The sequence below is a fragment of the Myodes glareolus genome, chromosome 10, assembly GCF_982192425.1.
Source record: "Myodes glareolus chromosome 10, mMyoGla1.1, whole genome shotgun sequence".
In the NCBI taxonomy this organism is placed as follows: domain Eukaryota; kingdom Metazoa; phylum Chordata; class Mammalia; order Rodentia; family Cricetidae; genus Myodes; species Myodes glareolus.
This window is the reverse complement of record NC_142035.1, coordinates 24,469,910-24,591,805: the sequence shown is the minus strand read 5'-3', so window position 1 is coordinate 24,591,805 and position 121,896 is coordinate 24,469,910. Positions and strand designations below refer to the sequence as shown.

At 47.6% G+C, this 121,896-nt stretch overlaps 2 protein-coding genes and 2 pseudogenes across 5 annotated transcripts; 2 read left to right on the top strand and 2 right to left on the bottom strand.

Moving 5' to 3' along the window:
• Positions 1-3,698: 3,698 nt before the first annotated feature.
• Znf341 (zinc finger protein 341) lies at positions 3,699-39,901 on the top strand. 3 transcript variants are annotated; one of them, XM_085697183.2, is made up of 15 exons: positions 3,699-3,809; positions 13,314-13,424; positions 17,506-17,702; positions 19,659-19,808; positions 20,552-20,794; positions 21,480-21,654; positions 22,989-23,079; positions 25,364-25,554; positions 28,440-28,630; positions 30,336-30,544; positions 33,633-33,729; positions 34,302-34,434; positions 36,506-36,617; positions 36,833-36,903; positions 38,572-39,901. In XM_085697183.2, exons 1-15 carry the CDS (start codon positions 3,779-3,781, stop codon positions 39,084-39,086), a joined length of 2,517 nt encoding a protein of 838 aa, XP_085553309.2. In that variant the 5' UTR covers positions 3,699-3,778; the 3' UTR covers positions 39,087-39,901. The 3 variants fall into 3 exon arrangements, with proteins under 3 accessions (XP_085553309.2, XP_085553308.2, XP_085553310.2); XM_085697182.2 differs by having other exon boundaries at positions 21,480-21,675; XM_085697184.2 differs by lacking the exon at positions 17,506-17,702 and having other exon boundaries at positions 21,480-21,675.
• LOC125398660 (SNARE-associated protein Snapin pseudogene) lies at positions 10,313-10,802 on the bottom strand (annotated as a pseudogene).
• Positions 39,902-42,298: 2,397 nt separating the features above from the next.
• Positions 42,299-59,371, bottom strand: LOC125398661 (uncharacterized; annotated as a pseudogene). Its single transcript, XR_015739039.1, has 2 exons — positions 58,856-59,371; positions 42,299-54,963 (listed from the first exon to the last, which is right to left on the bottom strand). The product of XR_015739039.1 is annotated as an uncharacterized LOC125398661 (transcript).
• A 71-nt stretch (positions 59,372-59,442) lies between these two features.
• Chmp4b (charged multivesicular body protein 4B) lies at positions 59,443-97,962 on the top strand. The gene is made up of 5 exons (XM_087911087.1): positions 59,443-59,727; positions 92,978-93,155; positions 94,699-94,813; positions 96,051-96,177; positions 97,099-97,962. Exons 1-5 carry the CDS (start codon positions 59,538-59,540, stop codon positions 97,161-97,163), a joined length of 675 nt encoding a protein of 224 aa, XP_087767213.1. The 5' UTR covers positions 59,443-59,537; the 3' UTR covers positions 97,164-97,962.
• Positions 97,963-121,896: the final 23,934 nt, after the last annotated feature.

The window sequence follows — 121,896 nt, the reverse complement described above, 5'->3', positions numbered from 1 at the left end:
TGGTAAATGATTAGATAGAAAAGGTGGGGGGAGTTTATGTGAAGAAGCCGGGCAATGGTGGCGCACTCCTTTAATCCCAGCACTGGGGAGGCAGAGGCAGGCAGATCTCTGTGAGTTCAAGGCCTGCCTGGTCTACAAGAACTAGTTCCAGGACAGCTAGGACTGTTGCACAGAGAAACCCAGCCTCAAAAACAAAACCGAAGAATGGATAAGGAAAATGTGGTACATTTACACAATGGAGTACTACACAGCAGAAAAAAATAATGACAGCTTGAATTTTGCAGGAAAATGGATTGAGGTAGAGAACATTATTTTGAGTGAGGTAACCTAGACACAGAAAGACAATTATCACATGTACTCACTCATAGATGGTTTTTTAACATAAAGCAAAGTAAACCAGCTTACAAACCACAAGCCCAGACAACTTAGACAACAATGTGGACACTAAGAGAGACTTACATAGATCTAATCTACATGGGAAGTAGAAAGTAGAAAAAGACAAGATCTCCTGAGTAAATTGGGAGAATGGGGACCTTGGGGAGGATTGAAGTAGGGAGGGGAGAGGCAGGGAGGGGAGCAGAAAAAAATGTAGAGCTCAATAAATATCAATAAAAATGTGTAAAAAAAACCACAAAAAGAAACAAACAAAAAACCCAAACAAAAAAAACCAAAAATACATTGTTCTCATTGTTAATAATTGGCTGACTGCCTGATAGCTAGGCTGGATTTTCAGGGTGGAGAGAATGCTGGGGAAGAAGAGGGCTGGAGTCTTGGAGGAAGAGGGGCGGAGTCTTGGGAGTTGCAAGTGAGAGGCAGATGAAGCAGGAGATAAACATGCTGTGCTGAAAGAAGGTGCCACCATGTGGCAGAAGGTAGATAAGCAATATGGACTAATTTAAGTTGTAAATAACAGGTTTTCTGTACCCCAATAACAGGTTTTCCTGCTGATGCAATAAGCCAGATCAAGCGGAAAAGAAAAAGCAAAAGAACAGGTTTATTTTCCTAAAGCAACTCCCAGGTGTGTTCTCCAGTCCCAGAGATGGAGGCCGGAGAAGTCACATGGTGTAACTAAAGCAGGGAGATTATAGAGGTTGTAGATGAGTGGTGATGACGTGTTTGTGCCCAAGTGTGGTCAAAAGCTGAATGCTTTAGGCAGGATCTTGGGCAACTGGCAACTTCAGGGGAAGAGCTGCCGTTGCTGCCAAGAATTCGAAATTGGATTTTTTTTGGTGCCTTCCCTTTGCTGGAGATTCTCAGAGAGGGTAGGGTTTGGAGAGAGAGAGAGAAAGAGAGAGAGAGAGAGAGAGAGAGAGAGAGAGAGAGAGAGAGAGGACAGGAACAGGGCTTTATGGACCAAGCAGGAGTGAGCTAGAGGTTCTAACCAAATAGTAAGACCTAGTTAGTAATAAGCATAAGCTATTGGCTGAGGTTTTATAATTAATAATAAGACTCTGAATGGTTATTTGGGAGCAGTTGCTAAGACACAGAAACTCCACCTACAGATATCTACCAGCCTCTGCCTCCTGAGAGGTGAAGTTAAAGGTTGCCAACATAGCCAGCAAATGAGTGGGTTTTGTAGGGAGATTTTCTCAGAGCTCAGGTGTTTGCACAGATGGGAGGCAAAGAGTAGCAAGGGAAATGTTTCATGTTCAGGGCAGGCTGAGGAATCCACAGTGGGGACATGCAGATGGCTTCGGAAGCAAATTAGTAGAATGTGGTAGCAGTGTTCCAAAAGAGAGGAGCTTTGAGAGCATTTATTTCTTAATTTTTGGAGTTTAGTGGAGAAAGTGAAAACTGTGGTTTGTATTGATTATTTCTTTGGCTGAGGCTTAAATAGATATTTTTGGATAAACAAGGAGGATATTTGGAGTCAAATACATGGTAGTTAGTCTCAGAACAATATGGCTATGATTATGGAAGCCATCTATTGCTGATGGCCTCTCTCTGGTTCCCGTTTCCCTGTGCGGGTTTCCTCCAGCTCTTCTGTGTTGCTCAAGGGCAACAGATTGGCATCCCTTTTGCACATTGCAGGTAAATATTTTTAATTTTTAATGATTTACTTTTATTTTATATACATTGGTATTTTGTCTGCATGTGTGTCTGTGTGAGTGTGTTGGAGCTACAAACAATTGTGAGCTGCCATGTGAGTGCTGGGAATCAAACCTAGGTCCTCTGAAAGAGCAGTACACTTAACCACTAAGCAATCTCTCCAGCCCCACAATTATTTTTAAAGATTGGATGTTCTTTCAACCTCTTCAGGTGCAAAAAAAAAAAATTGGATGTTCATTAATATCAAACTGCCCTCTACATTTCTTTCTCTCTGCCCATACACTAGGACAGCTCTCAGCCATCATCAGTAACTTTTTTTGCGCATGGATGACAGCTAACAGAAACTCACAGCTGGTCACAGTGTCAGTGGCGTGCTCAACCACAAGCGAAAGGGGCCTGTATCATATATCTCTTTCCCCTACCAAGACTCCTGGATGAGGGGGTGGAAAGATAAGAGCCAGAGGCTGGGAAGGACTGGGGTGAAATAGTGTCTCGGAAATGAAGGACTATAATAACACTTATAAACTCAGACCAGCTGCTGCTCTCTTTGCTTGCACAGGATCAAGTCAATCAACATTCCAGAATGTGCCGGGGAGCTCACACTCCCCATCAAGGGCTGCCTTAGGAGGGAGGGAAAGCCAGTTTCCTTTAAGGCCGTAGTCCCTGACAGACCATGCTCCAGTGGATGACCCCATACCAATCAATATACTGGCAGGAAATTAGACTTGGTAGATTATAAGCAAAACAAGAGAGGTCGTAGAAATGGTTCCATTGGTAAAAGTACTTGCTATAGAGCCTGAGTTCAGTTCCAGGGTTTCATATGGTGGAGGAAGAGACTCGATTTCTGGACGTAGTCTTCTGATCTTCACACACGGGCTGTGGGGTGTGTGTGTGTGTGTGTGTGTGTGTGTGTGTATAGACACTTGCTATGTGTGTGCACACACAAAAAACAAATCAAATAAATAATAAACGTAAAAAAGAGAACACGAGGAACTGGAGAGATGTATCAGTGGTTAAGAGCATGGCTGCTCTTCAGAGGACTTGGATTCAATTCCCAGCACCACTCACAGCCATCTATAACTCCAATTCCAGGGGATCCAACACAGGCATACATGCAGGCAAAACACCAACGTACATAAATAAATAAAAGAAAAGAAGAGGACATGAAATTAGGGTGTAGGGTGGATCCCTATGAACTTGGGATAGGGATGGCTGAGATGGGTATAGGATCTGTGATAGAAATGGGGTCTCAGAGATCAGGGTCGAGAGACGTAAATAGGAATGGAGATCCCCTCAAAGCTGGAGATCAGGGTTAAGAAGAGTCTTAAGAGCAGGCAGAGATGAGAGTCATTAGACAAGACTGCTTTCCAACACGCGTGGTACATTTGTAGGGTGTGAAGTGGTCATTATGACAGCTGACTAATCCCGGTGAGACTTTGGTGTTGCAAAGTTGAACACTGCGTGCAGCGATCATGGGATGCGTATTGCAGAACTGGGTTCGGAGGTGGCGTGCGAGGGTCGGACTTATGTCCGTGCAAAATTGGAACCACTAGGGCACTGGGTCTCCGGCGGACAGCAGGGAAAGCTGCGTTTCCGGGGCAGGGGGCTCAGCGCCGGCTCCTGGGCGCCCCCTGGCGGCCCCGATTCCGCCACCACCGCCGCCGCCGCCGCGGTTCCCACAATGCTTGCGTAGCCCGGCTCCGACTCCCCCGGCGGCGGCGGCTCCAAGATGGCGCAGGCGATCTTCGAGGCCCTGGAGGGTGAGCGCGCGGGGCCGGGGCAGCGGCTGTTCCGCGTGGCGCCCCCTCCCGCCGCGCCCTCGCAGCAGCGGGCCCTGGGCGCGCGGAGGCCGCGGGGCGGAGGGCGGAGGGCGTCCGGGCCGGAACAGCCGCGGGGCGGGAGGGGGCGGGAACAGCGGGGAGCGCCGGCCCTGCGGGGAGGGGGCCTCAGGACCGGAACAGCGCGGCTGCCCAGGCGGCTGGCGCGGGAGGGTGCACGCGGAGGAAACAGCGGGGGGTCGGGCGCCCTGACCACGGAGAACTCGAGCTGAGATGGAGTCCTACTAAATCCCGAGCAGGGAAGGAGGCGCCGCCTGTGTGCACAGCCGAGCCTGGGGAAGATCGCAGGCCCAAACCAGTAAACACAGGGCACCCGCAGGGTGCTCCTGAGTCAGAACCACCACCGCCCTGTGTCTGCTTGGGCCACGCTGGTCCCCGATCCTACTGGATCCGATCCTGTGATCTTGGGCAAGATCACCGAGGTGCCTGGGCCTCAGGCTCTGGAGAAAGCGAGCGCCACCGTGTGCACCTGCTGGAGTTTAGCGAGAAAGGATAACTCTAGAGACAGGAGTGGAGTTGGGCACAGTAGTCGCCGCCAGGGTGGAGGGTGGAGTGAATAGCTAGAGTGGACTCTTGTGGGCAGGATGGGCAGAAGGAAGCCAAGGCTTGCAGTTCTGTAAACGGCGGCCACCTAGGTTCTTGGAGGATCAGTTCTCATCATGGGATGATGGATGGAGTGCCTTTGGCTATCTACGAGTTATCTACGGGTCCAGTTTCAGTGATTCCCACTGAACCGGATTCAGTTGACCTTATCCTTCCTCATTTCTACCCCACACCACGCCCACCGCCAAATTGTGGGAAAGAACAGTAAACGAAGGTAACTTCAGCCAGGTGTGGTGGGCCATGCCTGCAATCTCAGTGGTTGGAGGGTGGAGATAGGCAAGAAAATAGGGGATTTGTTAGCCTTGGTTACATATCGGGTTTGAGACCAACTTGTGACCGTGAGACTAAGAAAACGGACAATTGGGAATATATATGTACATACTTTGCATACAAATATGCACGCAATAACATTTTTTAAAGGCCTGCATAAATTTGAAGGAGAGTGGAGAGGTTATATGGGAGGGCTTGGAAGGTGGAAAGCGAAGGGACTGTTGTAATCAAATTATAATCTCAAAAATAATAATATTAAAAATAAATATCTTCCAGAAAACAAACAAACAAAACCACAAAACAACAAAAAAGAAGACTGCAAAGACAACCCCAGTTTGTGTGTTCTGTGCAGAAAATAGCAGGGATGGTGTGAATCTGGGCAGTCAGGGTCATGGGTGTTTCCTCTTGGAGCACGGTGGGTTAGTGCATTGTTTTAAATATTTATTACAAGCATGCATTTGTATATTGGATGATGAAAAAATTAAAAGAGTAATCGGGACGTGTGGCTTCACTGGCCTTGGGAGGTCCCCAGCACGAAAATAAATAAAAATTCTGAGTGAGGAAGCATCGCAGGTGTGTGTGGATCCGGGAGGGCATCTGAAGGACCAGGTGGCGGAAGCAGGTTTGCAAAACCCTGGGGAGAGCAAGATTTCCCATAATTCAGTTCAGCATGGGCGAGCAGCTAGAGAAAAGACCTCCGCTGGTTTGACTAAGCTTCTGAACTTTATCTTGGAATCAGTGTGGCGCTAAGAAAAGGTTTTCATCAAGGCAGCCGCATCATCTGATGTATGTTTTATAAAGTTCAGCCTGTCTTCTGGGGATTGGCCTGGAGGGGGCTGGCTGGCAGCAGGGAGGTGAGCTAGGAGCTCGGCTAGACAACTGAGCGGGTGGAAAGAGTGGATCTTAGATATATGTGGGAGACAGAATAGGTGAGATTTGCCAAAAGTCTAGAAATGGCAGGAAGGAAAGAGTGGGGTGAGAGAAGACTCAGGGTGCCCAGGGGCCTTGCTTGGAAGGACAGTGCCCTGCTGCCGTGCTTGTCATAATGGGTGCTAACCGGAAGAGACAGGAGTGGAGGGTAACCTACTTAATTTGGGGCTGTATTTTTTATTCTTTTTAGTTTATTACGTCACAGCATGCATACGGAGGTGAGAAGACAACTTGCAGTAGTCGGTTCTCTCCTTCTACTGTCTGGGTCTCTGAAATCACACTCGACTTGCCAGATGCCTTTACCCACTGACCCATCTCATAGGCCCAAGTATTTTATCTTAAAAAAAAAAAATTTTTTTTTTCTTCCTGAAGTTCTAAGACACAATACAGAGGGAGTGGTTCCAAGAACCGATTTCCCCCAGCTCGTGTTGATGTTATCTTTAAACTAGTGACTCTAGCCATCAATGTGGAAGAATTCCATTGCTACCAGCTGATGGGTTCCAGGGATCCAAGATCCTAGATGGTTTGTTCCAAGTCACACTCTGCATCTCTCTCTCCCACCATTCCTGACTTCTGGCAAGCACTTACCTGTTCCTCACCAATAAAATGTCATTGCAAGACTATTATGTAAGTGAACCTTGCGGTTGAGACTTTTATATTTTGTATTTTGCCTACAAGTTTCTTCAAAGTGCATCTAGCTTGTGTGTTTGTTGGTGTTTGCTTTTTTCTTTTTTTTAAGATTTATTTTATTATTATGTATACAGTGTTCTGCCTGCATGTATGCCTGCAGGCCAGAAGAAGGAACCAGATCTCATTACAGATGGTTGTGAGCCACCATGTGGTTGCTGGGAATTGAACTCAGGACCTCTGGAAGAACAGCCAGTGCTCTTAACCTCTGAACTATCTCTCCAGTCCTCTTTTTCTTTTTTCTTGAGACAGGGTTTCTCTGTGTAACAGCCCTAGCTGTCCTAGAACTCTCTTTGTAGACCAGGGTGGCCTCAGACTCACAGAGATCTGCCTGACTCTGCCTCCTGAGTGCTGGGATCAAAGGTGTGCACTACCACCATCTGACTTAATTTGGGTTTCTGTCTGTCAGGAAAGCCACTACTTCCTTTTCCAGCCGCTGATGGTCAACTGATGGGGGCGAAGTGCTTCTAATTTCCATGTAACCTGAACAACCTGCATCAGCTCAAAGACCCCCACCCTGCTGACCATCATATAAAGTTCACTCTCCTTCCCACCATGTTGTAATGAGAGCTGCTTGTTTGTCCCTGGCAGCTCAGCCCCAAAAATCATCACACAAAAACTATATTATTTAAAACACTGCTTGGCCCATTAGCTCTAGCTTCCTGTTGACTAACTCTTACATATTAATTTGACCCATCTCCATTAATCTGTGTATTGCCACATGGCTGTGGCTTACCCGGTAAAGTTCCAGCATCTGTGTCCAGCATAGCTATATGGCTTCTCTCTGACTCTGCCTTCTTCCTCCCAGCATTCAGTTTAGTTTTCCCCACCTAGCTCTGTTCTACCCTATCAGGCCAAGTGTATTTTTATTAAACAATGGTATTCACAATATACAGAGGGGAATCCCACATCATCTCCCCTTTTCTGTTTAAATAAAAAAAAGGAGGGTTTTAACTTTAACATAGTAAAATTGCATATAACAAAACAGTTGTCAAGCAAGAATTACAGTTACAATAATTGTATCTTTTTTGCCTTTTAACATAACTAAGGAAAACTATAACTATAAATTCTTCAACTCCATCAAAGACTCCAGAAGAATATAATATTACCTAAGTAAACAGGAAGTACATTGTAAGCAACTTCCAAAACTCTAGAAATGACAAAGACATCTTGCTACCTAGACAATCACCCAAAGTTCTTCTGTACTGTTGGGGCATCCATCTTCAGCCTACAGGCCCATAGTATCCAGCAGACTTTTCTATAAAGCAAGAAATTTCAAAGATAGTTCCACCTATATTGGCAGTCTGTCAGTCACTTTCTTCTGTGTCCTGAATGTGTCTGGCAGACTCTTTCAGGAAGCAGGAACCCTGAAGGATCGTCTCACCTTCCTTAGGCAACTTCAGTAGTTATCTATCTGTAGGTCCTGCATGTCCAGTTTATACAGTATACCATAAAGCAGTCCAGGCAAGAGCACTTTCTTGTCCAAATGACTAGCAAACTCCATAAGGAGTCTCTTCGATGTTCATCTTCCTCTTGAAGTAATTGGTGCTGCCAGGAGCAGATGTGTCTCGTTGTCATGAAAAGTCCCAAGTTCTTAAAACATTTTAAATGCCATATTCTGAAGGTCTCTGAAAGATTTGAAGAATACGTATCTGAAATATATAATACCTAACTGAAATATATCTCTATAAATCTAGAAGACCTAACTAACATGACTACAAGCTTGACTATTATGGCTATCTATTAACCTATATTTCTTAATTATACATTACATTTTTAAATGAGCTGCACAAACACAATACCTTAATCAAAATCATAACTGCATATAGACAGTATAATAAAATTGACCCTAAATTTGTATCAATAAACCAAGATCCATACCAATGCAAATCTCTATAGCATATACCCCTTTAAATGTAAACAAGCATTTATAAACAATATTTGGGAATATGGGCATAGTTCATTCCAAACTGTTTCCTGCTTTTTGTTGGGTGAAGTATTTTTTGTGGGTGTTCACAGCAACCTTTTAGGGGGTCTTGGTCCCCCAGACGTTAGTCTGGAATGAATCCACAGGTTCTTATCTTCTGTGGAAACAAATGCAGAATCTCTTTTCTAAAGCAACATATCCTTAGACCCAAATTTTGAAGACAAGATACCTTTAAAGTATATATGTTGGTTACTTAGCTCCTTTACAGTCAAAAAATTAAAAGAAAACACAATAATATACACAATCCAGATGCTGTGTATAGTCCATCTTAACATGACTTATTTATTTTTATTCTATTACTTTTTAACATTTATTATCTTTACTCCTTTAATCTATGACTATACTCTGTCTCTTTAAATACTTTATTTTTTATTTAAACGATTTACTTCTTTTCCAACTCTCTATAATCTTTTTGTTCTGTCTTCCAAGCCTCCGTACATTTATCCAGCACTGTGACCCATTTAGAGGTCTTTTCCCACTGAATTTGTCTTTATTGCATATCCGTAATTATTTTTTGACCAGAAGCACTTCTTAAAATTCTAAGCCCTTCTTATGAACATAAGTGGCACCATTGCTAGGGGAAATACGGCAGTGCCTGCTTGCCTCCCCCAGTCCGGCATGGTGGAAGTCTGTTTACTGCCTCTGCATGCCATGCACATTGCCCCAGTTCCAGGTGTACAGCGGGTCTATGGCGCACCATCAAGCAGGTTATAGCACTCTGCTCACAAAAGCCCATTTAAATGCTCCATAGCCAGACCTCCAGAAAGAGTCAGAGTTCACGCTGGCAGCACAGCCCAGAAAGCCAGCATTTCAAAATGGCGCAGCTTTTTTTTTCTGCTACTGCTGAGTCAGGAAAACCTCTCTTAAAGGAGCTGCAGCACACTGCCAGCAAGCAAAGCTCATTCGGGGAAATAAATGAGGCTAAACTTTTTTTAGTGTCTAGAATTCCTTTGCAATCCCTCTCAGGTTTTAAGTGGATTTTAGTTGACCACGTGGGCACCAGTTTGTTGTAATGAGAGTGACTTGTTTGTCCCTGGCTGCTCAGCCCCAAAATAACCGCACAGAAACTGTATTATTTAAAGCACTTCTTGGCCCATTAGCTCTAGCTTCTTATTGGCTAACTTTTTTTTTCAAGCTTTAAGTTTTTATTTTATGTGAATGGATGTTTTCCCTGTATCTATATCTGCATCTTGTATGTGTGCTGTGCCCGAAAAGGCCAGAAGAGGGCATTGGATCCCCTGGAACTGGAACTCTAGATGACTATGAGCCACCTCGTGGGTGCTGGGAACTGAACTCCATCATCTGGAAGAACAGTCAATGCTTTTGGATCACTGAGCCATCCTTCCAGCCCTTAAAATACATAGAAAAAAAAAAAAACACAAAAGCTGAGCTGTCAAGGCTCTCTGCCCTTGACCTTGGCTCTTCATGTCATTTGTTGTGCTTTCCCGGGGCAGCACTGATGAATGCAATAGTGTGACCTTGCTAAGAAACAAACATTAAAATATATAGGATATATCTGTAAAGATGAATCTGGAAGAATCATGACCATGAGAGGAACTGTGGTAAAGCGCAGAGGGGGAGGAGTGGAAATATACCTGCACTAAATCTCTGCTGTGTTTTGAACTTCCTACCACATGATGCCTAACCTTAACATTCTCTGTGGGAAAATGTGTAGACGTGAGCCAAGCACCCTTCTGGTACATGCCTGTAATCTCAGTATTCAGCCAGCCTGGGCTACACAGTAAGACCTTGTCTCAAAATCCAAAGGCAGAAGCTTATTCTTGGAGCACAAGCTGTAACGGAAGCTCTTTAGGAAACAGTCTGCAGTATGCAGTTCTGTACATACGAACCGTGTACGAACGAGTACACAGTTCAAACAAACCTAAGGTTGACAAAACTTTCCTGGGATCTTCTCATGGTTACCAAAAAAAAAAAAAAAAAAGCAGCTGGAGAACAGTACTTGTACACTCAGGTCACAGGCCCAACTTATTTGCTTGGAGAAACAGGAGGGTAAAGTCCTGAATCCAGCGTTGCTCTCCTTCAAGCTGTTTCCTTGGCAACACTGTGGTTTAGCCACCTTAGCCATTCCTGAGCATTCTGTAAAATATTGTTCACCAAGACGACTCGTCGTCTGGCATTAAGCAGTTTCTTAACATAGGGGTCCAGATCCACCTTCTGATCCTCATTGATCCAGCAAAGTTCTGTAGCCAGGTTGTCAATTTGTTCCCGGAGATCTACCTGGCTTTCTCTGACTGCATGCGCATGAGAGTCGAGCTGCTGCACAGCGGGTAGCAGAACTCCAGGAACCCCTCGGCAAAGAGGTCGCGGCCAATGGGCCCCGCAACTGGGGTCCCTGCCCCTGACACAGCAGCGGAACCTGCCAACTGCCTTGATGGCCGCTGGAAACGGCAGCGTGCCTTATTGGCTAACTCTAACATATTAATTTGACCCATCTCCATTAATCTGTGTATTGCCACATGGCTGTGGCTTACCGGGTAAAGTTCCAGGGTCTGTGTCCGGTGGGGCTACATGGCTTCTCTCTAACTCCACTTCTTCTCCCAGCATTCAGTTTAGTCTCCCCCCCCCCCCCCCCCGCCCCCAGCTCTGTATTACCCTATCAGGCCAAGCCAGTATTTTTATTAACCAATGGTATTCACAGCATACAGAGGGGAATCCCACATGACTGCCAGGCCACTGTTCTGTACTCTGAGGCAACCCAGCACTTTGTCCCCCAGTAAACTGTCTTTCTACCTATGGAGTGGTCTAATTTGGTGTTTTGCTGCATCTGGTTTGGTGGTTTTACTTATACCTGTTAAGTTCAGCTTCCAAGAGCTGACAGCCCTCTAGCACACACATGCGCGCACACACACACACACACACAATGAAAGTTAAAAAAAAAATTAGCCAATACCTTGCAGCAGCTCCCTCCTCCCAGATACTGACCTGTACTGCTCTGGGACATCGCAGACACAATTTCTCAATGGGACATGAGGTAATGTCAACAGGTGTTGATGCTAAGGTTTTGGCACTAGGCACATCCTATTCCCCACCCTCTTCCCTGACTCCTGCCTGGGATCGGAGAGCCTGGCCCAGGCTCTCGCTGTAAATTTCCTCCCCTGACTTACAAAGGGCGTGAGAACAGACCTCACTTCTGCGCCCTGGGTTCTGATTCTCTCCCGACCGGACACTGTGCTTCTGCCTCAGGTTCTGGTGCCTGAAGTCTCCTCGGAGCCCCCGTCATCCAGCTGTCCCTCTGTCTGTCCATGGCAGTAATAATTCTTCTAATAAACTACTTAGCTTTTATTTTGGTGTCCTCTTGAACCATCTGACTCTGTTCGAAACCTAACAATGGGAAAGGGTTTACAGAAGCTATGTCGGAGAACATGGACCCCAGGCCTGTAGCCCTAAGATGCGGAATGAGATGAGCAGGAATGAGACCACGGGGACAGTGTAGGAGGTGGAATACAGACTGAAGGAACTCCTCTGGGGGTGGGCAGAAGGAGGCGGTAAAGGACACCCACCTAAGTAGAAGAGATCCAGGAAGGGTAGCACCTGGGGCCATGGAGGGGGTCTTGGTGTGCCAGACTGCTGGATGGCCATCGGTGGAAGGCGAGAACTTGAACATCACTAGAGGGAATGGAGAAGGTTGGCAGGAGGATGTGGGCACATGCAGGTGTTTGGAAGATTCCACGTCTGATATTTGATGTTGAGGGACAGAGATGAGAGCAAAGAATGCAAGGAGACTTGTGGGGTGCACGTGAGGAGGACCAGAAAATGAGGTTTTCAAAGGGTTCTGTGACTTAGGGTCTGGCAATGGCTTTGAGACACTAGAAGATTGTTTGTTTATAGAAAGTTCAAAAGAAAGTAGACTAGGGGTGAAGGATGACCCAGAATTCTCATTTTTTTCTTCTTTCCTTTTTTTTTTTTTTTTTTTTTTTGGCCGGGTGGAGGTAGGTATTGAACCTTTGAACGTGCTAAAAATCTTGTACATGCTAGGCGTGTGCTCTGCCAGTGAGACATGCTCTCAGCTTATTTTTCCAACTTTTTTTTTTCAAGACAGGGTTTCTCTGTGTAACAGCCCAGCCCTGGCTATCTTGGAACTTGCATTGTAGACCAGGCTGGCCTTGAAGGGGCAGAAATACACCTGCTCTGCCTTCCGAAGCAGGAGGGTCACCATGAACTCAAGACCAACTTAACCCTTCATAATGAGTTCAGGGCCAGCCTGGGCTATTAGAGTGACACCCTATTTTTTTTTTTAAAGTAGTACATGTTCTTTTGAGAAGCTCTCTTTTTTTGGTTTTGTTTGTTTGTTTGTTTTCTGAGACAATGTTTCTCTGTGTAGCATTGGCTGTCCTGGAACTCACTCTGTAGAGCAGATAGGCCTCGAACTAACAGAGATCGCCTGTAGGTCGTGACCTCTTTGGTGGTTAAATGACCCTTTCACATGGGGTCCTGAGACCATTAGAAAACAGAATATTTACATTACGATTCATAATAGTAGCAAAATTGTAGTTATGAAGTAGCAACGAAAATAATTTTATGGTTGGGTTCACCACAACATGAGGAACTGTACCAAAGGGTTGCAGCATTGGGAAAGTTGAGAACTACTGTTTAGCCCTAGGTGTTCTGGTACTATATAGGCCATACTGGCCTTAAACTCACAGAGATCCACCTGCCTCTACCCCCTGAGTACTGGGATTAAAAGCATTTTCACACCCGGTTTTGAGAAATTTTCATCTAATGCCTTCTCTCCTCTTGACAGCATGTAGCTCATGAGGTTTAGGGATGCAGTCTTTACTCTGAGATCATGTCTCCCGCCTCACATTCTGGAATCAGTTGCAGTGAAGTGGAGAGAACATATCTGGGTTTTTGTGGAAGATGTGGCCGTGAGGGTGAAGTGAGAGTGGAAGCTGGGCCCCCTTCCTCACAAGCTGCATTTCCTGTTTCAGGAATGGACAACCAGACTGTGTTGGCTGTCCAGTCACTGTTGGATGGCCAAGGAGCCGTCCCTGATCCCACCGGACAAAGTGTCAGCGCACCGCCCGCCATTCAGCCTCTGGGTGAGTACTGAGAGCAAGTGGCTCCCACGCAGAGCATGTGAGGTTCATGGGGCATGGGGGGAACCGCCTTTGTGACCCCAGACTCAGACTGTCCTCAGGTGTCCTCCTACTGAACCTGACCATGCTTCTCTCTGCCCACCGCCTAGAGAATGCGGGTGGTGGGCATCATCATTGGGAATGCCCAGGAGCCTTGAGGCTTCACAACCTTTGTCCTGAAAGTCACATCTTGGCTTCCCTGTAGAAAGAGAACACACAGATTTCTCCAGTTTATGGGTCAAGCTTGTGACTCCTAGAGATGGGAAAGGGCTTCTCTGGAAGTCCTGTGGGGCTTTATTAATTTATTTGTAATGTTTTTAAAGACCAAGCTCATAAAGCCCCACTGGCCTCAAACTTGCTATTTAAACTCCTGATCCTCATACTTCTGCCTCCCGGGTGCCAGGATTGCAGGTGCGCTTCCACCATGCAGCCCACAGATATCTGAGTATTTGAGAACCACTCTAGGCACACAGGAATAAACACCAATAATAAGAACAGTAAATATATATATATATTGAGACAGGGTCTCTCTAGGTAGCTCTGTCTGGCCTGGAACTTGGTATATAGGAACTTGAATGTGTAGGTTCTTATTCCCATAGTTCTTAACTTGACCTAGATAGGCAGGTTAGCTTCAGTTTCAACAGTTATAGAATGAGAATAATTGTCCGACCACATAAGAATCTGCTAAGAGTGCTGAGGACTTGGTTTCAGCTGCTGTATGTAAGAGGTCAGCAAGATGACTCCGTGCATAAATGTGCTCACCACCAAGTCCAGTGACCTGAGTTTGATCCCCGGAACTCATATGTTAGAGAGAGAAAACCAGCTCCTGTGCATTGTCCTCTAACCTCCGTGTGCAAACTGTGGCTCAATTACACACCCACCCACTGGGGTAAACGTTGAAGAAGTGCAAGAAAAGAAGCAGCAGCCACCTTCAGTCCCAGAAGCAGAGGTCAGCCAGGGCTGCACGCTAAGACCTTGTTTTAGGGATATTTCTTAAGATGAGCCTTTCCGCGGACACAAATAATTCCAATCAGACCAAATTAGACAGAATAAAAGATGCCTGTGTTTAATGCAGCGCTCCCTGGTGGTCGGGAAAGCATGGCGAGAAAGAGACAGCAGGGGAGACCACGTGTTTCTTTTTTGGGTGGCAGCCTAAATCGCCTGTGGGAGTGGTCCTGACCCTCCCTGGGGAGGGGTCAATGCTTGGTGGGCTTTTCCAGAGGTGGAGTCTGGACCAAGCAGGGACTTGAAATGGAGCTTCCTGCTCCATTCCTGCTCCATTGGCTCTTCAAGGATGGGTGCCAATGGCTGGGGTGACGCTTCCAACCCAAACATCCCAGAGTTCTTGGATAAGAGTCTGACCACTTCCTGTGAGCATGGGGTGACGTGGGGGGGGGTGACGGGGGGGGGGGTGACGTGGGGGAGGGGAGAGCTGGGAGTTGGGCTCACGCTCGGCCAGAGGTATGGCTGAAGTGGCATCTGGCATCCGGTTTACTGTCATCCTGGAGTCCTCGGGCAGCTGCTTTTTGAGGGCGAAAAGGCAGGTGGCTAGGAGGAAATAAATATTGTTATTATTGGCCCTATAAAATGGGGCTAGCCATGGAAGTCATTAACTGCCAGAAAGAATGGGCCAGAGAAGTGCCCTGGTTGTACAGGCGAGGCTCGGGTGTATAACTGGGACACAATAGCAGATAGAACCAGATTTTAGTTGGTAGGTGTCGTTGAGCCAGGAGAGTTGGTACCAATGGTGAAGTCCCAGGAGCTAGTGCAGGTGTTGGCGCTGTCTGGAGAGCGCTTTGTAAGTTGGTCTTGGCCCAGACAGCCAGAGTAACCTGTTAAATATGCTTGAAACTGGGTGGGGTTAAAATAGGCTTTGGAGACTCTTAGTTTTTTACCAGACCTGATTTTTGATACAGCAGCAGAACTTTTTCCAGGAACCTGTAGGTATCTGTAAAACAACTGGTACAAATTTACAGCTTGGTGTCATAGAAAAAGGCTTGCTTTAGGATAAAAGGTATGAACATTTTTAAAAGACAATTAAAGGGAATTGGGAACTCTGGATTTTTAAGGTACACCTGGACCGTGATGCCTGTGAAAGAGGCGCATATTCTAGCGTGATGCCTGTGAAAGAGGCGCATATTCTAGCGGTATTCTAGCGGGAAAGTTAACGCTTGTCTCAAACAACAATAGCTACAACAACAAAGCCTAATCTAAGCCAAGAAAGGAGTGGAAGCTTCTACTGGTTTCCTCACAAATGAAGCTGATGTTTCTCTCCCTGAAGCCCTGACTGACCATCTGTAGAGCTTTGCAGACTCTGCCTTCACCCCGTAGTCCAGATGGACTTCCCCTGTTCCCAGTTGTTTTCCATCTTCTGGACAACAGGGAGGAGAAGAGAAAGGGAAGAGGAAGTCAGAACCATTTCTTTTTTGTTCGTTGTTATTGTGATTAGGACTTCATATGCAGCCCAGGCTGGTCTAGAACTCTAGATCCTCCTGCCTTAACTTCCTGGGTGCTGAGATTATGTGTGCATACCATCATGACTAGCTGTACCTTTTCCTTCAAATGGAAGCTTGCATAGCTATTACACTTCTGCCCTTACCCCATTGGTCAGAGTACAGTTAGGTGGTATACCTAGTTGCAAAGCAATTTGGGGAAAATAGACTTTAAGTAGGAAGTCATGCCACTCAGTAGCAACACTCATTTTTAGTCCCAGTACTCAGGAGGCAGAGACTGGCTGGCAGAACTCTGAATTCAAGGAAAGCCTGGTCTACAGAGTGAGTTCCAAGATAACCAGGGCTACACAGAAAAATCCTGTCTCGAAAAACAAGGCAAAAAAAAAAAAATAGGAAGTCGTGTTCCCCACTAAAATCTGTACTAGTCTATAAGAAGAACGCAATGAACATTGATGCCAGATTTGGGATATATCAATGGCTTTGGTAACCAATATCATACACATACAAGTTGAGTAATTGGGCATTTGAGCTATGGTGTGCTTTAAGACACCATATGCGGCTGTTGTTAGCTCTCTTTAGCCTTTAAGTGGCTTTTCATTTATTCAGCACATACCCTTTGAGGACCTTCCAGAGCCCAGGGTATATCACAGCCGCACTGATAAATAAAACACATTTCTTTCCCTTAGAGAACATACAGTCTGGTGGTAGTGAGAAAATTGTATTTGTGGGACCGGCCCAGAATAAGGAACTGTGGCCCTGGCTGTAAGAAGACGGCATGGGGGTGGAGGTGGGGAGATGACTCAGCTAAGAGTTTTTACAGAGGACCTGAGTTCTACCAGTCCCAGCACACATATAAGATGACTCACAACTGCCTGTAATTCCAGTTCTTATGTTGCCCTCTTCTGGACTCTGCAGGCATTGCACGTATGTGCTTGCATAGACATACACACAAATACACAGACACACACACACACACACACACACACAGACACACACACACACACACACACGATTAAAAATACAAACCTAGGCTGGGCAGTGGTGGCACACACCTATAATCCCAGCACTCAGGAGGCAGAGGCAGGTGGATCTCTATGAGTTCGAGGCCAGCCTGGCCTCGCTACAGAGCGAGTTCCGGGACAGACTCCAAAGCTACACAGAGAAACTCTATCTCGAAACTCCCCCACTCCCCCAAAAAAGACTTCCTAGAGCAGATGAGCCTTGCAATGTGATTTGATCTGAGATGAACTGGGACGAGAGGAATGGTGGATGCAGAGGTGTGAGGGTGTAGCTGCATAGCCCACTGAAGGCTCACGAGTAAATTCAGCCAAAATAGAGTCTGTATTTCTCAACTTTGGAATGAGGTCACTGTACTGTTTCCATATTTCAAATTATTTGATACCCGACCACACATGGCTAGCTCTTCCTAAAGGTGCCTGTTGGGCTGTGAACATTCCTAGAAAGCCCGTGGTTGATGGTTGACACCTGCCTGGCAAGCCATGCTGTGTTTTCAGCTGTGGTACCCCGTTCTCCACTGCGATCCCCCTGACTCGCTCTTGCTTTTTTCATCGCTCCATGTGTGGCCTCTTCAGATGACGAGGACGTCTTCCTCTGCGGGAAGTGTAAGAAGCAGTTCAACTCACTGCCAGCCTTTATGACCCACAAGCGTGAACAGTGCCAGGGGAATGCCCCTGCCCTGGCCACAGTCTCACTGGCCACCAACAGCATCTACACACCTTCAGCCGCACCTGCCGGCGTCCAGCAGGCCCCTCCTCCTGCCAATCGCCAGGTAGTTCTTCCTTCCTTCGTTTGTTGATTTCTTTGGAAGGTCTCCTTCTGCACACGCTGTCCTGAGTCTGGGCAGAACAGTGTTGGGCAGGACTGACAAAGTCTCTATGTTGTAGAGCTGGATGAGGTGGATAGGACAGAAAGACACAAACATGGACGTGTTTTGCTGGTCATAGTGGTATATACCTGTCATTCTCACATTCAGGAGTCTGGGGCAGGAGGATCAAGAGTTTGAGGCCCCCCTGGGCTGCAGCTTGCCGGGTGGCAGCAACCATTTTCTTGAGTCTGCCCACTTTTCTAAGTCATTTAGAAAAGCGTAACTTCTTTCTTCACTAATTGATTAGTCTGCTTTCCCTAACACTTGGGAATTCCTTATTCTTGCTCTGAAGCTTGCCTTCTACTGTGTGACGGCTTGTCCGCCGTGTGTCTGGTCTCTGTGCTGACTTTATTGTCCACCGTGTGTCTGGTCTCTGTGCTGACTTTATTGTCCGCCGTGTGTCTGGTCTCTGTGCTGACTTTATTGTCCGCCGTGTGTCTGGTCTCTGTGCTGACTTTATTGTCCACCGTGTGTCTGGTCTCTGTGCTGACTTTATTGTCTGCCGTGTGTCTGGTCTCTGTGCTGACTTTATTGTCCACCGTGTGTCTGGTCTCTGTGCTGACTTTAGTGTCCGCGTGTTTTTTGCCTGTCTTTCCTTCATTGTCATCTTCTAGTTAGCAACTGAAATTTGCAGTGTGCCTGCCCTGAGATTTTTCTTCTTCTCCTCTTCCTTTTTCTCCTTTTTGGTTTCCTGAGACAGGATTCCTCTGTGTAACAGCTCTGGCTGCCCCGGAACTCACTTTGAACTCACAGAGATCTGCCTGCCTCTGCCTTCCAAGAGCTGGGATAAAAGGTGTGAGTCACCAATGCCCAGCAAATTGTTAAATAAATAAATAAATTATACTTTTTTCAGTCTACTAAGTACTAAGATGAGGTGGGAGATTTTACCATACTATATCTTGAATGATACTTGGAGCAGAACTTTGAAGAAGTGACGTTTGAGCGGAGGCTCAGGAGGTGAGGTAATAAGGTTGTGTATATAAAATGTGTTCCTACACTAGTGTGTGCAAGGCCTCTGAGGTTGAAGTGTACCGGGTGTCCCAGGAGCTACAAGGATGGCAGAGTGGCTGGGCGGGAGTGAGTGAGGGAAGGGTCAGATCATGTGGGCCTTGTGGGCTTTTACTTAGATGCAGAAGCCACTGGAGAATCTTGAGAAGAGGGACCTAGACCGACTGACACTTTACCCGTGTGGACTGCTCTGTGGACATTGTGAGCGCTTGCTTCCCTGGAACAGAAGGCAGGAATATTATTGCTGGACCGAAATGATGTGCCTTTCAGAGAGATGTGACTCCTCCTCATTGGCAGATGACGAACGCGAGGCTCGGAGTTGTAGAAGGCTTGCTGAGAGTCAAGTTAGCAGGGGCAGCTAGGAGCAAAGGCTCCAGACATGGGGCTTTCGCTTAGTTCTTTGTGTTCTTCTTTTTTCTCTGTTTGTTGTTAAGGTTTATTCATGTTGTTTTGTGTGAGAGTGTTTTGCCTGCACGTGTGTGTGTGTACTTGATGCCTTGGAGATCAGAAGCGGGCATCAGGTCCCTGGAGTTGGAGTTACAGATGATTGTAAACCACCGTGTGGGTGCCGAGAATCAAACTTGCGCCCTCTGCAAGAGCAGGCAATTCCCTTAACCACTGCAGCATTCCTCCAGCCCCTTGTTTTTGTTTTTAAACAGAGTTCCCCTGTGTAGCCCAGGCTGGTCTAAAACTTACTGTGTAGTATGTTAACCTCAAACTTCCAGAAGTCCTCTGGCTTCCCAGGTGCTACTTCAGATGTTAACCACTAGGTGTGACTTGGAGTTAGGTCTCTCACATCGCCCTCCAGCTTCCTTATAGAGTCTCACACATGCCCCCTCCTCTCTTGCTCAGATCTCCACATACATCACAGTGCCCCCATCTCCACTGATCCAGACCCTGGTGCAGGGGAACATCCTGGTGAGCGATGACGTGCTCATGTCTGCCATGTCGGCCTTTACATCCCTGGACCAGCCTATGCCTCAGGGGCCCCCACCTGTGCAGGTAAGGAGGTAGGGGCTTCTCATGGGGTCTTTTTTTCCCTTGCAATACTGGACACTGGCCTCAGGGCCTTATACATCTCTCAAGAGTTTCATTCCAGGCCTGCAAACTAACTCTTGCAAAATCAGAATATTGTAAAAGAAAATGGCTTTAGCTCCAGCTCCCCAACATGGAAGAAACTAGCAGCAGTCTCTGGCGAGCCCTGCTGAGCAGTGGAGCCATGACAACCACTGTCCAGCTATTTTGAGTCCTGTTTTTATTCTTGGTTCAACAGAAAATATAGTGGCTCCCTGAGATTTTCCAGTACACATAGGTGACCAGTCACCAAGACCAGATTTCAGTTTCCCAGAAGGGAAGGACCTGGTCCCCTGAACCCCACTGTTGGTACATGCTGGTAAGCAGCTGCTGTGTGGTCACTGTCCTGGGAAACATCCTGAGTCACCAATCAAAAGCCAGTCCTGCTTTATAGACTTTTGTTTCTTTCTGGCAGTGGCCTTCTTAGGCCCTCTCTGGTTGACACATGCATGCCTGAGGCAGGCTAGCTTAGTCAACCATCATAGAGAAGAGGGATCGCAGCCCCGAGATGACGTCCCTTGACGTTCCAGGTCTTTGTTTCTTTCCCTGTCTCAGTACTGTCCTCTGAGCTGCCCAGTGAGTTGCTATCCTTTCCTTGTGCTGGGTAAAGCCTTTCACGCTGATGAATGACCCAGACACTTTAACACTGCCATTTTCTCTTCTGATTGCAGAGCAGCTTGAACATGCATCCAGTGCCCAACTACCTCCCTCAGCCTCCGCCGCCTCCTCCGCCCCCTCCACCCTTGCCTCCACCTCCCCAACCCCCACCCCCTCCTCCCCAGACCCTGGGCCCTTCTGGGCGTTCCAACCCTGTTGGGAATGGTGTGGTGGAGGTGTACAGCGCTGCCCCTATGGCAGGGAACGGAACAGTGGAGATCCAGGCGCTGGGGATGCAGCCCTACCCACCCCTGGAGGTGAGCGGATGCAGCGGTGTGGTGGAGTGGTCAGGGGAACTAGGCACAGTCATGCCAGGCACTGTGCTAAGGTCACCATGGAGAACCAAAGCAGACCCAACCTTCTCATGAGTGCCTGTGTCGGGGAGAGGAGGGCTTTAATTAACGTGTGCAGTCTGTAGTTGGGACATGCAGACTATTGTGAGGGCCGCTTAGGGACCGTGTAGCAGATTCTGGGTTTAAACCCAGATAACTGAATTCCAAAGTTACTCCGTGAAGTTTGTGCTCTCTCTTTCTGTGTGTGAGTTCGTGTGTGTGTGTGTGTGTGTGTGTGTGTGTGTGTGTGCGTGCACATGCGCACATGTGCATCTCTGTGTGTCTCTCTTTTCTTTCATTTATTTAGTGGGTGGGCACATGTGTAGAAATCAGAGGACAACTTGTAAGAGTTCACTCTCCTGTCCTGTGGGCTCTGGGGATCGAACTCAGGCCATGAGTCTTGACAGCAAAGGCCTTGACCCACTGAGCCATCTTCCTGTCCCACTTTATGAAGTTCGAAGGGGTCTTGGGAGTAACTGGCGTGAGTGGGCCAGGTGCACACTTCTGTGATGATAAAGCTGCAGTAACTGAAAGCAACTAGGGCCACAGTGAGGGTCCCCCTTATCGCTCCCCTCTAAGGCTCTCCCCCCTCACAGTGCTGTCCTTTTAGGTGCCAAACCAGTGTGTGGAGACTCCAGTGTACCCCACCCCCCCAGTGTACAGCCCTGGCAAGCAGGAATTCAAAGCAAAAGGACCCAGCTCCACTGCCCCTATGACCAGTGCAAGTGGAAACACAGTGGCCACCTTTGACTCCCCACCAACGCTGAAGACCAGACGTGCTAAAGGTGCCAGTGGACTCCCAGAAGGTTGGCCACCCATCCTCCCTGGGCATCCTTCCTTGGCATTGGCCTCCCCACAGTCTGCTTTGGTCTGGTCTTTGTTGTTAAGACCATTGGGATTGAGTTTGGTGGCATGTACTGGAAAGCTTGAACTAGCAGACCAGGAGCAGAAAATCTGGGAATTCTGTGGCGTGGTCGCCAAGCAGCCATATTTCTTTTGTTGTTCTGTGTCTCTGTCCCAAGAGCAGGGCTGCATTTTTCAGGATGCCTTGTCACCTGAGGTGGCTGCTGAAATGTCAGCAATCATCAACCTCGTATTCCAGACAGTGAGCTGGAGGAGGCGGAGAAGGGTAAAGGGGACTCTCCCAGCTCCAGAACCCTATGTGAGACTTTCTTCCTGTGTAGTCATGTGGCCATGCATAGCTGCAGAGGGAGTTGGGAATGCTTGTCTTGGCCAGGAGCAGGAAGGAGGCAAAGGTGGCTCCCAGTTACACCAGTTGTGATCTTTCCCCTTTTCAAGATGCGAAATATGGAGTCAAAACCCAGGAGTAGATGTGGGAAAGGAACTGGGAATTTTTTGCTGTTTGCTTTTTCAAGGCACATCTCTCTCTGCAGCCTTGCCTGTCCTGGAACTTGCTAGCCTTAAGCTCACAGAGATCCTCCTGCCTCTGCCTCCCAAAGTGCTGGAATTAAAGGCGTGCACCACTTCCTCCCGACTCAACTAGGAATGTTTTAAGGGCTTGCTTCCCTTTTAACCTCTCCTCTTTTCCCTTCTTCCCAAAAATACACATTAACATCAGTGCACACCCGCTGGGGATTTAGGTCTTGGTCCAGGATCTCCTCTGTCAGTCACTGATGGTTTAATGGGAGAGATAGGCGGGAAATAAATCAATATTTATGAGTTTCTCTAGGAAGGAGGTTACAGGGTAGAAAAGGACACAACCTACCTATCTGTGTGGAAGGAAGTAGTCATGTAGGTATTGAGGGATAAGCTTTCCAAGGGAAGCAGCGGGTACAGAATCCTGAGGGGAGACCATGCTTGGGAGCATCAGGATTAAAAGGAGTTCATTGCCGGGTGGAGAGAGTTCTGCAGTTGGCAGGTACAGAGGACACGGAGCTCTGAAAGTCATGGCAGAGGTGGTGGATTTCATTATGAGCAGAGAAAGCCTCTGAGGGGGCTTTGTCTGGCTTCCCCTCTTACACTGTCTGCAGGTAGATGGAGATGTCCCAGGGCACATGCTGTCTGACCCCAGGTACAGGGGAGAAGTGGCTGGAGGTTTCTCCTGTCCCCTCCACTGGGCCCCCCGGCCTGACCATGCCTCTCCTTCCTTGTCTCGCAGCTGCAGGGAAGCCGAAGGCCCAGAAACTCAAATGCTCCTACTGTGACAAGTCATTCACCAAAAACTTCGATCTTCAGCAGCACATCCGCAGGTAGCTGGCAGGTAGCCCTGGGGGCAGGGGGCTCCCTTCGCAGGCCCTGTGCCCATCTGCAGGCCTGCAGTGCAGAGAAGGAGGGTTCCCCACATTTTTCTCAAATCCACGGACCAAGCTTGCCCACCAAAGCCGGAAGATTGGCGTGTCTGTGTGGGCAGGTACCCTTGAACTGAGGGAGGCTGCACACACACGAGGCTGCCTGTCTTCCAGCTGCGGAAGGGTTAGCTGGCAAGCTGCCAGCTATGCCAGCATAGCTCACTAAAGAGGATCCTTCTTGCTCCAAGAGTCAGTTTGTAAAATGGTAGGGTGGGCAGGCTCGGCAACTCCTCACAATGTGGGTGGACTTAGGGTCTGCCATGGCTCTGGTGTTAGGAAATCAGATACAGTGTAGTGTGGTGACTTCGGTTTTAATCCCTAAAGAGTCAGTGGAGGAAGTTCCAGCTTTGGGCTAATCTGTCTTTGACACCTGCCATGAATTTGTTCATTTCTGAGAGAGAGGGAACCAAGGGCCAGTCCTAGACTACAGCCGCATGGAGCCCGACATCGGTCCAGATCAGGGTCTCCCAGCCCTGGCATTATTGGGACTGGGACTTGGGGTCGAGTCGTGTTGACTGTGCTTTGTGGAAGATTCACAATTCTCCTTAACTTCTGACAGTAGATGCCACCACCACCTCTCCCCACAGCGGTGACAGCCAGAAGTGTTTTAATTACCAAATGTCGCTGGAAGCAAACTGGACCTCGTCGGGAACATTTGGCAATACTGGAAATGTCCAAATTGCCTCTGCTAACCTCGTGTGGCTGTTAGAACTTGGCTAGTGCGGCTGAGAAACAGACTTTTCAATTTCCCTGTAGCGAAGCCAAGTGTGACTGGTCCCACACAGCTGGTGACTTTCTTACTGGGTGATGCCACTTTTGATCTTCAGTGACATTTTTCCATTACTGCATTTTCAATAATACATAGCTATTCATAAAAAATGACTTTCCATATTCAGTGACAACTAATAGGGAGCTTCTCAAAATTATTTTAAAAGCTGGAGGCAGAGACAGGTGGATCTCTGAGTTTAAAGCCAGCCTGATCTACCTAGTGAGCTTCTGGCCTGCCAAAATTGTAAAGTAAGACCCTGTCTCAAAAAAAAAAAAAATTAGGCGGGATGGTGGTGGCGCACACCTTTAATTCCAGCACTCGGGAGGCAGAGGCAGGCGGATCTTTCTGAGTTCGAGGCCAGCCTGGTCTACAAGAGCTAGTTCCAGGACAGTCTCCAAAGCTTCAGAGAAACCCTGTCTCTAAAAAAGTAATAAAAAAAAATTATTACAAGTTTTGAAAAATTGTGTTGAGAGGATTTAGCACAGTGGCACAGCACTTGCCTAGTGTGTATAAGACCCTGGATCCAATCCCAGCACACAAAACAACAGGGAGTTAATTTTGCTGGACATGGTGATGCACTCCTGCAATCCTGGCACTTAAGATATAGAAGAAGATCAGGAGGGGCTGGAGAGATGGCTCAGCGGTTGAGAGCACTGACTGCTCTTCCAGAGGAGCCAGAGGCTCAACCATCTGTGACTCAGATCCAGAGGCTCCACCACCCTCTTCTGACCTCTGTAGGCACCAGGCACATATGTGGTACACAGGCATATACACAGTCAAAACAACCATACATATAAAATAAAAACAAATCTTCAAGAAAAAAGTTTTCTCCCAAAGCTGGCTATGTCTTAGTGTAGAGCACTAACATGTGGAGCTCTATGGCTGCCATCAATGAGGGCAAAACAAACGAACAGACTGCCCCAAAGAACAAATGCCTTAATTTATAACTGGAAAAAAAAAATCCAGCAGCTGCCAAGAACCAAGTTGAGGCAGTATTGGGGCCAGGGAGATGGCTCAGTAGGTAAAGGATTTGCTGTCAAGCCCAATAACCTGATTAAATTTGGGGAGCCATGTGGTGGAAGAGAACCAACTCCCATAAGATGTTCTTTGACCTCCACACATATGCTGTGGCAGTGTGGCACATTCATGACTACACACACACGCGCGCGCGCGCGCTTCCTACCTGATGCTTCAGCAGTCAGGAAATCTGTCATCTCAGATGTGCGGTCGCCATGGAGATCTGCCAGAGCTGGGTCTTTCTACCTCTGATTCTCTGCCACATTGGGAGAGCAGGTCCTCGTGGTGTCAGGACAATGGCCAGCAGCATCTCTAGGCCTTCCTGGTAGACGTGGGCTCCTGGGTGGAGGCTGTGTCCCTGTTTCTACGTGAGAATGCTGACTAACCTTGTTCCCCTAGCCACACGGGGGAGAAGCCCTTCCAGTGCATTGCATGTGGTCGCGCCTTTGCCCAGAAGTCTAACGTCAAGAAGCACATGCAGACTCACAAGGTGTGGCCTCCGGGGCGCAGTGGTGGCACCATTTCTCGAAACTCCGTCACAGTGCAGGTCATGGCTTTGAACCCCAGCAGGCAAGAGGAGGAAGACACAGGTGAGTGGTGCGGGAGGAGCCGCCCTCCCCATTCATCCCTTCGGAAGCTGCAGAGGCAATTTCCGATTGTCTGTGGTCCTGGGGACCAAACCCAGGTCTCTGCGACATCCCCAACCCAGCCTCATAGGTTTTGATGCTAGTTGGGTGGCTTCCATGACTTCTCTGGGCTTCAGCCCAATTTGTCTGTGAAATGGGAGCTGGAGAGCTGAGTGTGGTGCACATGTATCCCTCCAGCCTGGTGAGCCTAAGATGGGAGGATCAGGAGTTTGAAGTCAGTCTCTGCCACATAGTGAGTCTGAGTTTGGTCTGTGCTGTATAGCAGCCTCTCTAAAGAAGGGGCATAGGGCAAACAGAAGGATGCCAAGTATGTAAGACATGTGACATTACTCTAACACTGTGCCCTGGCAGACGTAGGTATCACTCACTAATTACTGTCTCTTTCTGGCTGAGCCTGGATCCTGTATTAGAATCCATTACCTCCCTGTCTCCTTTCCTCTTTCCCTTCCTTCCTTCTTTCCTTCCTTCTTTTCTTCCTCTCTTTGTACCCTCCCCTTTCCCCTGGGTCTTACGCACTTGGCCTGAAACTTGCTCTGTAGCTGAGAATGACCTTGAATGCCTGACTCTCCTGCCTCAGCCTCCTGTGTGCTATGATTACAGACCTCAGACCTAAGCTACTTTACCCATTTTTTTTGTTTGTTTGTTTGTTTTTGTTTTGTTTTGTTTTGTTTTTCAAGACAAATTTTCACTGAGTAGTCCTGGCTATTCTGGAACTCACTCTGTAGGCCAGGCTGGCCTCGAACTCACAGGGATCCATCCACCTGCTTCTACCTCCCAAGTGCTGTGATTAAAGGCATGCGTCACCACTGCCTGGCTACTTTACCCAGTTCAGTGTGGTGCCAGAGGTTGAATCCAGGGCATTGCTTATTCTAGGCCACAGGCAAACACTTGACCGCTGACCTCCTTTACTGGTCCTCAGAATCCATATCCTGTGCTCTGCACGGTGTCTGTAGCTGATCAGCAATGGAAATCTTGGGTCTCGGTGGTCATCTGCTCTCCAGGTGTTCTACGGGGACTTACTAGACTGATAAACAGAACTGTCAGTGGAGAGTCAACGTGAGAGTACCATGATGTAATTTGAAGTCTTTTAGTAGCCCAGCATGGTAGCACGTGCATTATAATAGTGCTTGGGAGGCCGAGGCAGGAGGATTGTGAACTTGAGACCAGCCTGAACTACAGAAGTGGATTACAAACATCTGTAACACTCCAAGGAATCTGATACCCCCTCCTGTCCTCATCAACACCTGCTCACACAGACACATAGACACACATAAGGGAAATAGAAACAAAATTTGAGATAAAGTTAATATATTTTACTGAACCTGATACACTGTTTCACAGGTAACATCAAGGAATCATTGAGGTTCCTTTTCTTTTGTAGAGCTGGGTATGGAACCTGGGCCCTTCTGCTCTTCCTCAGAGCCACACCCTGTAAATGGATTTTTCTTTGGGTTGCAGCTCACTAAAAATGACACAAAGCCTGGCCTTAGCTTAGGCTTGTTCCTAACTAGTTCTTTTTTTGTTTTTGTTTTTTAAGACAGGGTTACTCTCTAGCTTTGGAGCCTGTCCTGGAACTCGCTTTGTAGACTATGCTGGCCTCGAACTCACAAAGATCCGCCTGCCTCTGCCTCCCTAGTGCTGGGGTTAAAGGTGTGCACCACCTCCACCCAGCTTAATCTACATTTTTTTTCCGTGACTCAGTTACCTTTACTCTGTACTGCCCATCCTGTTTCCCCTGCGCCTGGCTGATGATTTTGCCTTTCTTCCCCCCAGAGCTCTCTGTCCAGAAGTCCCACCTATATCTCCTGCCTAGCTGTTGGCCATTTAGCTTTTTATTAAACCAATCACAGTGACAGATCTTCACAGGAAAGGAATATTCTTCAATACACAACACCCCAAACCCTTATGGAAATATTGTATACATCTGTTTACTAAATTTTGGAAGTCAGTGTGTATTTACATTTACAGCATATCTGCACTGGGACCGACTGTCTTCCAGCTCTTCCATGTTACCTGTGACCGGTGGCCACTGAATAGGACAGTTGTAGAGCCAGAGCCACAGTTCTTCCTACCCAAGCACCAGGGTGAGCAGCCCCAGCCACATGCTGGTGGCTGAAGAGCCTTTGGCTGGGCAAGTGCCAGCGGACCTCATTTATCTGACCCACTGGTGCTCTTTTGGCGTCAGCCCTCTTTTGTGCCTGGGTTTTGCTTTCTGAACTCCTGCAGGCCCAGCACCAGAGGCCACCCATTCAGCATACATGTGGAGCCTACCGTGTGCCGGGCCATGGGCTGCAGAGGTGAAGGAGCAGGCCCCTGATGGCAGGGAGAGTGGGGGATGGTCTAGTGAGCAAAGAATGACAGCCTGAATATTTCGGTTTAGGAGTGTTCCGTTTCTAACACCCGTGGAGAGATCACAGTCTGAGGGAAGACAGGGAGTGGAGCAGAGGTCACCAGCTGTCTCTTAGTCAGAATGTGTTTCAAGGGCTGTGGATGTGGCCCAGGGTGGCCTGGGTTCAGTCCTCAGCACTGTATAAACTGAGTTGGTGACTCAGGCTCACAATCCCAGCACTGGGAGGTAGTGGAGGAGGATCAGAAGTTCAAGGTTATCCTCAGCTACAAGTGTGTTTGAGGCCACTACATAAGACCCAGTCTGAAAAAATAAAACAAAGAATATATGTTAATATTTTAGCATCATGTCTGACTATACTGGAATGCATGCGCCTAGTACAGTCCTGAATACAGCATTTGAGAGCAAGTCTGTGGTCGCTGTCCCAGGATGTCCTGCCTCACTCAAAACCCTTGTCTGTGACTTTTTTCTCTCGGCATAGGGTTGGGCCAGACCCTGCCCAGCACCACACAGCCCCAGCCCTTGCCCGCGGCAGGCGAGGATGAAGGGGGCAAGCCGGAGGCCAAGCAGGTGGTCCTCATCGACAGCTCCTACCTGTGCCAGTTCTGCCCCAGCAAGTTCAGCACCTACTTCCAGCTCAAGTCCCACATGATCCAGCACAAGAAGGAGCAGGTGGGTGGCCATGAAAGCAGAGGGCACAGCTGCCCATTGGTGAGCCTGATGACAGGAGGGTCCCCAGTGCTGCCTGGAAAGGGACGGGAATTAGGCCAGCCTTCTCCATGGACTTTGTCCTGAAGATAGACTTCTGGAGGAATGATAGATAGTTAAGTTAAACGGTTAGGAAGTTTGTTATCTGACCTGGCACGAGGCTGAGCCAGGGCAAGCACTCAGCTCAGATTCAAGTGCTTTGTGTCTTATCTTGCCAGCTCTGGTGGCTGTTTCCATAAGGTATGGCCTTGTCTTCCATCGTGGCTTACCTCCTGCTTGCTGCCTCCCCCCCATTTTTTTTTAGAAACAGACAGGTTCTCACTGTGTAGCCCAGGCTGACTGGAACTGTCCATGTAGACCAGGTCAGCCTCAGATTTGCAGAGATCTGCCTGCTTCTACCTCCTGACTGCTGGGATTAAAGGTGCATACCACCATGCCCCATGCTCTATTTCTAACTGTTTGTGTGTGTGTGTATGTGTGTGTACGCACACGCGTGCATGTGCACACAAGTGTCGTGGAACATGTGAAGGTCAGAGGACAACTTATGGGAGTTGGTTCTCTCATCTTATCTTGGAGGTCCCAGAAATTGAAGTCAGGTTGTCAGTAGCAAGTACCTTTATTGGCTGAACCATCTCGCTATCCCGTCAGGGTTACCCATTGTAGAAAATCCAGTCATAGTATTTCTCATGAACAATGGAAACCTTTCCTAGGAGAATTCTCTACAGCTCTTATGGATCACAGACAGTTTTTGTTTTTGTTTTTGTTTTAAGTCAGGGGCTCATGAGACTGGAGCTGTGGCTCAGTGGTTAGGAGCACTGAGTTCATTTCCCAGCACCCACATCAGGTGCTCACAGCTGCCTATAAGTCCAGCTCCAGGGGATGACACCCTTTTCTGGCCTCTGAGAAGAAGGCATTAGATTTCCTGATGTTGGAATTATGGTCATGTGCTATCATGTGGGTGCCGGGAATTGAACCTGGGTCCTTGCAAGAGCAACAAGTGCTCCTAACCCTCCTAATGGCTGAGGTATTGCTCCAGCCCCTCTGATTGTGATCTAACATGCCTTTCTTTTCCTGCCTTTTCTTCCCAAGTGCTGGGATTGCAGGTGTGCACCACTGCCCTCGGCTAATGGTATCCACTCATTTGAGAGCCACGACTTTAAAGAGTATAGTGTTACCACTTTACCGTATTTCTAGGTCTTGGGTGATTTTTATGAATCCTTCAGGCTTCACAAAGCCATAAGGAAGGGTAACTGGCCAAGGGAAGAGAACCCTGCAATCATAGTGAAGCCAGGAGCTGAACCTGGTGCCACAGCCTGTGATCCTCAGGAAGCTCATGCAGGAGATTCTCAGTTCAAGTCCTGACTGAGCAACAGAGGGAGTTCAAAGCCAGCCTGGGTGAAGTTAGTGAGTACCTATATCACAATAAGAAGTAAAAAGAGAATAAAAAAAATGAATAAAAGAAAAAAAGAAGTAAAAAGAGAGCTGGAGATAAAACTCAATGGTAGGCTGCTTGCCTAGCATTTGGGAGGCCCTGGTTTCATCCATAGGGACCAGGGGAACTGCTGTCAGGTTGTTCACAGCAGTGTTTATAGCCCCATGCCAGGGTCACAGGGTAGGGGTAACAAGAAGCGACCCCCACCTCTCTCACTGCCCAGTGTCTCCTCCCAAGGTGTACAAGTGTGTGGTCAAAAGCTGTGCCCAGATGTTCCCCAAGCTGGACACCTTCCTGGAGCACATCAGAAGCCACCAGGAGGAGCTGAGCTACCGCTGCCATCTCTGCAGCAAGGACTTCCCCTCACTGTATGACCTGGGCGTGCACCAGTACTCCCACAGCCTCCTGCCGCAGCACAGCCCCAAGAAGGACAGCACTGTCTACAAGTATGTGTGCATGCCACCAGCCACGCTGGACTGGGGACAGGGAGCCTGGTTCAGGCTGCTCAGAATCTGTGAAATACTGCAAAGGGAAACTGAGGCTAAGAGCTGGGGTCCAGCCTGGAGGGTTTGGGCATGAGTGGGAAAAAATGATACAGACTCTTCTCAGGCCATTCTTCACTTGTCAGGCATTTATCATAGAAACCTTACCTTGAAAAGGGGAACTAGAGGCCAGGAAGATGGCTCAGTGAATATAGGTGCTTGCTACCAAGTCTCATGGCCTGGGTTTGATTCCTAAGACCCAACTGATGGAGAGAAAGAACTCATTTCCATGTATTGTTCTCTCACCTCCACTGGCATACACACATGTAAAATAAACAAATGCAAAAGAAAAGAAAAAGAAAAAACATTAGTTGGGCATGGTGGTACATGCCTTTAATCCTAGCACTACGGAGACAAAAGCAGGGGGATCTTTGTGAGTTTGAGGCCAACCTGGTCTACAAAGCGAGTTTCAGGACAGCTGGGACTGTTACACAGAGAAACCCTGTCTCGAAAATCAAAAAAAGAGAGAAAAAGTATTGAGGGCTAGAGAGATGGTTCAATGGTTAAGAGTATTTGCTGAGGACCTGGGTTCAGTTCCTAGCCCCCACATGGTGATTCATAACTGCCTGTAGCAGAAGAGGGATCTGGTGCCCTCTTCTGGCCTCTGTGGGTTCCTGCGGGCACAAGATGCACATAAACTCATATAGGCTCACACACATAAACAGAAAACAGTCTTGAAAAACTGGTGTTCTAGGGCTGGAGAGATGGCTCAGCCATTAAAGGCTAGGCTGCTGACTGAGAGCAGGTGTTCTACAAATAGTCCTGAGCCGATGAGGACAGGTGGTGACAGGTATCTATCTGGGACACCTTCCACTAAATATTTTTATGTTGGGATGGCTTTTGTGTTTCATGCAATCTTATACCTGTAGGGATTTGTCTGGTGACCTCTGTTACCTCAGAAACTTCTGGGTGAGGCGCCTGGGATTAAGATAAGCAAATGCAGATCTTTGAGCTAGAATCGTTGTTGCTCAGGGAGACAGGTGTGTGAAGAAATGCTTCTTGTAACTGTAATGAAATGCTGCCAACCTGCCCTCAAATAGCTCAGGAGGCAGCTGCTTCACGGTTGCTGGAGGGTAATAATAAGTACGATGGAGCCATCTGCCAGTGCCCAGATCCCAAGCTGACGAGAGCCAATGCATGACTTTGGAGAAAGTGTTGAACTGCCATCAGCCTCAGTTTCCTTACCTGTGATAAGGAGTTCTGGCCATGCTTAGCCTGTTAGAACAGGACTGTCCCCATGTCACTGCCCCCCCAATCATCATCTCATGTAGTCCTGGATGATTTTACTGCACAGCCAAGGATGACCCCTGACTACTTTATCTCCACTTCTCTCAAGTACTCCTCTGTAGCTCAGGCTGGCCTTGAACTCTCTATGTGGGGGAGGATGATCTTGAACTTCTGATCTTTCTGTATTACCTCCTGAGTGCTGGAATAACATCTCTTCCACTGCATCTCACTTATGCAGTGTTGGGGACCAAACCAAGAAACTTATGGATGTTCGGCAAGCATTCCATCAGTTCAGTTGTCTCCCCAGACTGTAACTGGAGGTCTGTCTCCCAACCGCCAGGTCCTGAATAGCCTCTCTAAGGCTTAATATTAATTATAAACTGTTTGGCTGATGGCTCGGGCTTCTTACTGGCTAGCTGTAAATATAAATTAACCCATTTCTGTTATTCTATATTTTACCATGAGGCTTTTGGCTTGTTACCTCACATCTTGCTTCTCTGGCAGCTAATGGTGTCTCCCCGACTCCGGCTTCTTTTTTCCTGTATCTTTGTTTAGATTTTTCATCTGGCTCTATTCTGCCTGGCTATTGGCCAAATCAGAATCTTTATTAACCAATGGTAATAAAACATATCCATGGCATACAGAAGGACATCCCACATCACTAGACTCCCTCCCTCCCTTCTTTGCTGCCAGTTAGTGTCTCCTAGGTAACCCTGACTGATCCTAAATTCACTATGTAGCTGAAGTTGGCATTGACTTTGAAGGGACCTTCCTGCTTCAGCTCCCTGAGTGCTGGGATTATGGGCCAATACCACTGTGCCTAGCTTTCTCCTGAATTCTTTGTAAGGGTCAAAAAAGAGAATTTATTTAAGCACGTATACATAGTCCTTGGAACACAGGAGGTGCTCAATATGAAATTTCCACAGTCCTTTTTGCTTTATTATTCAGCTGTGTGCAGAAACCCAAAATGACAATGGCACAGAGGAAGATCTGTCTCTCCCAACAGGTGGTCTGAGCTTGTGTGGTGGTTACATCATGTTTTAGGGGTCCAGGCTTTGGCAATTGGTTGCTGTGTGTCCTTAGAGTTGAGTAGACGTGGCCTGCCTGTGGAATGTCCCCAGATTCTCACTTCTGCTACTCACTGTATTTTTTGTTTGTTTGTTTTGTGTTTTTTGTTTTGTTTTGTTTTGTTTTTCGAGACAGAGTTTCTTTGTAGCTTTGGAGTCTGTCCTGGAACTAGCTCTTGTAGACCAGGCTGGCCTCAAACTCACAGAGATCCGCCTGTCTCTGCCTCCGAGTGCTGGGATTAGAGGCATGTGCCATCACTACCCAGCTTCAGGCTTATTATTAACTGGCTCTTACAACTTAACTCATTACTATTAGTCTATATTTTACCACAAGGCTCATGGCTTATTAGCTCACATCTTGCTTCTCTGGTGGCTGCTGATGTCTCCCTGACTCTACCTCCTTTTTTCCTTTGCCTTTGCTTGGATTTTCCACCTGGCTCTATTCTGCCTAGCTATTGGCCAAATCAGTATCTTTATTAACCAATGGTAATAAACATTTTCACAGCACACCGAGGGGCATCCCACATCACTCCTACACCTGTCTCAGCAGCTCAGTTGAGGGTGGGGAATGTCAGAGAAGAGTGGACGCATTTCAGAATGAATTTCATATAGGATTTTGCCTCCTGAAGTTGGTTTTGGAGAATCAGGGGAAGCCTCCATACTTGCTAGAGCCCATGTCTCTCTTCCTTCCCACTTAGGTGTGTCAAGTGTGTCAATAAATACTCCACTCCTGAGGCCTTGGAGCACCATGTACAGACGGCCACTCACAGCTTCCCCTGTCCACACTGCCAGAAGGTAGGCATCGCAGAATCTTCTTCACAGGAGGCGCTGAGAGGGACAGAGCCCTACCTGAAGGCTTCAGATAGCCGGGTGCGCTGGTGCAGGCCTCTAATCCCAGCACTCAGGAGGCAGAGACAGGCAGATCTCTGTGAGTTGGAGGCCAGCCTGTCTACAGAGTGAGTTCCAGGACAGCCAGGGCTGCACAGAGAAACCCCGTCTCACAACAACGAAGACGTGGATGATCATTCAGTGACAGAATTCAGGTTGTCTAGCATGGCATCTGCAAAGAAGACTTTGCCAAGAGTGCTGACACCTGATGTGGGTCTTGAGGGTTGAATAGGAGTTTATGAGACTAAGAAAGAATGGCCTTTGTGTAGGAAGAACAGCAGCAGCCTGCATGGCAGCTCAGAGGGACTGTGCTCTAGCTGGGCTCAGGAGTGCTTAGAGAGCCAAGCGGTCTGCAGGACTGGGTCTGACCCTCTGGCCTTCAGCCCTGTGGGCAGGTAGGATGATATTTCCAGGGAGCTCAGATTCTCTGAGCTCAGAAGGTGGAAGGTGGTGAGGGAAGGGGACCTATCTTTCTTCAGGTCTTCCCCTGCGAGCGCTACCTGCGGCGTCACTTACCCACCCATGGCAGTGGTGGCCGGTTCCGGTGCCAGATCTGTAAGAAGTTCTTCCGGAAGGAGCACTACCTCAAGCTGCATGCCCACATCCACTCAGGTGGGTGCCCTATGAACCCCTCTCCCCGTCTCTGGCCTGCCCCTCTGTCCCTTTTCCTTCTGTACTGGCTCCTTTCCCCTGAATCCCTCTTTGTGTCCTCAATACTGAACCTCATTCGCCTGTCCTCACCTGTGAACACGGGGCTCCCACCCCCTCACCTGTGAACATGGGGCTCCTAATACCTCACCTGTGAACATGGCTCCTACCCCCTCACCTGTGAACATGGGGCTCCCATCATCTCACCTGTGAACACGGGGCTCCCACCCCCTCACCTGTGAACATGGGGCTCCTAATACCTCACCTGTGAACACGGGGCTCCCACCCCCTCACCTGTGAACATGGGGCTCCCACCCCCTCACCTGTGAACATGGGGCTCCCACCCCCTCACCTGTGAACATGGGGCTCCCATCATCTCACCTGTGAACATGGGACTCCCATCACCTTGAAAACAGAGGTGAAGCAAGAAGTGGTGGTGAATGCCTTTAATCCCAGCACTTGGGAGTCAGAGGCAGGTGAATCTCTGAGTTCGAGGCCAGGCTGGTTTACAGAGTGAGTTCCAGGACAGCCAGGGCTACACAGATGTGTGTTCTTCTCCCAGTTTTATGTAAATTTAGAGATTTGGACTCACGTCCTCACACTTGTGCAGCAAGCATTTTAACCACCGAGTCATCTCCTCAGGCCCAGGATTCAATTTTATCTTGAAAATAAGTACCGGCTGGGTGTGGCATACACCTGGAATCCTGGCTACTCAGGAGGCAGAGATGGGAGGGCCAAGTGAGTTTCTCTTTCAACACAATACCAGACCAAAAACAAATCCCATGCTAGAACCTGCAGGTCACAGCTTATATGGTGCTCCCAGCTCCCTCCCTAGTAACTGTGGTTACTGCCTAGTTTGGGTGACAGAATTGTTGTGTGAGCTGATGTCATATGCATGTACCCTCAGAGACCTTAAGAGAATGGTGCCGACAGTTGTGCCCTGCCCATCATGGGTGCTGCGGGGACCTGAACTTAGGTCCTCTGGAAGAACTGCTGCAAGCTCTCTTAACTGCCGAGTCATGTCCTCCAGGCCCTCTGGTCTTATTTTTTATCTATTCAAAACACTTTCTTTTATGTAAGTGAGCACATGGCATAACTCTGTTATCTGCTTGCTTCCTTAACAGTATGTCACAAAGACATTCCTCGCCACTACTTTCCTTCTCCATAGCTGCTTAGTCCAATCTGTTCCCTGTGAGTGAACTTTGCTATGTTATTACTATATTATTATTACTATTGCGCTGGGGATTGAACCTCGGGCCTCATATAGGCCAGATAAGCCCTACAAATGAGCCCCACTCTAACTCTAGATTCTTCAATAAGTTTTTCAGCCATTATTATTATTATTATTATTATTTTAAGTTAGATAACATTACAGAGTATAGTGGTGCATGCCTTTAATCCCAGCACTCAGGAAGCAGAGGCAGGCAGGTCTCTGAGTTTGAGGACAGCCTGGTCTACAGAGTTCCAGTACAGCCAGGGCTACTCAGAGAAACCCTGTCTCAAGAGGGGAAAAAGGTAAACTGTGGTAGGGGTTGGGTGGAGAGATGGCTCAACGGTTAAGAACACCTGCTGTCCTTCCAGAGGACCCAGGTTCAATTCCCAGTACCCAAAGGTCAGCCCACGACTGTCTGCAACTGCAGTTCCAGGGCATCTGAACTTACATCAGGCCTCCTCACATCAGGCATGCACAGGCGCGTGGCTTACAGACTTAAATGCAAGCAAATAACGACATACACATAAAAATAAATAATTATATATATTTAATTAAGAATATATTTAAAGCTGGGGTTATGGTGTGGCGGTGTCATGCTTTCCTAGTGAGCATCGAGCCTTGATTGAATTCCAGGGTGACACATTCCTGTAATCTTAGCACTTGAGAAGGCTGAGGCAGGGGGATTGGGCACTCCAATCCAGCTTGGGCTACACAGTGAAAACCTACTCAAAAACTGAACAAAACCCATCCAAACTCTGTGCCAATCAGAAGAGAAGCTCCTCTTCCTGGGGGGGATTCAGACGTGTTCCCGCGTCCCCACAGGCGAGAAGCCCTACAAATGTTCAGTGTGCGAGGCTGCGTTCAACCGCAAAGACAAGCTAAAGAGACATATGCTGATCCACGAACCCTTCAAGAAGTACAAATGTCCCTTCTCGTAAGTAGGGCTGCCTTATTTATGGGGTTGGGCTGCATTACCTCAGAGGGGCTAATGTGGAAGGCTGGACTGAGGGCCTCTCCATGTGTCCATTGGGCCCTGCCTGCCTCACTCCCCACTGGCCCCTCACCTAGCCCTTTGATCAACAAAGGCGAGCGCAGGCACCAGCGAGAGGATTTCGCCTGCATTCCGTAACTGGTGACTTTGGGTTCCAGGATGCACACAGGCTGCAGTAAGGAGTTCAACCGGCAGGACAAGCTGAAAGCCCACATTCTCTCCCACGCCGGTAAGAGTTTAGGTGGGGGGACTGGCTGAGATAAGATCCTGAGATACAGCTACCCGAAGAAAGAGCAGGCATCTGTATGACGCATATTGTCCGGCCTGGGGTTTCTGCTCATGTGTTCATGGAAGCTAGAAGCCAGGTCTGCGCTGGGGGCCTTGACATGGCAGAGGTGAATTAGATTCAATTCCAGTGCTTGGGGAAGTAGATGTAAGCAGCTGAGCTGGACTATGTCAGTGCCATCCAAGATGTGGCTAAGGACTTGCCTGGGAAGGCAGGACAAAGGTCTCCGAGCCACCTTCCCGGGCTAACAAGAATGCTTATCAGCGTCCCATTCACTGTTCATGCCCACCCCTCCATTGCCCATGCCCACCCCTCCACTGTCCATGCCCACCCCTCCACTGCCCATGCCCACTCCTCCACTGTCCATGCCCACCCCTCCACTGTCCATGCCCACCCCACATCCACTGTCCATGCCCACCCCTCCACTGTCCATGCCCACCCCTCCACTGTCCATGCCCACCCCTCCACTGCCCATGCCCACCCCCTCCACTGCCCATGCCCAGCCCCATCAACTGTCCATGCCCAGCCCCCTATCCACTGCCCATGCTGCCCCCATCCACTGTTCATGCCCACCCCACATCCATGGTATGTCAGTGTGACATCTTCTCCTTATTGTAACAACCAAAACTGTCTCCAAAAATTCCTGTGGAGATAAAGTGGCTTCTGTTAAAAGCTTGAAAATGGCAGTGTAGACTTGGAGGATGTCTCAGCTGGTAGAGCACTTGTCTGGCATGTATAAAGCCCTGGCTTTGATTCCCAACTACACATAAACTATGCATGGTGACAAAAACTAGGGGACTAGAAGCAAGAGTTCAAGGTCATCTTTGGCTTCATAGCAAGTTCAAAGCCAGCCTGGGCTACGTGAGACTCCCCTCCTTTTTTAATCGGAAATGGGGGAGAGTTGATGAAGGACTTTGACTTTGAACAAGGCTTGAGCCTTGGTGCTGCCAGCTTCTTGTTGGGTGGTCTCAGGCAAGCAGCTGCTCCTTTGGGGCCCCCAACCCCAGGAGGCTGAAGGGCGAAGGCATTTACAGAAGGAGCCTAGCCCAGCAGGGTTGGTGTAGAATTAGGGAGGTCCTCCACAGAGTCTAGGCTTGAGGAGGGAGAGGAGCTAGGAAGGGAGAACAGGTGCAGGCCCCTGGATAAGGAAAGCCCAGAGTGGGGTGGGGTGGGAGAGGTGGGGGTGTGGAGGAGGGGCTGGGCAGACCACACCCTGGTTTGTAGGAAAGGGCCTCAGAGCAGGGTTTAGGCACCAAGCCGTTTACTGTTTTGTGCTTTACAAAACATCTCTCTCTCCCATTGGCAGTGGCTTAAGGGCCACAGGTGAGGCCAGCAGCCCAGAGGAGGTGGCTGCCTCTGGCCATCCAGGGAGAAGTGGTGTGACCTACAGAGTCCACCAAGGCTTAAGAATTAAGCAGATTATTTCAGACACGGGGGAAGCAGGTGCAAAGGCCCAGGGGCAAGAGGATGCACAGTGTGGGGGAAGTCACAGGGGACAGTGGAGCCAGGTGAGGCCTGGCCACACAGACACTTGTCGGCTTCAGTTATTCCTGGGTGGGACGTGTGTGGGGTGAGGGGCTTTGCCTCTCCCTGACAGCCCCCCCTCCCCAGGCCTGAAGCTCCACAAGTGTGCGCTGTGCAGCAAGTCCTTCAGCCGCCGAGCCCACCTGGCCGAACACCAGCGCTCACACACAGGCAACTACAAGTTCCGCTGCGCCGGCTGTGCCAAGGGCTTCTCGCGACACAAATACCTCAAGGATCACCGCTGCCGCCTGGGCCCCACGAAGGACAAGGACTTGCAAGCCCGGAGGCCTCCCCGGAGGAGAGCAGCCCCACGTGGTGGCGGCAGCATCGTGGGTGCGCACAAGGAGGAAAGCCCTGTGCCCGACCCACTGGGGCTGGAGGAGCTGAAGGCTGCAGGGCCCGCACCCGAGGCTGCTCCAGGCAAGCCACCCTTCGAGCAGGACGCCGTGTTGTCCATCGTGGTGGGCGGAGACCCAGAGCTGGTGGTGCCCGGGCACACCGAGGGTCTGGGGTCCAACCTGGCACTGGCCGAGCTGCAGGCTGGGGCTGAGGGTGCATGTGCCATGCTTGCTGTTCCGGTCTACATCCAGGCCTCAGAGTGACCAGGCTGGACTTCCCGGGGTGGGGGGCCATTGGCACAAGCCCTTTTGGAAGTTATGTATCAACCCTATGCCACCGCTGTCCTCCAATGCCCTGCGGATCGGCTGAGCCCCGTAGCACTCACAGGGCCTGAGGCAAGCACCATAGCTCTAGGGCATAGCAGTGGTAAGAGAGATGGCCTGGGCTGAAGAGATGGCTCAGTGGTTAAGAGCACTGGCTGCTCTTCCAGAGGATCCAGTTTCAATTCCCAGCACCCACATGACACCTCACAACCGTAGCTGCAATTCCAAGATCTGACACCTTAACACAAACATACATGTAGGCAAAACACCAATGCAAATAAAATAAAAATAAATAATTTAAAAATAAATAGATAAAAATTAAACAAAAAGAGAGATAGTCAGAACATGAGATGCCCAGGGGCTGAGTGATGGAGGCTGGTACTTGGGTCTTAGCCAAGAGAAGGCGGGGTGGTTCTACCCACCTATCCAGGCTACCTGGGGTGGCCTCAGATCGGGCTGCTCTTTCTGCTGGCTGAACACTTCCTCATGGCATCCTCAGAGGACTGTGTTAGGTGAGTATGTAAGTGGCACTCAACCTGGGCTTAGAGTGTAGCTAGCCGCCAGACCTGGCTTCAGATGTCCGTCCCAGTGTGGCCTCGAGCAAGACGCTTCACCTTTCTGCTCCACGTTCCTCACCTGTACAACAGGACTTGATATAGTGCTACCTCTTAGAGCGTCCTGAGGACAAAGGGCTGCACCAGTACCCACGGCTTGGAAACTGCTCAATAAATCTCAATAAATGTTTTTATCAATGACGTGTCCAAAAGGCTCAAGCCTGAGCCTTAGTGTTTCCTTTCTTAGCCCCGAAGGGGCAGTACTCCCCTCTAAAGCACAGGCTGATATGCCCTATAGCTCCCATGCCATAGCCAGCCAGGGAGAATCACATAGCAGCAGGCTTGCCCAGACGGGTGGTAACTCTAACAGTCGGCAGCACTCAAGAAGCTGAGGCGGGCTGGAGAGATGGCTCAGGGGTTAAGAGCATTGCTTTTCCAAAGGTTCTGAGTTCAATTCCCAGCAACCACATGGTGGCTCACAACCATCTGTAATGAGGTCTGGTGCCCTCTTCTGGCCTGCAGGCATACGCACAGATAGAATATTGTATACATAATAAATAATAGATAAATAAATAAGCTGAGGCAAGAGGATTTTGAGCTTCAGGTCAGCCTAGGTTACAGGCTCTTGCTTTCCCGAGTTTAGAGTTGAGGAAGCAGAGGCACAGAGAGGCAGAGCTCCTTGCCCAAGCTCACACAGCCTGCAAGTGGCAGAGCTGGGAGTCAAGCCAGCGTGACCTGCTTCCTCAGGCTCCTAGCCACTCTGCTCTGCTGACAGGTGAGCTATGAGTTGGTGATGAATGAGAGAGAACCTTAGGTAGAGGAAATTTGGCTTTTATTCTCTATATATCAGAGGTGTCCTGGGAGGTAGAAAGCCTGTTTTTAGACTGGAGCGGGACCACTCAGGGAAATGTTGACACGTCTGCGTTCACGCTCAGCTAGAGCTCTGTTCCCAGCAGCACTCGCGCACTCACGTGTTTTCCATAACTCATGAAAACTCACTTGCCATGGCCTTGCCATTGTTTTAAGCACTCAAGTTAGGCACTGAATCCAGTTTGTCAGCTGAGATAAGGCAATGGGGACTTCAGGGGTTATCAGGCCAAAGCCACGGAGCAGGTAAGTGGCAGAGACAGATCACAGAATAAGGCAGATTTGGTCTGGGAAATGGTGAGGGAAGCTGGGCACCACTGGAGTCTGGATGACACATGTACCCCTAGGTTAGCAGGTGGAGACTGAGCCGCAGAGGAAAGAAAGCCCTTCATCAGGGGTCACAGAGAAATGGTGGCAGAGGATCCAAAGCACCTTGAAGAGCCCCCAGGTTGCTGGACAACCAGTGTAAAGAGGCTGAGCATCCGGGTCCCGTCCTAATGCAGAAAGAACACAGACTGGAGTCAGGTAGGGTATGTTTGAATCCCGGCACTGTGCTTTCTAGACCGTGGCGTGAATGCTTCTGAATCTCAACCTCCTCAGCCAATGGAAAGAACAGGATCTGTCTTAGGGCTTCTATAACTGTGAAGAGGCACTATGGCCACAGCAACTCTAATAAGGAGAGACATTTCATTGGGGTGGTTTATGGTTTTAGAGGTTTAGTTCATTATCCCCTTGGTAGGAGACGGCAGTGTGCAGACAGACATGGTGCTGGAGAAGGAGCTGGAGAGTTCTGTCTTCATCTGCAGGCAGCAGAAGCAACTGTGACACTGGGTGTAGCTCGAGCATAGGTGACCTCAAAACCCGCCCCATAGTGACACACTTCCTCCAAGGCCACACCTCCTAATAGAACCACCCTCTCTGGCCCGAGCATCCAATCACGAGTCTATGTGGGGTATTCCCATCCAAACCACCACAGTATGCTACCTGATGAGGTGTTGTGCCCAGATTACGACCCCAGAGCAACCATCAGAAACCGGAGAAGTCCAGATTGCAATAAACAAGGTTTATTGTTAGCATAATACAGGCAAGCTCAGAACTCATCTCCACACTCGAAACAGTGAGGCAGGGAGGAGTTCGAATCCCTCTGTGGGGTTAGCTTTTTAAAGGCAAAAACTACAAGCCCTTCAGGACCATCAGGGGGATTTGCACGAGTGCAAGCAAGGTCTTTGTTCTTTCCCATCCTGCTACGTCAGCTTGTTCTTTGTTTTCAGAGCAAGGTCACCATGTCCCTGAGTCAGGACGTCTTTATCAGTTATCAGTATCCACCAGGTGGCCAGGCATCCTTGTGCTTTGGAATTTCCCAAGTGTGTGTGGGGGGGGGGGGGCGGGGGCATGCTATCTTTTCTGGGAACATGAAGCTAGTCTGGAGTTTTTGATTTTAAAACACCCTGCTAGGAAATTCCTTCTCGTTCCTTTGAGAATAAGGAATGAGGGTCTCACAGAGTTTGATGCTGTAATTCAGGGGGGTAAAATAGGTAAACTGAAGAACACAGATTGGCAACTGCTGGGTTGAATCCAGTTAACAGACAGGCATTCACCATGTTAGAAAAAAAGAAAAAAGCTGACATTCTCAAATAGTGGTACTGAGGCTGGAGGTATACTCTGTAGTAGAGCACTTGTCTCACACACGTGGAGTCCTGGGTTCAATCCTCACCACTGCCAAAGAAGATAAATCAAGGTAAATACATGAATAAATACCAGACAGGTGTAGGATTACAAATTCAAGGTCAAACTTGGCTACCGAGTAAGTTCAAATTCTGCCTGAGCTGCCATGGCAAGACCACACGTTTCAAACAGACTTGATGTGAATGCTTTGTGTGCATGTGTGTGTGTGTGTGTTGAAAGAGCACCCTGAGGGTGTCTTACACGCATGGAGACCCTTGTCCAAGAACCAGGTCCGAGCCACTGGATGCAAGAACAAGAGGCAATTTTTATTGTTCACACAGGCCTGTGGGTGCTGCAGTCACATGGAAAACTGAGCACCCCGGGCTGCGTTTTGGGGTAGCTTATATAGGGCTTGGGGTAGGCAGAAGCAAGGTACAGAAGCAGAAGCGGGGTTACAGGGATCTCATTGGCCAGTTTGAATGAGGCGAGGGGTGAATTTGAGGGCAGGTCCCATGGTCCTTGGCCTGCATCAAAGAAACCAGATAACTGACCTGACCCTATCTTAAAGTACATATGGTTGTCTTTGAAGTTTTTGTTCCCATCCCAGGCCAGATGTCTGATCATAAATCTCCTGTCCTGCAGCCCAATAAGGCTGCCCTCGTTCTGACCTCAGGTATCCTGCTTTGCTCAGCATTCCGGTGATTTTTTTAAACTGAGCTTGTTTGTCTTGAACCTTTGCAAAACGACGGAACTTGCAGCTAAAGCTGAGTTGTGGTCTTTCAGTGTGTGTCCCTGAGACTGGGTTTCTCTGTGTACCCTGACTGTCCCAGAACTTTCTATGTAGACCAGGCTGACCTTAGACTCAGATCTGCCTGCTTCTGCCTCCCAAGTGCCGGGACTAAAGACGTGGGCCACCACTGATGTTTTAGTCCCAGCACTTGGTAGGCAGATCTCAGAGTTCAGGGTCAGTCAGGTCTACATATCAAGGCCCTGTTTCAAAAAATATTGCTAATAGCCTGGTTTGGTGACTTATGTTTTTAATTTTAGCACTTGGGAGGCAGAAGCAGGTAAATCTTAGTGAGCTCGAGACCAGCCTGCTCTACATAGTGAGTTCTAGTCCAGGCAGAGTTATATTGTCAGAGGAAAAAGGAAAAAGAAAGACGAAGAAAGAAAGAAAAGGCTGAGTGTTTTCATAGCATGTGTGAAGCTTGGGGTTCAATCCCCAATATCCCATAAAACCAAGTGGTGGCACACATGTAACCTCAACATATGGGAAGTGAAGGCAGGAGAATCAGAAGTTCAGGGTCATCATTGGGTATATAGCAATTTGGAGACCAGCCTGGGATACATAAAACCTCATCTCAAAATAATAAAGTAATAAATAAGCCAAAATAGTGAAATTAAAAGGAACTAAAAATAAAACAAAAAAAAATTATGGCAAAAATGTACTACAAGGGGAAACCTATGATAGATTCCTTTATGCTGGGATTCATTTTAAGCATGACTCCAGCATGGCAGTGGAGGTCTGGCCAGAGAAATAAAACAAGAAAAAGAAATGCCATAAGGAGCTCTGCGATGACTCAGAGGGTAAAGGCACTTGTTGCGTGGTAAAAGGGACCAGCTCTGGACTTCCACACATGCACAGTGGCACACGCACACTCATGCACATACACTCAGTTAAAAAAAAAAAGGAGAGAGGAAGAACCACTACGAGGCTTAAGGATGATAACAGAGCAGTGCTGAAATAATAAGATGGGTACATACAAAAAAAAATGCAATTTTTGCCGGGTGGTGGTGGTGGCGCACGCCTTTAATCCCAGCACTCAGGAGGCAGAGTCAGGAGGATCTCTGTGAGTTCCAGGCCAGCCTGGTCTACAAGTGCTAGTTCCAGGACAGCTAGGACTGCTACACAGAGAAACCCTGTCTCAAAAAAAAAACGCAATTTTCTTTCTTTCTTAGATTTATTTATTATGTATACAGTATTCTGCGTGCATGCATGTCTGCAGGCCAGTTGAGGGCACCAGATCTCATTGCAGATGGTTGTGAGCCACCATGTGGTTGCTGAGAATTGAACTCAAAATCTTTGGGATAGCAGCCAGTGCTCTTAACCTCTGAGCCATCTCTCCAGCCCTAAAAATGCAACTTTCAGTTTGGTCATTTCACTTAAAAACCTGGGTTTCTAACATACTGAAAATTGGGTTATCTGACACAGAGGCAGCCGCAGGTGGAGCTGAGCAAGCCAGTCTCTTGAATCGAGATATACATGACCCTTGACCCCAGTTTTCCATGCTTTGTCCCTGGCATTCCAACTGAACGTTAGCTGTTGTTTCCTATAGAGAAGTATTTCTAAGTTTCCATGTCTCAAATGTGACAGAACAAAACTCAAAACAAGGTAGCCAGAAAGAGCCACGGAATTTTTTTTTTCCTCTTGAGACAGGGTCTCTAGTAGCCTTGACTGGCATCAAGTTCGTCAGATAGCCAAAGATGACCCTGACCTTTCCCCTCTCCTGCCTCCACCTTTGATTACTAGGGTTACAGTAGAGGCCACCACACCCAACTCCACGTGACTTCTAACGTTCTGTGCTCAGTTAATTACTTACTTTACTGTGTGGATTTACAGGCTTGAAGGATCCCACAGGCTCGCCACCATGTCTCCCTTTCTTTCCTAGCTGTCCACCAGCCTCAACCCCTAAACTGGCCTCAGTTACTCACTGTTATTCTTTTATAAAGATAGAGTGGTGGGGGCCTGGTGCCATGAGGGGCAGTGGTACTACGAGAGGCTGTAGTGAGCCACCTGGGACCTTGGTGGGTTCCCAAGGCCTCGGCGAGTCCCATGAGGCCTTGGTGGGTCACCTTGGTGGGTGAAGACAGCGGTGGGTGAGAGAAAGACAGGTACGCCATGCAGAGAGAGAGTTTGGGTATAGAGTTTATTTAGTGGGTTATGGAGGGGAAAGGAAAGAGGGAAGGGAGGAGAGAGAGGTAGGGGACAGAGAGAGATGGGGGGAGAGAGAGAAGTTACGTCTTCAGGAGAGAGAAGGCTGGAGGAGGCAGGATATCTGCTTCCCTCAGTGGAAGGGGAGGGGTTGAGAGAGGGTGGGGTCTGTCTCTCTCTCTTTTTAAAGATTTATTTATTTATTTATTTATTTATTTATTTATTATGCATACAGCATTCTACTTGCATGTATGCCTGCACACCAGAAGAGGGTACCAGATTTCATCATAGATGGCTGTGAGTCACCTTGTGGTTGCTGAGAATTGAACTCAGAACCTCTTAACCTCTGAGCCATCTCTCCAGCCCTCAAGGGGTCTGTCTCTTAAAGGGACAGGGTACCCAGGTGACAGACTAGGCCAGCAGATCATAACATTCCCATCTCTTTCTTTTAATAAAAAGGTGGGAAGTTAGGCACAACAGGTTAAAGGAACTGGGATGGCATATTCTCAAGACTGCTTTCTGCTTATTTGGGGGTGTTGTCTTGTGGGGGGAACCTGAGAAAGCTGGGTGCTGGTCACATCCTGGGGTACCTGGTTGCTTTACTCCTGCCCAGGATTTGTGGTGTGGAACTGTCCGGTGTTTCTTTGGGACCCAAATGCTATGGTAAAAATAAAATGGTGCCATTCCCTGAGTGGCTGTAGTGGGACCACGAGACCACAGTGGGTGGGGAGCCATGAAGGCAGCCAGTCCCAGGCAGGGAGCCACACAGCAGGTGAGAGACAGAGACCTACTAGGCATGCCATGCAAAGAAAGTGGGGTATTTATTTAGTGGGTTATAGAGGGGAAAGGAAAAGGGGGGAAGGGGAGAAGGGAGAAGAGCAGAGAGAGAGGCAAAGGGAGAAACAGAGAGAGAGAGAGAGAGAAAGAGAGAAACAGAGAGAGAGGAGGAGGAGGAGGGAAGGGGAGAAGTGGGGAGAAGGGAGAGAGGTAGAAACTTCCTCTTCTGGAGAGAGACAGAAAGGAAGGGACTCAGGCTGGAAGCTGAAGGAAGGTCTGTTGCCTCAGCACGCCAGTAGGGAGTGGGTGGGGCTTGTCTCTTAAAGGGATAGGATAGAATATTACACTTTCTTTTTCTTTCTTTCTTTTTTCCTTTTCTTTCTTTCTTTCTTTTTTTTTTTTTTTCGAGACAGGTTTCTCTGTGGCTTTAGAGCCTGTCCTGGAACTAGCTCTTGTAGACCAGGCTGGCCTCGAACTCACAGAGATCCGCCTGCCTCCACCTCCCAAGTGCTGGGATTAAAGGCGTGTGCCACCACTGCCTGACATGCTTTCTTAAAACATTTTTTAAAAAAGCTGGGGTAGAGGAGGCAGAGGCAGGCGGATCTCTGTGAGTATGAGGCCAGCCTGGTCTACAGAGTGAGTTCCAGGACAGCCAGAGCTACACAGAGAAACCCTATCTTGAAAAACAAAAACAAGCTGGACAGTGGGTGGCACACACAATCCCAGCACTCAGGAGGCAGAGGCAGGTGAATGAGTTCATGGCCAGCCTGGTCTACAAGAGCTAGTTCCAGGACAGGCTCCAAAGCTATAGAGAAACCCTGTCTCGAAAAACAAAACAAAAACCAAAAAAACCCAAACAAACAAACAAAAAACAAAAAAAAGAAAGAAAGAAAAGAAAAAAGAAAAAAAACAAACAAAATATATAATATAAATCTCAGCATTTGAGAGGCAGTATATGTACTCATCTCTGTGACTTTGAGGCCAGTCTCATCTATAAAGCAAGTTTCCAGGACTGTTAACACAGAGAAACCCTGTCTCAAAAAACAAAACAAAATAAGAACAACAAAAACATAAATATATATTAATCTCAGCATTTGAGAGGCAGTGCATTTATTCATCTCTGAGAGTTTGAAGCCACCTGAGTCTACATAATGAGTTCTAAGTCAGCCAGGGCCACACAGTAGTAACAGTAGGATTTATTTTTATTGTTAATGTGCCCATGTATGAGTGTACACGTGGGTGTGTGCATGCCCAGGTGTGTGGAGAGGTCAGAGGACAGCTTTGGGGAGTCAGTCACTTCCACTGCCTGGGACTCAGGGATGGATTTAGGATGGCAAGAGTATCAGCCAGCACATTTCCTACTGAGCAATCTTGATAGCCCCAAGTGTCTTTATGTTTCAATTCATTTCTTTTTCTCTTTTTCTGCCTCTCCTTTTCTCCTGCCCTCCCCTCTTCCTGCCTGGAACATCTGGAACTCAGAGTCATTCAGGTCCACTTGAGCTGCCAGCAATGTGGCTGACTTGGCTTCCCTGAGGGAAGACTGTAGATATGAGCCACCACACCCTGGTAGCCTCAGTTTCAGTTTCTTTTCTTCTTTTCTGTGTAGCAGTTCTGGCTCTCACTTGCTTTGTAGACTCACCGAGACCCGCCTGCCCCGTCTCCTGCCACCACGCCCAGCTAGCCTCAGCTTCTTTAGCAGCAAATTTAGAGGATGGACTTGAGCATCTACTTAGTGCCGATCTCTGTGCTTTGTACCTTATTTACGTGGCATTGAGTTTAGTTCCGCCAAGATTTTTATTTTGGAGCTGGAGAGACAGCTCAGTGGTTAAGAGCACTTGCTCTTGTCGAGAACTTCAGCCTGGTTCTCAGCACCCACATCCATCACAACTATTTCTGACTTTAGTTCTAGAGGATCCACATGGTGCGCATGCACACATAGGCAAACACTTATGCACATAACATCCTTTTAAATATAAGACTTTTGTTGCTGTTGTTTTGAGACAGAGGCTCTCTATATAGCCCTGGCTATCCTGGAATTTCCTATGGAGACCGGCCTGGCCTCAAATTCACAGAGATTTGCCTGCCTCTGCCTCCCAAGTGGTGGGATTAAAGGCATAGTGCCACCATGCCCAGCTAAAATTATTCACACACACACACACACACACACACACACACACGATTCAGTTTTATTTATGTGTCTGTGTGTGTGTGCCATGCATGTGTTGGTGCTCTTGGAGGCCAGATCCCCTGGAACTGAAATTTCTGGTGATCGTGAGCCACCTGCCATGGGTGCTGGGGTCCGAACTCAGGTCCTTGTGCTTGTGTAGCAAGCATTAAATCAGCAGAATCATCTCTTGCCCCTTTTGTTTATTTGAGAAAGGGTTTCCTAGATGTCCAAGATGTGGCATAAGCTAGCCTTGACCTTGCTATGTGGCTTCAGGTAACCTTGACCTCGTCTTACTGCCTCTACTCTCCACGTGCTGTGCCACTACACCAGATATTTCTTTGTGGTTTGTTGTCCTCATTAGAAACAAAAGCTCTATGAAGATTAGTGGGTTGGTCTAAAAGCCTCAGTTGGGCTGTGAAACTCGGGACAGGAAAGTTGACTTGCCTGTGGGGTGTCACTAGGCACCCCTTCTCCCCACCCAAAAACCGCACACTTCTGAACAACATACCCACCTCCGTTATTATTTACCACTCCAAGTGTGCAGAAAAATTCACGTTAATTCACCGATCAGGAATAAGATTACTACTATAGTTTAAAGCCACATTTGAAGCAAACTTTAATTAAATATTGGCAGGTGGATGGGCTCTGGCCAAGTCCACACTTATTAGATTCCTGAGAAATGGCCCCAAGTCACAGTTTGCAGCAGTTTAAGAAGGAAAACCCATAACTCATTTCATTTCCCATCAGGTCCAATCAGGGGCAAGCATACTTCCTGACATATTTTCTGCCTGTGAACCTCATGCAATCAAACATTTCTGGTGCAGATGGGGCAAACATGATGTGGGATTTCCCTCTGTATGCTATGTATACCATTGGTGAATAAAGAAACTGCCTTAGCCTGTTGATAGGGCAGAATTTAGGTAGGTAGGGAAAACTAAATGGAATGCTGGGAGAAAGGATGCAGAGTCAAAGAGAAGCCATGGAGCCACCAGAGATAGACGCTGGGAACTTTACCTGGTAAGCCACAGCCACATCACAATATACAAATTAATAGAAATGGGTTAAATTAATATAAGAGTTAGTCAATAAGAAGCTAGAGCTAATGGGCGAAGCAGTGATTTAATTAATACAGTTTCTGTGTAATTATTTCGGGTCTAAGCTAGCCGGGCGGTCAGGAACCAAACAAGTGGCCCCCTCCTTCTAACACAAACAAATCTGTATAGGGAAGTGAAAATATGTGACTTGTTATTGCCCATAAACAACAGCCTCCAGCATTTCAGGAACTATCTGTCCTTGGGCAAGGGTCTTGCAGATCAGAGACATTTTTGTTTCATGGATCTCTTAGGCATAGTAATGAAAACTTAAAATGTAACTTTGGCTCTCAAACTGACCTGCAGATGGAATCTTCCATTCCCAAAGCCCCCTTTTCCACCTAATAAAACCCCTACGCCTCCACCACTGCAGAGACTACTAGCAGTTTACTATCAGCTGTTTCAACTAAACAACAATTCTGTGTAGAGGTTTGTACTGAGTCTTTCTCTGTCTCACCATCCAGCCCCCAAATAATGACATGGAGACTTTACTAAGTATGAAAGCTTGGCCTTCACTTACGTTTGTCCCACTAGCTCTTATAACCTAAATTAACCCATTTATATTAATCTACATTTTGCCTCGTGGCTTTTTACCTTTCTTTCATTTGGTATGCCTGACTCATTCCATGTCTCATTGGCATCTGACACTCGCCTAGATTCATCTCCTACTTCCTTTCCACTGCCCAGAAGTACAGCCTATACCTCCTGCCTAACTATTGGCTGTTCAGCTCTTTATTACACCAACCACAGCAATACACCTTCACATGGTGTACAAATACCCCACACCAGAGGTTAGTCTCTGATTCCACACCGCCTCCATCAATCCCATTCTAACAAAGGCAAAGACTTTTGGATTTTTGCTCAGGAATTCAGCCTAAAACTGCTCAGGAATTCTTCAGTCAACATATGTGGAATGAACAACACATTTTAAAAGAACATGACGCAGGTCTGAAGAGATGACTCAGAGGTTAAGAGCACTGGCTCTTCTTCCAGAGGTCCTGAGTTCAATTCCCAGCACCCACATGGTGACTCACAAGCATCTATAATGAGATCTGGCGCTGTCTTCTGGCATGCAGGTGTACATAGAGGCAGAACACTGTATACATAATAAATAAATAAATCAATCTAAAAAAAAAAAGAAGAACATGATGTAAGTTGAGTCCTCTCCTCTCACCACAGGCAGTTAAGAGTAACTTTCCCCGGCTAGATTCTGCTTTGTGGGCTCAGCTGCAGTCTGAGAGAGGACATTTCAATGATCTGAAGGTTGAGCAGAGACAATCTGGGAAAATGACTGAAGCAACAGCTTGCAAGTCTCAGTTGACCGAGCAGGTCCCTAGGAAAACAGGTTGGACCAGTTTTGCTCCCACGCCCCCATGCCCCGCCCTGCAGGGAAGAAGGGAGGCCTCCAGCGCAGGTACTCCCAACCCCCACAACTTCAGGTCTGTCCTCCATGTTCTCAGCGTCCTGGACAGCTGGGAATCACAGAAGCTGACAGGGTCTGCACGTGGGGTTAAGGGTCTGACATTTTCTCGGGATATCTGGGGCACATTTAAGAGCCCTCGTCCTGAGACAGGTGACCATAGTCACAGCACATACACTGTGCTCGGGAGAAAAGGACCCCTTGCAAGGTCTCCCTGGGCAAGGCTCCCCATCATCCCTACCTCTGTCCTTTCATTAACTCACTTAGCAAATACTGTTAGGTTTTTTTTTTTCAGTCTAAGAAGCCACTCTGCTAATGCAATAATCCAAATCAGACCAAATCAAACCAAATTAGAAGCCCAGGTTTAATGGATGCCAGTGCTCCTGGGTGGCCCTCTAGGAAAACACGGGGAGGGGGAAAGGAGAACTGGGGAGACCACGTGTTTGTTCTCTTGGGGGCAGTTTAATAGCCTGTGGGAGTGGTCTTGACCCTCCCTGGGGAGGGGTCACTATTTGGCAGGCTTTCCCAGAGGTGGAGTCTGGACTGTGGTATCTCTCAGGGGAGGGGGCTTGAAATGGAACTTTCTACCCAGGATTCCAAAATGGATTCCAGGAGCTGGGGTGAAGCCCCCACCCAAACATTCCAGATGTTTTTGGATAAGGATGTTAGGGGCTGAGGTGATGCTTCCAGCCAAACAAATACTTTCCTAGCTTTGAAGATAGCATCACAAACACCATGATTTGTATGATCCTTTGTGGAGATAAAAGATGAACACAGTAAATACAACAATTATGTGGTTTGTTGTAAAGCAGAAAAGAATAAAAAGGGAGTGAGGTGCCTGCAGGAAGAGGGCAGAGCAGGGAGGATTGATTGCCCAGCATTATCAGGGATGCTTGAAAAGACTTTGGTGCTCTCTCTTTCTCTATGAGAGAGAGTTTGAGTCTCTAGTGCAGCCCGGCCTACATAGATAAAGCCATACATATAAATGACTTTTTATTATGCATCTCTATGTGCCTGTGGAGGACAGAAGAGGGCCTCACATCACTGGGAATCATAGGTGGTTGTGAACTTCTGGTCATGGGTTGCGGGAACCAAACTCTTGTCCTTCACACGAACAGCAAGTGTTCTAAACACTGGACCACCTCTCCAGCCCTTTTTTAGAATTTTTTTTGTTCTATTGGGGATTCATCTAGGACCTTGTACATGTGAGGCATTCAATGAGCTACATCCCAACCTAAAAAGCTGTCTGGTGTTTTGAGATGCAGTCACATGTAATCCAGGCTGACCTCGAACTCAATGATGTAGACAAGACTCAAGACTGGGTTTGAACACTGGATCCTCCTGCCTCTTCCTCCAGAGTGCTAGGATTAGAGATATATATCACCTTGCTTAGTTTTTGTTTTGTTTATCTTTTTAGGCTTCCTTTGGTTACCACCTAAAGAACGAAAGGGGTAAGGATGAAGAGGGAACAGCCCATGGGGAGGGGTACTAGCTTCCTGTTGCTGCTAAAACAAATGACTATAAACACAGTGGCTCACAGCAATATAACTTTTTTGTATAGTTTAGGAGGTCAGAAGTCTGATACATTTCTTGCTAAGGTCAAAGCTATGTTTATACTAAGGGTTTTAGGGGAGAGCAAATCTATCAATTGACTTTTCTGTTAGGAAAAAAACTACACTTGTGTGTGTGTGTGTGAGAGAGAGAGAGAGAGAGAGCTCTCAGGTCTTGGCAGAAAGTCCCTTTTCCTACTGAGCCATCCCACCAGCGCTTTTCTGGGATTCTAAAGTCTGCATTTCTTGGCTTGGCCTTTCTTTACTTTCAAAGCCAGAAGGAGCATCTGTATTCCAGTCCTTCTTCATGTAATTACACCATATCCAATTGGATAACCCAGAATATTCTCTTCCTCTCAAAGAACCTTTTTTTTTTTTTTCTGAGAGTATGTATACATTTATTGAACTTGAGAATGACAGCATAGAATACATCCACAGGACAGGAGTGGACTCAAGCAGCCTGCTTAAGAACTCTGTTTGAATCCATAGGTCTTCATTAAAAAGGGAGAATTTATTAAAAGGGCAGACCTCTCTTCTAGTAATTATAGGGAATGATTTCCTCTGTTTGCTGGAAGAGTTCCTATAAACTCAAGATGGTCCCCAAGTCCAAGTGCTGCCTTTCTTGGTTGTCGGGCTCTGGAGCTGAGTCACTGCGCTTCACAGTCATTCCTTTGTGGACTTCTTCCTGCCCTACTCCTCCCTGAGACACATCATCTGGAGAGTATCAAACTGTTATGGGAGGCTGAAGGGCAGGAGCTGTCATCTTTGATAACTGATTCTAGGTGGTGGGGCCTATAGTCCTTGTGACCCCATAGGGTACACTATGGTGAACTCTCTAGTCCCTGTGACCCCGTAGGGTACACTATGGTGAGCTCTCTAGTCCCTGTGACCCCGTAGGGTACACTATGGTGAATTCTCTAGTCCCTGTGACCCTGTAGGGTACACTATGGTGAATTCTCTAGTCCCTGTGACCCTGTAGGGTACACTATGGTGAGTTCTCTAGTCCCTGTGACCCCAAAGGCTACACTACATCTTTAAGGACTCATCACTATTTGAGTTCTTACATGTCTTTCATGTGAATTAGGATAAGCATTTTATCCCATTGTTCACATGCAGAAGGCTTAGTGCTGGTTTAAGTTCTTTCATGCATTTGAAGGAAACAGGGATAAAGGAATTAGGTATTGTTGACATTTATAGGGGCTTTCCACAGCATGAACGGACTGACTCTCTTAAAGGAACTCTGCCGGCTGAAGGATCTGCCACACTGCACACACTCGTATGGCTTCTCTCCAGTATGTCTTCTTTCATGTAATCGAAGGTAAGAGTGACGCCTAAAAGCTTTACCACATTCTTTACATTCATAGGGTTTCTCTCCAGTGTGGCTTCTTTCATGAAATTGAAGGTAACTCTGAAGTGTAAATGCTTTACCACAATGTTTACATTCGTAAGGTTTTCTCCCGTGAGTTCTGTCATGTAATTGTATGGAAGAATGATATCTAAACGCTTTCCCACACAGCTTACACTCAAAGGGCTTTTCACCTGTGTGCATTCTTTCATGCAATTTGCCACACTCTTTACAATTATAAAATGTTTCTCCGTGCATTATTTTATGTCTATGATAGGAACTCTGAGACTTGAAAACTGTATCACACTATTTACATTCATAGTGTTTTTCTCCAGTGTGAACTTTTTCATGTAATTGCAGGCGAGACATGTAATCAAGTCTGCTAAAGGCTGTACCACAGTCTTTACATTCATAAGGGTTTCCTCCATTGTGAGTTCTTTCATGTGACTGAAGGGCATGGAGACATATAAAGGCCTTACTACACTGTTGACACTTATACGGTCTTTCTTCAATATGAATTTTCTGATGTCTTTGAAGAGAATTGGAAGAACTCAAGGTCTTACCACACTGGTTACATTCGTAACGTTTCCGTACAGTCTGACTTCCTTCATACCCCTTGTAGTCATAGTTGTGATGTCCAGTATAAGTTAGGTGATATGGTTCACAGGATTTTAAACACACCTCACACTCAGAAGGCCCACTCGAAGTCTGAGTTTCCGTGTATCCTTCAATACTTGTAAGAAAATTGGAGTCCTGTGGCTTCAGTTCATAGTCTGCATGTTCATACTGTGTATACTCAGAGTGAGATATGAGGGCCGATGGCAGTGAAGTTTCTGCAGGTCTCCAGCATCACATCTCCATAGAGACAATTCTGGAAGGATCCAGCAAATCCCACTCTTCCTGGTGAAGTTCACAGCCAGATCCTCAAAGCTCACCAGATCCTGATCCGGCCTACAGAGTCCAATAATGGCAGTCTCCGTGACAGAGAGGCTCGATCCACACAGACAAGAAGCCTCAAGAGCTTCAGTCTGGTACCTAAGGCCCGGAGCACACCTGGAGAGCTTCTGGTCTTCAGTCCACACCGGAAAGTCCAAAAAGCTGGGCTCCAATGTCAGTGAAGGATGGTGTTGTAAATCAGCACTAAAGTGACCTTGGCGGGTTAGAGCCAACGGGCCCCATGCAAGGTGAGAGACAGATGTGCCTTGCAGACAGCCCTGACCTGGAGGGTGAGAGACAGACATGGCAGCCTTGCAGACAGCCCTGACCTGGAGGGTGAGAGACAGACATGGCAGCCTTGCAGACAGCCCTGACCTGGAGGGTGAGAGACAGACATGGCAGCCTTACCGACAGTCCTGACCTGGAGGGTGAGAGACAGACATGGCAGCCTTGCAGACAGCCCTGACCTGGAGGGTGAGAGACAGACATGGCAGCCTTGCAGACAGCCCTGACCTGGAGGGTGAGAGACAGACATGGCAGCCTTACCGACAGCCCTGACCTGGAGGGTTTCTTTATTGGGTGGGGAAGGGACAGAGAGGAGAGAGAAAAGGAGCTCAGATAGAGATACAGAGATGCAGAAGACAGAGTCAGAGAGATAGACACAGAGAGACAGAGACAGACACAGAGAGAGGGACAGAAAGGGGGGAAGGAAGGGAGGGAGGGAGACAGGTAGGGGCTGGCAAGAGGGGAGAAGAGAGAAGAAAAGGAAGAAGAGAGAAAGAAGGCAGGGTTCCACCTTTCAAAGGGAGAGGCACCATGCATGCACACAGAGACCACACTGCAAGCCAGGGTACTGCCTGCATACTAGGCATGCGTGCAGGGGGAAGCACTCGGTCAGGTCTCCAAGGGGTGGGAATGCTAACAGATAGGGCATAGGTATCTTTGGAAAGCCATTGTGTGGGGGCTCCAGGGGCGCTGCCATAGTCCAAGCAAGAGATGACGGTGACCTGAACTGGAGTGACAGCAGTGAAGAGAGTGACAAGCGCTGGGGTCCAGGCTAAACTCTGAGGGTGGAGCCAGCAGGCTGGTCGAAGGCGATGGACATGTGTTAATTCCACAGATCAAGAAGAAGAGCCCTCTCTACCACAGTTTAAAGCCAGATTTGAAGCCAGCTTTAGTTAAATGCTGGCCAGATGGTTGGACTCTGGCCAGTTCTACACCTAGGTTCCTAGGAAATGGTCCCGTGTCACAGTTTGCAGCCAATAAGGTCCAATCAGGAGCAAGTATACATCCTGATGTATTTCCTGCCTGTGAACCTCCCGCCCACGTGTGATTAAGCACATCTGGTGCAGATGGGTGCAAACATGTGGCTTGCTATGTCCCATAAACAATATTTCAGGAACTATCTGTCCTTGAGCAACAGGCTTGCAGATCAGAGACATTTTGTTTCACGGATCTCATAGGCACAGTAATTTAAACATAAAATGTAACTTTGGCTCTCACACATGGGCCTTCCTTCCGTCTACCTTGGACTTGGAAGCAGTCCCTCTCCTCAGTGTCCTCAGTGAGAGAGAGAGTGGGTGTCTCTTGGTAAAGGTCCAGGGATTGATCACAAGTCATCACTGGGGCCTGTATGCTCCCTCCAATGTGCTGTCACTTGGTTTACACAGACTTGCTGAACCCACCACTGCCTTAAGAAGCGGGCCCCTCTAGCTCACATCTCCTCACAACCCTCAGCCTGGGTCTGTCTTATCCCCATTGCTGAATTTGCACAGATTTCACAATGTAGCCCCGTGTGACCTAGAACTGGGTATGTAGACCAGGCTGGCCTCAAATTCACAGAGACCCACCCGTCTCTGCCTCCCGAGTGCTGGGATTAAAGATTTTAACCACATTATTTTAGGTGTAAAAGAAAAAGATTTGTAGGGACTGAGGATTTAGCTCAGTGGGAGAGTTCTTTCTCAGCTCAGGAAAGGCCCTGGATTCAATCCCTAGCACTGAAAAAAGGGGAAAAAGATATTCAGCATGGCATGGTGGTTCGTGTCTCTAATTCCAGCACTTGAGAGACGAAGGCAGAATCTTGCTGTGAGTTTTATTCCTAGCTTCTTTCATTCAAGGTAACACATGTTGTGCTTGTTGCTTTCACGCAGCTTTAACATTCTTTTGCTTTTCTTTTGTTTTGAAGACAGGGACTTTTCTGTGTAGCCCTGGCTTTCCTGGAACTCATAGAGATCTGTTTGCCTCTGCTTCCCAAGTGCTAGCATTAAGGATGTGCGCCACCACTGCCTGGCTGGGTTTTAACATTTGTTTGTTTGTTTGTTTTATTTTGCTATAGTTTTCTGAGTCAGAGTTTCTATCGCAGCCTTGGGACCAGCCGCTAGGCAGCTCAGGGTTCAGAGGGAAGCCATGGCACTGGCAAAGCTAAGACCTTGCTATCTGAGACAGGTAACAAAAAGACGCTCCCATATTCTCTGAGGTTTCTTTCTTTATTCATCAGCCTCTTCTGATGGACTCTGGGCTGGATCTGGCTGCCCCTCACAACTGTACCAAAGTGTATTTATCAACTGTTACACAAAGTATTTCCTCTTCCAATGCCCCCCAATCTTAATCTACATACCTCACTGAAGGGATGCATCACGTGCCTCCATGTGATGTACTACACGTGTGTCTGGTGTCTGTGGAGGTCAGAAGAGGGCACCGGATCTCTTGGAACTAGATATAGTTGTAAGCCATCACATGGATGTTGGGAACTGAGTCCGGGAAGCAGCCAGTGCTCCAGCCCTGTTTCTCACATAGCTTTTTAATGAGGTACTAATAGTTGGTCAATGTTTTAAAAAGTCCCAGGCTTTCCAGTATTCAATCAATGTACACTGAGTCCTGCCATGGCAGTTAAATCCTGAGGCAAGATGGCGGCTACCCTTGTGTCACCATGATGTATTCCACATCCTCAGTGACATGACTTGATCTCAGCTTTCTTCTCCTTCTTCTTGAGATTGAGACAGAATTATGCTATAAATTCTAAGCTGGCCTGGTACTTGTTGTCTCCTGTGTTAGTCTTTCAGAGGCTACACTGCACCTGGCTTTCAGTACCTTTTTAAAAACAGAGTCCCAGGGTAGGTTCAAAATTCTTGCAAATTTTCTATTAGAGAACAGATACAAATGTGACTTATGTTTCATAATTCACGGTCCCATAGAACATAGCCCCTCCAGACAAAGTCAAGGTTCTTCCGTGTAGTTCAGCTTAGCTTTGAAGTTGTTATATAGTTGAGAATGACCTTGGACTCTGGATCTCAAAGTGGTGAGAATACAGGCCTGTGTGCCCCCACACCTGGCCCTTATGCTAACTTTGAAAGTGCTAGGGGTCTCCTTCTGGTTCAATAATAACTGATGACCAGAGTCCCTAGAATATCTGCTCAGAAGGATCTAGGCAGAGGCAGGAGGATCTCATGTTTGAAGTCAGCTTGGGCTACATAAGGAGACCTGTCTCATAAGAAAACATAAATTGTCACAAGTCCTCTTGAAAGTGCTAGTAAAGTTCTCTTAGAAGTAGTGCCTAGAGTCTAGCCCCGGCTAACCTGGAACTCACTCTGCAACCCAGGCTGGACTTGAAGGCCTAAAGTGGTCCTTTATCTCAGTCTCCCAAGAGCTGGGATTAAAATGTGCTTTTTCCTGAGTGCCTATAGCCTGCTTGCTGTGTACCAGCCCTCTGTGTTTCCTAGCTCACTTTTAAGAGGACCTGTTGTAATGGTCTGTCAAGCCCTCCTTGTCTGAGACAAGCCACTCCCCACTCCCCCCATCTACCACAGAGGCAGGTGGATCTTTCTTCTGCCAGTCTGTGTCCCTTCCTTTCCATCTCTCCCAAAGACGTAGCTGCTGTCGTGGCTTCTCTCCTCTCCCCACTCCACTTCCTCTCTCTCTCTCTCTCTCTCTCTCTCTCTCTCTCTCTCTCTCTCTCTCTCTCTGTTTCTTTCCTCTTCCCTCTTCTCCCTCCTTTTCCCCTTCCCTTCCATAACCCACTAAATAAATATCCAACCTAACTCTGCATGATTATCCATCTCAGTCTCTTGCCTGGGACTTGCTATCCCTTGTGGCCCGTGGGCCACTGGTGGCTCCCTGCTGCCCGCTGCAACCACTGGGGGAGGGACAGGGCCATTTTACTATTACCATAACACCTGTGACAATTTCAAATTTACAGTTGTGGAAAGGAAGAAGTACCTGCTCAAGTGAGTATTCAAGGCTGACTTGAAGTTCTGAAGTTGAATCCACTGCCAAGGTGGCTAGGGTCTTAGGTTTTAGAAAGCCTGTAAGGTAAATAAAGGGTAGAAAGATCGCCCACCCAAGTAGAGAACTAACTGGGCTGGTAAATTAAGTAAGTTGGTCAGTTTCCAGATCTTGATTCACTTACCTATAAAATAGGAGTAGCAGGCAGGACGGGCTGGCACAGACCTTTAATCCTAGTACTCCAAAAGCAGAGACAAGATCAAGATTCAAGGCTAGCTTCTGCTACAAAAGGAGTTCAAGGCCAGCTTAGGCTACATATGAAAACCTGTCTCCAAAACAGGACCAGCATTATCTGCCATAAATTGCTTATGAGAATCAAATGTGATCATGCGCTTTGGCGGCTGGGAATGAAGCTCAGGCCTCTACCACGGAGCAACACTACGAAACTCTCCCTTTGTAATAGCTGTTTCTCTCCCTGTTCTTCCGCCTCTACGGAACACATTCCAAGGAGACTACGTTTTCCAGCATGCCACCTCGCCCTTTGACCTCGTCGAGACTAAAAAGGTACGCCGTCGTACGCCACGAGCCGGAAGACTCGGATTCCCGGCATGCAGCGCACGGTGCTCCCTTAGACTCGAGGGGCTGCGGGCGCGTGATGTTCTGGGAGCTGTAGTCAGCGGCGCGTTGCCCTGACGCCGGCCCGGCCCGGGCGTGGGGGCCTGTGGGAGGTTGCGCGGCCGGGCCCAGCTGCGGGGCGGAGGTGGAGGCGAGGCCTGCGGCTGCGGGGAGCGGCGGGGCCGGGAGCGGGCGCCGGAGCTGAGCCGAGCCGGAGCAGGCGCCGGAGGCCGGCGCGGCGAGCAGCAACCATGTCGGTCTTGGGGAAGCTGTTCGGGGCTGGAGGGGGTAAGGGGAGCAAGGGCGGCCCGACCCCCCAGGAGGCCATCCAGCGGCTTCGGGACACGGAGGAGATGCTAAGCAAGAAGCAGGAGTTCCTGGAGAAGAAGATCGAACAGGAACTGACGGCTGCCAAGAAGCACGGCACCAAAAACAAGCGCGGTGAGGCGGCCCCGACCCCATCAGACTCTCCACCGTCTCTCTTGAGGCTCCCCAGGCCCGGACTCCACTTTGTCTGACTCGTTTCTGGGGCGGGGGTGGTCTCCTTCAACCCTGGAACTCTTCGGCTAGACTGCTTTCGGTGCCTCTCCCGGCCAGTAACCTCTTTCCACCAGACTCCTGTGTCTCCTTGAGCCAGCTCTCTTTCCCTATCAGGCTCCCTTCAAACTCTTCCCTACCGTATCAGGCCTCTCCTGACCCAGATCTCACAGCACATTAACTCCGTGCTCAGTCTGTTTCACTGTCTTACTGTGTTCTTCTCTCTCCGGCCTCACCCACCTTACCAGCCTCTACTTCCACCTTGGCTCATTTCGTTTCCACACCCTATTATACATAAGTGTCTCGGTCCACCTCTGCCCTCCTCCGAGCCATGGAGTCTGGTCTGGAGTCTGAGCTGCCTTTGGCCTCTGACTCAGGAGCCTTCCTGAAAAACCTCCTTTATGGAGAGAAAAGAGGATTGGGGAGTGAGGAGACCCTCTGGTACCCACTCTGTTCACTTGTTGAGTGAAACTGGACAAGTTTGAGACCTCAGTTTCCGCACCCACTAGGTAGGATCTGGCCTCTGTGAGGCCCAAGATATCGCTAGCCCTGTGGTTCTCTTTTGCTTTCCTCATACCCAGGCCATTTCAGAGCTTCCGTATCGTAAGCCTGACCCATGTGACTCACCACTACTTTTCTGCCCCTCCTGAACCAGAAAGAAGGCGGACTCTGCCTCAATTGGCCTAGTTCAGCCCTGTTGTGATTGATACTTACTTCCTGTTGTGAGCCTGTCTAGGAAAGTGCCTTGTGGTTCTCTCACGGAAATGAATGTGAGAACGCTTTAGTGACTGTAAAGAATGTCAAAACGCTCTGCTTTTTTCTTTGGGGGAGGGTGTTTCAAGATAGGGTTTCTCTGCCTAACAGTCCTGGCCGTTCTGACACTCACTTTGTGGATCAGGCTAGTCTCAAGTCTCAAACTCACCTAGGTCCACCTGCCAGAGCGCTGGTTAAAAAGAGGCATGCGCCACCACTGCCAGGCAGATGCTCTGTTTTTGTTTTTGTTTTTGTTTTTTTTTTGTCACAGCAGTATGAGCATGAATCATAGCGTGGTGGTTCTTCCTTTGAAGGTGGGCCAAAGATGAGAAGGGTTTAGGAGTAGTATAAACAAGTATTTAACCCAAAAAGTTCCCAGGGAAGTTTGTTCTGGGATTGGGAACTAGTGGGTTTGCCCTTCTGGGAGGATTTCTAATACCTAGCACACAGTAGGGGCTTAACTAACATTGTGAACATCTGCTTGATATTTTCTCATGATATGATGGTCTGTCCTGAGGATGCTCCTCACTGATAGCAACCATTCTGGAACTTCTGAGCACCCAGGGCATCCAGTCAAATTCATAGAGGGAAACAAAAGAGCCCCCACTTCAAAGAGAGAGACTGGTGGTGCACGTCCCTGTAGGTCTGGAACCCAGCATCTGGGAGGCAGAGGCAGGAGGGTCAAGGTTGTCCTTGTTTACGGAGAAGTTTGATGACCAACCTGGCCACCCAGAGAGACCCTATCTCTAAAAGAGATAGCTAGGTTAGGCAAGACGCTAAGGGAGGAAAGTAACCTTTTTGGAGATGTCAGTGGTGAGCGTTCAACAAGAAAAAGTTGGTTCACGGTGAGTGGGAAGGGTGCTGTTTGGGTAGGATGGTCTTTGGAAAGTTATAGTTGGAACTGAGTCTTTTTGAAGGAACCACCTTTGGGGGACTTTTTTTCTGACTGGGAGGACAGCAGAGGGATGGCTGGAAAGTTGGCAAGATTTAAGAAATTAAAAGATCTCCTTCTCTGGAATGTAGTGATTGAGGGGAGACTGGAGTAAATAAAAGGAGGGGGATGGGCCTTGAATGGCTGGCATAGTTTAGATTCTAAGTGGATGGAAAACTTTTGAAGGGTGTTATTCTGAAGCAAGTCCTAATCATTGGTAAGAGTGTTAAGCATCTGGCTGCTCTCTAGAATGTGGCAGGGTGCAGTCCATCTGTGGACTGGACACCAGTCGTAGCTGTGGAGATGGAGAGCAGGGCTGTGTTCCGTAATCAGCTCTTTTCTCTGACAACTCTCCCTTAATCAGGGTCCTCTTTCCCCGGCGGTAATTAGTTCTGGTTTTTGCCAGTCTGCACGTTTGAAAGCTGGCCTCTGTACAGTGGAGTGGAGGAGGGTGTCCCTGTACATCCTCCCCATCCCACAGGACGCAGAGCACAGCGGCTGCCATATGGTAAGAGATGAATAGCTCAGAGCTCCTGGTCGAGGGCTAGCTTAGGTTCTGCAGTTGTAGAGGTGACTGAATTGGCTCTCAAGATGCTTGTAGAGAGAAAGCAGACAAGTGGAAAAGCGATCCCAGCCGTAATAACTTTGTTCAAAGTGGTGTCTGTCTCTTTGAGTTTGTCTGTGAGGGTACAGGCTTCTCTTCTTTTTATTGTTCTAGGGTCTCATAGTTGTGTGTTCTTGTCCTAGGACCTAACCCACTTCCTCAGATGCTGCTGTGGTTTTACCACCACCACATATGTGCCATTTATTTACTGACCGAGGACTGTGTTTGGACTCTGTGAGAAAACACTTCCTGTCTTCCTGAGAGAATTCAGGATTGGAAATGTGGGGCTGGGCAGGGCCAGGAGTAATTCTAGAAGTCAGTGGTGAAGTGTGTTTAAATGATTGAGGTTATGGGAGGTAGGGGGAGGTTCTTGTCTGGAGGGAGGGAAGGGAGGAGGCTTGTGGAGGAAGGAGAATGAGGTGGGTCATCAAGGGTTTAGTGTGTTTAGGAGCAGCAAGAATGCCTCCCAGCAGGAGTCTGAGACAGGACACTATAGCATAAATTCAAATTGTTCTTAATAATAAAAATCCAGAGTCAGATATAGGGGTTGATGCTGAAAGATCAGAGAAGCGGAGTGGCCAGCCACTAGTTCTTACCTCTACCAGTGCTCAGACTAAAGGGGCGATCCTGTCTTTATGACTCCTCAGACTGCATGCTTAGATTGAGTGCCTCAGACTGCATTGAACTCCTGTCTCCTCCTGCTTTATATTCTTCTCTCTGCCCAGCCATATCTCTTTCTGTCTCCACCTCCCTAGTGCTGGGATTAAAGGTGTGTGACTCCCAAGTGCTGGGATTAAAGGTGTGAGCCACCACCACCTGGCTCTGTTTCTCTTTTAGACTGGATTGATCGTCTTCTTCTGTCTCTTGAGTGCTGGAATTAAAGGTGTGTGCCACCACTTCCTGGCCTCTATGGCTAACTAGTGGCTCGCCTCTGCACTCTGATCTCCAGGCAAGCTTTATTTGTTAGAGTAGAAACAAAATGTCACTACAGGATATGCTGTATGTAACCTTGGAGAGTGGTTTCCAGCCTTTGGACCTTGCCCTGGATATGCAGAGGAGCCATTGGTGCTTCTTTATAGTAGAAGATCTTATCCATTTGGGTTTTGAAAGAACATTTTGAGCAGCAGCATAAACAGAGTTATGTAAACTGACCAGGGAGGAACTGAGGCAGGACAAGGTATAAGATTAGGAGGCAGAGGCAGGGTGGTCTCTGTAAGTTCGAAGCCAGTCTGGTGTACATATCTAGTTCCAGGATAACTAGGGCTACACAGAGAAACCCTGTCTCGAAAAAAACAAAACAAAAACAACAAAAAAAGGGGGTGTTGGTAAAAGAAGGGAAGAACAGGAAGGAACAAGAGGAGAGACTGAGACATACGATCATCTTTCTTGGAGAACTAACAGAGTGCTACCTACGCAGGTGCCCAGGAAGTTTGGGAGGTTCTTGTTGGTAGGCCTCGACTTGAGGCTGGTTTCTGTTATAAACCATATAAATCTGATCAGTGGTAACTATCAGATAAGTGCCTTTTATCCTGTTCTTTCACACATCTTAGGTGATCCTCACCTCAGCAAGGTAGGAATATTTCACAAGTGAAGATAAACTTAGGTCTCCTGGATGGCAGGGTCTGTGTCCTGGTCAGGTCTGTATTCTTAGCACTGAACAGGGGGACTAGGACCAGAGAACATGAGAATGAATATATGACCAAAGGAAGGGAAAAGGAATTGGAAAGAACATGTGACCCAAATTTTGTTCTTATCTGTGGAGCCACTGCCTGGGATGCAGTGCAAATAATGTAGCCCAGGCTACACTTGAACCTTTGATTCTTTGCCTCAGCCTCCTGAGTGCAGGGATTCCGAGTTACAGGTGCGTATCATCACATCTTTATTTTTTTAGTGTCTCTTTGTGTAGAACAGTTTGATGGAGTTGGTTCTCTCCTTCCACCATGTGAGTAGGGGTTGGGGTAAACTCAGGTAGTCATGTTTCTAGGCCAGTGCCCTTTTACCTGCTGAGCCGACTTACTGCCCCACTTTCCTTTCTTTTTCCGGCATGGCAGCTAATTAAGGACATATCTACTTTAGGTAGTTCAGACTTCTCTTTTCTTATTTTAATCAAGAGGAAAGGAGCTTGTCAGAAGGACCCATTTTAGTTACACACAGTTGTGTAAGATTATGCAGTGGAGACTGGTGGTCACATCCTGTGTTGGTACATTTGTATAGATACATGGGAGCAAGTCAATCCATAGACTGTTAGGTTCCGCTGAGAATGTTGGACCAATGTAGAGGCCAGGATCTTATGGGAAGCACATCTTCATTAAGTTCTGCTCATTGCTGACATCAGGGTAGCATCCTCATGTTTAATAAAGTCACTAATTCATTAGCATATGGAAAGGTGTCTTACTAAATTACATGGAGAGTGAATATTGGTTCTTGATATCATCTGAAAACCATAGTATCTTAATAGTGTGTGTGCCAGCTGGTCTGTCCCAGAGACCCTTGGATGGAAAACTTGAAACTCACCCAGGAACTAAGCAATGGGAATGTCTCTTGGTGACATTTTGGCTACTTGTTTGAGGACATAGTTTTATTTATTTTTTAAGACAGATGGAGTATTAGAGAGACCCTATGTGTTTGACTGTTCAAACATACTGCTGTCTTTGATTCAAATGAAAATATCTTTTTTTGTAAGAAGATTACATGCACATGTGTGCATGTTTGTGTGTGAACATTTGTATATGTGGAGGCCAGAGGTCAACCTTGAGTGTCATTCCTCAGGAGTTATCTGTCTTGTTTTATGAGATAGGGTCTTCTGCTTGGACCTGGCCTCTTTCCACCTCTGCAGTGATGGAGTTACAGATATACTTCACCCTTTCCAGCTTTGCATGTGGGTGCTGACTCCACCTTAGGGCCTCCTGCCTGCATAGTAAGCTCTCCCCTGGCTGTGGGATTTCTCCAGCCTCTGTGTGTGTGTGTGGGGGGGCATCCTTGCCTATCTCTGCCTCCTGAGTGCTGGTACTAAAAGTGTGTGCCACCATGGATTGTTTTACAAGAGAAAGAGAACTGAATATAATGGTCTCCACCTGTGATCCCAGCACTTGGGCGGAGTGAGGCTTTTATTTGTTTGTTTCTTTTTCTTTTTCTTTCTTTCTTTTTTTTTTTTTTTTTTTTTGTTCTTAGAGACAGGGTTTCTCTGTAGCTCTGGGTCCTGACCTGGAACTCACTCTGTAGACCAGGCTGGCCTCGAACTCACAGATATCCACCTTCCTGGCATGAGCCACCATCACCTGGCAAGACTCTGCTTTAAAAAAAAAAAAAAAAGTAGAACAGAGACAGAATGTTTGAAAACAACTTTAGTGTCATGTGTGTGCGTGCAGGTCTTTGATCCCCGCATTCAGACTGAAACAGAATTTCCATGAGTTTGAATCCAGCCTGGACTAAACCAACAGGTGCTTTAGGTTAGTCATTAAGGATGGATGATTATATTTGGAAGGAAAATCTGAGCACAGCAGGAAGCAGTCTTAACCGGATATGGCGCTGGCCAGCATCTAAGGCAGTGGGCTTAAGTCAGCAGACATTTATTGTGCTCCTTCGAGGAGGAGGTCTACGCAGTGATGCAGGTGGACAGTTCCGTTTCCATGCAGCTTTCCCTCCTATCATCAGTGCCTTGAAGCTTACTCACCCTGAATCCCATCTCCCTTTGTAACAGGAGTGCTGTGACTTCCTTCACAGGGTCTGCAGTAGACACAAATCAGCATGTGTGCAGTACTGAGCAGGGCTAGCACATGGAGGGATATGTTTCCTTCCTTGGTTTTCTACTCACAGTCATGAGCCCTTCAGTCTTCAGTAAGGACTCTGCCTTCTCCCTCCTTCGGGTGGGTATTCCTAACTCGGCAAGGACAGCACACACAAGTGACAGTGGTGAAGTGTCAGAGTGATGACTCTTCCCTGGACGTGACTGCTTCGTTTCATCCGGGGCCCAGGTTCCCTTTGCGAGAGTGATTAACCCCCATTGACCTGCCCCAGCCCCCTGCTGACAGGATTTTCATTAGGAGCTCTGGCCTGTGTTACAGCTTAGTCTGTCCTGAACAGCTCTGCCTGTGAGATTACTTTCCTACCTAGGATGAGAGCTGTCTTCCTGAAGGCTTAAGTTGGATCAGTTAGGTCCCCTGTGGGAAGCAGTGGACTGAAGTGAGAGCTTGGGGTCTGATACCAGACAACTGGACTGGAAAACAGACAGGTTTGGCATCTCCCGGCTGCAGAGGACAGATCTGAATTCAAGTCTGCACTTCTCTAAGACAGACAGATGTTTCTGTTTCTTCTGTTACCCTTGTGGATGTTCACCCATTCAATGGTGGGTGCTGTTGAATACTCAGAACATTCCAGCATGGGTCTGAACAGCATAGCTCAGAACATTCAGGGTCATGCCATTTGCTTAGGGATTTAGTACAAGCTCTTGAGCCAGGTAATTCCTCTATCACCAAGCCAGATCTTCTCCTCAAAAAACAGTTGTATTTGTGTATGTGTGCCCGCCCATGCGTGTGTGTGCCAACTCACACGCTGAGCATATGTTGTATCATTGAACTAAATCCCTAACTCCCTTTCAGCCCTTTAAGGAGTCTTAGCTGAGGGTTAAAATGATTGAAATTAACATGAGTACCTGACTGGCTTGATTCTCCCATAGCTGGTATTTCTAGATTTACCTCCTCCCTCTTGCTTATAGGGCAAAGGAAAGCTGTACATCTGGTTGGTTGTGATGTTTAGATCAAGATTAGTGATATGGGTTAGTGGAAAAGGTGCTAGGTTTGCGGTCAAAAGACCTAAGTTCACAGTCTGTCTCTGCCTCTTGGTACTCTGGAATCTTTATTTATTTATTTATTTAATTTATTTTTGGTTTTTCGAGACAGGGTTTCTCTGTTGCTTTGGAGCCTGTCCTGGAACTAGTTTTTATAGATCAGGCTGGTCTTGAACTCAACAGAGATCCGCCTGCCTATGCCACCCGAGTGCTGAGATTAAAGGCGTGCACCACCACCAACCAGTTGGGCAACTCTGAAATCTTGCCCAAGTTTCCTTATTTTTATGAGTGTTGGCTTTTTCAATTGCAAAATTCAGAATACAGTATTTGCTATACGTTCTTGGTGTTTGATGTGACATGTGACAACATCTGGGGGGATTGTTAGAAATGAATACACAACAGGGTGGTGGACGTGCATGCTTTTAATCCCAGCATTTAGGAGACAGAGGCAGGCGGATCACTGTGAGTTGAGGCAAGCCTGGTCTACACAGTGAGTTCCAGGACAGTTAGGACTGTTATACAAAGAAACCGTGTCTTGAAAAAAAAATTGCAGACATATAGGCCACATCTTGACTACCTAAAGCAGAACTGTTATGGAATTCCTATGTAGTTTGTATGTTCCTTAAAGTTTGAGGCGTGTGCGTGTGTACACACACATGTACATCTATCATGATGCTTGTGTAGAGGTCAGAGGACAACTTTTGGGAGTCATTTTTCCCTCTGCATTGAGGCTCTATCTCCCTTGTTCTGTGCTTCCCTGTGTGCTTGCATACTGCAGGCTGGCAGGCTTGTGAGCTTCTGGTTACTGTGTTGTCTCCGGGTGCTCCGGGATTACAGATGCTTGTTACCACATCTGGCATTTTTTTGTGAGTCCTAGGGATTAGAACTGAAGTGGCTGTTCTTGCATGGCAAACATCTTTACCCATGAACTATCTAGCTGGCCTTGTGGAGCTTTTTGTTGTTGTTTTGAGGGTCACACTTTGTAGCTTAGACTGACCTTAAATTGGTGATTCTTCTGTTTTAGCCTTCTAAGTGCTGGGATTTCTGATTTGTGCCACCATGTCTGGAAAGTTTGAGGGATTTTAAAACCAATTTGGATAGTATACACCCTGGGGGAGATTCTGATGTTTCCACTTCCATTTGTGACTGCACTCTTGTAACTCAGCTGGCCTTGAACTTTGCCTCCATCTCCCAAATATTGGGGTGACAGGCGTGTACCACCATGACCCAGTAACACTCCAAGTCTTTTTGGTCTAATTACTTCATAGATAGACACGTGTTTAATTTCAAGGACTGTCTATTTTTAAGTACTGAAGGACCAAACCTCATAACCTATGCTAGCCAAGGACCCCACCACTGAGCCACACTCTCAGCCTTGGGCTGCCAACCAGCTCCCAAATAAAGATACAGAGACTTATTATTAATTGTGAATGCTTGACTTTAGCTTAGGCTTGTCCCAGTAGCTCTTCTAACTTAATTTAACCTATTTTTACTCATCTACGATTTGCCTCAGGGCTTTTACTCTTCTTTTATTCTATATGTCCTAGTTCCTTGCTTTCTCCACTTCTAGGTGGCTGGCCCACTAAGCATCTCCCTGGCATCTTTTTTTTCTTTCTCCTCAAGCCTAAATGCCTCTTCCTACTTGCTCTCCCTGCCCAGAATTCCTGCCTATACCTCCTCCCTTGTAGAAGTTAGCTTGATTTGGGAAATAACCAGGCTAGCTGAAAGATAAACAATTATATTTTTATTTATTATAAGGGGAAAACTCACAAAACAGGAATGAGAAGTCCAAGCTCAGCTGTGCTGTGAGGGAATCGCACAGAGAGAGGGCACCAGGGCCGTGAGCTGTTTTTTCTCTGGGTCCCAGAAAGCCACACTCTAACTTGGTCCCACCTCTTAAAAATAATTGATTGGCAAAGATTCCCCATCACCTCCCCCTTTTGTCTAAACAAGAGCAATCTAAAACCAATCCAAAACTATATACAATAGGAACAGACATCATGTATATAATTACAACCAACATAAACAATATTAATCAAGGAACACATGATAAATACTTTAATAGACATTCTATTCCAAAGAGTCTAAGTCCTGCATTGGAAATAGGCTTGACTAAACCATAAGAGGAAGAAACTATGACTATCTAGTCTTCAACCCCATCGAGGGCCTGAGAAGGGAAATAATATTACTTTAGTAGGCAGGGAGTGCAGTCAAGCAGCTTCCAAAGTGAGCAGTATGTGACGGAGACAGTTGGCTACCTGAGGAGTCACCCATAGTCTCATTTGCAATGTTGAAGCAACCAGCTTTTGCTAAGGTCTAGCATAACTGACAGACCATTTTCAGAGGCAGGAAATTTTTCAGAACCATCTTACCCTGTTTTGGCAAGGTTTGGCAGTCCTTTTCCTTGTGTCCTGCTTATCCAGTCCAGATACCATGTACTTTGTCAGTGATTGAGGCATGGGCAGTTCCTTGCCCAAAGGCCAATTGTGCCAAGAAGAAAACAAACTCCAAGTAGAGTGTCTTCAGTGCTCAGCATTCTCTCAGGAATAGATTGGTGCTGTCAGGAGCAATCATGTCTCATGTCAGCAGAACCCTATGTTATTTAAATGCCATGTTCTACACATCCTTAAGGTGGTTGAAGATTACCTACCTAGGCAGAATACAATCTCTGTGTATCTGAAGGACCTAATTAATCAGACTGTATGTATAACAAACATGAACAACTATTGACCTATAATATTTAATACCTGTATAACTTAAAGACAAGACTTCATGTCAGAATATTAAATAATCTGTAAACAAATGTGCAGCAAATGAGGACAATGACCTCAAAATATAAACAATGTATGAGTATCTTGATCAGAGGTAAGAATAATATATAATGCAATATGAAAATATATCCTAAAAGTTGCATCAGTATGCAAAATGTTCTACACAGAGGTAGAAACATGCATGTATACAGTCTGACAGAATAACTTTGCATAGGTGTACAAATATTGTAAACAAAAATAACAAATATAATTTGAACTTGTATCAGTATACAAAAAATAATGTAAATTATTCATAAATAATAGCTCACAAGTATTTACTCTATTACCCACTATTATTATTGGTGTGAATAAAGATAATTGGTTGGCAAAGATTCTCAATCACTCTCTCATTATTGGCCAAATGCAATACATCTTTACATAGTTAAATATTCCCCTACATGAACAAATACAACACATCTTTACATAGTTAAAAAATATTTCACAACACAAACAAATACAACACATCTTTACAGAGTTAAACAAATGCAATGCACCTTTGCACAGTTAAACAAATATTCCATAACACCTGTTTGTTTGTTTGTTTGTTTGTTTTTGGACTCCTGGCTTCTGCCTCTGCTTCTGGGATGCTGGGATGATATCCACCTGATTTATGGGTGATGTGGAGTAAACCTGGGGCTTGTGCACTGTGAAAACACTTCACCAACTGAGTACATCCTTAGCCCAAAAGGTAGTTTTTTCTTTCTTTCTCCCCCTCTTCAGTGCTAGGTATTAAACTCAGGGTCTCACATGCTAGGAGAGTCCTCTAAGCTGCAACCCCAGCCTTACCAGTTCTTCCAGAGAAAGTTTCACTACTTCCATCTAGATTGACCTTGAGTTGTGGCCCCAAGCTCCAGAAGACCTGGGATTACAGATCTGCACCACTAGGTTCTGCTCAAGTGATGATCTTAAAGAGAAGGCGCTGGGATCTGGCTGCGCTCCTCTGGTGATGAGGAAGCATGTTTTAGTGGGAGAGGTGTGTTGATACTGTCCTAGTTGCTAGGCAAATTGCAGGCAGCAGTCAGGCCATTGCTCCTGAGGAGTTTGCGATAGTCAGGGTATAGGATGATCTATCTGTTCTAGAAACATCTTCAGAAACACTTGGCACTGAGCATGGTGGCACATGCCTTTAGTCCAGCACTTGGGAGGCAGGGGCAGGCGGTTGTGAGTTCGAGGACAGCCAGAGCAGAGCTGTTACACATTGAAACCCTGTCTCAAAAAAACAAAATAACCCCCCCCCAAAAAAAGCAGAAATACTTGGTAATTCACTGGCAGGAGCTAGAATAGAGGTGAGGGGAGAATCCTTGACATTTATGTTTTATTGGATAGTTATTATGGAGACTGATAGAATTTTAGGCAGAAAGGAACATTGAAGTGTTTGAATTTACTTGGAATTAATAGATTTTTAATATATATAATAAAAATATAAAACTAAAGGCTTATTTTTATATGTATGGGTGTTTTGCCTGCATGTATATCTGTGCATGTGTGCAGTGCTCATGGAAACTCTAAGAGGGAATTAGATCTCTAAAACTGGAGTTGCAGATGATTGTGAGCCATTATGTGAGTACTGAGAGCTGAACCCGGGTCCTTTGCAACAAGTGCACTCAATTACTGTGTCACCTCTCCAGCCCCAGTTAAAAAAATGTTTTTAGAAAGAAAAACATGGAAGTGTATGTTGTGCTTTGGGGGGGGGGGGGGTGTGTGCGCGGGCGTGCGCGCATGCGCGCGCACGCCCGCGCAGCTCTGGCTGTCATGGGTTAAAGGTGTGTGCCACCACTGCTCAGTTTATGTGCTGTGCTTTTTAAAAGCTGTCTGAATCAGGAGCACCAGTGTTGGAGGGGATGTAAGAATGGATTGATGTTTATCTCTGTTTAGTAATAAAATAATTAACACTGAGATCTGTTTTAAGGCATTGTTTGTTCTGATGTTTAATTTGTTTCATTGATTTAATTAGATCAATTAATAAGTTGTTTTGCTTCCTGTAAAAGGAAGTAGGAACAAAGAACCCTAGGAATGGATTCTTTATTATCTTCATAAGCAAGAAATGTGAATTCTTTGTAATCCTAATGAGATCCAGTAGTTACAAACACGAAAATAGGATCTGTTTCTCTGTGGCCCTGCTGCTCTTCCTGATCAGCCCATAGAGGAAGTCTCTTTAGACAGGCTGCCTGACCATAGGACTTAGAGATGAAGACTGGAAAGGCTGACATTAAAAAAGTTTTCTCTGTGTGTGTCTGGCTGCCTGCCACAGGTGCTGGTGCCTCTGGAGCTAGGAGAGGGAGGAGTCAGATGTCCTGGAGCAGGAGTTACAGGCGGCACCTGTGATCTGAAATGGGCGCTGGGAACTAAACTGGGGTCCTCTGGTAGGGTAGAAAGTGCTCTTAGCCACGGAGCTCTCCAGACCCAGGGCTAACTTTTAAAATCAAAATGATTGCTAATCACACACACTCTCTCTTCCTTCTTTCTTTCCTTTTCTGTTTGTTTGCTTTTTGAGACAAGGTTTCTTTTTGTAGCCCTGGCTGACTTGGAACTTTGTTCTGTAGAGCAGGCTTGCCTTGAACTCACAGAGATCCACCTGTTGTTGCCTCTGAGTGAGAAATTGCGAATTTCTTCATTTTTTTTCTCAGGTGGACTCATTGCTTTAGCCTCTCTGGATCATTTTCCCCATTAGAATTTACAAATAGGTAGCACATTGTCACTATTGCTTGACAGTTCTGGAGTTGGATGGTCTGGACATTCATGTCTTAGGAGTCAATGGGTATCAGTCTGCCTGCTGTTCAGCTTGTTGCCATATACTTTACAGATTTGGTCACTTTTTTGGCCTTTTCAGTAACCCCATTTTAGAGATGAGAAGCTGAGGCTTGGGTTACATGAACTATTGGGGCCACACAAATCACCCCAGAGCTAGGAGTTGGGGCTCCTGGGTGCCATCCCAGGGTGGGCTGTTTATTTCTGTTAGATGATGAAAAAAGGCTGATAGTTTGACGTTCCACCCAATTCTGCAAACATTTTGAGCACACTGTGAAACTGTCTGCAAGGGCCATCTGGGACACAGTTGTTAGTCTATAGAGGCATCCAGCTAGCTCTCAAATAAGTGTACTGCCGTTGGTATTCAGTCACAGTGTGGCAAGAGAGTCAGACAGTGCCAGGGAGTGCACATTTGTGGGGGTGTTTCTGAGCTGGGTCTTGGTAGATGAATGGGGTGCGGAAGAAACTAAAGAGTAGGACCATTCCAGGTAGAGATTGTGGAAGGCCGGGTGCAGAGATTAGCATGTGTCGTGTGCTTTGTGGAAGATGGGAGGGTGAGGAGAGTTAGGCAGGCTGCAGGCTGCCTCAGAAAGCCCTAGGAGCTAAGTCAAAGAGCTAGAGTTGTGTTGAGGTACAGATGGAGGACTTTCTACCTGAGGCCCAGCAGTTCTCTCTGCAGCACTCCAAAGGGCTCCAGGACAGGGTGGGTAGAGGAGCTGCTTGCTTTCTTTAAGGGAAGTCCTAGCCGCCACCACTCTTGCTCTTGTTACTTTGCCCTGGTTTTCCTTGTGCCTAGCACATCCTGGGCACTGAACAGAGGAAGAATAGCACTCCCCACCCCAGCCCCTTCCACACACACTGACCACGCCGAAGGTAAGCAGGCCAGTCCTCGCTGCATAAACCGCCTTGACCCACCCTCGTTTAACTGGCAGGCTCACTCTCAGTTGCCTGGCTGATTTACCGAATTAGCTTTGATCTTTAGAATTATTTAATTAATCTAGGGCTAGAGAGAGCACTTAGTGTTCAAGAGCACTTGCTGTTCAACATAATCCAAGACCAGTTCCCAGCACCCACTTTGGAAGTTCACAACCTCCTGTAACTCCACCTACAGGGGAATCTAAAACCTCTGGCGCCTGCACCAATGTTCATGTACACACACAATTAAATTAAAAACAGTAAAAATAAGCCAGGTGTGCTAGTGCGCGCCTTTAATTCCAGCACTTGGAAAAGAGAGGCAGGCAGATCTCTGTGAATTCAAGGCCAGTCTGGTCTACATAGCAAGTTCCAGGGCAGTCAGGGTACATAGAGAGACCCTGTGTCAAAGTGTGTGTGTGGGGGGCAGCTGTGTGTGGTGGCGCATGTCTTTAATCCCAGCCCTTGGAAGGCAGAGGCAGGTGGATTTCTTAGTTCAAGGTTAGTCTTGCCTCCAGAGTGAATTCCAGGACAGCTAGGGCTACACAGAGAAACCCTGTCTCAAAAACAAACAAACAAACAAACAAAAAAGCAAAGTGGGGGGCATTTACTGGAGAGATGGCTCAACAGTTAAGAGCACTGGCTGCTCTTCAGAGGACTTGGTTTCAATTCCCAGTGCCCATATGGCAGCTCACAACCATCTGTAATTCCAGTTCCAGGGAATATGACAAATAGACATAAAATAAAAATAAATAAATCATTAAAAATGCTTTTAAAATTATACATTTTATTTTGCATATGTGTTTTTGCCCTTCTGTATATATGTAACTATGTGCACTGTGTGTATACCTGGTGCTCATAGAGGCCAGAAGAGAGTGTTGGATCCCTTGGAATTGGTGTTACAGGTGGTTTTGAGTTGCTTTGTGAGTACTTGGAGTTGAATCTGAGTCCTCTGCAGGAACAGCAGGTGCTGTTAACCATTAAGTCCATCTTTCTAGCCCTTTAAAAATTATTTAATCTTCCTTGTATGTTTATTTTTGATCCAAGGTAGAGGCAGTTAGTTCTCTTGGATGACAATGACCTGTTTCTAAAACCATACATTTCCAGTTAAGCCAGACTTTTATCTCACTCACAGAATATCTGGGTGCCCAGCCGCCAGCTTTCCTCCCGAGTACTCCCCATGTCGCCCACAAAGGTCAGAGCCTTGGGGCCTCAAGACACTGCACTCAGGTTCTGGTTGTAATACTGTGTATTTTAGGGCAAGTGCCTTCTTACCTTTAGGTCTTTGCTTTCTCAGCAGTAAAAGGAAGATAGACTACGTGAGTACCAAGACTTGTTCATGCGCTGCCGTTCTCAGAGTCAACAAGTGCCACATTACTGTGACCTCCAGAGAGCCACGTGTTGCTCCAAGCAGTTTGGCTGCGTAAAAAGATGAAGTATGTCAGCCTTCATTTTGTTGGTTGACATCTTGGTCAGTATAACCTGCTCATTATAAAGTCTAGGGCAGCCACAGGCTGTTTTGTAGAAGGTACTGAGGTTTTTCCATTTTGATTCCCTAGTTCAGAGGCTGGAGTTAGTTAATGGCTTTCAGCTGCTCCCCTGAGCCTGATCCAGGCAACAGCACAGATTCAGGAGGGCATTTCTCCTGGCTCCCAAACTTTCTTGGGATCCATAACAGGCTAGCTATTTGGTGAATCAAACACAGATTTCTTTTTGTTCTGAGCAGCTTTAGGTTTTATTGAACAAAAATCTTAACAGTGACCAGTTAGACCCTAGGGATACATCCCTCAGCAGGATTTTGCTTCCTGGTGACCCACCTGTGAAGTCATCGGGTGTAGAGGACTTGTCTCCTGTGTAAGGATAATGGAGAAAGGGACCAGTTGTTAAGAGTTGCCCTACCTTGAGTGTTTTTAATTAAATATACTCTACTGTCGGGTGGGTGATTGAGACCCCCATCGCTTCTGGGATGCTGGGGGTGTCAGGAAAAGTAACAGACTTCTCTAAAGGCCTCAAGTGTTCAGTGTAAGCCTCTTAATATGGAAAACATTTACCCTCTGCTTCTAAATTAGGACCTTTAAAACCTCAAGTCCCAGTGGTGCCCATCCTAGTGACTCGCTCCTTTTTATTGACTTCACAGTACAAGTTGTTGTTGTCTCCTAAGAAACTTTGGAAAACCAGAGAACTTGGGCTCATTTTTGTCACATAGGAGGGTGTCCCAGGCCCAAAGAGGCTAGGTGACTTGTTAACAGTGACACAGCTCACAAAACAGAAATGGAGCCCGTGGTGCCTGTCTCCTTGTTCCAATGAGTTCTCCTGTCATGATGCTTCCTAACAGACAGACTAACACTGTGGCTCAGTGTTGCCAATCCTGCCAGGATGGTTTCAAAAATACCGTTGCCATGCAGAAAGCCAGCATGGAAGAGATGGAATGAACAGTTGCTATTCTGGGTTTGTTTTCTTTGGAGTTCTAAGTGGCTGTAGGTGGTTTGGCCGGCCGGCACAGCCTGGGTGGAGATCACAAACCCCAGGGCTGCTGCTGCTGCATTTCTGCTGGTGACAAGACTAAGAAGACATTGACTTCACTCTAAGCAGTTCCTCCTGTAAGGATCAGACCAGTTCTCCCTTTCAACCCATGTAGGATTTGGGAGGATTTAGAGACCCCAGGAAAAGTTGGTATAGCAGTGTATAGGGGTTCCTTCTTTAATTTTTTAAAACGATTTCCTTATTTTTATTTCATGTACATTGGTATTTTGCCTGCATGGATGTCTGTATGAGGGTCCCAGATCCCCTTCCCCTGGAACTGGAGTTACAGACAGTTGTGAGCTGCCATGTCGGTACTGGGAATTGAACCCAGGTCCTCTGGAAGATCAACCAGTGCTCTTAACAGCTGAGCCATCTCTCCAGCTCTGACTCTGTGTGTGTGTATGCGCGCGCGCTACTTGAAATGTATGTAAAGCAGATGAGTCTGAAGAGTATAACTTAATTAGTCTTTACCAATATATAACTGTGTAAACTCCCTTCTCTCTTTAAACTGTCTAAAGTGTGTGACACACACACTTGCACACACACACTGTGTGCCAAGTGCATGTAGTGCCTGTGGAGGCCAAAAGAGGGCTTTGGATTCACAGGAGTCAGTGCTCATAATGGCTGAGCCATTTCTTCATCTTCCCGGCTGGTTCTTTTACTCTCATGCTCTATGGAGAGGTGCAGGCTCTGCCTCAGAGCTGTGCCTTCCTCCCTGGAGGTGGACAGTCACAGAAACAAGCAGTCCCTCTTCCTCTTTGGCCCCAGACTCCCAGAAGCTGACTTCTCTGAGTCTGCAGGGTCTACGACTACACATCTGAGATGGTTTTGGCTTGAATACCTCTGCTTTCTTCCGTTGGATAGTTTAAAACATGAGACTTTCTTTTTCTTGAGTGAAAACAGACCCAAGAGCAAGTTTTCCGATCCATCTTCTTGAAGTACAGTGGAAGTTTTAACTGCTGGCAGGTGTGTGGAAGGGCATGTCCAAATTAGGTTCTTAGTGACCCACTTATGAAGGCTCCTAAGGTGGAGTCAGTGTGGAGAGGCAGCACCCTGGGGTGTCCCAGCACGCTGGGATGTCTGAATGCTCCAGCCTTATCATGCACATGTGCAGACGGTAGATAGGGAAGAAGGCAGGCCATGACTCAGTCTGGCTGAATGTTGCTCAGATAGATTCTAATGAGTCCCTGCCTCTTAGAAATAAAAATGACCAGAGGTTATCTGAGTTTATCCTCATTTTACAGATAAGAGAATGAAGACTTGTGGCCAGAGCCGGATGTTGAGTCATGGATGGAAGAGGGTGGTAGCGAGAAGGGGGGTGGATGATATGGCAGGAGTACCCCTCTACTCCCAGAGTTTGGAGCCAGGAATAGCCAAGGGCTTAGGAGGTAGGACAGGCAAGGAAGGTACTGTCAGTTATCTGAGGGGCAGGCCCAGGGAGCCATGGATATACCATGCCAGATTAAAGATTGTGAATGGCTGGAGGATTTTCATGGCTCAACTTCTAGTATTAGTTGGCTCTGACTGCCTTAGCAGAATACTGTATACCAGGTAGTTTAGCAGAAAAATGGTTTTCCCACAGTTCTGAGATTGGAAGTCCAAGATGAGGGTGCTGAGCAATGGTCTTCTTGGCTTGTTAATGGCCTCTCTGTCCTCACATTGCCTTTTCTTCGTCATTGCCCATACCTTGTGTGTGTGTGTGTGTGTGTGTGTGGTGGTGGGCGGGGCGGGGGAGAGCTGGAGTGGCATGGGGAGAGGAAGTCTTGACAGCCAGTCAATTCTCCAGCCTCCCTGATTACCTCTTAAAGGCTCCATCTCCAAATACTGGCACATCAGAGGTTAGGGCTTCCACCTGTGGGTGGGGAGACACATCAGCCCATAACACTATTGTTTTACTTCTGATCGACTACTTTGATCTTGGGAGGTGGGGCGTTTTCCTCTTGCAGGCAGCCTGCTTTCTTTTTTTCTTTTTTGGTGTGCATGTGTGCGTGTGTGTGGAGTTCATGTTTTCATCTGTGGCCATGTGGAGGTCTGTGGTTGACACTGACCCTCTTCCTGGATCACTTCCCAGCTTATATTTTGAGGCAGCGGGTCTTCGCTGAAGCTGGAAATCACCATTTGGCTAATCCTGGCTAGTCACCTCGCTCTGGGAGCTCCTTTTCCACTTCCCCGGGACCACGAGTGTGTTGGCATCCTCACCTGCCTTTTTACCTTGGTTCTGCGGCTCTAACTCCTGTCTTCATGCTGTGTCAAGTGCTTTACCCACTGCAATCACCCCAATACCTCGCTCTCCTTTTAAATATCTCTAGTCTGTCCTTTAAACCTTTTGTTTTTGTTTTGTTCTTTGTTTGTTTGTTTGTTTGAGGCAGGGTTTCTCTGTAACAGTCCTGGCTGTTCTGGAGCTCACAGAGATCCGCCTGCCTTTGCCTCCCGAGTGCTGGAATTAAAGGCATGTGCCACCACTGCCTGGCCTTTAATCTTTTAGCAATTATATTTATTTTATGTATGTATGTATGTACATACGTACATAGGCACATGCCACACTAGTACAATGTAAAGGTCAGAGGACAGCTTAGGAGTCAGTTCTGTCTTCTTTTTTGTAGGTTCTGTAGATGGAACTCAGGTCATTAGTCTTTATTTACTGAGCTATCTCATCTCTTACCTCTTGCTTTTGAGACAATGTTTAACAGCTCAGGCTGACTTGAACTCACTATATAACTGGGGATGTCCTTGAGCTTGTGATTGTCCCATCTCTGTACCTTCTGAGATTATACCCATATTGCTGGGATTACAGATGTGCGTTACAACACTCAATGTATGGGATTCAGAAGCTGGAACCCAGTACTCCATGTGTGTTAAACAAGCATTCTGTCATCTAAACTATATCCTCACACTCTTTTCTTATCTTACCTAGCTCAGGCTGACCTAGAACCCATGGTGACCTGCTCATCTTTGCCGCCTCCTGCTGCTAAGATTGTAGGGTAACACACTGTCCTCAGTCAGGAACCCTTCCTGACCGTTTTCTACTCGGCATTCTTTTTATGCTTCTAGTCTGTGACCAAGCACTGCTGTGTCTTGCTGAAGGGAGCAGAGATTATTTTCACCCAGTATTTCCATTTCTCATAACTCTGTGCAGTTTGGAGTTTGTCCTCCAGTTGGTTACTCTCGTGTATGTGGCATGTCTTGTCTGCTGTGCAGGGAAGACGGGTGATAGGCTCATGACCAGCCTGTTGATGGGTTCAGTGCTGGAGAGTGACCTCAGGGCTTTGCAGATGTTGGCCAGGTGTTTTCCAGCCTCAACCTTGGAATGTAGCTAACAATGAACATGAACTTCTCATCCTCTTGCCTCTAGACTAGGATTATAAGCGTGTGCCACCATGACTGAGTTTTGCAGTGCTGGGAATGGAACCCAGAGCTTTGCAAATGCTGGGCAAATACTCTGTCACCTGAGCTGCATCACCAGCATCCTGTTCTGTGTTTTAATTGTGGTAAAATGTATATAACTCAAAAATTACTGTTTTAATGATTAGTAAATGTACAGCCTTGTGATATTAAGTACACTTACTTACACTATTAAACTGCTCTGTGTTTACTCCTTTTAATTTTTTTTTATGTGCACTGGCATTTTGCCTACATGTTTATTTGTATGAGGATGTCAGATCCTCTAGAACTGAAGTTACAGACAGCTGTAAGCTGTCTTGTGGGTGCTGGGGATTGACCCTGGATCCTCTGGAAGAGCAGTCAGTGCTATTATCTCTCTAGCCCTTGTGTTTACTCATAGTAAACCTGTTCTTATATTTGGTTTCTTCCTGCCATTAAGATGAGCTGTTTCTCAAAACGGACCGGATAGTGGAGGGCTCTGGAGTCAGAGGAACTGAGCTGGAATTAGGCTTCATCACTTGCTGCATGCAATTGTTTTGATTTTCTTTTGAGATGGGGGCTGAGTACCTCAGGCAGACTTGGAACTCCCTGCGGATGTCCTTGATCAGGAGAGTCTCTTGCTTCATCTCCTGAGAGCTGGGATTGCCAGCAGAGCAGCAGCCCAGGCCTGCTGTGCTTTAGTTAGAGGTGCTGGCGTTAGTTATGCTGCAGCAAAGGGCTTTATTGGCTCACAGGCCTGTGGGAAAGGGCAGGGTGGGTCTGGACTCCGTTCTGCCAGTCACCTCCATTCTCTTGGCTCCCTCCTTCAAGCGTAGTCATGGCAGCTGGCCAATATGGCTTATAGTTTTCTTCCTGGAAGAAAAATTCCTCCTACCTCCTTTTCTCTCCCATCGGAGTTAGAAAACTCACTCAAGAGGATTTCGATTGGCTCCTGAGGTCATGTGTTCACGAGAAGCCAATCACTACAAACCAGAGCATGTCAAGTCTGTGGATAACAAGCCTACCTCACCCTGTGATGGGGAAGCAGTCTGTTTGCCAAGGCTTGGGCATAAAGGGATCGTCCTTAGGAAACAGTTGTCCACCTCTTCTCTTCTGTTTCCTGATCTGGCCGACAGCCCTGTTCAGGTGTTCTTTCCCAGCCCAACAGGGCTTGCAGGGGAGGCAGCAGACCTGGCTTCTGCTCCTAGGCCCACTCATTCGTCTGCTACCTATCAGGATCTGCTGAGCACCCTGCCCAGGGCTTGAACTTCCTGTGCAAGATTGTTTGGCTCTGATCTCTTCCTGTGTCCCAGGGATCCTGAGAAATTGGGATGCATTCTAGTTGAGCTGCATACAGAGCAAAGGGTGACATGTACCAAGGTGCCAGGACTCTGAGGCTCTCTGCCCTGTCTTTGTATGGGCCAAGCAAAGGCTGCCTTTTTCCAGACGAGAGCCTTTTTGCCCTGTTTCCCTGCTCCCGTTTGGACAGGGCAATGATACAGCTCTGCAGCCCTCTCCCTGTGGCCGACTGACTCGGGAAGGCCGATCTGCTTTGGTCTCTTGCCCCACTTCTGACAGTTGCACACACTGGGAGCGTTTTCTGCTGACATTCCTCTTTCCTCACTTCCACATAAATGTCCCCAGCCCCCAGCTCTCTGTTGCCATCTCAGTTGCCAGGGCACTCTTGCTTGCTCAGGCAGAAGGGGGCTTTTGTTGGCATGGATTCCGTTGGAAGCAGAAGAAAAGCCAGTTGGAAAAGAAACTGCATCCCTGCCTGGGAACGGAAACCAAGCGCAGGCAGTTTCTTTCTGTCTCAGCCTAGGCTGTCACCCAGGCTAAGGGCGTCTAGCCCAGGGCCTGACTGGTAGGGGAAGAGAGCATGGTGTTTCTTCTCTGGGCAGGACCGGTCACACAGCCCAGCACAGAGCAGAGGTTGCAGCCTTCAGCACACTGCCATTCTCTCTGGAAGACATTGGCTGTCACTTTTTGGCTTGTATTTTTTTTTTCTGTTTAGAAAGTTGTATAAATGGTAACAACGTGGAAAGTACCTTGCGTGGCTACCCACTCTTTGTTTCCCCTGAGATTCTCAGGTGTAAGACCTAGAAGTGGGCTCTGAGATACTGACAAGTCTGTGCATTGTGTATACATACCCAGAAATGGTAACTGTTAGGAATGGTTACCTTTGGATCCTGTGTTCTTAGCTTTGCTTGTGTTGTAGTCCTAGTAGTCAGGGTAGGATGATCACAAACCCCAGCCCAGCCTGGCCTTCATAGTAAGGCTATGTTCAAACAGAACTAAACTAAACAAAAAATTACCACAACTCCCTGGGTTACATCTTCATTAAATGGATTTAGAAAATATGAATTTAAATGTCAGGTGTTGTTTTGAATTTAGAAGCCCACAGTCCTACAGAGAGACGTGAGGATGCTTTTCCCCTCAAGAGTCATCTGTCTTCTCGAGTCACTGGTCTGAGAAATGTTAGTCATCTACTCGCCCAGCTCCCCATCTAGCCCCCGGGTGCCTCCCCTTTCCTCCCTGCTGTGTGTTCAGACAGGTGGGGCCATACAGGCCATGGAGTCATCCTCAGTGTGTCTCAGGTTCAAGCAATGCGTTCTCTCTAACCCCTCCCCATTGAGTCCCCGCTCCCCGCTCCCCACAGCAGTGGTCCCTCTGCACTGTAATCTGTTTCTGTCGCTGTCCTGTTTTGAATCTTTCAGTAGCTTCCCATTAACCCTGGATAAAGTCCCCCAGCAGCTCCTTAACACACTCGCTCTATAGACCAGGCTGGCCTCAGACTCACAGAGATCTGTCTGCCTCTGCCTCCTGAGTGCTGGGCTTACGTGCTCCCTTTGTATGCTTTAAACTCTGTTATCTTGTTGTTGTTCATCAAGATTTAAATAACTAAAGGCCATACATGATTACCTATGCATTTGTTCTTTGTGATGCTTTCCATTGTATACCTTTCTGTTTTCATGTGCTGACTCTGAGGGTATGTGTAACAAGGAATTTTTTTTTTTTTTTAAGTTTTTCTGTATCGGATGAACTCTTTATTTTACTCTTGTTTTTGAGAAATTTTGCTGTGGGACTTTTTCCTTTTTGTTTTGTTTTAAGAGTTTGGCTATGTAGGCAGACTGGCCTGAGATAGAAACCCCCCTACCTTAGCTTCCTAAGGCCTGGGTTACAACCATGCCCCACAATGCACAGCTGGTTCTGGTACTTCAGTTTTTTTAATTAAAATTATGAGTGTGTGTGTGTCTGTGTGTGTGTGAATGTACACGTGTGTACTGTATGTTTGTGAGTACTGGTGCCCACGTGGTACAGTGCACATGTGGAGATGAGAGGACGTTTTCCAGGAGTTGTTCTTTTCTCTCTATTGTAGGTTCTGGTTACTTTAAAGACACTGCCCCAGTGAACTGTGGGTAGCCCAGTGGTGGAGCTCCAGCACTACAAAAACTGAAATCGCTGTTCCACTGGCATCTTTTTGTTCTTCCTAAGACCGGGTGTCTTGTAGCCCAGGCTGGTCTTGAACTCCTATACATAGTTGAGGATGATCTTGAATTTCTTTCTTTAAAAAAAAAAAATTTAGGGCTGGAGAGATGGCTCAGTGGTTAAGAGCACTGGCTGCTCTTCCAGAGGTCCTGAGTTCCATTCTCAGCAACCACATGGTGGCTCACAACCATCTGTAATGAGATCTGGTGCCCTTCTCTGGCATGCGGTCATACATGGAGGCAGAATGTTGTATACATAGTAAATAAATAAATCTTAAAAAAAATTATTACAAGCAAAGCGGTGGTGGCACATGCCTTTAATCCCAACACTCAGGAGGCAGAGACAGGTGGATCTCTGTGAGTCTGAGGTCAGCCTGGTCTATAGAGTGAGTTCCAGAACAGGCTCCAAAGCTACAGAGAAACTTTGTCTCAAAAAAACCAAAACAAACAAACAAAACAAAAAACAAAAAAAATGCATTTTTTTATGTGCAAATATTCCATGGGAATCAGAGAACAACTTGTAGAAGAAGACTCTCTGTGTACCCCATCAAACTCAGGTTATCAGGCTTGGTGGCAAGTTCCCATATCCCGCTGAGCCATCTCTCCAGCCCTGACCTTGAACGTCTGGTCCTTTTGCCTCTACACCCTGAATGCTGGGATCACAGGCGTGTGCCACTGTACATAGTTTATGTCTGATGGTTGGACCCAGGCATTGGCAAAGGTTTCTGCCCTGTCCTGTCCCGCTGCTGTTCAGTCCCAAAGAAACACACAGAGGTCTACATTAGTTATAAACTGGTTGTCCTATTAGCTCAGGCTTCTTACTGACTTCTATAACTTATATTAGCCCATAATTCTTGTCTGTGTTAGCCATATGGCTTGGTACCTTTTATCAGTGAAGCGTTCTCATCTTGCTTTCTCTGTGTCTTGATGATGACTGCAGACTCAGCCTTTCCTCTTCCCAGAATTCTCCTGTTCTAGTCGTCCTGCTTATACTTCCTGCCTGACTACTGGCCATTCAGTGTTTTATTAAAATACAAGTGACAGATCTTTACAAAGTACAAGACCATTGTCCCACAGCACCCAGGGTTTCGTGAATACTGGACAAGCACATTTACCAGCTTAGCAGCCCCTGTGTGGTTACTGAGGCTGGCCTCAGCATCCAGTGCTGAGGTTATAGAGTGAACAGCTATGCCTGGCCCATTGTCTTCTCGTTAGTATTGTTCTCTGTGAGGAATCTATGGTTAAGTTTTCCTTCTAGCTGCTTTGAGAATTTTCTTTTTATCTCTCTTCTGAGCACTTTCGTTGTCTTCCCGAGATAGAGGTGTGTGTCTGTGTATCTGTGTTTGTCTGTCTTAGGATTTCATTGTACTTAGATAACTATTTTTTGAAGTTTTTTCACCTAATACCAGGTTTGTTTCTTTTGGTTAATTTGTGCTGTTGTGTATTCATATTTGCCAGTCTCTCCCTTGCAGTATGAGTCCTCAGTTAGTCCTCTCTGATTTAAATCTCTAATAGCTCAGTTTGGTTTAAAAAATATCTCCCGTCACCGTAATATTTTGAATATAGAGCATAGTTAAACCTGTTTTTTGTCGTTGTTGTTTGGTTGGTTGTTGAGACAGGGTCTTGTTGTGTAGCCATGGTTGCAGGCCTGGTTCTTGTGGTATACCCCATCTGCTTAAACTTGAAACAATTCTCATGTCTCAGCCTTCCAAGTGCTAGGATCCTATCAGATAAATGGTAGGGAGATCTGTCGAAGGGATGCTGTCTGCTACTTAGCTCCAGCAGATTGGTGCCAGGCTGCAGAGTGGGATCTGTGTTGTCAGATAGTCAGCATTTGTGGAGGGAGCCCCAAGTGTGGATTTGGGGGTAAAGTATATAAATAAAATGTAAGTTTACCTATCAAGATCTTTTGTCTGTTTTTAAATTTAATTTTATTTTTTGAGAAAGGGTCTTATATTACCCAGGCTGGTGTTAAGCTTACAGTGTAGTTGAGGGTGACCTTGAACTTCTGGTCCTCCTGCCTCTACCTCTCAAGTGTTGGGATTGCAAGTGTGTTGCTATACACTAAGCATTTGTTTTTATGAATCTGTTTTCCTTCCTTGAGACTGGATCTCACTTTTGAAGTCCACACAGGTAACCAGACCTGGCTTTTTGCCGGGATCAGAAAATGCTTGTTTTTCCCAAGCTGTTTTGTTTTTGTTTTGTTTTGTTTTTTGCTAGACAGGGATTCTCTATGTATTCCTGACTGTCCTGGAACTCATTCTATAGACCAGGCTGGCCCAAACTCAGAGATCACCTGCTTCTGCTTCCCAAGTGCTGGGATCAAAGGCATGTGCCATCACTGCCTGGCCCCACACTGTTTTGCAGATGTTGACATGTATATATCTGTGTGTATACATGCACACTATTTTGTTTTGTGTTTTAATCTTGGCACTGATAATTGTATTTTCCTATGAAAATAGACTGTTGGGAGGTTTTGCAGTGCCACATTCCAATGACATTTTCTGAACATTTATTGTGTATCAGACTCTACTTGGCCTGTCACATGCATGCCTCATTCTGACCAGCACAAGAACCTCTTGAGATTGCTGTTGTCACAGTGAGGATTAGTGAGATTAGGAAATTGGCTCAGGGCAATAATGGTAGACCTCGACTTGGTGGCTAGCCCGTAGACTTCCTAAACTGCTGTTAATAACATGTAGCCCAGCATATCTAAGTTTGCTGGACCATGCAGGTGTCTCTCCCAGTTGTGCCTAGAACACGCTATGTGCTTTCTCTGTGCCTCTGGGTGGCTCAGCATTCTGTGAGGTTGTTATTGTGGGCATATTTCTTTCATCTTTGTGTTACACAGATAAGAAGCTTCTTTTTCTCTAGAATCTTCCTCTTCAGAGAGTACTGTACAGCCTGTGTACTCCCTGTGTGTCTGCTGATGAAGTCAGCAGGGTTTCGGACTCCCATTTCCTGGACATACACAAGTACTTATTTTACCATTGCTAAATGGAGTGCATTGGCTCCAGGCCACAGAGAGCAAATTAGGGAGCAGGGAGATACATCACGAGAATGAGGCTGCTTGGAAAAATGTGTCTGTGCTACTGGCCTGAATTCCCCAGCTGTGTGGGGATAAATACAGTGATGTTGGGATATCATTCCAAGGCTGTTGCAGAATGAGGCTGGCTGGTCTACAGGTGATCCTAAAACAAAGCAACCTGTCTGGACTTTAAAGGTGTGTTTTTGCTTCTGAGAACTTAAAAAAAAAAGTTATCACATTTATTTTAGAGAGGGTGTTTTTGTGTATGTTTGTGTGTGTCTGTGTGTGTAGGAAATGATATCTCTCCTTTCACCGTGGGGATCCTGGAGATCTAACTTAGAAGAACATCTTGCTTGCTAGCAAGTACCTTTGTCTGCTGATCCATCTCACTGGTCCTGGTTTCTGAGGAATTTTGTGTTTACTCTAAAGCCCAAGCTGGTCCTACTGTCTTCAGACAGGGGAGGAAAATGAAAACTTCACCCTGACCCAGCCTTCTGGTTCTGTAGGCAGGATCACAGCACCTACTCAGAGAAAATCCCCTTGACGTGGGTCATATCTCTCTTTCTCTCTCCCACACCCCCTTTTTTCCCTTCTGTTTTGTTTTCTTAGGACAGGGCCTCATTCTGTTGCCCTGGAATTACAAATGTGAGCCACCATGCCTGGCCTCTTTTTCTTCTGAGGACTTAGGAGAGCAAATTGTGTCATTTTTCAGTTCTTTCATGGATCAGCACAAATCTTAAACAAGATTTGCAAAGGGCAGAGTTTAGGAAAGAAATGGCAAGGGCTGAAGAGATGGTTCCACAGCTGAGAATGTTGCTCTTGCAGAGGACCTGGAGCTCAGTTCCCAGAACTTACATTGGGTGGCTCAGACCACCTTCACCCTAGCTCCAAGGGATCCAACACCCTCTTCTGGCCGTTAGCTGCTCCTGCAGAAGGATCTGTTTCTTTAACTTTGGTTAACTGTGACTTTGACTCTGTGTCTTGTCTTGCTCTCATATCGGATGGATGACAGATGAGCCCCTGTCTTGTTTTCAGCAAATGGTCAGTGACTTGATGCCTTGTTGTGGTCTCCTAGCTCATGGTTCTCCAGAAATCTTCATTCACAGCAGAATGAGACAAGACCCCTTGAAAGATGGCTAGAGGCAGGTGAATCAAGCCCCTCAGCGGCCTTTGGCTCACTGCCTACTGCGCTCCCGTCATGCCTGCCCAAGCCGCTGAGGGTTCTTCATAATCTCATGAATGCTGGAGGCACATGCTGTCTTTTGAGGGGGGATACCCTCTGGAGTGTGCTGGTGTGTGCTGTGTGGTTTATGCTGATTGTCCTCACTTGTGATGGTGCTCTCAGTGGTGGAGCATAGCTTTTGGAAGGACTGCAGACACTGTCACCCACTTATGGGAGAGCTGGTTCCTGTGCCCTCTTCCATGCTGAGGCCCCCTGTGCTCAGGGAGTGTGCAGTAATGCTTTCTTCAAGTCCGCTGAGATGCTTTGGGCTGTTTCCACCTATACTGAGTGCGGGGCACATCACAGCACTTAGACCCCCCCTTCTTCTGGGAGAATCTAGTTGATCTTGGCCTAAAAAGGAAGTCCTCCCTAGTTGTCCTGAACTGACGCATCCTCTGTTGTCACTGCAGATGCCGTGTAGAAGGGGTTTCCAGTCCTGGGTGAATGTCTTCCCTACTAGTTGCTCTGCTTCTTGGGGTGTCTCCTGCATGCTGCCTTTTAAATAGCTGTTAGGAGGGTCTAATGAAGCAAATGTCTGGAGACCAATGTTTATTTCAACATGGTTGCAGTTGCTTTTGCTTCAGCTTTCAGAGCCAATAAAGCTGGTTATTAGATTCTGTAATTGCTGCTGTAATTACTCTCTTGGAACTGGCAAAGGCATAATTAAATATGGAGATTCCACAGACTTTTTCTCATCTAAAAACAACCTCCTAAACTTAAGTTAGCAGGGTTAAATTTCTGCTGTTAAAGCCAGAGTGTTTACAAATGACACTGAGTTCTGTGGCTGAAGCTGGGTTTCTTTGGATACTTCCTCTTTGAAGAGCAGCTAGCTGTTCTTAGCCTTGAAGCTGTTTCTTTAGTATAACCATCCTGGATTTGGGACGGTTGGCAAGTTCTTACAAGCCAGTTTGCGCTTATTTATGTAAATACTGGGTTTGAGCTCTGTGGACTTTGGTCACTTAGGAAAACAAGTCTGGTTGGATGTGTGGTTAGAGCTGGGTGTGGTGGTGGCTCATACCTATAATCCTAGCACCTGGGAGGCTGAGGCAGAGTGATTGCTCAGAGTTCAGGGCCAGCCTGGTTTAGACAGTGATTTCCAAGCCAGCCTGAGCTATAGTGTAAGAAAGGCCTTGCCTCAAACTCCCCACCCCCAGTGGACATCCAGGTGGGAAGAAGGGAGTTTTACTTGGACAGTGTTTAGAAAGAAGTGTGTCACTTGGCCCGTGGGAGCACCTGCTTCCCCTCAGTTATCCCCCCTGCAGTGTCCTGCGTTTGTAAAGCTCAGGAAGTAGAGTGTGTTCACATATGTTCCTGGAGGCCAGTGCTGACCAAACACACTTTCAGGGTTACTGTTCTTGTGACGCAGACTCTAGGGGTTTCTCAGAGTGTTCTGTTTCTTTTTGTTTGTTGTTGTTTGATTTGTTGTTGTTTGTTTTTTTTGTTTTGAGACAAGGTTTCTCTGTGTAGTTTTCGAGCCTGTCCTGGAACTTGTTCTATAGACCAGGATGGCTTCAAACACACAGGTCTACCTGCCTCTGCACCCTTTCTTTTTAGAGATGTTAGGTAGTTGAATAATACAGGTTACAGGACTGAAGAGATTGCTCATTGGTTAAGAGCACTAACTGCTCTTTCAGAGGACCTGGGTCCATTTCACAGCACCCACATGACCACTCACAATTGCCTGTAACTCCAGTTCCAGGGAATCTGACACCAATGGCAAAACACCAATGTACATAAAATAAAAATAAATTAAAAAAGAAAAATATGTTATGAGGTAGAAGGAAAAATAAAAAATCCATAGTCCCTGCAAAACATCAGCCTAGGAAATCCACTGCTTTCTGGGATGAACTTTATAAGCCAGCAGCAGGAGGGTGACTGTGGAGATGAGGGACCTTTCCCTAGCTTTTACATGCTTGCCTTACAGTGAGGGGCTTGCAAAAAATGCTATTGTGTGAACCAAGAAAAAGACAGGGAGAGCTGTACCTCACCAGAAGACTCCTACATAGAATATATGCTCCTTCAGTTACACTGATAAGCTCATTGTAAATGAACAGTGTAATTAAACAAGAAATGCATCTATACCTTATATATCTGCCTTAAGTGCTAGGATGGGAACATTTGTGTATGAAAACACATGGAGTCAGAGATTGAACTTGGCATGTATTAACTAATTGCATACCCGTCCGATGTGTTAGATGTTGGTCTGTACGGATGGATAGTAGTTGGCATTTCATTTACTGGAGCTTGATTCCTTGCTTCCCTGGTGTATTGGCATTTACTTCCAAGGCATTTATTCTTGGAGGCTTTTATTTTCGTATATATACACTTATACACATATATACATACTTTAACATATATATTGTGTGTATGTGTGTGTGTGTATATATATATATATATAACAAAATATGTAATTCATTTTTTCTCTTGTTTTTTGACCTTGAACTTGGAGATCTTCCTGCCTTTGAAAGGCATGCACTATAGTCATCCAGCATATTTATATATTTTTTAAAATTTATTTGGTTGATTGGTTTTGAGACAGAGCCTCATCGTGTCACTCTGGTTGGTTTAGAACTCACTGTGGAACAGGCTGGCCTTGAACTTGTAGAGATCCACCTGCCTCTGCATCCCAAGTGCAGGGGTTAAAGTGGTGTGCCACCATGCTTGGGATTTGGGGGATTTCAGAAGTGAAGTTGATATCAGGGAATTTAGGATTTGGCATACAAGGAGTTACTGCTAACCAGAAAAATTCACTAGAGAAAAAGACAAAGGGATTCTAATACATCAATAGCAGAGTAATAACCTTAGTTTTAGTCAGGTGGTGGTGGCGCACACCTTTAACCTCAGAACTCAGGAGCAGAGGCAGATGGATCTCTCTGAGTTTGAGGTCATTCTGGTCTACAAAGTGAGTTTCAGGACAGCCAGAGCTGTTACACAGAACACAGAGAAACCCTGTCTCAAAACACAGAAGCAAAACAATAATAATAATAACTTTTGTTGTAACTCAGGCATTGCCAGCTGCATAATCAGCTCTGTAAATTGATAATCTCAAGACACTGAAAGTGTAAGGCTGCTCTGTCTTCACCTTGTTCTTTCTTGACAACTGTCTGGGAGTCACTTGTGTTACTTTTGAGTTTGCACTGGTGGGGCGCAGTGGATAAGAGCTGGGAGTAGTTGAGCTATCGTCTCCTACATAACAACCAATGGTCTGGGAGAATGTTTTTTCCATTGTGGCCCCCAAGTCTGTAACCTGGAGTTTCTATACAGGGTGCTGGAGGATGAGTGACATAAGGAAATCACACAAGCAGCCTTTCAGACTCTGGAATGCTCTGTAGGGGTGTGTGTGTGTGTGTACATCCGTCTGTCCCTGTGTCCGTCTGTCTGTCTGTCTCTTGGTACTGGGGATTAGACAGGTACTCCGCCATGGAACTACATTCCTGACTGTTTCGTAGACAGATTCTGTTCTCAGTTGAGCCCAAGGTAGTGGAAGTGGCTAGGAACCGGGGAGTCTGAGAAAGGAACACCTGTGAGATGTAGGGTCTTTCCTGGGAAGGTCTGATTGAAGGCTTGAAGTCACTGGATAATTGGGGTGGGGGTGTTAAGTCTCCATTATAAGTGAAGTAGCCCCAGGCTTGGATATGGGTCTCTTGCAGGATAACTTGGTTGTCCTGCTGCTGCCATGGTTGTTGAGGGTGGCTGTTCCATCCAGGTGCTAGGGTTCCCAGGACTAGATTGTTGGAGAAAATTCATCTCTTGCCTCTGCAGGACTCTGAGAGTAAGAGGCTGTAGTGTGGCCCAGAGAGCTATGAAAAGTGTTTAAGAAAAGTAGTTGAATTTATTCTCGTTGGCAACTTCTTGCTTGGCTGGATGACTCCCTCCAGGGCAAGAGCCTGCTATTTTTATTGAGTGGGAGGGCCTAACAGAATGGCACAGCCCTGGCTATGGATTCCACACCAGGTTGAATTCCAGGGAATCACTGCCTGGAGATCCTGACTGAGTAGTAGAACCGCTCTGAACCTCGGTTTCCTCATCTGCTGAAACCTTGCAAGGTAGCTGACTTGAGGTACTTACAGAGCACATAGATACAAGCTCAACAAGAGTGCTGGCTCCGCCCTTTGCTAAGTCAGAGCAGTTCGGTGGCTTCAGACTTTAATGAGGGGCAGTAACACTGCTCTTCTCATCTGTTTCGGGTTCTCTTCCAGTGGTTCTCAACTTTCCTCATTCTGTGTGTGACCCTTTAATACAGTTCCTCATGTTGTGGTGACCCCCCAGCCATAAAATTATTTTATTGCTACATCATAAGTGTCATTTTGCTACTGTTGTGAATTGTTAGTAAATATCTGCTATGTGACCCTCAATGGGGTCGCGACCCACAGGTTGAGAACCTTTGTCTTCTTCCTCTGGCTGGGAGAGCTGGCTTTTCTGCAGTGTTAGGGGTTGAACCCAGGATTGAACTATGCCCCCAGTCCTAACCAATTTAAATGTTCCCTTTCAGGGATCTAATTCTGCTGAGCTTGATGGAGCACACCTTTAATCCCAGCACTTGGGAAGCAGAGGCAGGTGGATCTCTTGAGTTTGAGGCCAGCCTGATCTACAGAGGGAGTTCCAGGACAGCCAGGGCAATACAGAAATGTCTCAAAAAACCAAAAGACTTAATTATTTTGAGGTTATACCATTGTTCTTGGAAACTGGTTCTTAGAACAGATGTCTAGGCTAATAGTCAAGTGTCTTCAACCTTCAGACACTGGGCACAATGCTGGCATCTACAGATATGCAAAAAGGCAATTTTACCATGTTTTGAGTAACTTTGTGGTTTTATGTTGGGTGTTCATAGCTTTCCTGTGAAGCGTGTGTCCTGCAGGTTGAAGGATAGACAACTGGAAGTGGAAGGAATGTGTTAACCTTTGTGACATACGAAGAAACCACCTCTGTAGAGGAGTTGATTGTGACCTGCAGCTTGCGCGGGTGGCACTGGTGCACACCTCCTGGATGAGGGAGCATGCGTGCACGTGCAGCTTCCCTGACCAGCCCAGTCCAGTCCACTGCTCCTCTGCCTTTCTGAGACTGTAACAGGAAGGAGCCTGAATTTTAGCAGGAAGATGTAGTTTGGTCCTAGCTTTGCCACGGATTCATCTTATTGAAATGCTTGCCTTAACTGGACCTCAGACAAAATGATCTCTCTCTACACAGGCTGAAAGCTAACAGAGCAAATGCCATTGATTTGACCACGTGGTTAAACTCCAGATTTGTTCATGGCAGGAGCCCCGTCTACAGTTGTGTTTGTGTTTTCTGTTACAGAGCATGTTGTCCTGGCCATCGCTAGGCATGGGGCTTTCTTTCTGGCTTTGTTCAGTTAATTTCCAGACAGAAATCCCTGGCTCAGAGAGCCAGAAGCATCTTTGTGCTGTGCTCCGTTCCCACTGTGCTTTCAGAAGCGTACCAGTTTGCAGAGCTGTTGGCTTTTTGTGACATAGCATTTTAACCAAACTGGTCTAGTACTTGTTACAGTCATTTATTACTTTTGTCATTTAGTTGGTGTGAAATGGTACCGTAATGGTGCTTTATAATAATTAGAGCCAGCAGGGTTTTTTTGGTGTGCTATCTGCTTTGCTAATGTGCTAGGCTGCTCTATCTGTTAGCCCATTTGTTCCTCACAGTGAACCTAGCAGGGAAGCTGAGCCACTCACCTGTGTCTGTGTGTGACCCCAGAACGCATCCTTGCTCTGGGAGCCTGTCCATATCCATACTCTGATTTTTGCAGCAGATGTGGTTGCCAGACTGTGTTCGTGTGCTGCTTCCCTGTCTGCATCATGAGGTGTGCGAACCTTATGCGTTCTCTTAGAAAATTGAATGTGCTCCCGGGAGAAGATGTTATTAGCCCTCTTACAGAGGAGGCAGCAGCTGGGGTGCATGCAGTGCATTTGGGAGAAGAGCTCAGTGTCCTCTCATCGTGCCATGCCAGACACGCTCAAGGCTTCTTTCTTCCCTCCAGCGGCCCTGCAGGCTCTGAAGCGCAAGAAGAGGTATGAGAAGCAGCTGGCACAGATTGATGGCACCCTGTCCACCATCGAGTTCCAGCGGGAGGCCCTGGAGAATGCCAACACCAACACAGAGGTGCTCAAGAACATGGGCTATGCCGCCAAGGCCATGAAGGCTGCCCACGACAACATGTGCGTGCCACTGCTTGGGAGGGGACATCTGGAGGGAGAATGTTGCTCAGGCTGTGACTTTATTGTGGTTGGCTTCCTCTTTGGATTCTGAGTGAATTGTGTCTTGATGCCTTTGTTTCTACAAGAGCTCAGGGATGGAAAGAGAAATTGTTTTATTGCTGCTTTTCCTGGTTCTAGGTTGTGACAGGCTTGGTTCCAAGTGGGGGCAGTCCTTGGAGGTCTTCTCATCTGCCCCTGTTCATCAGACTGTCCAGGAGATGGACGCTGCCTGTGCGGAGTGGGAATGGGATTGGACCCTAGCATATCTGCTTCCTCCCAGGGCTTGGAGCCCATGCCTACATGCCCACGTCTGCTTTGAGGGACCTTTCTGCCTCTCCCTGCCCTCAGGCTATGGCTGCCCCCTGCTTCTGCCCTCAGCAGTCCTTCCTTCCTTGTGGATGGATGGTTCTGTGCCAGTGAGCTGAGAACCAGATACTTGGCCTGGCTCCAGTTGTAAAGGCCAAGGGTCTTTCCATGAAAACCCTCTATTTATTTTAGTTCTTTGACCCTTCGGCTGGTACTGAGGGGTACTTGGAGCACTTGCTGCTTTGGCTGCTCAGTCATGTTTTAGCTTGGGTTGGCAGAATGCTTGCTGCCTATGGCCTGCGTTGTATAGCAGCCATGTCCTTCATTTGCATACTGTCTGAAGCTGTTCTGTTGAGTGTTTAACAGTATCTATAAACTACATTAAAATGCTTATTAGTGGCCTGGAGAAATTTGCTACTGTTTGCTCTAGAGACAAGAGGTGTAGGGGCATTGCCCTCTCATACATGAAGTGTGCTGTTGAGGCAAAGGCCGCATCCCTTTACATCTGTTTTCCCAGACATTTAGCACAATGGATAGATAGTAAGCAGTATGTATGTTTTGAAGTGCACAGACCATCCTGAATAACTGTGTGACATGCAGTGTGTAAAGCACACACATTTGCCTTTCCTTTGGGCCCTCGTAGATGTTTGAATAGGGAAGGGCCAAACTACGTTTTGTGCTCTGATTTTTACCTCCTCCTGTTTTGAGTTGCTTTGGGGCTTGAAGAAGAGTTAAAGTCTTGTGCTCTCAAATCTGTTTACATATCTGGGGTTGGGGTGGGGGGTTCTATACTTCACCCGGGGCTAAGCCTGTTTTCCTTTCGTGCTGGACTAAGGGGTGTCTGAGGACTTCCATGTGCTTGATTCTGTGATTTCCAGTTTTACATTTACTTTGAGTGTGTGTGCCCATGCCTGTGTGGATGTGAAGGTCAGAGGATAACTTTTGGGGAGTCAGTTCTTTCCTTCCACCTTTTTGTGGGTTCTGGGGCAAGAACTCTGGTCCCCAGCCTTGCACAACACGCACATAACTGGCTGAGCTCTCGCCAGCTCATGATTCTCAGTTTTGCTGGGATGGAGGAAGAGGAGGAAGGCCATGAGGAGGGTCACTGGGTGCTGAGAAGCAGGTACTGTGCAGCAGGGCTTCTATTGCAAGCTCAGACCAGTCTGTGCTAATGTGATAATCTGTCATTTCATTTCAGGGACATTGATAAGGTGGACGAGTTGATGCAGGACATTGCTGACCAGCAGGAACTTGCAGAGGAGATTTCCACAGCTATTTCCAAACCTGTAGGCTTTGGGGAAGAGTTTGACGAGGTAAGTGGTTTTTTGAAGATCACATGAGTCTCTCAGGTGACAAATTTCAGGCTCAGATGTCAGCATAATGTGTCATTACTGGGTGTGTGCACCTCCTTAGAGTCTGGAGTCTGGGTTTTTTGTTTGTTTGTTTGGGTTTTTTTGTTGTTGTTGTTGTTTGTTGGTTTGTTTTTTGTTTTGTTTTGTTTTTAGAGACAGAGTTTCTCAGTGTAACAGTCCTGGCTGTCCTGGAACTTGCTCTGTAGACCAGGCTGGCCTTGAACTCACAGAGATCTGCCTGCCTCTGCCTTCCGAGTGCTGGAATTAAAGGTAGTGCCGCCACCGCCTGGGTTTTTTTTTATACGTGGCATAGTGGCACATGCCTTTAATCCCAACACTTAAAAGGTTGAAGCTAACCTGGTCTGTGTAGAGAGTTCCAGGACATCCAGAGTGGTAGTGAGACCCTGTCTCAAAAAGAAGAAGAAAAAGAAAACATAATTTTGGTTTTATGCTTAAGGGTATTTTGCCTACGTGTATATCTGTGTACCCCTTGCATTCCTTGTTCCCTTGGAGGCCAGAAGAGGGTGTATGTACTCAGTTGGCAGCTACTGTCTATAACTCCAGTTCTAGGAGACCTGATGTTCTCTGTTGGGGGCACTGTGTGCACGTGGTGCACAGACAGAAATGCAGGCAAAACACCCATACACTTAAAGTAAAATCTCAAAAACAAAACAAAAGGAATGGTGCTGGGTTGGTGGTGCAGACTTGTAACCTAGTAACTCAGGAGTCTGGTTATGTAGCTTGGTGGGAGAGCACTTACCTAGCATATGCATGATCCTGGGTTCAGGTCCCATTGTTTCCCCTGCAAAGGAAAGAAAGGATACAGTCCCTCCTCCCAAGAAGCTCACAGGCAGCTGGGCAGTGGTGGCACACACCTTTAATCTCAGCACTCGGGAGGCAGAGGCAGGCGGATCTCTGTGAGTTCGAGGCTAGCCTGGTCTACAAGAGCTAGTTCCAGGACAGGCTTCAAAGCTACAGAGAAACCCTGTCTCGAAAAACAAAAGCAGGAGAAAGAGAGAGAGAGAGAGAGAGAGAGAGAGAGAGAGAGAGAGAGAGAGAGAGAGAGAGAGAGAGAAGCTCACAGGCAAAACTCTGGATGCTGGATGCATACCTGCACCAGTGGCCTCTTCAGAAGGTTCGCTGGGCATCAAGGGGAGGAATGTCTGCAGAGAGGGTCTCATCATGCTTCCTTTTGCAGGACGAACTCTTGGCAGAGTTGGAGGAACTTGAACAGGAGGAGCTGGACAAGAATTTGCTGGAGATCAGTGGGCCCGAAACAGTCCCACTACCAAATGTCCCCTCAGTGGCCCTACCATCCAAACCCGGTGAGTATGCCCACAGTCGGGACACGCCCTGGCACCATGAGAAGGGGATGATCTCACGGTCAGTTGACTTCAGTTTGGGTTCTGAGCCAAAGAGGATGTGTTGTGCTGACCACGATGCCAGTGTCATTTGTGGAACAAGATTTCCTAACCTCAGCACTGCTGATGTGGCCAGACAGTTCTGGGCTAGCACCCCTGTCTTCTCCACTGCACACAGTTGTATCGACTACAGACTTTGCTACATGTCCCCTGTGGGGTGGGAGTGGGAATTAAGAGCCTCTATTCTAGAGTGATTTTTCTTAATCACCAAATAAGGGAAAGTTCTAGGCACTGTGCAGGGAGGGGTGTGAGAACTTAAGTCTGGCTCCCTCTAGGACCCTGTGCTATGTGCTCTCAGGAAGGAACCAGCTCTGGCTGGTTTAGACACCTGCTTTGTAAACTATCATTTCCTTGCCTGCATTTTCTCCCTCTTTCCCTCCTGAGTGCTCCACACAGAGCTCCTAGAAAGGCAAAACTGCCCTCCTGGAGTGGAGCCACAGACCTGCCAGCAGGGTGTGAACAGGGTGTGACTCTCCCTCTGCCCCTCCCTAGTCAGCGGCTATCAGGAAGCCTAGCAAAGAGTGGCTCCAAATGGAGTCCATTGGAATCCACTCTTGGGAGGGATGATCTTACCCCTCTCCCTAACCCTGGGGAGCCTTAGTGTAAACAGCCCCTCCTGGTGTGGCTACTACCCCTGCCGAGGGCTGAGGGGAGTTGGGGTGGAAGGTGTGTCTGGTTTCCTGAATTTGGGCACAGCTTGTGGGCACGAAGAGAGTATGCTGTAGGCCTCAGCCAGCTGCAGGACAGAGCTGTGTGCCTACACAGTGGAGCATGGCCCCAGCTCCCAGCCAGCCTGCAAAAACCACCTTTTCTGTCTCCACACAGTCAAGAAGAAGGAGGAGGAAGACGAGGACATGAAGGAATTGGAGAACTGGGCCGGATCCATGTAACTGGTCCAGCATAGGCTGGGCCCAGACAGACTCTGGTGGCCTGTGCGACGGGCCGGCTTATGCGTGCGCAGGGCAGGCGGGACGCGGTGCAGGCAGCGTCCATCACTCCATCTCACCCAAAGCAGTAGGCCGCATCACTGCTCACTCTCGCATAGCATGGTCTGTGCCCAGGGGCGGGAGGGGGGAGGGGTGGGCGGGAGGGAGGTGCCTGCTGTTTATAATGTTGAATTTCTGTAAAATAAACTGTATTTGCAAATCCAACATTGAGCTTCTGGACTAAGCTAACTCCACTGCTGAATCCTCCATGGAAAGGGTCGGCCGCTTGCAGTTGATGCAGTTGAAATGATCCGGAAATGTAGCCCGTGTCCTTTAAGTCAGCTGACTTGTCGCACATCTCTGTAAGACGTGTACGGTACTGGCAGAAAAGTCGTTTTTAAAGCCATAGATGGGCTTTTCCTTGTCCTTAGCTGTAATAGCACATCTGGTTTTGGTTTCCCCAAGAGCTGTGTTTCTGTGTGTCACCTGTGTACTGGCCCCCGTGTTTACCACCCTGGCCCTGGTCACTCCTACTCCCCTGGTCTTTTGGAGTTGTGACTCGGATCTGAAATGGATGTATTCTCTCTTGAGCAAATAAGATTGTCAATTAAATTCCAGCTATTCAGTTTTCTAACATAGCTCTAAGGTCTTCATTGCTGTTTGTGATAATTGATAGATAACTCATTGGAAACATGTGCATACATTTATATTCAGATGAAATTATGGTTTGCACTGTCTATTAAATATCTCGATTTAATTTTCACACTTGCTGTTGTGTTCAGTCAATCTCTCCCCTCCCCGCGCCAGCCCTGGTCCGGCGTCACATGGAAGCATGAAGATTTTGCAAAGAGCAGCTTCTTCCTAGAAACCTTGAGCTTCTGGCAGCCACTGAACTGTGTCCCTGCTGAGCCTGGAGACCTCTGGGTCCACTCTCAGTGAGTTGGTTCTTGTGCAGCCCCAGAATCTTCCCTTCTTGCCTGCCAGCACCTAGGGCAGTGCCTGTGGGAGCCTCTGCCTGGTGGAAACCATGGTGCCAACATGAGACAAGGCCCAGCCAGGCGGTGCCTTCCCATAGTAGGGAAGTGTATCGGGTGATGACTGAGAACACAAGTGCTCCTTCCGCTCTGCCCTTTTCTTTATTCTTGTACCCTCTTTAGAGACCCTCTCCTCCAGCAAGCAGATCTCCACATTTGTCGCTCCTGCATGTGCTCTAGGATTGAAGTCACCTCCACTTCCCTAGCTTCTCAACTCCCCAAGATTAAAACCAATCCAAGTCTACAATGGGATATTGTCACACCCCCAGTGTGTCCAGAGCAAGCTGCTTATGTTCCTAATCTATTTGCTGTGAAGAGACACATGGCAACTTTTAAACATTTGACTGGGGCTTGCTTACAGTTTCATAGGGTGAGTCCATGGCCATCATGGCAGGGAGCATGGCAGCAAGCAGGCCCTGTGCTGGAGCGGTAGCTGAGAGCTTACATCTTATCCACAAGTTGGAGGTAGAGAGAGACTGGGCCTGGCATGGGCTTTTCAGACCTCAGGACCCACCCCCAGTGGCCCACCTCCTCCAAGGCCACAGCTCCTAATCTTTCCCCAGACAGTTCCACCAACTAGGGACCAAGCCTATGTGGGCCGTTCTCATCAAATCCCACAGTTCTGTAGATCTCACGTTCACCTTTGCTTGTGTGAAGCTGTTCATGCCCTGCTCCTTACTCGCCCCCCTCCCATGGTTGCCACACTCAGAATTAGGATTTGATGACTGGGTTAAGAATTGGGAGGGATTGGGTCTGGCTAATGTCACAAGTTCTCTACACCTCATGGAGACTTTAGTGCTAGCGCTTGCCAGGGTCCCTCTGTTTGCCAACAGAAGTGTGGCTCCCAGGCATCCTTTGGTTTGGGAATGCCAGCGTGGCCTGTCTTGTGTCTTACCAACTAACTGCCTTGGACTTCTCTCCCTAGGACTGAGTAGAGCTTTCAGATCCCCCTCGGCTCTGACAGGCACAGAGACCAGTCCTGGGCAGTGTCTCGGCCCCTCCAAGAAATCACTACTCATTTCTACAAAACATATATCTTGTGCCTAGATCTGTGGGGCACAGGGCTCACCAGTGCCCAGAAGCTTTCCTGTCCTTAGGAAGTTCTCAGGCCTGGTGAGACATAACCATGCTGAGTTCTTTGGAAATAAGCAACACAGAGACATGGCACTCACTTATTCTAAATTTATTCAAGTGTTTTTTGAACACCTACTTACTGTGTGCAGGCCCTAGGAGTATGTGCAACAGAGGTGTTTGCAGGCTGGGCTGAGGGCAGGAAGTCCCAGTGGCAGTGTTGGAGTTCTGGGTCTGAAGCTGTGGCTCAACCACATTCTCGAGAGCAAAGCTCTGTGCTGGTGTGGTGGTAACACAGCTAATTCCAGTAGCAAGGAAGGATCTCAAGTTCAAGGCTAACTTACTATATGTGGTAGTGAGACTGTCTCAGAACCAAAACAGCCAGGTGTGGTATACTCAGGATACAAGCAGGAGGATCTCTATAAGTTCAAGGCCAGCCAGATCTATATAGGTAGTTCAAGGAAAGGCAGGGCTATATAGAGAGACTGACCCTGTCTAAAAAGAAACAACAACACAAATGCTTTGCCTCGGCCCGTGGCTGTTACCTCAGACTGCTACCTCTGGTTCATGAGCCACCCTGGGTCACACTCCCACTCCCAGAGCAAACAGTGGAGGATCAACATCTGATCTGGCTTTCATGTCTTCCTGTGTTAACAAATCCCATAAGATTACACACAGGCTATTTCTATGTCTCATGGGTCATGACTATTACATGGCTGGTTCCTACTGCAAGGGAGTCTGGGAGATGTGATGTATACAACGGAGACCATTAGGATTCCCCCCTAAGGCTTGAGATGGACTTTCTGGTCCCCAAATATCTTACTGTCTGTCCCTTCAAAACCTAGACAAGCTGACACAGTGGCTCATGTCTTATCTCAATCCTGGGAGGCAGAGACAGGTGGATTTCTGAGTTCAAAGCCGGCCTGCCTGCCTGGTCTGTGTAGACAAAACTAGGCTTCTGTTACCAGGAAGAAGCAGCTGGTTGCCAAGCAGGTGGTGGCAGCAGGGTCTCCCATGGAGACAGCAAAAGTCATCCACACAGTTAATATGAATCTAGAATGTTTTAAAGGTCATTTTATATGTATGAGTGTTTTGCTTACATGTATGTCTATACAACATGTGTGCCAGGTGCCTGAGACTGGCAAAGGAGGGTGTCAGAGTCCCTGGAACTGGAGTTACAGAAGGTTATGGGCTACAAGTGGGTGCTGGGAATCAAACCTAGGTCCTCTGGAAGAGCAGCCAGTACTGTCTTCCCAGCCTGTAAAAGCAGATGGAATCAGATACTCGCAAATCCCAAAGTCACCTCCAGATTCTCTTCCCTAAAAACCTCAGAATAGCTGAGCATTTAATCTTATGAGGCATAGGTGGAGGATGTCCGTTGGAGGCCAGGCCACCCTTGTCTACAGGGTTCCAGACCAGCCAGGGCTACAAAGTGAGATCCTGTCAAAAACAGAAAAGTCCCAGAACAGGGTGGGGGATCTGAGACTTTAGTTCAGCAAAGTTTTTGGTAACTCTCGGGGCTGCACTTAGAGCCAGCAGGCTTAAGTCCTCAGAAAAGCATATGTGGCCACTCTGTGACCTGGCTCCACGCTCATCTTCCAGCCACTGGTACCCAGAATTCCTGGAATGGGAGTTCTAGTAGGCCCTTGGCCTTGGCCTCCCACTCCTGGGCACAGCCCTCTTCTCTCCCTTGCCCCTCTCTCTAGGGTGTGTGGGTGTGAGTGTAGGTGTGTGCGTGTGCATTTCTGCTGAGATCAAAACCCAGCACTTTGTCCACTGCAAGCCCAACCCTACAAATACATTGTTGTTGTTATTTTTGTTTTATTTTTCGAGACAGGGTTTCTCTGTGTAGCCCTGGCTGTCCTGGGAACTTGCTCTGTAGGCCAGGCTGGCCTTGAACTCAAGAGATCTCCCTGCCTCTGTCTCAAGTACTGGGATTAAAGGTGTGCACCACCAACATACATACAAATGTTTGTTGAATGTCTCTCTGCCATCTGTTATGAAATCTGGTTTGTTAGGTGTTGAGTTTAATCTTAATATGAGCCACTCTACTGGTGCAAAGAAATCCAATCAAACCAGATTAGACCAAATAAAAATGCCGTGTTTAATAAATGCAGCACTCTCAGGTGGACTGAGACAGCATGGTGGGAAGAAAACCCCACGCAACCGAAACCACATGTTCCTTTTTCCCGTGGAAGTGGTCCTGACCCTCCCCTGAGGAGGGGTCAGCGCTTGGCAGGCTGGGAGTTGGAGTCCAGACTGGGGCAACTCCCAGGCCAGGGGCTTCCAATCATCCCAGACTTCTTGGATACAGGGGTGTTAGATGGTTGGGATGACGTCCTCAACTTAATATTATATTAGGTAGTTGAGAAAGGTCATTGCATCCAGACTCTGAGTACTTCATATGGTGAACACACTGGGAGAACCCACTCACCTCAGGAACACTGGTGCCCAGGAGCACCATCAGACAGAGTGGAGGAGTGGGGAGGACTTGTGGGCAGGGAAAGGGAAGAGAGGAAGCCCCACCCTGAAGTATGAGCAGAAGCCTGGGGTTGCCCTGCTTCTGGGCAATGACAGAGTCAATAAACTTGCAGTAAATATTTATTAAATTAATTATAGATGAGGAAACTGAGGTACCAGGGTGTTTCAAGCCTCAGCCAGCACTAAGACATAATCTCAGCCCCCTCCTGCCCATCCAGGCCTCATTCAATATGTCTTCTGGGTCCAGCTATCAAAAATAGCTTCCTTCCTTCCTGCCAAGTTGCATCCTGACCTTGTTGGCCCTTTTCTCAGAAGTGTGTTCTCTGGCTCAGGGTACCACAGGCCCAAAGGCTTCAGTTCTCAGTAGAAACAGCAGTTCTGCAGGGCCATCATTTCATTCAACCCCCATGGACCGTCTCAGAACTATTTGTCTGTTTTACAGCCGGGCAAGCCTGGGCATAGAAGTGTTAAGAAGATTTGCCTAAGGTCACAGGGCATCAAGCAAGGAGACATAGAGCCAACCTCTGTCCTCATACCCTGCAGATGCAAGTTTCCGTGCTGCCTGGGCCCGCAGCTCTTCATTCCCAGATAAACACACAGACGCTTATATTAGTTATAAACCCTTTTGGCCTATTGCTCAGGCTTAGTACTCTTACAAACTTAAACTTGTCCATAATTCTTTTTTTTTTATTTGTTTATTATGTATACAGTATTCTGTCTGCAGGCCAGAAGAGGACACCAGACTTCATTACAGATAGTTGTGAGCCACCGTGTGGTTGCTGGGAATTGAACTCAGGACCTTTGGAAGAGCAGGCAATGCTCTTAACCGCTGAGCCATCTCTCCAGCCCCCTCGTCCATAATTCTTGTCTGTGTTTAGCCACATGGCTTGGTACCTCTTCTCAGTAAGGCGTTCTTACCTTGCTTTCTCTTCATCTGGCTGACAACTGTGTCTCTGCCTTTCCTCTTCCCAGAATTCTCCTAGTCTGGTTGCCCCACCTATACTTCCTGCCTGGCTACTGGCCCATCAGCATTTTATTAAACCAATATGAGTGACAAATCTTTACAATGTACGAGAACATTATCCCACAGCAATGCCCTTCCCTGTCACTATGGTGAGGCAGGGACAAGTTCAGTCATACCTGTCTCAGAAGGTGCCAGCCATCAATGTGACCAAATCCTGGTGTCCAAAGACCCAGAAATGAGGGCTGATGCTCTTTTCTGCTTGCTGCTGAGAGCCAAAAACATTATAAGCAAGAGAAGCCAGAATCATCTAGAGAGACATGAAATGGATCAGTGGGATCAGAGCCAGGCAATAGTTAGGCTCCAGTGCCCTTCCAAGCGGCTGATAACATTGGGACTTTAAGGCTGGGCCCCTCCCTGAGTTTGAGACCTTCTTCTCTTTTCTCCCCAGACACTAATATTTGTTTCTTCCTCTCCCTTTTCAGCTTAGATGGCCCTCTGGGGACTCTTGGCTCCTTTATAGAAAGAGTGGACAAACCACCAAAGTATTTAATGACGCTGTTTTGTTTCTCTATTGCTGCACAGAAAAAGTCACCCAGAAATGTGTGTACATGTATGTGTGTATACGCATGTGTGTGTGTGCGCGTGCATGTGTGTGTGCATGCACATATGAGGTATACTTGCCATGGTTCATGATTCATGTTTGGAGATCAGGATGACTTTGTGTGTCGATCCTTGCCTCCCCTGCTGTTTGAGAGAGTCTTTGTTGGTCCCTGTTACATACACCAGGCTGGCTGACTCATGAGCTTCAGGGGATTCTCCTGTCTCTACTTCCCATCTCGCTGTAGTAGTCAGCCAACCTTTTCATGTGGTAGTGCAGTACCACGCCAACCTTTTCATGTGGGTTCTGGCGATTCAAATCTAGGTTTTCATGCTTATGTGGCAAGTACTTTACCCACCAAGCCTGAAACTTCAGTTGTAAAAAGCAGTCATTATTATACTCAGAGTGTGTGCGCCAGAATGCAGCAGGGCCAGACAGGTGCAATCTATCTGATCCACAGTAGCCAGGACCTCCCTTGGGAAGCTCTCAGCAGAAGCTGCATCTGTGAGTGGTAGCCCATGCTAGCTGGGACTTCGTGGGGTTGTTGGCAGGAGCACCGAGCTCTGAGGGAGCAGCACACTGTGACCCAGCCTTGGAAGCCACACAGAAGTGCTGGCTCGTGAACTCACTCAGGTTCAGGAAGTAGCAACTAGACTCAATCTCTGACGGGGACATGGCTAGCTCTACAGGAGTACTGAGGGCAGGAAATGACACCAAGATCTTTTTTTTCAGAAATAATCTATGGCAGCTTACTGATGTGTGTGTGTGTGTGTGTGTGTGTGTGTGTGTGTGTTTCCCATGCCCATGCTAGGTAAATTAATCTACTACTGAGCTACATACTATGCACCCAACTTTTTACAGTGTTCAGTAAATTCCAGGTAGGGTTTAATTCATCTGGCCTCTGAACCTGCATCAAAAGATTATTTTTGAATATATACCATATTTTGTATTTATAAATTCTATATACATCACTCTGCTAGATTGTATAGCAATATACATGTAACCGCCTGAAGTTTTTAAAAGCAGGCACATAAGAAATATACATAATAAAGACATGTAGCACTTTCTTCCTATTCCCCAAAGGAGTAAAGGGATTTGCCTCTAAAATCTGCCTTCCACTTCCCTCACTGCCCTTCTAAAACAGTGGCTTCCAACCTTCCAATTGCTGAGACCCTTTAATACAGTTCTTCGTGTTGTGGTGACCCCCAACTGTAAAATTATTTGGTTGCTACTTCATAAGTGTGATTTTGCTACTGTTATGAATTGTAAATATCTGTGTTCTCTAATGGTCTTTGGCGACCCCTGTGAAAGGGTCCTTTGACCCCGGAAAACAGCTCTAAAACTTCCTCCCTACTCCCCCTACACACACACACACACACACACACACACACACACACTCCTTCGCCAAGGCCTTGTTCAGGGTTAACTCAGTTCACACTAGGGGAGATGTACACTGAGCACTTCCAAGGAACATTTCCAAACTACTGGATCCGCAGGCTTTTTGGGAGTCGCTGGGACGCAGCGGTGTCACGTGGACCAGCAAGTAAACCAGCTACTCCGAAGAGCATCGGGCGTGAGAGCAGCAGCGCTCCCGGCGGCCTGCAGGTGGCGCCATCTCCCAGACAGTGAAGCAGTACCCCCCCCCCCCCCATCTCCACCCGTGCTGACCACAGATCACTGGGTGGGAGGGCCAGTGGGAGAGGGTGTGTGTCACTAGGGCCTCCTTTCACCCCTAGCCATCCCTTTTCTAATCTCACACTCGCACCCTCACCATTGCCTGCTGTCGCAGAGATGTCCCCAACAATAGAGGGAAGGGTGTGTCATGTGCTCTCCTCCTACCAGAGGCTAGCAGATAAGAACCTCAGAGGGACCGGCAGTCATTGCAACAGTAGCAATGGTGATCACAGGACTTACTTTCCCTGGCCAGCTTTGCAGGGGTCCTCCTTGGAGGCCTAGGGGAGAGGCTGCTGGAGCTACCTAGAAAGTTCTGCCAGCTTGGGCTTCATAACAGTGTGAGATGCTGCCTCAAAAAGTCAGAACAAGCTGAGTGATGGTTCATGCTTTGCCAGGAAGGTCAGGAGTTCAATATCATCCTTGGGTGCACAGCAAGTTCGAGGCCAGCTTGGGTTACATGAGATGATGCCTTAAAAAAAAAAAAAAACAAATCAAATCAAACAAACGGGGGGAAAAAAGCACTGAAAAAAATGCATATAAAATTACATCGGTTTCAAGTCCGCGCTCTACACGCTAGGCACTACTGGAACTAGGCTGAAAATTAAACATACAAACACAGACAGACAAACAGGGCCACGGGGACATCCTTGAGACAAGAATGTCCAAAACGTCGACTTTATTGTGCTCAGGGGCAGCTTATGTAGGACTCTGGCCACGCCCCCACTCCCCTGCCATCAGGGTCTCGAGCTCAGAGCAGAGGAAAATAAGTTGTTTACAAGAAATTCAGGGTCTGGTGGTCCACAGTCCCCAACAAATGCACACTAAGAAGGACTGGGGTGTAAATCAGTAAAGTGCTTGCCCAGCGTGCATGAAGACAGGAGTTCAGGCCAGGTGGGATCACCTTTAATCCCAGCAATAGGGAGGCAGATCTCTGTGAGTTGAAGGCCAACCTGGTCTACAGAATGAGTTCTAGGACAGCCAGAGCTGTGACACTGAGAAACCTTGTCTTGAAAAACAAAAACAAAAGTTCGTCATGGAAGGCTCTTGAGGAATAACTCCCAAAGTTGACTTCAAACCTCCACATACATGTACATGTGTTCACACGGGAGCATGGGTGTGCACACACACACACACACACACACACACACACACACCAGCCAGGGCTTGGCCTTTCAGCTTGGCTTTTGACTCTTCTACTCCATATTTTGCAAACTCTCCACTCTTACGTCCTGATATGGCTTGCTCATCACTGTAGAAACTTTACATTTTCTTCTTCAATACCTGTTTCTCCTTCCAGACACAAGTTCTGTGAGAGCAAGGGACATGATACTCTCATGCTCTGTGAGCACCCTGTACTACCCAACGGAACTAATTATCGAGGACAGCTGGAGTGGGCCGGGAGGTACGACCTGAAACAGTGTATCTGTTTGCCACAGTCACGGGAGGGGCCGGGGACTGCAGCTCGGACTGTGGATTCCACACAGTGCCTCTAGAACTGTGAAAGGCTTGGTGATGTTACTGTCACCAACACATTTGACCTTAGCCCCCACTCCTGGCTGTGTTAATGATCTTGTTTACGTCCCTGTAAGGCAGATTCTCACTTCAGCTACCACATTGTAAATCCAGATGGCGTTCGTATTCCCTTACCCCCGCGTATGCGTGTACTTGTGTGCAGATCACTCTTGGCCACCCTGGGCTCTGGGGACAGTGGCCAGGCTGAGTCACGCAGAGGATTTGGTGTCCTGTGGGAAGCCCGGGACTCAGTTTCATCTGTCAGCCTGCTGTCACGCTGCGGTTGTCCTGTGCAACCCCCTTCATCGACCTCTAAACTCGCTCTAACAGCAGCCAGCATGTGTTAGGCACGACCTGGGTGCCCAGCGTGATGTGGAGGGCATTCTCACATGACCCTTAAGGGCCGTTATTATGTTTCATCGTTCAGATGAAGAAACAGAGCTGTGAGGAGGAATGACTGGGTCAAGATTTCCAGTGTATGGTCCAGACTTCCCACTCACCTGACCTGAGCATGGTGGGCTGCATGCCACAGAACAGCTCTCACACAATAGTGGAAGCAGAACCAGTACCGGAGCTGACACTCTGGACTGATGTGTATTACAGTGGGGAGCAGCCCTGTTTTTCCTGGGCAGCAGGGCAGCAGGGCTGATGCAGGCAGGCCCGAGATGGAGCTGAGGCAGAAGGATGACTTCCTGACCTTACTTCCCAGCCAAGTCAGCAGAGGACAGATGCCAGTGCCCATCTACCTGGTGGGGGTGGGTATGTGAGGGGAAGGTGACTCTGCTCTGGGGTCCATCTGACAGCAGAAACAGTCCCGTGGGGACTTCCCTGTCCTTCCCCGGTGGAGTCCAGAGCAGACTCCTGGGGGTGCTTATGCTGGGCAGTTCTGAGCTGCATACACCATCCGCTCAGCTCCTCATGGGGAAGTGGCTAGGTGAGTGAGGCTGGGTTCAGGTCCTCTCCAGTCTGAGGCATCAGGGTATAGCACAAAGGCAGTTTCAGGCTGGCTGGAAGCATCAGGCCCCTTCCTGTGGAGACAAGGGGCTGGGTCTGTTTCCTTAGGTTGCGCTAGCATCACTGCCTACTAGCTTATCACAGTAGTGAGTAGACATACGGCCTCGCAGTTCAACCTGGCTTTAAACGTACAGATGAATTCCTTTGTGGTTCAAGAAGCCTTATGTAGTCTGAAGCTGAGGTGATGGTGACCTAGGCTGTGGGGAGAGCCCTTCCTAGGGGCGCAGGGCAGCCCTTGGCCCTCCCTGGCCCTCTTTCCAGCTCCGCTGTGTACTGACATCAGCGCCAACACTCTCTTCTCTTGTCTCTTATAAAGATGCTTGCCGTTGGCATCAGAGGTGACATCCTGAATGACGACACCTTAAAACCCCCAAATCCATCTGCAGAGAACCTTTATCCAGTAACGTCATAGTCGCAGGGTCTGGGGGGGTACATTGTTCTGGGGTAGCACCCTTCATCCACCCAAGGCTATGTAAGTCCAGAGGACCCCTTGAGGGCTGCTCTGGCATGGTGACACCCTCTCTGCTGATTCTCTAGAACATAGGTTGAGCAGGCCTTGTGTAAGGAAGGGATGTGTTCTGCAGCAGCCCTGCGCCCAGTGGCCCTCTCTGGCAAAGCGCTATCCCAAAACATATTTTACTCTTAAACGGGCCAATTAAGAAGGCAAGTGTTTCCAAACAGGAGGATTTATTGGCACAGAGAGTACCATCCCTCTAGCACAAGGAGTGGGTGTGTGTGTGGAGCCATCTGGAGGGGCGATTTATCATTTTTATTTAGTTACAAGTTGTTGGATTGTTACTGGCAGGGTTTCACGAGGTCTGAGCAGGGATCCCTAGAGGTGGGTGCTGACAGAGGTTTCTGTCCCACCGGGTCCTGCAGTCCCAAAGAAACACACAGAGGTCTACATTAATTATAAACTGATTGGCCTAGTAGCTCAGGCTTCTTATTAATTCTTATAACTTATATTAGCCCATTATTCTTGTCTCTGTTAGCTACGTGGCTTGGCACCTTTTTTCGGCAAGGGAATCACATCTTGCTTGCTCTGTGTCTGGGTGACGACTGCAGACTGAAACTTCCCTCTTCCCCGAATTCTTGTTGCCTTGCCTCTACTTCCTACCTGGTCGCCCTGCCCCACTTATACTTCCTGCCTGGCTAATACAAATGTCAGGATAAAAGACCATTGTCCCACAGCAGGTGGGGACCACAGGCTGTGTGCACCTGTGTGTGTCAGTCTGTCAGTCATGTGTACCTAATGTCTAAGTCCATGTGTGTGTATGTTTGTAAGTTTGCACACCCCTGTATTTTTCTTTTCTGAGTGTGCACACATAACCTCTGTGTATGAAAGTATGTATACGTAGAATGTTTGTCTTTATGTATGTTTTAATGTGTATATATATACATTATATATACATATATGCATACATATGCCTATGTACACATCACATGCCTGTATGCACTCTTCTGTGCCTATGCATATATGTGCCTCTGTGTATGAAAGTGCATAAATAGCTAGAGTCATATGAGGGCTTGCATACACGCCTAGTTGATGTGCATGTAACATGTGTAGATTCTTCTGTGTGGATTCAGGTACAGCATGGAGAGTACTTGCGTGTCACAACCCCTAACACACCTTACCCAAGTTAAGTTCCCAGCAGCAGTGGGCTCCTTCACACCCCCCCCATCATCTCCTCTGTCACTGTCCTTTCGTCTCTGTTCCCTGTGTGTCCTTGTTTGTAGTGGGTGGAATGGGAATGCTTGGTCCCCAGTTGGTAGAGTCGTTTGGGAAGGCTTAGGATGTGTGGCCCTGTTGGGGAGGTTTGTCACTGGGGGCAGCTTCAAAAAGCCTATGGCATTCCTAGTTAGCTCTCTCTGCTTCGTGACTGTGGATCAATATGTGAATCTCCAGCTCCATGCCAATGTGAACTTCTCTAGTACTATGCATACCTGCTGCCATGCCCCCCACCCGCCATCATGATAGTCATGGACTCTAACCCTCTGACACCTTGATCCCCAAATTAAATGATTCCTTTCATAAATTGCCTTGGTCATGGTGTTCGGTCACAGCAATTCAAAAGCAAACTATGATGTCATCTTGTCTTTGTTTGGACCAGGAGTCCTCAGGAGCAGATCTCTTGAATGTCAGAAAAGGACCTGACCTGATTTGGATCCTGTCTTGGTCTTGTTTTGCCTGTTACAAGAACTTGTCTGGGAAAAGAACTATGCTATCCTGTTTTGAGTGAGGCAAGCGATCATGTCTCTCTGAGGCCACTCTTTGTTTCCCAGAGCTGATTGAGGTGTAGCCATAGAAATCCTGGCGTGTGCCAAGGCTCCTGACCCGCAGCCTCTGCTTGCAGCGATGATGGGCACAGGTGCAGATCATGTATCCCGCCCCAGGCGACCAGCCAGAGACGGCTACTCTGGGATTTTCCAGCCCGTGCTTTCCAAGACAAGCTACAGAGCTCAAAGCTTTTGTGCAGGTCAAACTGTGTGGTAGGGAGGGTCCTGGGACCACCCTCTGCGACCTCCCACCCTCACTGTCCTGGCGGATTTTCAACTCTGTGACTTTAGAAGTCTTTGCTAGGCTGGTGTCTTATGGCTACGCTTCCTGTGGGTCCCACCATCAGACCTGGAGACTGAATTTCGAGCATCATCTTCTCTCCCTCCACAAGAACTAACCAGACACCCAGTCCTGTTTACTTGGCACGCAGGATATTTTTCTCCAGGCTCCATGGTCTGTCTCTGGGAACTGACAGCTTACTCTTGCACCCAGTGACTTCTGGCTTGTGGCAAGGTCCTTAAAACTCTTTGTGACTGTCCTGTCACCCCAACCTCATTGTCACCTGCTGCCATTGGCATTCAACGTTGCAGCGATGCCAAACTACTTTACTCTGTGTGTTGTCTCTTGGCTTTACATACGTGGTTCCCGTTTCAGATAACACCTTTCTGGGCTTTTCCGGTTCCCATTACTCCTCTTTGTCCTTTGAAGCCCCAAGGGAAACACACCCTGAGAAAGGGTGGAAACACCTTATTCCTAGATTTTGTAAGACTACGCCCGGCATGGAGAAGAGTCAACCACTGTGCACGCTTCTTGAACCGTCACTTCCTTCGGTTGCTGAGGGTCTGAGACACTGGACAGTTTGACTCAGGCAGGAGCGACCTCACCGCCTTCCCCAGCCTTGGACCAACCCCATGACTCTCATGTGACATCAGCTGCGAACCTCACTGGCATGTGGATTTTTCTCACCAGCCGTCTCTCATTAAATAGGCCTTTGACTGCTTTCCCTGTGACTTGGGTTGGTCGTGGAGAATTCTGATTTTTACAGCCCCCTGTTTTTGAGTTGTGACACTCTGGGCTGTAAAGCTGTAATCGGCTCCCATAAGAAATGGTTTCATCAGCACTCAGGTGGCGGGAGGTTGGGTGGCAGCGGTATGATTGGAACCCTTAAGTACCTAACGTGACTGTCGCGAGTCTCCGGAGCCACAATTCAATCAGCCTCTAAAACATGAAATTCAACAGAGAGTGTTAAAAAGATGGCAGAGGACAGAAATGAGAAAAGAGAAACGCTCAGGCTGGAATGGAATTCTGACGTCACTTGATGGAAGTGTAGAAATGAGCCGTGCCCCCCTCCCCCACCAAGAGCATCTTCGCCAGCTCTGCCAAATGGAAACTGGTTTGCTTCCTGCTGTTTTGGAAGAACCACTCCAACTTTTTTCTTTTTTTCTCTCTCCCTCCTCACTCCTGCCCCCCACTCCATCCTTCCGTTCACAGTGTTTCCTGAGCACCCGTTGTGCCGTAGGCATCGCTCAAGGGACGGGAGGTATAACACTGAACAGTCAGCTGTGGTCCTGATTCTTTTTTGGGAGGTTAATTTTGTGTGTGGGGGTGGTGGGGAACAGGGTTTTACTATGTAGCCCTGGCTGGCCTGGGACTCACTATGTACAGGAGGCTGGCTCGAACTCCCAGAGAATCACCTACCTCTACCTCCTCGAGTGCTGAGATTACAGATGAGAGTCACCACGTCTGCTCTCCTTGGGGTCTAAGCTTTCCCCACTGCTAGACACCAGAGCTGCTTCCAGTGTTTTGGTCTGATGTGGGGTGTGTGTGTGTGTGTGTGTGTGTGTGTGTGTAGCACGAAGTGTGACGAAGCCTGGAGCACTGACTGAGGCCAGGCAAATGCATCATAGCCTGATTCTAAAGAGCACAGTTAAATTGGGGCCAGACAGACCCTGCAAAACTTACAAAAGGCAGAGAGACCCACACCTTCTGCTCTCCAATGCTCTCCCTCTCCCGGCTGTACTTCCTCCCTTGACTTCATCAGCATAAAACATCAAGAGACAGTGAGAATTACTGAGTCATATCTTGATAGCCTGGGAGGGAGCCATCTACCATCCATCCCTTTACGGGGTGCGGGGTAGTCTTCAGAGGGATCACTTACAGAGATGCCTAGGAGGGCAAGGAGTCTCTTGTGTCAAGCGGGGATTCTGCTTAGGCAGTTGCCTGATCTCTGCCCTATGAGACTGGACAGGAAGATATGGGTGGGTAGCTGGGACTTGTGGTCAAGTCGGGATCACGTGCTGGGACAAGGCATCAGGGGGCATCAGTAAGGGTGTGCAAACTTAGCCGTGAGCCCCCAGCACAAATTAGGTGCTCATTACATGCGTGTGTGCGCGTATGCGTACATGTGTGTGTTCTTGTGGATGCCCATGTGCATGTGGAGGCAGAGGACAACCTGGGGTGTCTTCCTCAGGCAGCATCTCAGCACTTAGGAGGCAGCCTCTGCTGCATACTGAGTACAAGGTTACAGCGTGGCAGAAATAAGGCGGAGAAGACAGACCTGGACAGCAGGGGGCACACTTGAACAAGGTGCCAGAGGGAGAAAGGCCCGGACACTGCCTCACATAATGCTGGACCAGTGGGGGCGGGAAGGGGCAGCTGTAGTTAGTGTCAGGCCCAGTGAGAGGTGAGGGATCAGGGAACAGTCTAGAAGTTGCGGATTCAGTGGTCTGGAGAAAGACTGGGCTGCAGAAATAGCATGGGCAGTCTGGAGAGGAGTCACCATGGCTGCAGCAGGGGGCAGGAGCCCTGAAGAGGTGGATGGAGCAAGGGGACACGGGAGTTGTTAGTGGACAGTAGTCCTGGAAGAACAGGTGCTTTAGTCCAGCTCAGGCCCTCTGACAAGTTCATTGTCATCATGACAATGAGCTGGAGAGACGCACAGGGGATACTTGTGCAAACGAGGGGACACAAATTCTCTCTCCAGAATCCAGGCAAAGGCAGCAGGAGAAAATGACACCACAGAGTTGTCCTCTGACCTCCACGTGCATGCTGTGGCATTTGTGACCCCCCAAATAATAATAGATAGAAAATAAAAAAAATAGAAATAGAATTAAACACTTAAAATCTTGGCTCAGCAATGTGTTTGAGGGAAAAGCATGGACAAGAATGTAGCAGTGGATCCAGCCTCTCCTCCCCCATGCTATATGCTACAAAGCCTCCCATCTGCCCTGCAGTTCAGTGTCGTTTCCCAGAGGGGGTTCTAGCATTGGTTCAAAGTGGGGCTCTGATGTCTGGCTGGGGTGGTAACCGTCTCTTACCTTCCCCTGGCTCTCAAAGGATTTGGTACAGTATCGCATCACTAAGCTGAGAGTGAAGTCTTCCATAGAGGAAAAGTGGGGTGCTGTGGAGCAATCCTTCTGTATACTGTGAATATGTATTTCTCTCATTGGTTAGTAGAGAAGCTGACTGGCCAATAGCTGAAAACAATAAGGTTAGGTAAGAGAGCCAAACAGAGAATGCAGAGAGGAAGAAGGGCAGAGCCAGAGGAGTCCCCAGTCAGATGGAGAAGAGTCAGACACACAGAATGGGATAGAAGTAAGAGCCTTGGGACAGTACATAGGTTAATATAAATGGCTTAAGTTGTAAGAGCTAGTTAATAACAAGCCTGAGCTATTGTCTGAGAATTTACAATTTATATTAAGTCTCTGAAACAGTTATTTGGAGAGTGGCAGAACAGAAATGTCTGCCTACAGTGGAGCTTCAGTACGTACATCCTGGAGTCTACCCAGAGGCCTCAGAGCTAGGAAAAAACAGGACACACTTTAAGTCTGCTTTAAGTAGTGGCTTAGTTAGGGTTTCTATTGCTGTGAAGACACCCCATGATCACAGCAACTCTTAGAGAGGAAAAATATGTAACTGCGGTGGCTCACTTACAGTTTCAGAGGTTCGGTCTATTATCATCACAGTGGGACTTGGTGGAGTGAAGGCAGACATGGTGCTGGAGAGGCAGTTAAGAGTTCTGCATCTTGCAGGCAACAGAAAATGGTCTGAGCCACTGGGCGGTATCTCGAGAATATATGAGACCCCAAAACTCACCTCTACAGTGACACACTTCCTCCAATGAGACCACACCTACTTCGCAAGGCCACACCTTCTAATAGTGTCACGTCCTTTGAGAGTCAGTTTCTTTCAACCCACCATAAGCAGTCACCACAAAAGGACTGTGTAACCGTCCCCACCTTACAGAGGTGAGAACTGAGGCTCAGGAGATGGATTGCTTTAGTTGTAAGACAGATGTGGGACTGAGCCAGTATTTAAATGCTCAAAGCCCAGGTTCTTGTTCACATTCACAACTGAGAACAGGGACCAAGTTTGTGTGATATTAGGGTCCCGAGAGTGTCTAGATCTCCTGTTCCCATTTGCAGTCAGGAGCTGATCCCAGGGCTCCTGGCCCAGCCAGGTCATCCCACGGAAGAAATGTGCAAGGAAGATGTCCTTCCCTCCAGGCTCCTGCCTCCACCTGACAGTTGGGAGCCTAAGACCAAGCCCAGCCACAAAGCAAGAGGCTGAGCTCCGCATTGAAGAATCATGTCCTTCATATCGTCCCCTGCATTTTACACCACCATGTAAAATTTTCCATTAATTCCTCAGAATAAAATGTGGTGGCTGTTAATTTTCGACGTCTGGGAAGTAGCCAGCTGAATGCCTTTTTTATGGCCGAAACTATTTTCCACTATTAGGGAAGTGTAATAAAAAGTTGCCTTTCCTTGATTTCAGTTTTTAATTAAGTGGGAAGTTCTGGGCAGCCCTGCTGCTGGAGCTGTGGCCGGCAGCTCCCAGACTGAGGAAGTAGCAAAGGCCACAAGCCGCTTCATCTTTCCAATGCTATTTTCACAGCCAGGCCCCAACCCTCAGAACCAGCCCCAAGCACTGGCTTGTTCCGAATCATAAAGAACCCTGAGTCCTTTTTGCTTTCCAAGGTTGTGAGAGGCAGTGTGGGCTCTGACCTCACGCAGACCCTGGCTGAACTCTTGGTGCCTCCACTCTTTAAATATATTTGTGAGTGTTTGAAAGTGTGTGTACATGTGAAGGTCAGAGGTCAACCATGGGTGTACTTTCTCAAGACACCATTTGTAATGGCTAAAGAAACTCCAGTTTCTGCTAGGCATCCATCTGGGTACCTGGTAGTCATCCATCTCTGACTCAAGTTCCTGGGGTTAAGTTCTTAGCAACCCTGACTCCTTGGCCCCAACCTAGGAAAGTACAGCTGTGGCTGCTGTTTGTTATGATATGACTAGCTGCTGATTTTGGTTTCTGTAACCTGCTTATGCAGACATTCAAGGACTATTTCAAGGTCAGAGGTCACCTTGACCCTCTAAAATTGACAGAGCAGAACAGCTCTTATGGTTTTCGCCTTTAAAAGGCTTTCCTGTAGCCGGGCAGTGGTGCACACATCTTTTCATCCCAGCACTTGGAGGGAGGCAGAGGCAGGTGGATCTCTGTGAGTTTGAGGCTAGCCTGGTCTACAGAGTGAGTTCCAGGACAGTCAAAGATATACAGAGAAATTGTGTCTCAAAAACCCAAGAAAGAACAGAAGTCCTTCCTGCACCTGCTTCTGCACGGCACACCTCTGATTTGGGCTAGAGGCTGTGGCCCGCTAGCAGTTTTAATAGATCTGGCTAATTATAATCTGACTCGAGTCTTGTGGTCTTTTCCCAAAAGTCTTCATCTCCATAATACACTCATCTTGCTTTTTGAGACAGGGTCTCTCACTGGCCCACAACTTGCTGATTTGGCCAGGCTGGCTGGTCAGAGAGTCCTGGGGATCTTTTCATTTTGGCCTTCCAAGTTTGGGTTTTTAAGTTCATGCCACCAGGGCTGGAGCGCGTCCGTAGTTATCAAGACCCACACCTGGCTGTTCACAGCTGTAGCTCCATCTCCAAGAGATCCAGTTGTTGTGAAATAGTTAACTATGTGAAGGTGTGTTGTTACATTTGTTTCGCTGCCTTTGTTAACATTGTAAAGATGTGTTGCATTTGTTTAGCTATGTAAAGATATGTTGCATTTGTTTCTGTTGCATTTATTTAATTATGTAAAGATGTGTTGCATTTGTTTCACCTTGCCTGCCTAAGGCACCAGATTGGTCTAATGAAAAGCTACACAGCCAATAGCTAGACAGGAGAGGGACAGGCAAAACTGGCGGGCAGAGAGAATAAGTAGGAGGAGAAATCTAGGCTCAAAAGAAAAGAAGGAGGAGAGAATGAGGGAGAAAGAGAGGGACACTCCTGGGGATAGAAGCCAAGTAGCACCAGATGGACAAACACAAGAAGCAGTGAAAGTAAGATATACAGAGGAGAGAAAGGTTAAAAAAAAAAAAACACCAAGGCAAAATGTAGATGAAGAGAAACAGGTTAAGTTCTAAGAGCTAGTGAGACAAGTATAAGATAAAGTTGACCATTCATAATTAATAAGTCTCCATGTCATGATTTGGGAGGTGGTTGGTGGCCCAAAAGAAAGCCTGCTGTATCCAATGCCCTCTTCTGACTTCTGTGGATACCCTACTCCAGCATTCACTTACACACACACACACACACACACACACACACACACACACACACACACTCATGCACACACAAAAACAAAATAATAAAAATAAGTCAGGGTGAAGAGCAGTTAAGAGCACATTCTAGTCTTGCAGAGAACCCCAGTTCAGTCCCAGAGCTCATGTCATACAGCTCACAACCACCTGGAACTTCAGCTCTAGGGAGAGCCCATGCTTCTGACCTCTGTGAGCAGCTGCTCTTACACACACACACACACACACACACACATGCAACTTAAAACAATAAAAAAAATAATCTTTAAAAAAATACCATAGGATTGTGAGTGTGGTGGCATTCCACAGGAAGAGGCTCTGGGAGTTTCAGGCCAGCCTAATCTACAGAGTGAGCTCCAGGATAGCCAGGGCTATGTAGAGAGACCCTACCTCAAAAAACAAAACAAAACAAGACAAAACACCATCACTACCACTAACACAACAAACCCCCAAATCAAAACCAAAAAAAAAAAAAAAACAACTCACAAAAATCACAGGAAGCTGGAGAGATGGCTTAGCAGTTAGGAACACTGACTGCTCTTTCAGAGGACCTGGGTTCACTCCCCAGGACCATGTGGTGTCTCACAGCCCTCTGTAGCTCCGGCCCTATAGGATCCAATGTCCTCTTCTGGCCTTCGCAGGCACTCCACACGGTTGGTAGACAAGTACACATGCAGACAAAACACCCATACACATAAAATAAAAATAAAGGTTAAAAATCTTCAAAATAAAACAATAATAAAAATAAATCTAAACCGGGCAGTGGTGATGCACCTCTTTAATCCCAGCCCTTGGTAGGCAGAGGCAGGCAGATGTCTGAGTTCGAGGCCAGCCTGGTCTACAGAGTGAAACTCTGGCTACACAGAGAAACCCCAAAATCAAAACAAAACAGAACAACACAACAACAACAAAAACCAAACAAACAGGAAAACCCCAAAGGTGAAAATATATGCTAGAAAGAGCGCAAAACAAAACCCGCAGCAGCAACAGCAAAGTGTTTTACTAACTGAACCATCTCCCCGGCTCCGGAGCCGCAAATCTTCGAACAAGTTCTCTCTGCTCTCTGGCTCTCGTGGCCTCATCTCTAAGCCTCCCGGGGAGGTTGATCCATGTACTGAATGACTGAGGGCGAATATGCCAAGTGTCTGGTCCCCAGCAGCCACCAGGGACGATGAAGGTGAGGGATATTAGCTTAAAGGGGTTCTTTAAACTCGTGAGCCTTCTCCAGATTGTTGGCCCTGGGGCTTTGGAGTGACGAGCTGACGGACAGGGATGCGCCAGGGGAAGGCTGGCTGTGATTCCCCAGCCTGCGAGATACCTGTGGGTCCTTCCCATGGAAAGAGGACAGAAGAGCGGAGTCTGATGTGGTCAGTCACAGTGCCCAGTGACCAGAAAACTCTGCTTGTTTGGTGACACTAAAGGAGGACACCCTTGGTGATGTGGTTCGCTCGTTCCTATTGAGTCTGACTGATACACAGAAGGAAGAGGGAACACAGTGGACTCTGGCAGCCTGTGTCCCTGTGTTCTTGCTCTGAGGGATTTCTGTGTGGTGGGCATGGCCAGTGCTTGGTCCACCTGCCCTTGGGTCATGTCACCCAAGTGGAGATTTTATTTGCCTTGGGCTTCCTCTAATGTCTACCAGGAAGACACTCGCCACTAACCAGATTGTCCGCCTAGAGGCAGTTCTAGGAGTTCAGGGCATCTCCCTTACCCCTGCGGCCAGTCTGGGGCCCTGGTCAGCCATCTCTTTTATAAAAGGGTAGGCTATTCTTGTCACATCGTGCATATTTTAAGGTTTATGACAGTCACATCTGTGTTGATGTGGCCTTGTTTCCCAGAAATCTCTGGGCCAGGGTGCAGCCCATCGCTAACAGACACATAATGTCAGCCCTGCACTTGGGGACTTTGTGGCTGTCATTAACCTCCTAACTGTGACATAAACCTCACCATGTTCTAAAACAATTGCCCCAGCCCCGCTGCCTCAGCGCTCACTCTCCATCCTCCGCTCTGCTACCAATGGTTTCCCCCTCCTTCCAATGAGTTGTATAATTCTAGGTTTCTACAGTCAAATCCAAGGGGCTGGGGACATAGCCGGTTGGTGGGTTATGTTGCCTACCATGTAGGAGACCTGGGTTCTATCTGAGCAGAAACAGCAACAAAGACAAAAACTCTAAATCCAAAGGCACACAGTGAGGCAAGCTTCGCTCCCTCATTCTCTCCTCTCCAGCTCCGTAAAGTGTGGTAACCTCGGCATCACACAAACTGGGTGTGGCAGCACACGCCTTTAATCTTCGAACTGGGGTGGAAGCAGAAGGTTGAAATATCAAGGGCATCTTCAACTGCATAGTGAGTTTGAGGCCAGCCTGTTCTATATGAGTCTCTCTCTCTCTTCTTTTCTTTCCTTCCCTTCCTCCCTCTCTCCTCCCCTTCTTCCCACTTTCTTTTTTCTCTTTCCTTCCCTTCCTCTTTCTTTCTTTCTCTCTCTCTCTCTCTCTCTCTCTCTCTCTCTCTCTCTCTCTGTCTCTCTCTCTCCTTTCTTTCTTTCTTTTTCTTCCTCTCTCTTCTTTCTTTCCTTTCTTTTTTTTCCCTTCTCTCTCTGTGTACTAGAACTCATTCTATAGACCAGACTGGCCCTGACCTCAAAGAATCCTCCTGCCTCTGCCTCCTGAGTGCTGGGATTAAAGGTATAAGAACAGCCTGATTTAACCAGACATCAGGCAGATGTGGCACCTTGGAGGTAGCAGTGAAAGGCTGGGAAAGGAATAAGGGAGTGTTTGACAGGTAACCATGAGGCTCCACTGAAGCGGTCTCCAGGGTCTCCAGCCGGGTGGTGGCTACAGAACTGCCTGAGTTAAAGAGTAAGTTCAAGGTCAGCCTGAGTAACTGAAGAAAAACCTGTCTCAAAACAAATAAACATCACTAGATCTGGGGTGTGGCACGGTGATCCAAGATGCACAAAACCCTGGATTTGATCCCCAGCACCTTCTTCCTGAAACAGGAAAGAAAAATTGTTGCCAAAATGGGAGAGAGGGGATACCTCAGAACTTCAGACCCTCAACCTCTGGAGCAAGCCCCCAGTGACAGAGAGGCGGGTTTCTGGAGTTGATCTTCCCCAGTTTAGGGGGAGGAGCAGAAAGTATTGTGTCTTTCCCCTCTTCTGAGCAGCACAAGGGCCCCCACACTTCAGCTCAAGCCAAATGAAGGGCTCTCCCAAGTAGAGTGCCCTTCAGGAGGCCAAAGCCATTGCCCAGGGGGCTGGGTAGGTTTTCCAGGCTTCTGTCAGTGAACCTGAGAGGGATGGCAGGCAGAGGCCCCACAGGGACCAGCCTGCACAGCAGGGTGTGCATGGGACACTAGCCCTATACTCTAACTATTGAGTCTTATTTTTCTTCCTGTAATAGATACCGTTGCCATATTTTAACGGGTTTGCCACAGACCAATAAGCATTGTTGCTTTATTACTAGCAAGAAAGAAAACAGTGTAGTGTGACAGAGTCAGTGAGATGGCCCAGCGGACAAAGTAAAGGCACTTGCTGCCACCCCTGAGGATGTGAGTTTGATCCTTGGGTCCCGCATGGTAGGAATGCGTGAGCTGTATAAGCTATCTCCACATACCCGCTCTGATACTCAACTCCTCAATAAACAAGTGACATAAAACATTTAAAAATATATGGCACACCACCTACTGTAAGAACCTAGTTTCAGAAATGTGAAAAACTAAGCTTCATAGAACCAGGAAACTATGGCACATGCCCATTTTACAGATGGAAACACCAAGGTAGTAAGAGTTAATGTTTTACCCTGAGATAACAGAACCAGGATTCAGAACTGGGCCCATCAGATTCCAAGCCCAAATCTGAACCAGCTGTAAAACAGTCTGCCAAATGCTGCTGGACATTGGATCTTGAAGGGTGCCTTGTGGAGTTGTGGGGTCTCTGTTCTAGGACTCTGTAATTGGCAGTTATAGATTTGTTCCTCAGCCCATGAGAGCTGGTGGAAGGAGAATGGTGAACACCGCAGGAGGATGTATTGGGGTTCACTAGCTAAGGCAGTAGGCAATCACAGGCGTGGAGCTGGAAATGTCTGTCTGTGACAGAGGACAAACACTGGGAAACCCAGAAAGATGTGGATTGGCAGGCAAGGGGGACAGGCTACCAGAAAACCATGATCAACATCCCCAAGTTCCCAGGGCCCTGAGTGGCAGAGACTGCCATTCTGGAGGATCCACCTGCAGTCCAGAGCAGGTCAGATCCCGACTGCAGCTAGCCACCTGGGTGTCACTGGAGATGTTGACTTCCGGTCCACGCTCTGCCCTGAGTTTCTCTTCCCTTGCCATTTCCCAGTGTCGGTGGTGGATTTCATCCAACATAAGAATCGGACACTTATCCAAGGTCACCATCTTGGAACACTTGGTGCCTAGAGAGTGTGCTGGAACAGTCCCTGGGAAGGACACTGTCCCCGTGTGTGCCCAACTTCCAATCTAACTTAAATCCACTGAAAGAAAAGAAGTTGTGCAAAGAGACCCCGTAGACAGATGACCAAGTGATTGGTCACAAAGATTCCAGGACTTCCCTCAAGTCCACGAGGGTTTCCTCCCAGCTCCCCAAAGCCCTGGTTTTCCTCAGATTTCTCTGCCAGAGCTCGTTAGTGATCACTTCGTACACTTGATGGCCTGGGTGCCAGCTGGGCCCCACGGAGACATCTGGCCCATCTCCGATTTTCCCTGTCCCGAGCCCTGGCTGTTTGGAGAACATGTAAAGCTGCGGTCTCCATTTGCTCATGTGCTTGCCCTTAGCGGGCTCCCAGCTGTGTTGGAAGAAACTTCCTTTATTTTTTTGGAATGGCAATACACATCTCTGAATGTCTCTGCTATTATTTTTATTGATCTCTCTGGGTTTCTTTATGTCCAGAAATAAGGAATCCAATTTGATTAGGGGCTGATTTGGCCTCCAAGGCAAGAAGCATCAATACTCCAGCTGAGAATGAAGCCGACACCGATTTGGTTAGAGTTGATTAGATGCATTGAAGGTGGTACCTTGGCCACCCTTGCCTTTCAACCACTCCTTTCAGCTGTCAGCTGCCCTGTCCCTTCCATGCTGACTCCCAGTATGGGGAGGGGGCCTGGGAGCAGTTCACCTGTGGTTTAATCCAGGCACTTCCATCCCCTCAGGACCTGCAAAGAGATGTTATCGGCGAATTTTGGAGTCATACTAATGTGAGTTCAAGTCCCCCAGGAAAGGTCATTGGCCTCCCCAAGCCTCTGTTCCCTCTGTAAGATTCGTGTGTCATCTGGAAACCCTTGGGGTTGGGGACACACCTCAGCACAATGCTTATCTAGTCCACTCAGTACAAATGCCAACTCTGAGCCTTTGATGCCCGCACTCTGGAGGCAGAGACAGGCAGGTCTCTGAGTTCGAGGCCAGTCTGGTCTATAGTCAGGGCTACACAGAGAAACCCTGCCTTGAACCCTCCCAACT

Bases quoted from the DNA above. Each gene is read 5' to 3' on its own strand.
- Znf341 (XM_085697182.2), top strand. From the start codon at position 3,779: ATGGCGCAGGCGATCTTCGAGGCCCTGGAGG. The intron at 23,080-25,363 runs GTAGCTGGCAGG...TTGTTCCCCTAG, and splicing joins CTTCAGCAGCACATCCGCAG to CCACACGGGGGAGAAGCCCT. The intron at 30,545-33,632 runs GTATGTGTGCAT...CTTCCCACTTAG, and splicing joins AAGGACAGCACTGTCTACAA to GTGTGTCAAGTGTGTCAATA.
- Chmp4b (XM_087911087.1), top strand. From the start codon at position 59,538: ATGTCGGTCTTGGGGAAGCTGTTCGGGGCTGGAGGGGGTAAGGGGAGC. The intron at 94,814-96,050 runs GTAAGTGGTTTT...TTCCTTTTGCAG, and splicing joins TTGGGGAAGAGTTTGACGAG to GACGAACTCTTGGCAGAGTT. The intron at 96,178-97,098 runs GTGAGTATGCCC...GTCTCCACACAG, and splicing joins GGCCCTACCATCCAAACCCG to TCAAGAAGAAGGAGGAGGAA.